General features: G+C 42.6%; 1 long non-coding RNA gene across 1 annotated transcript; it reads right to left on the reverse strand.

The window, feature by feature from the left end:
• Window positions 1-1,022: 1,022 nt before the first annotated feature.
• On the reverse strand, window positions 1,023-71,911 carry LOC149473395 (uncharacterized). Its single transcript, XR_016313279.1, has 4 exons — window positions 71,787-71,911; window positions 30,516-30,604; window positions 8,712-8,773; window positions 1,023-1,898 (listed from the first exon to the last, which is right to left on the reverse strand). It is a non-coding gene; the product is annotated as an uncharacterized LOC149473395 (long non-coding RNA).
• Window positions 71,912-101,424: the final 29,513 nt, after the last annotated feature.

The following is a 101,424-nucleotide window of genomic DNA, read 5'->3' on the forward strand; positions in this document are numbered from 1 at the left end:
ACTTCTCTACCTCCTCTTGACATGCAATCCACCATTCTGCTTGTCAATATTTCCCTCCAAACTGCTGTCAATATGAAATAACCATAACCACTCACCGGCCACTTTATCAGGTACACCTTGATAGTGCCAAGAAAATATCCCCCACACCATTACACCACCAGCCTGAACTGTTGATACAAGGCAGGATGGATCCATGCTTTCATGCTGTTTATACCAAATTCTGACCCTACCATCTGAATGTCGCAGCAACCAGTCTGTTCATTCTCCTCTGACCTCTGACATCAGCAAGGCATTTTCATCCACACAACTGCCACTCACTGGATATTTTCTCTTTTTCAGGCCATTCTCTGTAAACCCTAGAGATGGTTGTGCATGAAAATCCCAGTAGATCAGCAGTTTTTTAAATAGTCAGACCAGCCTGTCTGGCACCAACAACCATGCCACCATAGTCACTTAAATCTCTTTTTTTCCCCATTCTGATGCTCGGTTTGAACTTCAGCAACTCATCTGCACCACATCTAGATGCCTAAATGCATTGAGTTCTTTCCATGTGATTGGCTGATTAGCAATTTGTGTCACCAAGTAAACTGAACATGTGTACCTAATAAAGTGGCCAATGAGTGTAAATACATTTTATGTTGGCTTTTTTTAGAATCCTTTTATAAGTAATTATTAAATAGATCCTTTCATTAACTTAAAAAATGCATGTAAAAGCAAAGAATATCAAGTGTTTTAAATGCTTACTTGCCTTAGTTTCCTTTCCAGAACTAATTTTCACTTGCAACTTGTCTTTGAACTTACTAGAAAATTTGACTTGTCAAGTCCTAGCTCAGCCCTCTCCTTCCTTGCATTTCTTGCCTCTCCTCTTCCTAAAGCTCGGTACACATCACAATATTTTTTCATTCATCCCAGTGGGTTGAATGAAAAATAAAAACTGAATGATCGCCATACCAACACAAGCGATGTTGGTGTGGCGATCTCTCCTGCTGTGCTATTGTATTCTAACACGGGTCCCCCCCCCCCCCCCCGCACGCCAAAATACACTGATCAGTGCTTGCAGCCATTGGCTGAGAGTGCTGATAGGATTCTGGTTTTCCAGCATGTCCCTTCAACAGAGATCGGTCTTTAGACTGGCTTATGTCAGACTGCTGTACACACTGACTGAAAGTTGGCTGGTTCCTACTGAGCTGACCAGTTGTATCTAGCTTAATTAGTGTGCTGGCCAAAGTTCTCCACCCCTCCATTCATCTCCCTACACCTCTGGGGGAAAAAGTAAAGGGGAATACTATAGAGTGTCACTTTGACTTCTCTTGGAGAGGCTGGAGATGCTTCCATCATGTCCCCAAAATGGCGGCACCCAGCAATAGTCCCTGGGCTTTTGGATGTCCACACAAGGAATGCCTTTACAGGTAAATAATACATCTATAATATGTTACATGCATATATAAACTTATGGGAAGACTTTTTGATGAAACAAATGGTCTAGTGATAGGGTCCTTTTAACTGAAGTTAAGGGGCTTTGTTTACAGTGACCCTGTTGCTATACTTAGTTTACTCAGCCAAGCCCTGACCTAGAGACTGTACATTCAAATTTTATTGCATAGTTATCTTGTATCCTAAAACTCAAATAATAACATGTATACCATCTAAATCAGTTCAAAAGACTTATGAGCATATATGTATATACTGTACAATTTATATATACTGTATAGTTATATTATGAGAATAAATACACATTTTACTCCTGGTTTGTCCACATTAATATGCATTTTCCAAATAAAGAAGAGATTATGATCATTTTATATAATACAAGTGACTGGTCAGTGACACGGAAATAATATCCTATGCAGGAGCAGCATGAGTCCACCTTGCAAAACTCATTTTGAGATCCAGGAAATCTGTGGAGAAAAATAATAATATTACAGTTTCTATTATGCCAATCACTTTACATTCCAAATAGTTCCTTATAACCCATTTGTACCCTATAAAACCAACAGAAAACAACACAAGTGTTGATGGATATGGATCCTAAGAAAGGACATGGCCCTGGATGGTTACACTTATGTTCTTGCATGTATTATTATTTTGGAATAAAAAAAAAAAAGATTGTTATTCTTTAAGCTGATTTAAAATAAGATTTTACAGATAATGAACTGATCTCAAAGTCCATTGCTTATGATCATTTACAAAACAGTGCTAATAGTAATTCATTTTGTGACTAGTTACTACAGGGATTTTATGAACCGTTTAGAGACAGGTGGGCCCCAATTAATGCATGTTTGTTAAAGACTTACACACTAAATTAGAATCTGCTCTAGTGACTGGTCTATAAAAAAGAAATGTTGAGAAGCCAGGTTAACTATATAACTGCTTGCTGTCATTGACATTTCCGCCTTTAGATTGCCTGGTAATTGCTTCCTTTGTGAAGGTGTGGTGTTACTTAGATGCACTTGGCTGCGTTACATGAATATTGTTTTTAGAATAGGCAGTGATCTTGTATTATTCAGTACTTAACTAAATTTAGTGACAGCTGTGAGGCATGGAAATTAGGACAACAGCAAAGACAAGATCGATCAAACAAAGAAAATAATGGGCAGGTGTCTCATCCAGGGAAGTAAAACAAATGCATATCCTCTCTGAAATTGAAGGAGCATCAGATAATCTCTCTCAAATTAGTGGATGGGTGTATATGGCACACACAATCAACCCTCTTTTCTCACCACCTTAAAGCATATTTCCACTTTAGCTGTCAATTTGAGAAAACCCCACTACATGTCTGTGATGTGTTCCCATTCACACAACATACCTAAAACAATTACAAATATGTATTACCTTTTAGATGTTTTTAAAGAGGAGGTGTCATGTCTGACTGCAAGGTTTTTTTTGTTTTTTTTTTAACAATGTTATAGGGAGCCAGTCCCAAGTCTTCATTAACATTCAGTGCAAGATATCCAGCCTCTACACCTTTAACACTTTGTTAGAACAGACAGTGTTCAAATCCAGTTACCCCTGATAATAAAGATCTGCCTACACAGTACAGACAGGGTTAATAATTGCAAGCACAGCTGCCCAGCCGACTCATACACAAAGAATTTCCTAGAATGTTTTCCTTGCTGGAGGGTCCAGAATTATTAATATTATTATTATTAATAAAAAGGAGTTCCGGTCGCACTGTGAAAAAATAGAAGTCAGCAGCTATAAAAACTGTAGCTGCTAACTTTTAAAAAACAGCCACTTACCTGTCCCTCAATCCCGCAGTGTCCTCCTCGCATCACGTTTCACTAGCCGTCTGGTGTTCCAGGTGCCCAGGGGTGGACTGACCATTTGGCAATTCGGGCACTGCCCGAGGGCCCGGGGTCAGTAGGGGGCCCCATGAGATGCCCCTGGTACCTTTTTCATAGACTTTTTTTGAGTTTGGGCAAGGACACAGGGGCCCCATGATCCCCTATTGCCCGAGGGCCCCATGAGTTGTCAATCCGCCCCTGCAGGTGCCGGCATCTTCAGTGTGGGCACCTGGCTGTGTCAGCTTGCGGCTTCACAGCCAGGTGCCCACTACGCATGCACGAGTAGCGCTGTGCTTTGTGAATTGTCCCGTAGTATTCTGGGACCTGTCACGTGTCCCAGAACACTACTGGGAGGGGGGACAACTTCCACTTCAGATTGCCTAGGCGATCGCAGTGGAAGTGGGAGCGGGTACCTGCCAATTTTGGGCGCCAAAGGTGCCAATCCTTAATGGGGAGCGGGGGACAATGCATTCAAGTGGAACTTCCCCTTTTGGGTGGAGCTCTGCTTTAAGTGCCATCAACTCCAGTCCGAGTCCTAGTGACTAAATGAATAAGAGCTCTAAAAAGCAGTCCGCTTTGTGTTAGGCTTCTTTCACATGGGGCGGATCTGCTTGCTCAGCGGGAGATTTGTCCTGCTGGGCAAGCGGATGAAAGGTTTGTGTCTGCTCTGCTTATGCAAAGCAGACACGGACACAACCTACTGTCCTCTATGGGCTGTTGGATGGAAATGGACCGCCTGTCCATTTCCATCTGACTGTCATCTGATCCAATCAGCCAGACAGATGGGGAACGAATCCCCATCCATCTGTTTTTAGTGGACAGGATGGGATCGGATGCAGTCGGGTGTAAATGGACACATGTCCATTTACACCCACCGCTCCATAGAGAGAAATGGAGCGTCTGATCGGGTCCGCTTGAAAAACAGACAGGCGGACCCTATCAGTCCACGCATGTGAAAGGGGCCTTAGTCTTGTGAGATCCTCCAGTGTCATCTCCACAATTATAGTCTATGTTTCCAACCACCCAGTAGTCTGTCTCCCTTTTCACTTGGTATAAAATAACTAATAGAAGTAACTAAATAAAAAAGTAACTAATAAAAAAGGTAAGCAGGAATTTTAAAATCTTTTTTATGTTATGCTATGTGAATGGGGACTTAAAGCCGTTGTAAACGTAAATAGTGTTAAACACTTTTTTATATATAAATAGCTAAAGCAATCAATATAATATATATAGGTTTCTTTTTTTTCATCAAACTTGCCTGTAATGTGTTTTCTCTAGTTAAAAAGCAGGTCATGTGACCGCTGTATGTTCCCAAGCAATTGACAGACCTGCTGGTGGGCATGTGTGTTTTGGGGCGAAAATGATGTTGGCTGTTGGGCATCCATGTTTCCAAGGCAATGAAATACAAGCAGACCGGGCAGCTATATAGGAGGGGAGGAGCTGCTGAAGGAGAATACACTGTAACTCAAGCCAGGATGGATGGGTAGACGGGGGGCAGAGCAGCTCTGTACTGACTATGGAAGGTACAGGCACGCTACGCTTTTAGAACTCAAATAATAAAACACCTCCTGCACATAAGTGTGGTAGACCAGGGTCAATTTGCATGTGCCTTTTTATAACAACATTCAAGGGAGTGCCAGGCCTTGCTGCCCAGTGTGCCTGTACAAACTGATATATGGTACAAGACAAACTGACCACGCTAGCATAGATCAGCTGCCATGCTTAGCGTGGTCAGTTTACTCTCAAGAGGAGGGACACAGGAAGGATCAACCAGGTATTACAGAACACCAGCAGGAACAAATAAAATAGTAACATTAAAATGCACATTAGTATACATTAAAGAGCGAGTAACATGATTTTTTTTTTGTTAGGTTTACAAACACTTTAACATATATAAAGTAGGTAATATCCCAATTTGGCTGCAAAAGTGGAAATACCATTAAAAAAAAACACTTTAGAAAAATCTTGGTAATAAGAACCTTCAACGGCTTGAAGTGCCTGTCGTCTTGCCTTAATAAACTTTTACATGGCTCATTGTCTTTTAATAGTTGCAAGATGCGTACTTGATAGTATTGGTCTGCACCAGATACCTGTACTAGAACATGCCCCGCTGCCACTGTCATCCATATGCAGAGTGGGAATGATGTGACAGGTACTGGAGGAAGCCTGATGTCACTCTGTCTATGGTCCAATCAGATGCCTCACAGTTCAACCACCTGAGCTGCTAAATTCTTCCTCTGACACCTGGAATAGACTTCTGTGTCAAAGGGAGAAAGGTTAGGGCTCCACACAGTGTTTTGTAACTGTATGGAGAAGCACTGTTATGAGAAGAGAGAGTAATGTGGGACTGCTGGACAGGTAAGGCTACTTTCATACTGATCTGTAGAAAATACATATATGTGTTTTTACCACAGTGCATTTTTCACAGGACTTATGACTCAAAAACCTAACCAAAAACACAACACGTGTACATTTTTTTTATATGTTTTTGCTGCTTTTTCCATTCATTTCATTGGCAAGGAACGTTTTTGGTGTGCTTTTTTTACTGCTCCAAAAATGCAGCGTAGGATTTAAAAAAAATGCACATACCTGCAAAGGATCAGTATGAAAAGTTTATAAGATTACATGTTTACACATTTTTCTTCTGCTTTTTATAACACAAAAGCGTAAAAAAACTGGATCAGTGTGACAGCAAAGTGATGCATTTTATGCTGGGGAAACTGTTGGAAGCTGTCTTAGGCCTCATGCATGCAAGGTGTTTTTTCAGCCACTTTTAGGCGTCAGGCATTTTTTTTTACTACTTCCAAATGGCCCTCCATGTTATCCTATGTGTTCATGCACATATAGACTTTTAGAAGCTTTTAGTAGCAGTAGCATTTACCAGCAGGAGAAAAAACGATTGTAGCGCAATTTTATTGTGTGATGATCGCGGCAGAACCACACCACGTTTTCAGGTGCCATTAAAATGAATGGCACCTGAACACATGGTTCCACAATTTGTAATTTTAGCAGAGCATTTTTAAATCCTGGGCAGAGTCACTGTGATTCTGCTCACAATTCAAAATGCTCTAGTGTGAATGGGGCCTGAGAAGAATACAGTCCACAGTCCACAGTTGCTAATAGCCCCAAACTCGACCATGCAGCTCATTTTTGTTCAAGTGTCATCATATTGTGCTCCTTCAAAACAACCACACTGTCTTTTTCCAGAGCAGCCTATATTTTTCTTGTGTTTACCTATGGGTTTCCCTTTGTATCCCGAAAAATTCTTCTGGCAGTTGTGGCTGCAATCTTTCTTGGTCTACCTGTACTTGGCTTGGTATCAAGAGGTCCCTGAATTTTCTGCTTCTTAGTGGAAGTGATAACTGGCATATTCAAGGCTTTAGACATCTTTTTATGTCTCTTTCCATCTTTATAAAGTTCCATTACCTTGTTACGCAGGACTTTTGACAGTTCTTTTCTGATCCCCATGGCTCAGTATCTAGCCCAGTCAGTGCTTCCATGTAAGAGCTAACAAACTCATTGACTATTTATACCACGGGTCCTCAAACTACGGCCTGCGGGCCACATGCGGCCCGCCGAGCGGCCCGGCGAACATCGAGTGAGGGAGAGGCCGGAGTGAAGAAGGACAGCTGACAGGTAAGTGTGCCGTGCTGATGGGGCTGCTGCAACCAGGTATGCTGGCTGCAGCAGCACCATCCTGGAGCAGGGGTCAGCAAGTTAAGTGTCATTGGTGTCAGTAGGAGGAATGGTGCCCCATGATTGGTGTCACTGATACTAATGATGGGGCATTATTCCTCCCACTGACACCAACGATGGGGCACTATTCCCCCCCCACTGACACCAATGATGGGGCACTATTCCTCCCCCCACTGACACCAACGATGGGGCACTATTCCTCCCCCCCTCACTGACACCAATGATGGGGCAGTATTCCACCCCCCACTGACACCAGCGATGGAACACTATTCCTTCCCCCACTGACACCAATGATGGGGTACTATTCCTCCCACTGACACCCATGATGGGGCACTATTCCCCCCCACTGACACCAATGACGTACTATTCCTCCCACTGACACCAATGATGGAGCACGATTCTTCCCACTGACACCAATGATGGGGCACGTTTCTTCCCACTGACACCAATGGTGGGACACTATTCCTCCCACTGACACCAATGTTGGGACACTATCCCCTTCCCCCACTGACACCAATGACGGGGCACAATTCCCCCCCCACAATGACACCAACGATAGGGCACTATTCCTCCCCCCACTGACACCAACAATGGGGCACTATTCCTCCCCCCACTGACACTAATGATGGGGCACTATTCCTCCCACTGACAGCAATGACGGGGTACTATTCCTCCCACTGACACCAATGATGGGGCACGTTTCTTCCCACTGACACCAAGGATGGGGCACGTTTCTTCCCACTGACACCAATTATGGGGCACTATTCCTCCCACTGACACTAATGATGGGGCACGATTCTTCCCACTGACACCAATGATGGGGCACTATTTTGCTCCACAAGACACACTTGGGGGGAAATGTCTGTGCGTCTTATGGAGCGGCTGGCCCAGTATTCCCTCTGCCGTTGTATGTCCGCAGTCTCTGGTAATCTCCTGTACTGTGTCTGCATTTGTTCATAGTTTTTTTTTTTTTTTTGAAACTATAGTCTGGCCCTCCAACGGTCTGAGGGACAGTGAACTGGCCCCCTGTTTAAAAAGTTTGAGGGCCCCTGATTTATACACTGACACTAATTGCAATTTAAAAAGCCACAGATGTGGAACATTAACCTCTCATAGGCATTTTAACCCGTGTGTGTCACCTTGTGTGTCTGTACCAAGGCCAAACATTCCAGGGTATGTAAACTTTTGATCCGGGCCATTTGGGTGATTTCTGTTATCATTATGATTTAAAAAGGAGCCAAACAACTATTTGATAATAAATGGCTTCATATGATCATCATCCTTCAATAAAAGAGCATTTTGTTGGAATGATAAGTCATATTTTCAATATCAATGCCAAAATTTCACAATTTCTGCCAGGGTATGCAAACTTTTGAGCACAACTGTATATATAGACTGTATGTGTATCATTTATATATGCGGTATATTCTGTATTATCATGAGCATGCTATGTTTCAGTCCTGCCTGCATGATCACCTTTTATATTGCTATATATATATATATGGAGATATGGACAGGATATATTAAATCTTTGGTCATTTCCTCATTTCAGCATTGTGTCTTGAGTGGGACAAGTAACCGAAAGTGACATGCTTTTCAGAGGTGGGTGTGTAGATTGCACCTATTGCAGATCTGCTGACTAATCTCACACTGTAGCAGGTACAAGTACAGTCATTTAGAATTCAATACATTCTACCTGTTTTCATTATAAAAACACGTTAAGGTCCTCACCTCTCCTTCAGAGGTCCAGACCTCATTTATACCATGGTTCTTGCTCTTCCTTCTTTGCCCAACTGAGAAAAAAAATGCGAGACAAAAATATATGAGTCAAATCAAATTATTATTTTCTGTCCAGTAATGGAACAGATAGGGGACATTCATAGACTTATCCTGTGAGATTTTAAAACTGTGATTGTGTTAAGATTACCTGGGAAGTTCCTTTTGATGGCAGTTCTTTGTTGCTGATAGAATCAAAACCAAGCAGTATTACACAGCACCTTGTGCAGCAGGTACAGCCAATGTGATCATGATACAAACAAGCACACATACTGACAAGGAGCTGAAAGTACTTAGAGACCACATTTCGACCACCATCTGCATGCTATTATATGAACATTTGTGTAAAGATAATAGATAGGGAACTCCTGCAGTAGCATATGCTTGCCATTAAGGCAAGCGAACTACAAATGATTAACAAGAATCTTATAGATAGTTGTTGTTTTTTTACATAAGACTCGAGGGCCTATTCATACCTAAGTGTTCTGTTGGGTTTGTGTGTGTTCTGGTACGTGTTGTGTGTTCATTATGAATGACCTTCCAACACACCACAACGAATGGAAAAACATACATGGCCCCTTTTTTGCCAGCATTCATGGTATGTATGTGCTATAGTGCCTTTGGGGTACATTCTGTAGGGTTTCAATAACAATGAATGGCACTACAATGCACCACGCTTCAGGTAAGGAGCGTTTCCATGTGTTGGGGTAATGTGTGTTTTAGCTATTGTTGCCAAAACTCCCAAGTGTGAATGATACCTTATAATGTATTTGGTGAGGTCACATTTTTTTCAAAATGAATTTTTTGGGGCAAAAGAAATACAAACAAATCAAACTTCAAAAATGTTTTCCACAAGATTCACAAAGTCTTTGCCCAAGGAACCACTTTTTTTTTACTGAATCGGGAAAATATCTCAATCTTAGGTGGAAGTTTTATGGATCTTGTGCGAAAACATTTACAAATTGATCCCTACAGAACTTCCACTTAGAAAATTGTCACCAGCACATTTCTTCTTATTAAAAGATTTACACTCACCTCTTCTGTGACAATTCTAAAATCCCAGATTTCTCAGCACTATCTGTTTTGGTAAGAATGGTCTCCGGGACAAATGGAATGGGTTAATCTCCCCAGCAGGGACACACACACCTTATACATATATATTATTATTATTATAATACAGTATTTATAAAGCACCAATAGTTCACTCAGTGCTGTACATTACAAAGGGAGACAGGACATGCGACAGTACAATAACAATACAATGTGATACACGAGGGGTTCGAGGAACCTACTCTTTCAAGCTTACAATCTAGGAATGATTGCTTCCCGTGGTCACTGATTCCTAAGGAAGCCGTGGAGGACATATTTGGGCAGTGATGAACCCATAGCCATACTAGGAACCACTAAAGCCACTGGGAAACCCTGCTCCTTTTAAGTATAAAAGTGGGGAAAGTAGTGACATCACCACTCAAATATGGCCAGTGCCCATTACTATCCCTACCCTTCCCTTATATAGTTGATGAATGCTTAAGGAGCGGCCATTAGCTAGTGTCACTGTTGGGATTATATGCATGCACCAGGTCATCAGCTTTTTTGTTTTTGCAGCTATCCATCAGGTGGTGGACATCATGACTGACTATGGATTTACATCAAGGAACTTTTTTGAGGATTTGTTTTTGTGAAAACACCATACTCATTTATGTGGACAGGTGATATTTGAGGGCCCCCCTATTAAAGTGTGCTTCCAAATTACCATTAGCCCCCCCACCCACAGATCTCCACAACCATTGGGCCAGGGCTGTGGGGAAGAGGCCCTTCTCCTCATCAACAAGATGCTTTGCCTGGGAAAGGCATCCCCCCATGTTGGGGGCCTGGTATGTTTCAGGAAAGGGGAGTGCACAATCGTCCCCTTCTTTCCTGGCTAACCAGGCTGTATGCTTGGATTAAGGGTCTGGTATAGATTATTTGGGATTTCATGCATTTTTTTTCTTCATGGAGTCCCCCTTAAAATTTGTACCATGGTATGGTATGGATATCTTGGGGGAAATTAAAAATTTTTTTTTTCTTGTGTGGAGCACCTCCTTAAAATCCATACCAAATTCAAGTGTCTGGTATGAATTTTGGGAGGGTGAATCTCTGTCATTTTTTCATTCTTGCTATAGGATGTGCCAGAACAAAAATTACATTTACAAAGAATGACATTCATTGCCAGTTTCTTAAACAAAAAAACCCACACAAACCCATCCAAAGGTTCCCATAAGACATAGAGAACTGTTGGAGAGGTCTGTGTACTGTTTTTTCAAAAACAAAGAAGCTGGCAATGGCAAAAAACCATATTTTTGACTTTGCTATTAAACATGTCTAATAAAAAAAATAAAATTTCATCATAAATTTAGGCCAAAATGTATTCTGCTACATATCTAAAAATATAAAATATAAAAAATCCCAATATATGTAAATTAATTGGTTTACATAAAAGTTATAGCGTCTGTAAGTGGTGGTATATATACTGGAATTTTTATTTTTATTTTGTATTACTAGTAATGGTGGTGATCAGCGACTTTTTAATTATATCTTTATTACATTTTTATCAATCAAACCCATTTCCATCCAACATCATATGGTACATAAATATATACTTGTTTACATCCCATAATCCTATATTTATATAAAAAACCAAACCTCCCCCTTCCCCACTCTCCCTCTTCCTCTTGTCAACCTAATCCTTCTGTTTACTTCTTAATCTTCTTTTGTTATTCTACCTTACTATTTCCCCTCCTTGTCTTTTACCTCTCTCTTTCCTGTTTTTCCTAGCAGCTTATTTATATTTCTTTATTCCCTTACACTCCAACTACTTCTAAAAATCTTTTTAATTTCTTGAAAATATACAATCCTTTCCAGGTATTCTTGAATTTTTCCATTCTGTCCTCATCTGCATGATGCGATTCTTCCATCCTACATACTGTATATATTCAACTCTTTCCATCCAATCTTTTCTTTTTGGAGCTGCTGTTTGCCAATATTTAGGAATAAGGATTTTGGCTGCATTTAAAAGATGGAACAATATTATATTTTTATATTGCTTCACTGAAAGCTCTGATTTATAAAATAGGCAAACCTACGGATCCATCGGTACACTGATCCCCTGGATCTCTTGTATATTTTGCACTCCTGTATTTTGGGACAGTCCCACCAGATATGTGCCATTACTTCCACATCCTTTCCAGCACTGGGTTGAGACCTCTGGGCGTAATTTATGCATCATGTTAGGAGTAATATACCTTCTAACCAGACATTTATAATTCATTTCCGCTGTATTCATATTCACCACCCCATGTGTTTACTTTCTTGTTGCTCATTCAAATTTTGTTCCAAGCGTTTCCCACTTTTCCAAAAAATTTGGGATATTGATCCCTCTATTTCAGTTAGGATTCTATAAATCCTAGAGGTGGTGTGTTTTTGTGTTCTATTTGTACTCAACAGTTGTTCTAAGGGATACATTTCTTTCTCGGTCCTTAGTGGTTGTGGGAGCTTTGCAACAAAATGTCTTATTTGACCATACCGCCTCTCATCTAGTGTAGAAAATATTTCCTTTTTATTCCTCAAATCATATAAAGAACATACAACCCCTTTAACCACAATATCTTTTAAAGGTACATTTCTATCAATAATCCATTTCCATGAAATATTATCATTCCTGGGTGGAAAGAATCTAGTCCCCGCCAACGGGATTGATAGTGAATTAAACTTACACTCCTGCTTGTGTAATTCATACCAAATCTTAAATACATTCCGTGTCAGTGCTTGTGTCCTCTAATGGTGCCTTACTAAGTGAACTCTCCATTTTTATCCAGCTTCTCCCCTGAGCATTATATATCCATTCTACAATTTGTGATAATAACATTGAATTATAATATCTCTTGAAATCTGGCATATTAAGTCCCCCCTTTTTTTTTGTTTATGCATAAAATTTCATATTTAACTCTTGTTTTTTAATAACCCACACATATCTGAGTATTATTTTTTTAAGACACCTAAAAAAAGACCCAGGGAGAGGTATTGGGAGCATATTAAATTTATACAAAACTTTTGGTACTATTATCATCTTAATTATATTTATCCGGCCTATCCAGGACTGCTTTCCCACAGAAGCTTTCCTCAAATTATCCTTTATCTCATTTATTAACGGGATATAGTTTGCCTGATATAGATTTTTTATGGGCGATGTTAATTTTATTCCCAAATACTTTAGTTCTTTTTCTCTCCATTTAAAGGGGAATTCTTTTTGTTAAATTTTTTTTCTCAGCCTTTGGGATATTTATATTTAAGATCTCAATTTTCAAGGGGTTGATTTTAAGGTTATATAGCTCTCCATATTCTTTCAGTTTTCCCAATAAATTTGGTAATGTTAATCGGGGTTTGCTATATAAAACAGCATATTATCTACATATCCTGCCACTTTATGTTCGGTATCCCCCATCCGCATTCCTTTGACATCTGTACTATTTCTAATAGTTGCTAATAATGATTCCAAGGAGATCACAAATAGCAACAGGGATAAGGGACATCCCTGCCTGGTTCCATTGCACATCCTAAAAAATTTGGATAGTGAGCTATTTACTTTTACTGCAATTGTGGGAATTTCTATATAGCTCTTTTATCCACTGCATCAATCTAGGCCCGATTCCTAGTGTTCTCAGTGTATCGATCATAAACCCCCAGTCTATTCTATCAAAGGCCTTTTCAGTGTCAACCGACAAAATAATTCCCAAAACCTCTCCTCTTTAATGTTTTAGCAAAATAAGTAAAGTTCTTAAATCATTATCTTTTCCCTCTCTACCCGGGATAAAACCCACTTGATCTACTTGTATCCAGTCAGACATCAGCTCTTTCAACCTTGTCGTTAATACCTTTGCATACAATTTTGTATCAGTCTTCAACAGAGATATAGGTCTGTAGCTGGTACGCTGAGACCAATCTTTCCCTTCCTTAGGTATAACCATAATATATGCCTGTAGCGACTCCTCCCTCATCTTTGTTTCCTCTCTCAGTGCATTCATATAAATACACTACTTAGGGGATAGTTATTCTTTAAACTTCTTATATTATCCCACTGTGAATCCTTTGGGCCCTGGGCTCTTCCCTTTAGCTGTGCCTGTCAGGGATCTCCACGATCCCCGCAGCGATGGTCCCGGCGCAGGCGCAGTGCGCCTCCCTGTGCAGGGACACGGGCACTAGGTCCGGGTCGGCCGCGGCGTTCGAGTTCGCGCATGCGCAGTAGAAGCCGCGGCCGCCCGCTGGGCACCAATGGCAGCGCAGGGCGGGATATTTAAATGGCCCTGAGCTGTCATTCAGTGCCTTCTGGTCTTGCCTGCATCCTGTATACTGTGAACCTGTGCCCTGTAAATTTTTGACCCGGATTGTACCTGACCTTGCTATGTTATCCTGTCCTGACCCTTGCTTTGCCTGACCTCTCTCCTGGATGCCCCCTATTGAATTTGACCTGCTGTTGCTGACCTGGCGTGTGACCCGACTATTCTCTGCCCGCTGCCTTGTACCTTACCGTCCTCTCTGTTACCGACCCGGCCTGTCTGACCTTGCTCATCCATCCATCCCTCGCAGTGGGGTCTTCTGACCTCCTCATATCAGACTCTTTCCCGTGGGAGCCCTTGGCGCATACCACTACCACTGACGGACGTACCCAGTAGCCACGACCTGGTCTCGGGGTGCTCCAAGTCCATCCCCACCATCATGGGCCCTGGTGAACAAGCACACTGGGACTTAGATTCCGTGCGCTGGGGGCGTCTATTCAGTGGAGTGCTAGTGGTACAGTGCCCTTTAATGCTAGGTTGACTTCTTCAATTGATATTGGGCTAACTAAAGCTGTTAATCTGGCTTTATCCAATCTAGGCATACTGGCCTCATTCAGAAAAATCAACCTCTTCTTCCTTCTCTCTTGTTCTGATTCCTTCTGAGGTTTACCTTTTGACCCATATAGCCTATAAAATCTCTGAAATGTATTGGTGATGTCGGTGGTTGAATATACCATCTGTCCTTTTTCATCTTTAATTCTATCTATAAAGTTCTTTGATTTCTTTTCCTTCAATTTGCTCAATAAGTATTTTCCTGGTTTATCCCCCACCAATATCTTTCCTTCGAAACCCCATTAAAAATTTTCCTTTTTTCTTGTTCCAAAAAGTCCTTTAATTCCTCTCTTTTTAATATTATCTCTTGTTGTAACTCCGTATTTATCTTCTTTTTATGTAGTTGTTCTAACTGGTATAGTTCTTCTGTTAATATCCTAATTCTTTTTCCCTATTCTTTCTTTATCTCCACCCCTATGGCAGTATACCCCTGAGATAAGTTTAAGCCTTATGGAAATAGAAACTTCCTCAGACTCATTTATCTTAAAACATTGATCTATTTCCTGTTTTACTCTTCTTTCTGCTTCCGGGTTTTGTAAAATAGTCTTGTTTAATCTCCACATATTAATTAATTAAGTTTCCGCTTTGGGGATTTATAGCCTCCCCCAGCCACTAAACCGCTCCTGTACTGACTGGCTGTTAATAGTTTTCCTTTTCTTCCTGCGTCACACTGGCTCTCCTTTGGTGTCTGGGGGGTCCCCAGCCTGGTGGGCTTTGTCTCAGGGCTCTACTTAGCAGCCCCTGTCCAGCTCTGCAGTACATTCCTTCCTTGTTCTTTCTTGCAACTGTCACCGACCTCGCTCCCTTCCCCAGCGAGGCCTCTCCCACAATGAGGAGAAGGAACTGCCTGGGACCCGTTTAGAGAAGGTGCAGTAAGATTCCATCCACCCAGTTCCAGTCACTCCGATCTCCCCGATCAGGCTGGTTCCCAGGTATCCCTGACGATCACCTGACCTCTCACATGGGTCCTCCCAGTCCTCTGCTCCTCCCCTGGGTCCCTCTTCTGCTGACAGGCAGCCGCCTCCCGATGCTCCACAGCCACACAGCTTCCCCCCCGCTTCCCGGGATCACCGGCCGCACAGAGCCACACTATACCTCCGCACCGGACCACTCACTATGAAGGGACGCAGCTGTAGCACCAGCGGGCAGCGCAGGCAAACACACAGCGGGATCCGGTATGCACCATTTCTCGGCGGGCATACGAAGCTCTATACTACTGCAGAGCGCCATGGTCACCGTGATCAGTGACTTATAGTGGGACTGCGGCAGGCATTCTGACACTGGGGGGGGGAACTGACTAACTGCCACTGACATCCCCAGTAACACTAATACAGTGATCAGTCTAATAAAAAGCACTGATACTGTACTAATGACACTGGGCAGGAAGGGGTTAATATCTGGGATGATCAAAGGGTTAACTGTGTGCTGTGTGTGTGTGTTTACTGTGTAGACAAGCTGTTTTGTATTGCTCTACTATGCAGAGCAATACAAAGTAGCCTGTTCGTGCTGACAGGGTAGAGATCTGTATTATTTACATACAGACCTCACGCCTGTCAGCTCTGGCAACGATCACCGAGTCCCGGCCAAGAATTAGCAGCCATGACCCGGTGATTGACATGCCGAGCGCCAATAGCAGCATGGGTAGGGAACGTGCACGCATGCCCCCTACCCATAAAAGCAAAATCCTGTATATATTATTATTATTATTATTATTATTATACAGTATTTATATAGCGCCAAAGGGTATGCTCAGCGCTGTAAAATAGCAAGGGGGACAGAACATGAGTCAAGACAGTAACAATACAATACAATACACGAGGGGTTCGGGGGCCCTGCTGCCCTGTATCAGTACTTCTGCTATAAGGCGGTCAGGAAGCGGTTAATAAGAAAGTACATTTTTTTTGGTGCTTTTTTCCATTTTATAGTAAAAATAGTGATTGTTAAATCCACCGAAATTAATGTGGAGCTCCAGTTAAGTCTGAAAAAATAGCAGCTACAAAAATTGTACTTCCGCTTGCGATCGTCTAAGCAGTTGGAGTGGGAGTGGGTACCTGTAAAAATTAGGTTACTCCCCAAAGATGCCAATTTCTCAAGGGGAGTGGGGGACCAGTCCTTAAAACGGAACTTCCCTTTTTGGGTGGAGCTCCACTTTAAGTTTTATGTGTCCCAAAAAAAGGTATACAATTCATTTGGGTACAGTTTTGCATTAGAAAGTGAAAAATGGTCTGGTAATTAAGGTGTAATACATGCTGGTACTCAAGTGGTTAAAAAAAGACTCATAAAATAACTTGCCTATAAGAGGTCAGTTATGAGATGTGTCCTAATTTTAACATATTCCAGTTATTAAGCTATGATAAAAGGTAGCACACATCTTGCTAGGATCCCAATGGGCAAAACCTATATATTTTATATACACTCACCAGCCACTTTATTAGGTACATCTTGCTGGTGCCAAGAAAATATACCCCACACCATTACACCACCAGCCTGAACCATTGATACAAGGCTGGATGGATCCATGATTTTGTGTTGTTTACACCAGATTCTGACCCTACCATCTGAATGTCGGAGTTGAAATCGAATGCCCATTCTCCTCTGGTCTCTGACATCAACAAGGCATTTTCTTGCACACAACTGTTGCTCACTGCAAATTTTCTCTTTTTTGAACCATTCTCTTAACCCTAGAGATTGTTGTGCATGAAAATCCCAGTAGATCAGCAGTTTTTGAAAGACCAGCCTGTCTGGCACCAACAACCATACCACGTTCATAGTCACTTAAATCCCCTTTCTTCCTCATTCTGATGTTCAGTTTGAACTTCATCACCACATCTTGATGCCTAAATGCATTAAGTTGCTGCCATGTGATTGGCTGATTAGCAACTTGTGTTACCAAGCAATCGAACACGTGTACCTAATAAAGTGGCCTGTGAGTGTATGTCATTCATGCAGCTGCTTTTTTGATTCACAGATTCTAGTATGTTACACTGCAAGTGAAAGCAGGTGTTATGAGTAGCATCCCAAGCAAAGAACAAGCCTTTTCAAAAGGAGATTTGCAATGGCAGTCCACCTCTTTCTCTTGGAATTGGTTTTCTTGTAAATTATTTTAATAAAATGATACATTTCTATTTGTCATAAAATAGTGCCGTGCATATATCTCTATAACCTCATATATGAATTAAAGCATCCAAACCATGTGATTATGCAATAATTGTGAATACACTGAATACAACTTAAAAGTCTATAATGTGTGCTTGATCCGTGTGTATATAATTTGTTCCCACACAGGTGCTCTTTATTGCTTTCATCCACATATATTCCTATAGGTGCTCCTCCACCAGAGATATACATATACTGTATACTTTCACCTCCTTTTATGACCCAAATTGCATAGGTCAAATACCGCCTTTCCCTTTTACCCGGGAAGGTATACTGCGTAGATAGATAACCTGATGAAGTCACATGTCATCGTGACGCAACGCGCGGGCACGTGGTGAGACAACTTCCGGTCGTGTTGACGCAAATTCCAGCATGGACGCCATCTTGGAACTCCTATTCAGATCCATGTAAAGTACACCCACAGAATGTGGATATGTACAAAGGCATATATTTCTAGTGGTAAATGTGAGTGGGATTTGTACCTTTTTACCATTTGAGTTATTAAACTTTAATACACTATGGGAGCATCTTTTATTCTCTTTGGCCATATGAGGAGCAATTACTTCCAGGACCACTTTGAGGAGGCTACGTGCGGGACCTTGCACACCAGTGAGGGAAACTGACACAGCAGGTGGACCTTACATCCATTGGAGAGGGTACGTGTTCTACAACGGTGGTGTTTGTTACTAGAGATGAGCGAAGAAATGAAAAATTCGATTCGACTGATTCGGCGAATTCGTGGACAATATTCGATTCGAGTCGAATAAATTCGCTGTGAATTTAACTTAAAAAAGGGTGTTTCTAGGCTTCAGAGAGACTTAATATTAGTGCAGAACACTGTACCTTTAATTTAAATGCCCTTGGAGTCTGCTGGGGAAGAGAAATAATACTGTCAGTCAGTATGACATGCAGATGAGTGCCGTCGATCTTAGAATCACCGCACACTTCACTCATTTGGGCAGTCACGGGGCCAAAACCAGAGTGTGGAGCCACAGTGTGGCGGTGGAGGCAGCAGCAATGGGAGGCCATACAGCACCCTATGACAAAAATGGAAACCACCAGCAGTGTGAGGAGACCTGAAAGTGGCACATGGCAGAGTGTGGCGATAGAGACAGCAGCAATGGGAGGCCGTACAGGGACCCATGACACACTCTGGACCTGGCAGCAGCATGAGGAGGCGGTACAGGGGCCCATGACAGATTACGGGCCTGGCAGCAGCATGAGGAGTCGGTACAGGGGCCCATGGCAGATTACGGGCCTGGCAGCAGCAATGGGAGGCCGTACAGGGACCCATGACACACTCTGGACCTGGCAGCAGCATGGGGAGGCGGTACAGGGGCCCATGACAGATTACGGGCCTGGCAGCAGCATGAGGAGTCGGTACGGGGGCCCATGACACACTCTGGACCTGGCAGCAGCATGAGGAGGCGGTACAGGGGCGCATGACAGATTACGAGCCTGGCAGCAGCAACTTGGACAGGAGGACGTTCAGCTTCTGCACCGTCGGGTGCGTGCTCGCAAACTGTTGTCTCTTGGAAACGGATTCCAAGAAAGACTGCTGACGGAATCCGTGAAGAGGAGTAGCAGGAGAAGGAGCATCTGAACGAGCGGAATATGCCAACAAGCGACAACAGTGGCCCATGACAGATTACGGGCCTGGCAGCAGCATGAGGAGTCGGTACGGGGGCCCATGGCAGATTACGGGCCTGGCAGCAGCTATGGGAGGCCCGTAATCTGCCAGCACCCTATGACAAAAAATGGAACCCACCAGCAGTGTGAGGAGACCTGAAAGTGGCACATGGCAGAGTGTGGCGATGGAGACAGCAGCAATGGGAGGCCGTACAGGGACCCATGAGAGACTCTGGACCTGGCAGCAGCATGAGGAGGCGGTATAGGGGCCCATGGCAGATTAGGGGCCTGGCAGCAGCTATGGGAGGCCCGTAATCTGCCAGCACCCTATGACAAAAAATGGAACACACCAGCAGTGTGAGGAGACCTGAAAGTGGCACATGGCAGAGTGTGGCGATGGAGGCAGCAGCAATGGGAGGCCGTACAGGGACCCATGAGAGACTCTGGACTTGGCAGCAGCATGAGGAGGCGGTATAGGGGCCCATGGCAGATTAGGGGCCTGGCAGCAGCTATGGGAGGCCCGTAATCTGCCAGCACCCTATGACAAAAAATGGAACACACCAGCAGTGTGAGGAGACCTGAAAGTGGCACATGTTTGGGGCATGATTCATGGCGGATTTAGTCAGTTGTGTCAGGAACTGGTGGTTTGAAATCCAGACTAATCCACGCCTGATTCATTTTCACAAACGTCAGTCTCTCCACACTTTGGGTGGACAGTCGTGTCCTCCGCGGAGTTGCAATACCTCCTGCCGCACTAAACACGCGCTCCGATGCCACGCTACTGGCCGGGCATGACAGCCTTTCAAGGGCAAATTCAGCTAGTTGGGGCCAAAGGTCAAGTTTCGTTGCCCAGTAGTCAAGGGGATTGTCTACCTCGGTTGGCAGGGTGCTGTCCAAGTAGGCCTAAGCCTGTTGTTTGAGGTCCTGCTCCAGGTCCACCTGATGCTGCTGCTGCTGCTGCGGCTGGTTAGTAGTTTCCTCACTGCGCTGGTGAAGAAAGCTACTCATCATCGACTGCAGACTGAGGCAGCCGCTGCTGGTGGAGCTGCCACTGCTCCTACCACCCCACCCCTCCCCTGCTGCCATGGCAGCGGAACACGAGCGCACAGGGCCCACAGTGTCTGAGGATGGACGTTGGCGCAGACAGGCAGAGACCAGCTGACTACATAGGTGTTTTTTATAGTACGTTATTTTGGCCTCCCTCTCAGCAGGTGTGAAAAAGGCCACCATTTTTGAACGGTAGCGAGGGTCCAACAAGGTGGACAGCCAAAAGTCATCCCTCTGTCTGATGGTTATTATTCGGCTGTCGCTACGCAAGCAACCGAGCATGCTATGGGCCATTTGTGCCAAGGAATGCGAGGGACTCCCTGCCTCCATCTCCACAGCATACTGCCACGGTGCGTCTAGGTCCTCTGTCTCCTCTTCCTCCTCCTCTACCAGATGCTCCTGCTCCTCCACTCCTGTCCGCTGAGTGGAAAAACCACCCATTTCACTCAATAATTCCTGAGCACCAATGTCCTCCTCTACCTCCTCCTCTTCTTCCAGTCCTGCCCCCACAGGGGCCATGTGGCGTTGAGATCTGTGCGCCACGTCTACCGCACCCTGACCAGCCATTGTTAACAGCATTTGTTCCAGGACGTGCAACAGAGGAATGACGTCGTTCATCCCATAGTCCTGCCGACTCACGAATAGCGTGGCCTCCTCAAAGGGCCTGAGCAAGCGCAGGTGTCACGCATGAGCTGCCAATGGCTGACATCTAAGTTACACAGGGAGTACCTTTATCTGCTTTTAACATCAGGAAATCTGTGATGGCCTTTTGCTGTTCGTAAAGGCGGTCTAACATATGTAGGGTTGAATTCCACCTTGTTGCAACGTCACAGCATGAGGAGTCGGTATAGGGGCCCATGGCAGATTAGGGGCCTGGCAGCAGTTATGGGAGGCCCATAATCTGCCAGCACCCTATGACAAAAAATGGAACACACCAGCAGTGTGAGGAGACCTGAAAGTGGCACATGGCAGAGTGTGGCGATGGAGACAGCAGCAATGGGAGGCCGTACAGGGACCCATGAGAGACTCTGGACCTGGCAGCAGCATGAGGAGGCGGTATATAGGGGCCTACGGCAGATTAGGGGCCTGGCAGCAGCTATAGGAGGCCCGTAATCTGCCAGCACCCTATGTCAAAAAATTCAACACACCAGCAGTGTGTGAGGAGACCTGAAAGTGGCACATGGCAGAGTGTGGCGATGGAGACAGCAGCAATGGGAGGCCGTACAGGGACCCATGACAGACTCTGGACTTGGCAGCAGCATGAGGAGGCGGTATATAGGGGCTTATGGCAGATTAGGGGCCTGGCAGCAGCTATAGGAGGCCCGTAATCTGCCAGCACCCTATGTCAAAAAATTCAACACACCAGCAGTGTGAGGAGACCTGAAAGTGGCACATGGCAGAGTGTGGCGATGGAGACAGCAGCAATGGGAGGCCGTACAGGGACCCATGACAGACTCTGAACTTGGCAGCAGCATGAGGAGGCGGTATATAGGGGCCCATGGCAGATTAGGGGCCTGGCAGCAGCTATAGGAGGCCCGTAATCTGCCAGCACCCTATGTCAAAAAATTTAACACACCAGCAGTGTGAAGAGACCTGAAAGTGGCACATGGCAGCAGAGTGTGGCGATGGAGACAGCAGCAATGGGAGGCCGTACAGGGACCCATGAGAGACTCTAGACTTGGCAGCAGCATGAGGAGGCGGTATATAGGGGCCCATGGCAGATTAGGGGCCTGGCAGCAGCTATGTGAGGCCCGTAATCTGCCTGCACCCTATGTCAAAAAATTAAACACACCAGCAGTGTGAAGAGACCTGAAAGTGGCACATGGCATGAGAGACTCTGGACCTGGCAGCAGCAGGAGGAGGCGGTATAGGGGCCCATGGCTGATTAGGGGCCTGGCAGCAGCTATGTGAGGCCCGTTATCTTGCAGCACCCTATGTCAAAAAATTTAACACACCAGCAGTGTGAAGAGACCTGAAAGTGGCACATGGCAGCAGAGTGTGGCGATGGAGACAGCAGCAATGGGAGGCCGTACAGGGACCATGACAGACTCTGGACTTGGCAGCAGCATGAGGAGGCGGTATATAGGGGCCCATGGCAGATTAGGGGCCTGGCAGCAGCTATGTGAGGCCCGTTATCTTGCAGCACCCTATGTCAAAAAATTTAACACACCAGCAGTGTGAAGAGACCTGAAAGTGGCACATGGCAGCAGAGTGTGGCGATGGAGACAGCAGCAATGGGAGGCCGTACAGGGACCCATGAGAGACTCTAGACTTGGCAGCAGCATGAGGAGGCGGTATATAGGGGCCCATGGCAGATTAGGGGCCTGGCAGCAGCTATGTGAGGCCCGTAATCTGCCTGCACCCTATGTCAAAAAATTAAACACACCAGCAGTGTGAAGAGACCTGAAAGTGGCACATGGCATGAGAGACTCTGGACCTGGCAGCAGCAGGAGGAGGCGGTATAGGGGCCCATGGCTGATTAGGGGCCTGGCAGCAGCTATGTGAGGCCCGTTATCTTGCAGCACCCTATGTCAAAAAATTTAACACACCAGCAGTGTGAAGAGACCTGAAAGTGGCACATGGCAGCAGAGTGTGGCGATGGAGACAGCAGCAATGGGAGGCCGTACAGGGACCATGACAGACTCTGGACTTGGCAGCAGCATGAGGAGGCGGTATATAGGGGCCCATGGCAGATTAGGGGCCTGGCAGCAGCTATGTGAGGCCCGTTATCTTGCAGCACCCTATGTCAAAAAATTTTACACACCAGCAGTGTGAAGAGACCTGAAAGTGGCACATGGCAGCAGAGTGTGGCGATGGAGACAGCAGCAATGGGAGGCCGTACAGGGACCCATGAGAGACTCTAGACTTGGCAGCAGCATGAGGAGGCGGTATATAGGGGCCCATGGCAGATTAGGGGCCTGGCAGCAGCTATGTGAGGCCCGTAATCTGCCTGCACCCTATGTCAAAAAATTTAACACACCAGCAGTGTGAAGAGACCTGAAAGTGGCACATGGCAGCAGAGTGTGGCGATGGAGACAGCAGCAATGGGAGGCCGTACAGGGACCATGACAGACTCTGGACTTGGCAGCAGCATGAGGAGGCGGTATATAGGGGCCCATGGCAGATTAGGGGCCTGGCAGCAGCTATGTGAGGCCCGTAATCTGCCTGCACCCTATGTCAAAAAATTTAACACACCAGCAGTGTGAAGAGACCTGAAAGTGGCACATGGCAGCAGAGTGTGGCGATGGAGACAGCAGCAATGGGAGGCCGTACAGGGACCCATGAGAGACTCTAGACTTGGCAGCAGCATGAGGAGGCGGTATATAGGGGCCCATGGCAGATTAGGGGCCTGGCAGCAGCTATGTGAGGCCCGTAATCTGCCTGCACCCTATGTCAAAAAATTTAACACACCAGCAGTGTGAAGAGACCTGAAAGTGGCACATGGCAGCAGAGTGTGGCGATGGAGACAGCAGCAATGGGAGGCCGTACAGGGACCATGACAGACTCTGGACTTGGCAGCAGCATGAGGAGGCGGTATATAGGGGCCCATGGCAGATTAGGGGCCTGGCAGCAGCTATGTGAGGCCCGTAATCTGCCTGCACCCTATGTCAAAAAATTTAACACACCAGCAGTGTGAAGAGACCTGAAAGTGGCACATGGCAGCAGAGTGTGGCGATGGAGACAGCAGCAATGGGAGGCCGTACAGGGACCCATGAGAGACTCTAGACTTGGCAGCAGCATGAGGAGGCGGTATATAGGGGCCCATGGCAGATTAGGGGCCTGGCAGCAGCTATGTGAGGCCCGTAATCTGCCTGCACCCTATGTCAAAAAATTTAACACACCAGCAGTGTGAAGAGACCTGAAAGTGGCACATGGCAGCAGAGTGTGGCGATGGAGACAGCAGCAATGGGAGGCCGTACAGGGACCCATGAGAGACTCTGGAACTGGCAGCAGCATGAGGAGGCGGTATATAGGGGCCCATGGCAGATTAGGGGCCTGGCAGCAGCTATAGGGGGCCCGTAATCTGCCAGCACCCTATGTCAAAAAATTCAACACACCAGCAGTGTGTGAGGAGACCTGAAAGTGGCACATGGCAGAGTGTGGCGATGGAGACAGCAGCAATGGGAGGCCGTACAGGGACCCATGAGAGACTCTGGACTTGGCAGCAGCATGAGGAGGCGGTATATAGGGGCCCATGGCAGATTAGGGGCCTGGCAGCAGCTATGGGAGGTCCGTAATCTGCCAGCACCCTATGTCACTCTCCTCGCCAGTACTTCTTCGCCTGGCTGCTGAAAAGGCTGATGTCTCCCCCCGTTTCTGACCGCCCTCTGTTAGCTCTTCCTCACTGTACAGTGGGGCTGAGCCCACAGCATGCGATACTTCGCTTGGTGAGGGAACAGCAAAGGACAGGGGCAGGTAGAGGACACGTGATTTCAGTGGGCTTGGTCCCGGGCCATGCCAACTAACGGTTGTGTCTGACGTACCCACCGACCGTTGGCTGTAGGTGTCAGAGGTGACCTGGGAAGAGGAAGACGACCGAGCCAACCAATCAATGACGGCAGGGTTGTCGGTGGAGACACGACCGCTGGATGACACCGGGAGCACTGGCCTCTGGCTGCGAATACTGCTGCCTCGACCCCTTCCTCTGCTGCCACGTCTGCTCGCTCCTAAAACATTGCCTCCTCTGCCACTCCTCTGCATGTTGTCTGACATACTATTTAATTCAACGATTAGGTGTCCCTGAGTAACAATTCTCTGGCACTCAGTAACAATTCTGTCTGTCCCTGAGTATGAATTCTGTGGCCCTGAGTAACAATTGTGTGTCTGTGCAAGTAACAATTCTGTGTCTGTGCAAGTAACAATTTTGTGTCTGTGAGAGTAACAATTCTCTGGCACTCAGTAACAATTCTGTCTGTCCCTGAGTAACAATTCTCTGGCACTCAGTAACAATTCTGTCTGTCCCTGAGTAACAATTCTGTCTGTCCCTGAGTATGAATTCTGTGGCCCTGAGTAAGAATTCTCTGGCACTCAGTAACAATTCTGTCTGTCCCTGAGTATGAATTCTGTGGCCCTGAGTAACAATTGTGTGTCTGTGCAAGTAACAATTCTGTGTCTGTGCAAGTAACAATTTTGTGTCTGTGAGAGTAACAATTCTCTGGCACTCAGTAACAATTCTGTCTGTCCCTGAGTAACAATTCTCTGGCACTCAGTAACAATTCTGTCTGTCCCTGAGTATGAATTCTGTGGCCCTGAGTAACAATTCTGTCTCTGTGCGAGTAACAATTCTGTGTCTGTGCAAGTAACAATTTTGTGTCTGTGAGAGTAACAATTCTCTGGCACTCAGTAACAATTCTGTCTGTCCCTGAGTAACAATTCTCTGGCACTCAGTAACAATTCTGTCTGTCCCTGAGTAACAATTCTCTGGCACTCAGTAACAATTCTGTCTGTCCCTGAGTAACAATTCTCTGGCACTCAGTAACAATTGTGTGTCTGTGCAAGTAACAATTCTGTGTCTGTGCAAGTAACAATTTTGTGTCTGTGAGAGTAACAATTCTCTGGCACTCAGTAACAATTCTGTCTGTCCCTGAGTAACAATTCTCTGGCACTCAGTAACAATTCTGTCTGTCCCTGAGTATGAATTCTGTGGCCCTGAGTAACAATTCTGTCTCTGTGCGAGTAACAATTCTGTGTCTGTGCAAGTAACAATTTTGTGTCTGTGAGAGTAACAATTCTCTGGCACTCAGTAACAATTCTGTCTGTCCCTGAGTAACAATTCTATGGCACTCAGTAACAATTCTGTCTTCCCTGAGTAACAATTCTCTGGCACTCAGTAACAATTCTGTCTGTCCCTGAGTATGAATTCTGTGGCCCTGAGTAACAATTCTGTCTCTGTGCGAGTAACAATTCTGTGTCTGTGCAAGTAACAATTTTGTGTCTGTGAGAGTAACAATTCTCTGGCACTCAGTAACAATTCTGTCTGTCCCTGAGTAACAATTCTCTGGCACTCAGTAACAATTCTGTCTGTCCCTGAGTATGAATTCTGTGGCCCTGAGTAACAATTGTGTGTCTGTGCAAGTAACAATTCTGTGTCTGTGCAAGTAACAATTTTGTGTCTGTGAGAGTAACAATTCTCTGGCACTCAGTAACAATTCTGTCTGTCCCTGAGTAACAATTCTCTGGCACTCAGTAACAATTCTGTCTGTCCCTGAGTATGAATTCTGTGGCCCTGAGTAACAATTCTGTCTCTGTGCGAGTAACAATTCTGTGTCTGTGCAAGTAACAATTTTGTGTCTGTGAGAGTAACAATTCTCTGGCACTCAGTAACAATTCTGTCTGTCCCTGAGTAACAATTCTCTGGCACTCAGTAACAATTCTGTCTGTCCCTGAGTAACAATTCTCTGGCACTCAGTAACAATTCTGTCTGTCCCTGAGTATGAATTCTGTGGCCCTGAGTAACAATTGTGTGTCTGTGCAAGTAACAATTCTGTGTCTGTGCAAGTAACAATTTTGTGTCTGTGAGAGTAACAATTCTCTGGCACTCAGTAACAATTCTGTCTGTCCCTGAGTAACAATTCTCTGGCACTCAGTAACAATTCTGTCTGTCCCTGAGTATGAATTCTGTGGCCCTGAGTAACAATTCTGTCTCTGTGCGAGTAACAATTCTGTGTCTGTGCAAGTAACAATTTTGTGTCTGTGAGAGTAACAATTCTCTGGCACTCAGTAACAATTCTGTCTGTCCCTGAGTAACAATTCTCTGGCACTCAGTAACAATTCTGTCTGTCCCTGAGTAACAATTCTCTGGCACTCAGTAACAATTCTGTCTGTCCCTGAGTAACAATTCTCTGGCACTCAGTAACAATTGTGTGTCTGTGCAAGTAACAATTCTGTGTCTGTGCAAGTAACAATTTTGTGTCTGTGAGAGTAACAATTCTCTGGCACTCAGTAACAATTCTGTCTGTCCCTGAGTAACAATTCTCTGGCACTCAGTAACAATTCTGTCTGTCCCTGAGTATGAATTCTGTGGCCCTGAGTAACAATTCTGTCTCTGTGCGAGTAACAATTCTGTGTCTGTGCAAGTAACAATTTTGTGTCTGTGAGAGTAACAATTCTCTGGCACTCAGTAACAATTCTGTCTGTCCCTGAGTAACAATTCTATGGCACTCAGTAACAATTCTGTCTTCCCTGAGTAACAATTCTCTGGCACTCAGTAACAATTCTGTCTGTCCCTGAGTATGAATTCTGTGGCCCTGAGTAACAATTCTGTCTCTGTGCGAGTAACAATTCTGTGTCTGTGCAAGTAACAATTTTGTGTCTGTGAGAGTAACAATTCTCTGGCACTCAGTAACAATTCTGTCTGTCCCTGAGTAACAATTCTCTGGCACTCAGTAACAATTCTGTCTGTCCCTGAGTATGAATTCTGTGGCCCTGAGTAACAATTGTGTGTCTGTGCAAGTAACAATTCTGTGTCTGTGCAAGTAACAATTTTGTGTCTGTGAGAGTAACAATTCTCTGGCACTCAGTAACAATTCTGTCTGTCCCTGAGTAACAATTCTCTGGCACTCAGTAACAATTCTGTCTGTCCCTGAGTAACAATTCTGTCTGTCCCTGAGTATGAATTCTGTGGCCCTGAGTAAGAATTCTCTGGCACTCAGTAACAATTCTGTCTGTCCCTGAGTATGAATTCTGTGGCCCTGAGTAACAATTGTGTGTCTGTGCAAGTAACAATTCTGTGTCTGTGCAAGTAACAATTTTGTGTCTGTGAGAGTAACAATTCTCTGGCACTCAGTAACAATTCTGTCTGTCCCTGAGTAACAATTCTCTGGCACTCAGTAACAATTCTGTCTGTCCCTGAGTAACAATTCTCTGGCACTCAGTAACAATTCTGTCTGTCCCTGAGTAACAATTCTGTCTGTCCCTGAGAATGAATTCTGTGGCCCTGAGTAAGAATTCTCTGGCACTCAGTAACAATTCTGTCTGTCCCTGAGTAACAATTCTCTGGCACTCAGTAACAATTCTGTCTGTCCCTGAGTAAAAATTCTGTGGCCCTAATAACGTTTCTGTGGCCCTAAGTAACAATTCTCTGGCACTGAGTAACAATTCTGTCTGTCCCTGAGTATGAATTCTGTGGCCCTAACTAGCGTTTCTTTGTCCCTAAATAACGATTCTGTGGCCCTCATTAACAAGTCTGTGTCCCTGAGTAATGGTTCTCTGTCCCTAAGTAACTTCTCTCTGTCCCCAATTCTCGTTTCTGTGGCCCTAACTCTGTCCCTGTCCCTAGTACAGAGCGGTCTGCCTCTGTTCAATGACTGCAGGCAAATGAAGATTTCCAAAATGGCCGCTATATATACCTCGACCATTACACAGTGCTGGCTGGCTGGCTGCTGATTGGCTGATGCGATCACATGTCGTTGAGGAATGCATTATGGGGCAGCGCGCCTTGTCTGCGCGCCTTCCCCGACATCCCCGCTCCGTCGCCGCACATGTCAGCCGCCATTTTCGGAAAAATTTCGATTCGCGCGTCCGAATTAGGCTGTTTTTCGGATTCGGCACGAATCGAAATTTTTCCGAAATTCGACTCGAATTCCACTTCGGATACTTCGATTCGCTCATCTCTATTTGTTACCAAAAGTCGTTTTGACCCTGTAGGGTCACCTCATGGAGGTGAGGGACCATTGCACCTAGTGTGGAATTCACAGTATCCTGTTTCATGTTCTCATTGATTACAGGACTATAGAACACCTCCATCATTTGGACTGTTCTGGACTATTCAGTTAATTGGACATTTATTTCACGTTTGCGATTATTATTTAGGACACTTTACCATTTCATGGTTTTGGACTTTTTAGTTCATGTTGGTTGGTAGTTTATCCACTGATGATTTATGTATGGGGTTTTATGGACAGCGTGAGGCACTTTTGGTGTCACATATTCTCATGTTATTTTAGAACTCCCATTTGGGGTCACTCCTCATGTCATTATTTACATTTACAGCCTATTTTTTTTGTTCACTTTAGTGTATTGACACACATTTGCGCCTATCCCAGGTAGGGGGGCCACATATTCATTCAGTGATTGTTTGTTGTTCACAGGTGATTAGCCTGTATTCCTCTTCTTTTTTTCACGTTTACCACAATTTGTGGTTTCACTGATTCACTTCGCTTTACATCCTCCATTGGGATCACTTTATACACTAGTGGATCTTGGGCATGTAGGATATACATGTGCTTGTGTCACTCTATTTCATTTATATACTGGTACTGTTATATATGGTTCTATATTCATTATCACGGCATATATTGCATATATGCATATATACTTTTTTTTTTTCATTTATTTTCTCTGTGTGGCTAATTCTAGCCCAATAAGGGGAGGTGTTGTGGTTGTTTTTTTCTTTTCTGTCTTTTTTCGGGGTCTCATTGGTTGTAGTTTCACATATGCTGTTTATTTAGTCACATAGATACTCAGGAATTGTTTTCATAGGGGGGTTTATTGTCCACTATTTATATTCACATTGTGACTTATTATTATACAGTGCATTTACTAGCGCAGCATCACATTATTATACTGCGTAGATGACTCCACTTTCCTCCTCACTCTGCTGCAAACGGTCACGTCTCCTCTTTATCCCACAAATCCTCCGCATATGTAAACAGAAACGCTTGCCATAGTGCAGTATATAAACATAGCGTGATTTATTAAAAAAACAAAGTGCACTCACTTTTAAAAGTGTCCTGCTGGGACACCACAGTAAAAAACCTTGTTATAATGTATTTTCAATGTGTTCAGTAATTTCCAAGATGGAGGCTCGTAAACTTCCTGTTTAGCAGCTTGACTTCATTGGTCCACTCTACCTACTCTACTCTACCCTGCCAATGACGTCAAGCTGCTAAACAGGAAGTTTACGAGCCGACCATTCTTTGCTCTTATGCAGCATCACTTCTTTCTGACAGTTCAATTATCCAATATTTCTTCTGTATATATTTTATTTTAGTGTAGTTTATACCTTAATTCTTGGTTGAACAGAGTATTCTTCACCAAGTAGATAGAAACATTAATAATTCCCAGTCCTGTGAAACCAAGCAATGGCACCAGCTGTATTGAAAATAGAAAGTATAACGTTAAGCAATAGCAAAATGTTATTATTGGCAACAACAAATATCATTTATTTCGTTAAAAAAATGATCAGTCACCTATCCAAAGTGAGAAAAGCCTATTTGATAGGGATGACCATCTCAATTCACCAGGAATCTTTGACTTTATTAAGAGATCAGTAAAACTGATAACAAAGAATCTGACATTAACCACTTCCAGTCCAAGCCAGTACTGACATTTCTTTCCTTTTTGTAAAAAACATAATTTGTTTCTGCTAGAAAACCACTTAGAACCCCCAAACCTTTTTATATATATACAGTATATATATATATATATATATATATATATATACACATACATACACACTGCTCAAAAAAATTAAAGGAACACTATGAAAACACATCAAATCTCAATGGGGAAAAATATCATGCTGGATATCTATACTGATATGGTCTGGGTAATGTGTTAGGAAAGGATGCCCCATCGTTTCATGAAAATGAAAATTATCAACCTACAGAGGATTGAATTCAAACATACCCTGAAAATCAAAGTGAAAAAATGATGCAGCAGGCTAGTCCATTTTGCTGAAATTTCATTGCAGCAATGAAAATGGTACTCAGTAGTTTGTATGGCCCCCACGTGCTTGTATGCATGCCTGACAATGTCGGGGCATGCTCCTAATAAGACGACGGATGGTGTCCTGGGGTATTTCCTCCAAGATCTGGACCAGGGCATCACTGAACTCCTGGACAGTCTGAGGTGCAACCTGATGGCATTAGATGGACTGAAACATGATATCCCAGAGGTGTTCTTTTGGATTTAGATCAGGCGGCCATTCATGGTATCAATTCCTTCAGGGAACTGCCTGCATACTCTCGCCACATGAGGCCAGGCATTGTCATGCGCCAGGAGGAACCCAGTACCCACTGCACCAGTGTAGGGTCTGACAATGGGCCCAAGGATTTCATCCCGATACCTAGTGGCAGTCAGAGTGCCATTGTCTAGCCTGTAGAGGTCTGTGCGTCCTTCCATGGATATGCCTCCCCAGACCATCACTGTCCCACCATCATGCTGAATGATGTTACAGGCAGCATAACATTCTCCACGGCTTCTCCAGACCCTTTCACTTCAGTCACTGCTCAGGGTGAACCTGCTCTCATCTGTGAAAAGCACAGGGCACCAGTGGTGTTCTGCCAATTTTGGTGTTCAATGGCAAATTCCAATCGAACTCTATGGTGCCGGGCAGTGAGCACAGGGCCCACTAGAGGACATCGGACCCTCAGGCCACCCTGTCTGCTTCTGATTGTTTGGTCAGAGACATTCACACCAGTGGCCTGCTGGAGGTAATTTTTATAGGGCTCTGGCAATGCTCATCCTGTTCCTCCTTGCACAAAGGAGCAGATCCCGTTCCTGTTGATGGGTTAAGGACCTTATATGGCCCTGTCCAGCTCTCCTAGAGTAACTGCCTGTCTCCTGTAATCTCCTCCATGCTCTTGAGACTGTGCTGGAAGACACAGCAAACCTTCTGGCAATGGCATGTATTGATGTGCCATCCTGGAGAATTTGAACTGCATTGTGCAACCTGTATAGGGTCCAAGTATCACCTCATGCTACCAGTAGTGACACTGACCATAGCCAAATGCAAAACTAGTGAAAAACAGTCAGAAAAGATGAGTAGGGAAAAAAATGTCAGTGGACTTCACCTGTAAAACCATTCCTGTTCTGGGAGTCATCTCATTGTTGCTCATCTAGTGCATCTGTTGTTAATTTCATTAACACCAAAGCAGCAACTGAAACTGATTAACAACCCCCTCTACTACTTAACTGACCAGATCAATATTCCAGGAGTTTAATTGACTTGATGCTATACTCTGATTAAAAAGTGTTCCTTTAATTTTTTTGAGCAGTGTATATCTATCTTTATATACTGTATATATATATATATGTGTGTGTGTGTATTTTTAACTAGAGGCCCTAGATAATAAAATGGTGGGTGTTTCATATTTTATGTCACACAGTATTTGCACATCGGTTTTTCAGGTGCAAATTTAAAAAAAAGTATTAAAAACATCCAGATCCTACCCTAGCCATTTTGAATATAAATATAGATACATATCCAATCCATTATCGACTCTTAGTGATACATTCTTCTTGCATCAATACTTACCATTACTAGACACTGGAAATAGACTGATTCCCTTTTCTTTAGCTTACCTAAACGATAGAATTACTAAATTTGACAAAGCTTGGAAACCCTGGTCCGACTGGTTCAGAACTGTAACCTAAGATATTATTATGTTTAACCTTTTTTGGATACTCTAAAATGATTATTTCGTGGAACTAGTAGGACTGTTAGGAATTATTCAATATTTTCTTTTTTACCGCAACGTCTATACTGTGATATTGTGTAGCTTTTCACCGTCTTATTTTTTTTGCTTTTTTTGTTGTTGTAACTATATTTGTAAAACCAAAAAAACATTTATTATGGAAAAAAAATACCCTTTAATGAACTTTAATGCACAAAAGCACAGCATAATACCCAAGTGTCTGGTAAAATATAAAAGATGATGTTATATTAAGTAGATACCAAACCTGTCACGTTTTAAAATTGCGTATGCTCATCGAATGGTGCCGAATTTCAGTACCTAAAAAAGTAGGCAACGCTTTAAAAGCCTTTACAAGGTTACCAGTTTAGAGTTACACAGAAGATCTGACACTAGAATTATTGCTCTCACTCTGACATTTGTGGTGATACCTCACATGTGGTGCAGTATACATATGCATGTGGGACCAATGCGTGTGTTCTCATTTGTGTGTGAGCATGCAGGAATGGGGGGCAATTTATTTATTTTTTTATAGTGTAAGTTTACATATTTTTTAGTCACTTTTATTGCTGTCACAAGGAATAAACAACATCCCTTATGATAGCACGGGCCATGACAGGTTCTATTTTGGACAGATCTGGTGTCTATTAGACCCCATATTTCTTCTCTGGCCTCCAGAGCATCAGATCAAACTGAGATCAGTTTGATTTGATGCTTAACAAGCCGGTAAAGGCTTGTTTACATGAGAGCGAAACAAGAAGTGATGCCAGAGTACGCATCCTTGCCGGACTCCCTGATAGCTTCAGAGAGCCCGGTAAGGGCAAAGATGGGGGGCTCCCTTCAGTTGCCTGTAAAAGTCCAGAGGCTTTTTAGCTGCTCAAATTACTTTTACAGTGTGTAGAATTGCTGGCTCTAAAAAATTATACCTGCAGCTGCAGCAATGACCAAGATATCACCCTTCCAATCCAGCAACGTAATGGTACGTCACTGGGCGGGAGGTAGTTAATGATATTTAATGTCATTTTGTTGTGAATTTGTGCAGCTTTCCAATTTTGTGCAGATTTGTGCAGCTTTCTATACGATTTGTCATCAATTATTACCCTTAAATTAAACACTTGTCTTCCCAGACTATAACTCAGGGCTCTCAACTCTGCCTCCTGACACGTGTTTAAACTTTGTGTAACCTCTGTTGTTCTGGACATGATATGCCATCTGTACATCAGAAATTGCTCAGTGAGAGCTTATTATGTAGACACAATGAAAGATATGCAACATTTTAGGGCCACACAGGCTCACTTTCATCAGGCAACTATTGCCTGATAAAGCGGACCCCGTGTGGCCCTCAGAACTCTTCATGTCTGTCATTATGACTAAATTAAAAGCTTGCTGAGCAGTTTCTTATGTACAGATGACATATCTTCTCTTGCATTTATGGAATGGCACCATCTGTTTCAGTCATTCAAGCCAACTATAACAAAATTCTATTATATGGAGAGTGGCTGGTAATTTCTCCTGTTTATCTTTACTGTGCTGTCTAAATAGCCTACCTAATGTCATTGCATTTAATAAGACAGTAGGATGCAGGAAAAAGCATACGGCAGAGAATATTTTGTATCAATCATCCATGCTCTGCCCCTTCTTTCCAGCCTCCAGTGCATTCACAGCCACTGTCAGTCTACATTGAAATTTAAAGGACAACTTCAATTTTAACTAAAAGTTCTGAGTTCTCCACCAAGTGTCTTTGCCTGGTGCCACACAGCCTTTGCAGAAAAAAGTCCTGGTCATGCCCAGCTCCTACTGCTCATGCAGTCTGCACCCATTCAAAGGCGTGCTGAGCAGCTATAGGAATGAATGGTCTGAAGGGTGCATATAGGCAGTAGGAGCTGAAAGCAACTGGGACACATAGTGCCACATACGGTGGTTTAGAACTCAGAAGTGGGGCTAAAGGTAAGTATTAAAGTAGATGGCTGCCATTTAGGCAGGGGGGACGGGGGGCATTTAAAGGACAACGTCATTAAAGTAACACTGTTCTCTAAGCAGAAATGCATAAATTTGATGGAAATTGAACATCACTACGAATTAATCGGTTAACACTTCTGCCTGGTAGCACTAGGGACGTTGGTTCGAATCCCAATCTCAGCAGCACCTGCCTGGAGTTTGAATGTTCTCCCTTTGCCTGTGTGGGTTTCCTCCCACACTCCAAAGACATGCTGGTAGGTTAATTGTCTAAATTGGCCCTAGTATGTGTATGTATGAATGTGAGTTAGGGATTCATGTTAGAATGTATGCTCCTTGAGGGTTGGGGACTAATGTGAATGTAATATATATATATATATACACACACACATAGACCAACACAAACTGGTACATAATTGTGAAGTGGAAGGAAGATGATAGATGGTTTTCAAACTTTTTTACAAATAAATATATCTGAAAAGTGTAGCGTGCATTTGTTTTCAGCCCCCTTTACTCTGATACCCCTAACTAAAATCTAGTGGAATCAATTGCCTTCAGAAGTCACCTAATTAGTAAATAGAGTTCACCTGTGTGTAAGTTAATCTAAGTATAAATACAGCTGATCTGTGAAGCCCTCAGAGGTTTGTTAGAGAACATTAGTGAACAAACAGCATCATGAAGGCCATGGGACACACCATAAAAGGTCAGGGATAAAGTTGTGGGATACGTTTTAAGCAGGGTTAGGTTATAAAAAATATCCCAAGCACTGAACATCTCATGGAGCACTGTTTAATCCATTATCTTAAAATGGAAAGAGTATGGCACAGCTGCAAACCTACCAAGACATGGCCGTCCACCTAAATTGACAGGCCAGGAAAGAAGAGCATTGATCAGAGAAGCAGCCAAGAGGTCCATGGTAACTCTGGAGGAGCTGCAGAGATCCACAGCTCAGGTGTGAGAATCCGTCCACAGGACAACTATTAGTGCACTCTGCAAATCTGGCCTTTATGGAAGAGTGGCAAGAAGAAAGCCATTGTTAAAAAAAAAAGCCATAAGAAGTCCTGTTTGCACTTTGAGAGAAGCCATGTGGGGTACACAGAAAACATGTGGAAGAAGGTGCTTTGATCAGATGAGACCAAAATGTAACTTTTTGGCCTAAAAGCAAAATGCTATGTGTGGTGGCAAACTAACATTGCACATCACCCTGAACACACCATCCCTACTGTGAAACATGGTGGTGGCGGCATCATGTTGTGGGGAAGCTTTTCTTCAGCAGGGACAGGGAAGCTCGTCAGAATTGATGGGAAGATGGATGGAGCCAAATACGGGGCAATCATAGAAGAAAACCTGCAAGAAACTTGAGACTAGGGCAGAGGTTCACCTTCCAGCAGGACAACGACCCTAAACATACAGCCAGAGCTACAATGGAATGGTTTAGATTAAAGCATATTCATGTGTTAGAATGGCCCAGTCAAAGTCCAGACCTAAATCCAATTGAGAATTTGTGGCAAGACTTTAAAATTGCTGTTCACAGATGCTCTCTAACCAATCTGACATAGCTTGAGCTATTTTGCAAAGAAGAATGGGTAAACATTTCACTCTCTAGATGTGCAAAGCTGGTAGAGACATCCCCAAAAAGACTTGCAGCTGTAATTGCAGCGAAAGGTGGTTCTACAAAGTATTGACTCAGGGGGACTGAATACAAACGCATGCCACACTTTACACATATTTATTTGTAAAAAAAACATTTTTACATTCTCCTCCCACTTCACAATTATGTGCCACTTTGTGTTGGTCTATCACATATAATCCCAATAAAATACATTTACATTTTTGGTTGTAACATGACAAAATGTTGAAAATTTCAAGGGGTATGAATATTTTTTCCAGGCACTGTATATGTAAAGCACTGTGTAAATTGACGATGTTATATAATTACCTCTAATAAACAATACATGTAATTACACAATGCAGTCTTAGGTGCTTCTGTTGTTCAAGCAATTGAAAAATTTTAGCTAAACTGGAGATTTTTATGCCTAGAGCATATGAGATGTCAGACAGTAATGTTGTCCCCATTTGCAAGATGATTTTTCCTAAAAAAAATGCAGTGTTTAGTTACGTCTGATTGTGCAACAATGCATGCTGGATACCATACAGATACAATCATCATGTGATATATCCTAATAATGGGCTTAATATGGCCGTTAACGCTAATATTAACTGCTCTTAAATACCCCTCCCCCCCCCACACACACACCTATTCTGCAAACCCAAACCCATGTGTATTTACCTAGATTTAATTTTCTCCAGTCCTATCGTGATCTTGCAGCTCCAGTTCCTCTTTTTAATAAGCATCTACTGCACGGGAGAGGAGGGAGCTCTGACAACGGCTGGGTCATGATAGTCTATAGGTGATGCGATGGCTCTGGGAACTCCCAGCAGTTGTTGAGCGCTTCCTTAAACAGGGGAGCTAGAGCAGCTGAATCATATGACTGGACCAGATTAAAAAAATTTAAGTATACAGATCTTTTTAGGGTATGCCCCATAGTTGTGTGTGTGTGTGTGGGGGGCATTTTTAAAGAATAGTTAGAAATGGCCATTACAATTAAAATAGTACCTCTCAAATGCCCCCAAACCTGTGTTGGTTGGATCAGCATGCGGAAAGATTGGTGCAAGACAGACAGTCTAGTGGACTTCAACAAATTGGCAGCCAACTACAATAGGAAACATGGTCAGCTTTAAAGTGTGTTGCATAAATGTGAATGGAATGGGTAAAGGATTGCTTCAGCTCCTGTTCTCCACCCGATGATAATGCCTTAGATGTGTTTCACCCTTTTCGAGACCACTATGATTAGGCCCCAAAAAGTCATGCAATGCTGTACGCAATTGTTTCGCACAAACAGAGCTTTCTCTTGGTGGTATTTGATCACCATTGGGGTTTTTATTGTTTGCGATATAAAGGAAAAAACCCCAAAATGTTGTTAAGAAAAACAATATTTTCTACTTTTTGATATAAACCATATATAATAAACAATGTAAAAAAATCTAATTTTTTCATAAGTTTTGGCCAAACTTGTCTTGGGTAAAAGAAGAAAATCCCAATAAGTGTGTATTGATTGGTATATTGATTGGTTTGCATGAACGTTATAGTGTCTACAAGCTATGGTATAGATACTGGAATTTGTATTTTTTAATTTTTTTAATACTAGTAATGGTGGCGATCAATGACTTATAGTAGGACTGCAATACTGCAGTGGGCAATACAACACTAACTGACTCTGAGGGGAACTGACTAACTGCCACTGACATCTCCAGTGACATTAATACAGTAATCAATGCTAAAAATATACACTGTCACTGTACTAATGACACTGGCTGGAAAGGGGTTAACATCTGTTTAGTGTGTTTACTGTGTGTTGTTTTACTAAGCAATGTGCCAGTTTTTACACCATGCTTTTCAGGGAGAAACAAAACAGCACATTTTTGCTGTATGAAGAGAGCTCTGTGCTATTTACAAAACACAGAGCTTTTTACTGTCATTCAATGAGCCAATCAGCAGATCCTGGCCTTAAATCATTGGCAGGACCTGCTGATTTGCTTGTGCTACAGCCAATGACGTATGTGGACCCAGAAGAAAGCAGCAACATACAGGTACTTGATTTTGCCTGTATGAGCTGACCCATTGCAGTAAATGCACTGTGGCAGGTCGGCAAGCGGTTATTCAACGTATTATAGAAAAGTAACAGCAGAAAAAAGACCAAGTGGTCAATCAAGTATGCCCCCCCTTTTTTTTTCTTTTTTGTCTGAGCATAGATGTATGTTAGTTCCAAGTATGTTTGAATCCAGTAAGGGAAGATTTAGACATATGTCTAAAGCTCCCTTCCTTCTGAAGCTCATTCAATGTTCAAATTGTTCTTCAAAGGTTACTGACAGGCAGTGAGAAAGCAATGTGATAACTCCTCACAACCTGTTTTAGCTCCATATTTGCCGACAAATGTGCCACAACTGTGCGCATTATACGTGGTTGATGCTCTTTTTTGGCGCTTAACCACTTGCTTGACTGTGTAGCATTCAGTGGGCTTGCCTCCCCGCTGATTGCTAAATGTTGGGTGAACTTAGCTGTGGTCGCAACTGCATGTAAACGCCCCTGTCCGCTGCCTATTGCAGCTTACAGGGGGGTGGGGGGGGGGGGGGTTGGTGGAAGGCAGAAACATGGCTCAGGTGCACATTTTTCCCACCACCCAACTGCAGGTCTAAGCAAAGCCTGTTGACTGACACACTGCCTCTGCTGGAAGTCTATTCCAAAGAATGGACCACTTTTTCTGTAAAATAATACTTTTTGACATGCAGAATAGACGATCAACAATCTGCAAAAAAGTTAATTAGAATCCACATTTTCTGTATTTATCTTTTAAACATTTTTCAAAAGGAAAGGCACTTAAGAAAGATAGATGTGATCTGGACACAGCACTAAGTGGATGTAGCCTTCTAAAAGTAAGACCTTGTTCTAAGCGATTCCACTTGTCAGTGGGAGAACTAATATTAATTTCCTTCCAGCTGTGTAACCCATAGTAATTGTATTAGTCAGGGCTATGATGTCACAGCTATGAATAACAATCTTGCAGAACCATAGGTGATAATACAAGTACTCATAAGCTCTCCTGTCATGCTGACCATTGTACTGCTTTTATCTATTTTTAGCGGAAAAAAACCCTTTTATAATTACATTTTATTTTAACTATATAGCACTATTCAAGTAACTGCCAAAAAAATGAAAAGAAAATAACAGAATGCTTTGTAATTGCAATTTCTTTTTCTAACAGATAATTGTAGATCATTTTTAGGTCATACAGTATAATTAAGTGCCCCTGTCTTCTTGTCCCTCTTGTTAGCCAATTTGAAAAAGATTAACCAATTTTTTTTTTTTTATTACAGCTATTTACATGTACAGTATATGGCACCAACAGTTTTGGCAGTGCTTCACAAACCATGCATTCACATCATTCCCTATCAAGGAGCTTACAATCTAAGATCCCTATTTCACATGCATACAGTTAAGGCCAAAGATATTGGCTCCCCTGCATTTCTTGCAGATAATCCACCTCTTCGTCCAGAAAATTGTTGCAATTACAAATGTTTAGACGTTCTCATGTTTATTTTTTTGGTTTGTATTGGTATGATACAAAGTGGAGAAACAAAAAGCCAAATCTGACACATTCAACGCCAAACCCCAACAATGGACTGGACAAAATTATTGGCACCCTCAATTTAATATTTGCTGGCACACCCCTTGGAAAAAATAACTGAAATTAATTGCTTGCTGTAACCATAAATGAGTTTCTTACACCTCTCTACTGGAATTCTGGACCAGCCTTCTTGTGCCAACTGCTCCAGGTCTCTCAGATTGGAAGGGTTCCTTTTCAGGCAAATGGCTTGTTATTTACATGGACATCTTTATTAAGATGTGTTAGTTCTATTTTAATTATTTTTTCTGTATATTCTATTCTTCCACATAAAGATGTTTAAAAGGGCCTGCCCACTTGAAATAGCTATTTAAGTTTTTGATAGATGCCAAATAGTTGGACATTCTGGCAGTTTCTTGTGTTTCTAGGACTCTAGTAGTAAAATCTTCGTGCTTGGGTTTCTGAATCTGCGCACCAGCTCTGGCCCTTATGAGGGGTTCCCACTGTCCTAGTTTTCATTTATTTTATGGTAAGGATAAAGTATCAGAAGGTACTGGAACCCATAAAAGTGGATGAAAAAAAATCAGCATTGTGACAGGAAGATCATGCTGTTAGAAAACTCAAGACTAAGAAACCAATGTCTGAATCGGCATTCCAGGCTCCAGCTATAACTACATTCTCACTTCCATCTTAGTTCATATTTCCAACCTAGTTGTAAAGTTTATAACTGCTGTCTTTGAGGACTCTCATTCACACGGGTGTACAGAACAGGCATTCACAATAAAATATGTTTGTTTTGTAAAATCCACAACCTATTTTACAAATAAAGAATAAATGAATATCATGTGAAAAAAAAATGTACAAAAAGTTATTTGTGAAAGCAGTTCTCCACATGTTCCATGAAAGTAGCCCATACCTAGAGCAATTTGTGTCTTACTGATTGCATCACCACATGTGTTTGTAAAAAGTCCAGGTGTCACTTCAAGCTTCAATCCTGGTGCAAGAAGCATACAATAATGCACCAACAATTACACTCCAGCCTCTTACCAGATTATTTTGACCATTATATTTTGAAATGGCCAACAGCTCTTTAAGAGTTAATACAGCATAGTTCAATCTTACTATCTGGTGTGAGTCACCAGCAAACTTTTAAAACTCTATTCAGTGGGGACAAAGAAAGGAGACACAGTGCAACCCTTCCATGAAATGGAGGTCCATTAACAGCTATTGGTGTAAACCTCCTGCACTCCTAACTAAAAAAGTGATAATACAAACAGCAAAGAGAAGCTGCTAACATCTAATCATATACCTAATGATCAAATGAACAAGACTGAAAAAATGATGTAGCGCTACTCAAATAGTATATAAATAAATAAATCAATCACATACCATAAACACATATAAATGTGATAAAGTGACGAAGAGTGAAAAATATAATAAACGTGACCTGATCCACATGGGATCCAAAAAATAACAATGAAATTACTATAAGTGTCTAAATGTGACCTGATCCTCTAGGGATCCTTTGTGAAAAAAGTGAATTATAATCCACCAAAGTGATGGTAATAACTGAAGTGTCTATACCAATACTCTCATCGAGTATGGTATATAAGTGAATTGATCCTAAATTGGATCTATGGTGATGGTGGACACTCAAACGAAAAAGATAGAATAGTTCAAATGGGACTAATATGTGAATACTGTCCAAAAACAGGACTCCAAACCAAGGAAAACGCACATACATACAGGAAAACACTTCTTATATCAAATGTGCACACTTAATATCAAAAAGAATATACCCCCAAGAAACAAATATCAACCCAAACACATACCTTGTGTTGAAAAAGTAAATAAATAAAATAAATGCCACGTGACAATAAAAAATAAACAAATTGGAATGACCGTGTCACACTAAATACGAATGAACATGCAAAAAAAACTCATGACACTAAAAAAACTATATATACATATATGTGAAGAAAGTCCAAATTGGTGCTTAAACACCACGTAGTCCAATCAATAAACACTCATGCACATGGATAGTGGATGTGCGTACCACAGAAGGATATCCACAAATAGCTTAAATACCCGCTCACCTCCTTGCTTCGACCCACAAGAGTCAAAACACTTTTAGGATCACCAAATTGGATCCTCCATGTACATGATTCCTCTGTCACTGCGCACCTCCCCCTGCAGCGAGCTCCACCTCAGGAATATACGTAATGGTGGAGAAATCCTCTCCAGGTATACAGGTGTGGTATACGCCAATATCTCAGTAGAAAAAATAAGCAGAACCTCCCATAGTGTATTATCTTTTATTATATGCAGAATAGAGAAAAGCCTTCCAAATTTTGCACTCACATTATAATCATGGATAAACAAGCATTTAGAACCTCATGTTCTGGGTGTACTTGCATGGGTGTAGTAAAATGGCGTCTGCGCTGGAAGTGCGTCACTGCATGCCTACGCGTTGCATCACGTTAGTCACGTGACTTCCTCAGGGCTCACGTGGCATTTATTTTATTTATTTATTTTTTCAACACAAGGTATTAGAGATGAGCGAATTTCTCAAAAATTCGATTCGGCTGATTCGGCAAATTCCAGTGTGAAATTCGATTCGATGCGAATTTCTTCGCTACGAAGATGACTTATAAAAAGGGTTTCTAGGCTTCAGAGAGCCTTTAAATTAGTGCAGAACACTGTACCTTTAATTTAAATGCCCTTGGAGATGAGGAAGGAGAAGGAGAAGGAGAAGGATGAGAAGAAGGAGAAGGATGAGAAGAAGGAGAAGGATGAGAAGAAGGAGAAGGAGAAGGATGAGAAGAAGGAGAAGGAGAAGGATGAGAAGGAGAAGGATGAGAAGAAGGAGAAGGAGAAGGATGAGAAGAAGGAGAAGGATGAGGAGAAGAAGGATGAGAAGAAGGAGAAGGAGAAGGATGAGAAGAAGGAGAAGGATGAGAAGAAAGAGAAGGATGAGAAGGAGAAGGATGAGAAGAAGGAGAAGGAGAAGGATGAGAAGAAGGAGAAGGAGAAGGATGAGAAGAAGGAGAAGGATTAGAAGAAGGAGAAGGAGAAGGATGAGGAGAAGAAGGATGAGAAGAAGGAGAAGGATGAGAAGAAGGAGAAGGAGAAGGATGAGAAGAAGGAGAAGGAGAAGGATGAGAAGAAGGAGAAGGATGAGAAGAAGGAGAAGGATGAGAAGAAGGATGAGAAGAAGGAGAAGGATGAGAAGAAGGAGAAGGAGAAGGATGAGAAGAAGGAGAAGGATGAGAAGAAGGAGAAGGATGAGAAGAAGGATGAGAAGGATGAGAAGAAGGAGAAGGATGAGAAGAAGGAGAAGGATGAGAAGGAGAAGGATGAGAAGAAGGAGAAGGAGAAGCAGAAGGAGAAGGATGAGAAGAAGGAAAAGGAGAAGGATGAGAAGATGGAGAAGGAGAAGGATGAGAAGAAGGAGAAGGAGAAGGATGAGAAGAAGGAGAAGGAGAAGGATGAGAAGAAGGAGAAGGATGAGAAGAAGGAGAAGGATGAGAAGAAGGATGAGAAGAAGGAGAAGGATGAGAAGAAGGAGAAGGATGAGAAGAAGAAGGAGAAGGATGAGAAGAAGGAGAAGGATGAGAAGAAGGAGAAGGATGAGAAGAAGGAGAAGGAGAAGGATGAGAAGAAGGAGAAGGATGAGAAGAAGGAGAAGGATGAGAAGAAGGAGAAGGATGAGAAGAAGGAGAAGGAGAAGGATGAGAAGAAGGAGAAGGAGAAGGATGAGGAGAAGGAGAAGGATGAGAAGAAGGAGAAGGATGAGGAGAAGGAGAAGGATGAGAAGAAGGAGAAGGATGAGAAGAAAGAGAAGGAGAAGGATGAGAAGAAGGAGAAGGAGAAGGATGAGGAGAAGGAGAAGGATGAGAAGAAGGAGAAGGATGAGAAGAAGGAGAAGGATGAGAAGAAGGAGAAGGATGAGAAGAAGGAGAAGGATGAGAAGATGGAGAAGGAGAAGGATGAGAAGAAGGAGAAGGAGAAGGATGAGAAGAAGGAGAAGGAGAAGGAGAAGGATGAGAAGAAGGAGAAGGAGAAGGATGAGAAGAAGGAGAAGGATGAGAAGAAGGATGAGAAGAAGGAGAAGGATGAGAAGAAGGAGAAGGATGAGAAGAAGGAGAAGGAGAAGGATGAGAAGAAGGAGAAGGATGAGAAGAAGGAGAAGGATGAGAAGAAGGAGAAGGAGAAGGATGAGAAGAAGGAGAAGGATGAGAAGAAGGAGAAGGATGAGAAGAAGGAGAAGGATGAGGAGAAGGAGAAGGATGAGAAGAAGGAGAAGGATGAGAAGAAGGAGAAGGATGAGAAGAAGGAGAAGGATGAGAAGAAGGAGAAGGAGAAGGATGAGAAGAAGGAGAAGGATGAGAAGAAGGAGAAGGATGAGAAGAAGGAGAAGGAGAAGGAGAAGGAGAAGCAGAAGGAGAAGGATGAGAAGAAGGAAAAGGAGAAGGATGAGAAGATGGAGAAGGAGAAGGATGAGAAGAAGGAGAAGGAGAAGGATGAGAAGAAGGAGAAGGAGAAGGATGAGAAGAAGGAGAAGGAGAAGGATGAGAAGAAGGAGAAGGATGAGAAGAAGGATGAGAAGAAGGAGAAGGATGAGAAGAAGGAGAAGGAGAAGGATGAGAAGAAGGAGAAGGATGAGAAGAAGGAGAAGGATGAGAAGAAGGATGAGAAGAAGGATGAGAAGAAGGAGAAGGATGAGAAGAAGGACAGTTCTGTGACAGTTTCTGTCTATTTCTGACAGTTCTGGGACATTCACTCCATACAACAGTTGAAACATTGTATCTATTTTTTTTCCATAAATGACATTCTGCAAATACACTTAGAGGAGCGCTGCAGATACACTTTTTGCCGGCTTGGAATTAATCTTATTTTCATCCTACTTCTTCTTCTTCATCCTCATCCTCATAAGAAGAAAAAAAAGAAGTAGGATGAAAATAAGAATAATTCCAAGCCGGCAAAAAGTGTATCTGCAGAATGTCCTCTAAGTGTATCTGCAGAATGTCATTTATGGAAAAAAATAGATACAATGTTTCAACCGCTGTATGGAGTGAATGTCCCAGAACTGTCATAAATAGTCTATTTCTGACAGTTCTGGGACATTCACTCCATACAGCTGTTTCAACCGCTGTATGGAGGGAATGTCATGGAACTGTCAGAAATAGACTATTAATGACAGTTCTGGGACTGTCCTTCCATACAGCGGTTGAAACATTGTATCTATTAGTTTCCATTTAGGATACAGATGTTTCAACCGCTGTACATGTGAAGAAGCTGTGAGAGAACTGTCAGAAATAGAGGAACTCTGCACATACACTTTTTGCCGGCTTGGAATTATTCTTCTTTTCATCCTACTTCTTCTTCTTCTTCTTCATCCTCATCCTCATCCTCTTCTTCTGAGGATGAAGATGAAGAAGAAGAAGAAGTAGGATGAAAAGAAGAATAATTCCAAGCCGGCAAAAAGTGTATGTGCAGAGTTCCTCTATTTCTGACAGTTCTCTCACAGCTTCTTCACATGTACAGTGGTTGAAACATCTGTATCCTAAATGTAAACTAATAGATACAATGTTTCAACCGCTAAACATGTGTTCCTTCTGTCAGAGAACTGTCAGAAATAGCGGAGCTCACTGCAGGGACACTTTTGCCGGCTGATCGGGAAATGTTCGATTCGCGCACCCGAAGTAGGCAAAATTTCGGTTTCGCCGCGAATCGAATATTTCCTGAAATTCGACTCGAATTCCGGTTCGCCTGGTTCGATTCGCTCATCTCTACAAGGTATGTGTTTGGGTTGGTATTTGTTTCATGGGGGTATTTTCTTTATATTAAGTAAGTGTGCACATTTGATATAAGAAGTGTTTTCCTGTATGTATGTGTGTTTTCCTTGGTTTGGAGTCCTTTTTTTGGACAGTATTCACATATTAGTCCCATTTGGACTATTCTATCTTTTTGGTTTGAGTGTCCACCATCACCATAGATCCACTTATATACCATTCTCGGCGAGAGTATTGGTATACACACTTCAGTTATTACTATCACTTTGGTGGATTATAATTCACTTTTTTCACAAAGGATCCCTAGAGGATCAGGTCACGTTTAGACACTTGTAGTAATTTCATTGTCATTTTTTGGATCCCATGTGGATCAGGTGACCATTAACAGCTACACATGTAGCACTTACTCCTGAAGGAGCCGCTAAAAATTTGGCCAGATTCTTCCCCAATGTATTGCCCCACAGCCAAGCACATGAACACTGCCACTCATTTCATCAATAACAAGTCAAGGGGTGTTGTTTTTTTTTTTAAGAACTTGGATAGGTATGAAGGATTTGAGCGTGATAGTCCAAAAACAGAAACTATGTACACATTGAGGACAATGATCTCCTTTCTGTAAGGCCGAAGCACAAGTTCTTGCATACAGTTGAATGTAGAGTTGGCTTTGTGATAGAAGTGGTAAAAGCATTTCTTTCTTCTTTCTTTAGAGCAACAAGAGCAGAGTCCCTTCACAGAGAACCAAACAGACTAAGCTCTTCATGACACCATCCGATGTCCCTTTTAGCAAACACACACAGTTGACTCTCTAGCACAAGGGGAATGGCAGCAGCTGAAAAATCTCCAAGATCTGTCAGCAGTCTGTACTCACAAAAGGTCCAGAGACAGCTGGTTGCCTCCTTCCAACATCCAAGTGACACTTTCCTTCAGTGATACCAGACTAGATCTTCCGTAGACAGCACCTCAGTCAGCTCTCAGTAGTTTCAGCAACCAGGCTTTCAGGTTGCCCACCTGAGGCTTCTCAAACAGCAAGCACATGGCAATGTTACCTTTGCAGGCAACCTTCCTCCAGGCCGGACTGATCCTCAGCAGGAAAAGTCCAAGAGCTAAGTGTGCTCAGAGAATATATACAGTCTTCCAGAAGCCTTCAGGACCCTGCTCCCTTGGGATTGTCAAAGGCTGTATAAATATTCATGCTGGCATATGCATAGTTCCACATCTATAATCCAGAAAGTTCTACTGATTTCTGGAAAGCGGAGGGTGCTATCAGACTGGCAGCTGCTGAGAACAGTGAACAGACCTAACTAATCAGTTGCAGCCACACTGAATACAGTGAGGAAAGCTAAATTTACCTGCTAAAAATACACACAGCTCCGCTGAACACAGTGAGCCAGCACTAAAATTAATGAATCCTAGCACCTATTTAGGTGGGTGTTACACAGATTTACAATTAGCAGCAGAATTTTGTCGCATTGCGTTGTTTTTGATATGGTCTGCAAGGTTTGATGGGCTTTGGCAACTCGCAACGCTTGCCAAACTTCTCAATTCAGGTTTCTAGAGGTTTTCCGAAAATGTGCCCTAGCATTTTGCAGGCATTTGGCATGTTTTAGGAAAATATTAGGAACAGTCTCTGAAGGTACAAAGTATCCTGAAAATTACTAGTAAATGACACACCATATGATAGAAGAGTCTCATAAGCCATTTCCTGTATAAATGTTTTTAGGACAACATGACTGCAATGAATGTGACTGCACTTATCCATGAAGTGGAGCAGCATCTCAATCCCTCTATGATGCCTTTGTATCCAGCTACAGTGATGCATTCAACAAAAAAAAGCCCCACTATAAGTTATAGTTACACTTATTTAACAGTTATAATTACACTATATAAGTATATAACTTAAACCTATATAACTAAAAATGTATTGGTGAAGAAATACTAGAGTAATTGACAGAGAATTTTAGAAGCCCCCACACTGCAAAAGTTAAATGATTTTTATGTCTATGGGGTGGGTAGAGGTATTATTACTTACCTCATCCTCTTCTCTGCCCTTCTTTGGTTCTGCCCACTTACCCCAAAGGATCCAGTCTGTGGGTGGGTCCTTTGCATCATTATGCATTTTACGTGGAGGAGGAAAGTGTGAGTCTGTGGCCAAAATCAACTGAGGAAGAAAGCTGTCGGGGACTGGTCGCACCCATGGAAGGACCCTGCTGAAGCGCATGTATTTCTCCTTATTCCTTAAGGGTAGAGATTTTCTTTAATTTCTGGTGGTGGGCTTTACCATACACATGCCTTTTACTTGTACCAAAAGATTCATTGAGTACAAATAACCTGCATTTAAAGCTGATCATTCGTTTCACAGTAAAAATATCTTGTACGTACATCTCTGCATGCCGATCCCAAAATATCTGCAAGTAATTGTTTAAATCCATTATTTATTTTTTTACTTTTTGTGACAGTGTGGTGCCCTATCATGCTGTTAAAAGGTTTTTATGTCACCCAGGATTCTCAACTTTTCTCAACTAGGCAGGTTGAGGGGCTCCAGGGTGCTTATTTCATTTGGAGGAAACAGTTTTTTCAGTTTCTTCAGTGGTTCGTAAGACTGGATTTGTGACCTTGAGCCCAGAGATTTTGTAGAGATTTGGGAGGAAGGAAATCTCCAAATCCTAGGACCAGGTTTTGCAGACAACCGGCACATCGATGGTGCAGGTGTGTGCTGGGTCTTTATAAGAATCGGGATTAGGGTCCTGGGCTTCACCCTCCCTAGGAGTCCATGCAGTTGCAATGGAACAGCCAGAAATGTGCATGCCTGCATGGTGCAGTCTGTGATAGAACCTAAGGCCCAGTTCTGAGGGCCGGAGCAGCAGGGTCCTGCCAGAAAAAGAGAGCTGCCAGAGGTACAGTATATAATTTTTATATAAACACATGGATGTTGTGTTACCTGGTCAGCAGGACCAAGGCACGAGGCCTGAACAAGGGTGCTGTTAAAGAGAGCCAGGAGGCTGAACATTATTTTGTGTTGATGGCAGAAATCCTTTCAAGGGAAGCTATTTATTTTATTGTACTATTCTGTTTTAATAAAAGTGGTCCAAAAAGCCCTTAACAGCATACCTGGTGAGTGCTACACTCGAGCTAAACATCCCCCAAAAATCGCATTATATATCATATATCAGGGCCTCACAGATTTCTACCTGTGAGGGATACATCACCCGTGTCTTCCAGGGAGAGCTCAGGTGGAAAAGGCTTTTTTCCCCTCAGAGCTAAAGCAGAATACTGAGTAAGCAGTTCTCATTGTGGGTATCGAAAATACTATTCCAGGACGAGTAATAGAGAATCCTTTGTCCTTAATGAAAACGGCCACTGTGATAAAAGCACTGAGGATAAAAATGAAGAGCTAAACAAGGAAACAAAAGCCTGCATGTAACTCTAAAGATATTTTTATATCATTGCCATTTCACAAGGTTTATAATGCTGCCATTATTTTATTTTGGACATCCTAGGTGAAGGTCCTCTTTAAAGGATAAGTTCACCTTTGAGAACATGTTACCTTAGCCACCCATTTTTAGGGTGGAACGTGTAGCATGTTTCCGCTCCTGCAGCTTTCCCCCTGATCCCCTGCCCCTTTGACAGCAGGGTGGGGATCTTCTCCCCAACCCTGCTTTCACAGTTTGAAAACAGTACCATTGTGTGGGGCTTCACTCATCCAGCCATGTCATTCATTCAGAGTTCTGTGAATGAATGCCTACAAGAACCGTCTGTGCTTGCTTCAATGAGAACTTGTAGTTCTCATTGTACTGTGAGGGCACTGGTGAGCACTCTTGTAGTCCATTGATTCTTCCTGGACTGAAGTAACTGTCTGCCTGTATCAGAGGTGCGGGCAGTCAGCTACAGTGACAGGCTGGCAGAGTCCAACATTGCAACTGCGATCTACTGATTGCTGGTGTATTGCTTTACAGGCTCCTAGGAAACAATTAGTAAACCTACAAAAAAATATGAATTTATTTTTTTTTTTTAAAAGGTGAACTTATCTTTTAATACATACAGTACATTTTATATAACATAACGGCAATAAACAAATCTGACATTAGAATACGAGTAAAAAGGAGTATAACCATGCATACATACAGTAAAATCATTTATTGGGCCTTATGTGCATGAGGTGTGGGCTTTATATTTTGAAATATATCTTTCCTGATCTAGTTCCAAGATTAATGGATTGTTAAATGAAAGGTGACACAAAATCGTATTGTAATCTTAGCTGTGCTTTACCATCTCCAGTCTCTCCAGCACTCGATGGGTCAATCTCCTGCATCCTTGGCTCTCTAATAGGAGTTTTGTTTCTCTATTTCTCAGAATAATGGCTTTTGTAGCTGTCTCTAGGTCTACTTTGCCTGTGTTTATCCCAGGGGACAGAGAGCTTTGCCCTCAATCGGATACTATACACAAGCACTTGACCTTAAGTAAGCTAGAGTCCCCTGCCAGGCTGTGTCGTGCTGCTGATTGCCTCATTTAAAATGGACCAATTGCACATGGAATACCACTCGCAAACGCACCCTGGAAATAATAACAACAAATGGGGAGGGTAGAATGTGATTTAGGGCAGGTGGAGTACCAAGCTAAGTAATCATCTGGAAGTCTGAGCCTGGCTGCCATTATTTTGCAGCTCTGGTTTGTTCTGTTTTTAAAGATGTCTTACTTTATACCATTAGTTTTCCTTTCTTTGCTTCTTTTCACTTAAACTATTTTATAACACACTGTAACTATAATTTCACATACACTTGACTATGTTATAAATATAATTTTAAAAATAATTTGCATCTTCAGCTTTGATGAGATTAATAATTAGTGATTGTGCCATGAAGTCCTTGTTTTATTTATTTCAGGTACTTATATAGCGCCATCAATTTACACAGCGCTTTACATACATATTTTACATTCACATCAGTACCTAACCCTCAAGGGGTGTACAATCTAAGGTACCTAACTTACATTCATACATACACATACTAGGACCAATTTAGACAGGAGCCAATTAACCTACCAGCATGTCTTTGGAGTGTGGGAGGAAACCGGAGTACCTGGAGGAAACCCACGCAGGCACGGGAGAACATGCAAACTCCAGGCAGGCGGTGCCGTGGCTGGGATTTGAACCAATGATGCTAGTACTGCCAGGCAGAAGTGCTAACAATTTAGCCACTGTGTTGCCCTAGTTTAGGTACTTCCTCTTACAGCATAAATATGCTCTTTTCCCTGTCTTCCAGTTGTGCTCCTGCACTGTAACACTGTCAATAGGGATTAGGTTTAGGTTAGCTGCTACCATGGGTTCGAGGTGAATAATGTGGGTTCAAGGTTTGCAGTCCTGGCAAATTTATTTGCAGATTCACCTGACAGAACTTTTTAAAACCGTAATGCACTCCATGGTCTTTGGCTATAGCCAGCAGGTTTACATGGGCCAGTGAGACCGCATGTACACAGGCGAATGAGGCCCTACAGTGTTAACTGTGGGCATATTTCTGCTCCTGGGAGACACAGCTGCAGTGTACAGCTAGCCATTTTAATGAATGGCTGTGTGTGGGTATACGTACACTGTACTGTCCTTAACACATGCATGGGCACAAATTGTTAAACACAGCTGGACATGTATGTTGCAAAGGGTAAGATAACTAAAACTATTTTATAGTCTTAGATATTCCAAAGTGTATAACTACAGGATTTATGTGTTCAGACCCTAAGACCACTGCTTTTGTGCTCTTCACATTTAGCAGGTACTTTTCAAGTAAGCTCTAAATGTGTGGGTGCTCAGTTATCACAAGAATTTATGTGTCAGGCCACAAGCTGCAGGCTAACAAGATGTACAGTCAAGCTAAAATCAAGCTAAAGATACCCATACAATGCCAAAAAGTTAAACATGGGTTGAGCTTGGTGAAGCAGACAGACAATTGAACCAACCAGACATAGACATTGCCGTAAAATGTAGTCAGGAGCAGGGGCGGACTGACCATTTGGAAACTCGGGCACTGCCCGAGGGCCTGGGGTCAGTAGGGGGCCCCATGAGATGCCCCTGGTACCTTTTTCATAGGCTTTTTTGAGTTTGGGCAAGGACACGGGCCCCATGATCCCCTATTGCCCGGGAGCCTCATGAGTTGTCAGTCCGCCCCTGGTCAGGAGCTTATAACAGAATCTGCACAATGCTATAGAATAGAGTTGGAATTCATAGAAATTGCTGAGGCAAGTGAAGTTTAGACAAGGTCAGACAGGCAAGTTTAGCAACAAACACACTGTTCTGTCCTCCTTATATGTGAAGGTACATAGCTTGACAGACAGCTAAACCTTTCTCGGCAATGAGTTGACAAAGAAGCAACGTCCAACTTTGTCTTTATTGCAAAGATATAAGAGGTGAAACTGAGGAACAGAAAATAAGGCGCTTAGTAACACTGTCTGCCATGTGACAAAGCATATTATACATTACAGTAAGGCAATGCACATATAAACACATGTAAGACATGTAGGTTACATAAAACACAGATGCATAAGATATAGACATGTGTGTAGACGTACCGACGATGCTATTGTGAACCTGAATGTGAGGGTTGGATCCTACCAGCAGCGTGGTTACCACAGGAATGGAGTCTGTGATGAGGAAATGGCTGCTATGAGCAGGGCTGATGATGTAATCAGAGTTCATAGGCTACAAGCTATGGAAGCTGAAATGGGTCAAACTTCTACTGTGAAAAGATGCAGTGTATACAAACAGCCACTAGATGGAGCAGTTACACAATGAACAGAGAATTACAAACTGATAAGGCATACTAATAATGCCTAATTAACAAAGAACAAATTGCTGAAGGCATGACACACACAGTAAAGAGAAGCATGAGTCAAACAAATGCTGTAATGGGAACTGGACCTTTGGGCCTGGTGCCATCAGTGTGAGCACCAGGGGGGTGCTTGGAGGTGCTAAAGCAACCCCAACATTTCTTCTAGCACCCCCATTCAGCAGTCACCATAGTCAGAGCCAGCAATAAAATTTTCATAAAGTTCATCCTAGCTAAAATGCATTGCCACTTGGCAGCAATGTTAGAGGAAAATCAGGGACATACCTATGTGGTTGGTCCTTGGAGTAATCCCACAGCTGCCTATATACCCCATTCTATAGATCCAGATGCTGGTAGCTCAGTTAGTTCCACATGGAGCCATCAGATGCTGCCTTCTGGAATCTGGCATAAGGAAAAAGCGCCATAGGATGGAGACTGATCTGACTCCTGACTGCCTGGCTGACTGGCCTAATGCCCTGCCTGACTGTGTTCTTGTTCTCTGGCTTCTCTGATGTAGTAATTACAATAAACTTTATTTATTAGTGTTAACACGCCATTTCCAAAAACTGCATGGCATTCTACTGTCACATGCCTGCCTCAACTGTCCCTTTTACATCTAAGTCTGGGACCATAGCCTATCTCAGTAAGACTGGGACAAAGCTCTCCTTCTTACCTTTAAAATTGCATTTGCCTCTCAAGCACAGGAACGGAACTGCAAACTCTTGACCAGATGATACTGATGCCTGGCCATGCTTCACAAGATTATCTTGATGTTATGCTGGAGCATTTGGAGAGCCAGGTGGTACACATCTCCATATATGTTGATCTTGCCCCAAAATTAGGCTGTACTGGACAGTTTTTTTTTTTTTTTAAATTCAGTCACCTTATTATGGGTAACTCTTCTCTCTATGATTCCAGGCTCCATGAAGTATATAAAAAAGGGTCTTTTTTTTGTTTGTTTTTTGGTCCTAGCAGGGCGTACTTTAATCCCTAGGAATTGGAAATCCCCTAGGACACCTACAGTACCACCTGAGAATGGGTCACTGAACTGAATCACATTAAACTTATGGAGGAATTCTTGACAATGGCCAATGAAAATTATTCCAAGTTTTGGAGTTTGTGGTTCATAAATGTTGAGGATTATTTTATTCTCACAATCTCTTCAAAATAACCCCAGGCCCTATTTTGTCTATTCCAACCAAAGGAGAAAATGCAGGACACTGCTCGCCATGCACTGTGAAACAGCACCCATTTTTTTTTACTGTGCCCATTTTTGGCCACGTTTAAATATGCACAGTCTTTTTCATCTCAATCGCTTCATGACCCATGCAGCACACCACATTTTTTCTTCTCAGTCCCTTCATGGTGTTGCTTCTTTTCAAATGTTGGCAGCTATGGCTTATCTTTATGTCCATTAATACCAACTAATGAACTGATTTTTGCACTTGCAGAACAATGTAAGGGACAGTTACATATTTCTGAGTTCTGGGTGCAAAATCTGGTGCAGCTGTGCATGGTAGCCAATCATCTTCCAACTTCAGGTTGTTCAATTAGGCTTTGACAAAAAAAACCTGGACACTGATTGGTTTCTGTGTAGAGCTGCACCAGATTTTGCACTCTCCAGCTTAAGTAAATCAGTCCCATAGTGTCTGTTCTTAATACACTGTGAATGCTTTCAATATAACGTTGGATGCTTCTCATTATGTTATATATGCTTTTATTATAACACAAGATTCAGAGTCAGGGGCTTATCTCTCCCACTTATACTCCCAACACCAATACAGCACCCCCAAAAAATTGTCAGTAGCTGCCCCTTGGCATCTTTAAAGAACTGCTGGCCAGTCAAAATACAATAATATTTCTCAATGCACATATGCCATGTGTGCCTTGGAACATACATTAGGACACAGAAAACGAAAAAGTAGGCAAAACGATCTTACAGAGGGGGTTGCAATGAGGCTAGCTGCAGCACAAGAGATGAAGAAGCGAGGTGTGCAGCAGCATCCACTGAAATAATAACTGAGCCGCTGATTACTGCTGGACAACCAACTAGTGAATAACTAGCAATTTGATTTCTTTTCATAAACTCACGTAAATCTGCCAAAATGCAGTGTCCCTGGGGTTAATAAATAATCCCAGGGACACTGGGATTTTACTTTTTTTTTCTTCCCCTAAAATTTCCATTACTTTTTCCTGTACACAGAGGCCCAGCTGTTGAGAATCTCATTGGATCGCATATTACAATAATGCACTGGGACTCGTATATAAAAGGGTATGAAGGAAGAACTGTCTTTTACAATGGATGAAAAGAAAAATCTACTTGGTTGCTTGGTTTATTTTTTTTAAACCTCAACACTACCACCCAGGAGTAATTAGTGGCACATGCAATAACCTGTGTATACCTATGTCCAATCAGTCAGTAGTGCTGATTTACTAAAAAACTAGAATATTCAGTTAACTTATCAAACTATGTTCACTTAATATACCCAATTGTTCAAGAAATTTTTAAAATAGAAATGTGATTGGATGAAGAATTAATGCTTCCAGTAACTCAAGTGCAACTATAGACGTTACATCCTATGTCTGCCAACAGCCAGTGGTGTAGCATGGATTGTCAGTGTTCAGGGGAAGGCAAGTAATTTGCGCTCCCTAACCTGTGGACTTTTAGCACTCCATGAGTCCCTTCCACTAGTACAGTATTAAACGCCTTATGGTACATTTTAGGATTATTCATACCTATAAATGTGTTTTTTGTAGATTATTTAATAAATATACTATATATTTATTATTATTTAATGAATATACTAAGGAAATAATATATATTATACTGGTTGTTCTTACTTATGAACGGGGGCCAAGGGACTGTTATGCCTGCTCTGCTGCTGCACACGCTCTGTGGCTGTGGAAACGCAAGGGGTTCTTCCACTCACAGCCCAAGCCTCTGATTTGCTGCCCACAGCCTTTTATTATTGGTTTGAATTTGATATATCTCTTTGACTACAGTAGTCAAAGATATATTTTCTCAGATTCAATCAATAATAAAAGGCTGTGGGCAGCCAATCAGAGGCTCAGGATGTAAATACCAAGGAACCTTTATATACAGGCTGTACATCCTCCACAACCCCCTATAAATCATCTATATACCCTGTACATTCTCCTATATATCTATACACTCTCCACATCCTCCCTATCTACTGTATACACCTGACACACACACCAAGAGATAGGGCAGTCTGACCCTTATATCTTAAATTATTAATACTCACCCAGTGATCGGAGATTAATATTTCATCATGTACCATCCGATTTAATTACAATCATAAGTGCCCCCCTTTCCCATTGTCATACTCTGTACCCCAGGATTTGTCAGTCTGCACCCAGAAATCCATGGTCTTTACCTCAGAGTGTGCACCCCATATGCAGAAGTTGGCGGGCAGCACATTGCTCAGCCGGTGATGTGAGTGGATTTGTCAGAGAGTACACAGAACGATCTGTCAAAGGAAGTCTATTGGAGGGCATCCAGAAATCAGAGGGGGTCTGCCGGAATGCTCACACCGGGTGTTTGGTTCTGCTCATCATAATAAATGCTGATAACAGAGCAATCCTTATATAGAGGAGAGGCAAAGCTATTTATTAGAACGAGGAAGCTTATACAATTTGGCATGCACACAGGACAGTCTTTGGGAAAGAGGACACCGATGTTGGTGGGAGGACACTGATGTCATAGATGACACTGCCGGAGGGCCCTCAGAACAATCTGTCTGAGGGTGTCAGAGGGAGTCTGTTGAAGTGTGCCACTCTAAATGTTGCATCTGGGGTGACCGCAATGGCTGCCCCTCCCCACACTTTTCCACTGCCAACAGCCAATGATGAGATGGTGATACACATAACAATGCACAGGTTCTTGGGAACTTCCAGAAACTCTCAGGTGAATTAAAATGTTTTTCATCACTCTAACCTATAAAAATGTATATACATTGCATGTATCCTTTCGCTACAATAAACGTCATCAGTGGTGAATTAAGAATGACAGTAAAATGGTATTAACTCTGTGGGAGCTGTTTTAGTTTCTTTTTTTTGTATGTTTCTTTTTTTGTTTATATTTCACCTCATGATACAGCCAGTGACACACCTCCTGTCTTAGGCCTCGTTCACACTTGGCTGTTTTACCAGTGCTTGCCAAACGCCCCTATAAAGTTTGGCAATCGTTGGTCCGGCGTTTGCGGAGCGTTTTTTAACGCTCCGCAAACGCCACATGCGCGGTTTAGCGGCGGTTGCTAGGCGTTTGCCAAGCGTTAATAACACCCCACAAATGCCTAGAATGCAGTTTGAGTGGTGTCACCGCTCCGCAAATGCCCCGCAACCGCGTCACAACCACACCGCAAACGCCGGCCGGGCATTTGCGGAGCGGCACCATAGACGAGAATAGGAGGCTTCAACACCTCCTGACTCGACCAGAGGCGTCCGTTTTGCCGCAACGTAACGCCACGCGATGCAAACACTCCCGTTAGAACAGCACCATGTGCTGTAATGTGCAGAATTGGCAGGGGCATTTGGGAAGCGGTAAAAACGCCTCTCTGCCGCCTGCACACAACGCTAGTGTGAACGTAGCCTTAGGGTGTCTGCATTCTGGATGAAGTAGTAGAGCAGACGCTTTGGAAGGCATAATTGTCAGTCTGGGAGGAGGATAGTGTTAGACAAGCAGATTTTGGTGGACTTGACTAACGCATTGAAGCTGAACACCATCTAATACTTTATAAGTAGTTACAGCAAACAGTTGGTTTTACTTTTGGGATAAATGTTTTACATAAATGAATAAAATCTGATCATTGTAAGCACCCTTGTCAGTAGTGAATGCTGTGTCCCAACCTTCTGATTGCTACTTTGTGTGGACAGCTTGGTCTGTTGAAGGAAACTGAAAAATATTAGATTTACTGGCTGGAACACCAGGTGAAGAAAGAAAACGTATAGAGCCATCAAATCTAAGGATTAATAATCTGCAATATAATACATTTTTGTTTTTGAGTTTCATACCATTTTAATTCTTTTGCTGCCCGGTCTGTATGCCATACGGATCTGACAGCAGGGAGTTTTACACACAATGTAGTGGCTGCAGCCACCTGGATTGTGTCTAAAACTGATATGCAGACTCCTGACTGTCAGGTGGAAGCAGTTGGGCTGCGCTGCCATCCGATTGCTTCCACAGCCCCCTGTAATGGAGCCACCTTCCCCGTGTGCATGTTCCCACCTTGTATTCTGGACTCCGATTGCCCATCTACGGGCCTGGGGTTGACATGGCGGGTATCAGTGGGTGGAGCAAGACACATATCTGCTCTCCTCCCCTTCTTACTGTGACCCGGAATGCGACTGGTATGACATCACTTTTGGGTCATCGCTGTCACTTGCATTGCAATATCCAATGGAGCCCAGAGGAGACATGCAGGGTCTCATTAAAGAGAACCTGTCACCTAAAAATGATCACATAGAGGACCTAGTGTCCCTTATGTGATGGAAAAAAAAGGTAAGTGGAAAAACATTTCTTTTTATTGCAAAAAGATAGTTACGCCCAAGCACATAACATCCCCCCCAAAAAATGTTGATGCCCCTGCCCCTACTTCCACATATACGCAAGTAGGAAAGTAAAATACATCGGGGTAGAAACTTTAAATACGATACATATGTTACATATCGCCACGCACGCCAGAGTGAGAGCAATAATTCTAGCACAAGATCTCCTCTATCACACTAAACCGATGACCTGTAGGGGCTTTTGAAGCATTGCCTATAGAAAATATAGAGTACTGAAGTTTGTTGCCATTTCAAAGGTGCACACAAATTTAAGGTTTGACATGTTGGGTATTTATTTACTCGGCGCAACCTTGTCTTTTATATTTTACCAAAAAGTGTGGGTAATTTATTGCACTTGTTTGCCTTAAAATTTACTTTAGTGTATTTTTTACTGAAATTTTGTTTCCTAGACCATTGTGGTAATATGTGACATAAAAAATTGGAAATACCACTTTTATTCTCTAGGGTGTCTGCTTTCAGGAAATATATAATGTCTGGGGGTTTTGTGTAATCTTCGGGTCTAAAATAATTTTTTAAATGTGCAAAAAAATGCAAAACTGGTTCTGGCAGCAATAGGGTTAAGCAATTGGGAGAACAGAGGCTACTTTGGGGTCAGCAGTGATGTAGATTGGAGACCTTTTGTAGTGAATTACACAGGTAAGTAAGCCAAAAACATCAGTCCCTGGGTCTAATTTTTTGGCCTCAGTAGTGGGTGATCATAACTGCTGCAGAGAACAGGACTCGCATAGTGACTTAACTGTCGTTCTATGCAGCATTCTCCTGTGAGCAGGGGCGGACTGACAACTCATGGGGCCCCCGGGCAATAGGGGATCATGGGGCCCCTGTGTCCTTGCCCAAACTCAAAAAAGTCTATGAAAAAGGTACCAGGGGCATCTTATGGGGCCCCCTACTGACCCCGGGCCCTCGGACAGTGCCCGAGTTTCCAAATGGTCAGTCCGCCCCTGCCAGTGAGCCCCAGTTCACAAGATGACTCATCTCCCAGGGGGTGTGTCCATGACAGCCAGGGCTCACAGGAAGAGGGTGGAGTGCTTCTGGCCATCATTCAACTCAGAACAGGAGCTGCAAGCAGCTGCTGACAGGTAGATTTCTGTGGTGGACACCACCAGAGAAAAGACGATTACTGCAGCGGAAGCTATGTTCCTTTTTTAATCATGTATAATTAACAAATAAACATAAAATGGAGTTCTGCTTTAAGCCTGTACATGCTTTTGATGGTGTCTATGTTACCTCACTGAAAATGATAATATATTGCTTGCAGTTGTGAGGCTCATTTTACAACTGTTTATAACTGAACTATGCAATGTTTACAGACACAGCATAAAATAGTTTTTGTATTTCCCACGAGTTAACACGCAAAATCTGAAGATTCTTGATTGAGCACAATGGAAACTTGCAACTGTACAGGCGTAATGGAACTAAGCAGAGCATTCTGGTGTTTGGGCTCAGCATATCAGTACAGCCAGAAAAGTAATAAATGTATTGAACTTTGTGTTTTGAAAATGTTTCAGAGGTACTGTAGTATTGCACTATTCTATTTTTGTTGACTGTTACTATGTCAGTACTAGGAGGTTAGGTTGTCCTATAAAACTATGGTAAAATAAAAAAAAAAAAAAAAGTTCTTTCCTTCAGCATGACAGAATGTCTCTAAGACAGGCCATACATGATTCATTTTCTTTCATTCAACCAGCAGGTTGAATGAAAGAAAATGACTTGATTCCCCCAGCCACACGATGTGGATAAGGGAATACCTCCAGCGGAACTATTGTATTTTTACAGGGGGTGGGACTTCCCCGCCATGAGAATACACTCACCAGCACTGCCGGCTATAGCTGGTGACACTGATCGAGCAAACATTTTCAACAGGCTCGTTGTGTACAAGTCGATGGATAGATTGACTTATGTACAACCAGCCTGCTCACACATGGTTCAAAGTTCAGCCAGTTCCAGATGAACCGTCCAAATTACGATCTACCTATGGCCAGCTTAAAGTGGTTGTAAAGGCTTAAGGTTTTTTTACCTTCATGCATTCTATGCATGAGGGCAAAAAGACTTTGTGTGTTGCTCCCCCCTCAGCCCCCCTAATACTTACCCTGAGCCCCATTGTGATCCAGCGATGTCCAGAGACTTTCCCTCTTCAATGGCCATTGGCTCCTGCTTCTGTCAACCTCAGCCAGTGAGCCAATGAGAAGAGAGGGGGGCGAGCCGTGGTTGTGTGTGTGTGAATGGACACACAAAGCAGCAGCTCAGGAGCGAGCCTGCTTAGGTGCCCCAATAGCAAACTTCTTGCTCTGGGGGCGCTCAGCAGGAGCGAGGGGCCAGGAGCACCGGCCGGGGACCTGAGAAGAAGAGGATCAGGATTGCTCTGTGCAAAACCACTGCACAGAACAGGTATGTATAACATGTTTGTTTGTTTTTAATTGCCTTTAATATCATTTTAAAAGGTACCAGGAGGCCCCTGAAGCTGTCAAAGCATTATATTTATGAATGAACTATTATTTAAAATTCAAGTCCAGCCAAAACCTTTTTTTTTTTAGTTTTGGATGAGAGAAGAGGGATAGAACCTCTGTCAGATTTTTATTGTTGTCTGTGTCCCCACTGGCAGGATTCACCCTGGTAATTATTATAACGAGACAGAAAGTGAAGGACATCTACACATTTTGAGTTGTCACAGTAACAGGTGGTGATGGCGAATGTTCCAATGGGTAAACCTGTTCTGGTGACCACTGTCTAAAGGGAATATCCCCTTGTTTTGGAGAAACAAAAGACTTGACATTAAATTTAAGCACTCGTTACTCTACCCAAAGCTAACAAAATTAAAACATTGATTTTACATACATGTTAACATAATTGTTTACAAACACACTAAGGGGTCTATTTATACAAAAGTGGTTGGATGACTGTGACAATCATTTGCCAACATGTTACGACAAGACCAGCCCACTCGCTCCCAGCTTTGACAGCTAGTGGGGCATCTTTTCACCCTTAATAGCCATTAAATTTAAAAAAGTCCTCTGTGAATGAGAGACTACAAGTCCCTGCAGTCTTAGCAGCTGTCAGCTTGTGGTCCTCAATGAACTACCACTGTGCTGTGGAGCGTCATGGTAGTTCATGGATTCTTCCTGTTAGTATATCTGCTTGCTCGTGCATCCCATACAGGCAAGCAGATACACTGACAGATCTGCAGGAGACCTGCATGGCACCAGCAATCTTCTGATTGCTGGTGCAATACTTTACAGGCTAATATAACAAATGCACAATTTTTTTACCTGCAAAAAATGTGCATTTATTAGTTTGGGAAAAAGGTGAACTTATCCTTTAATACAGTTATTTCCCATGATCGGCAGTTCCATATAGTGGCCATTAAATGGTATTTTTTCTGAAAGGTCTCAATCAGAAAAAAAAAGAGACATTATGGCCATTAGAGCTGACCATTATAGGAAATCACCGTATTAAAGTGGTTGTAAAGCTTAGATTTTTTTTCTATTAAATATCAAACATGTTATACTTACCTAAATAAAATGGGACTAAGCGAGCACTTAATAATGGAAGCAGCTGATACACTAAAAAGGAAACCGTATACCTTCTAAAATAACTAGTACAATTGTAAAAAGTGCAGAGCTAATAATAGGACTGGATAAACAACTGGATATTATCCAAATAAAGTGCTTAGTAATAACAAAACAAAGTGCTTAATATCCAGATAAAGTGCTTAGTAAATAACCACCATAGGAAATAATTGATATTCCAGTCAATGAATAAATAATTGTCATAAATGTCCAGATATATGATATTATTATTATACAGTATTTATATAGCACCAACAGCTTGCTCAGAGCTGCACATTATAATGAGAGACAGTACAGGAACAATACAATACAATACACGAGGGGTTCAAGGGCCCTGCTCCTTGGAGCTTACAATCTAGGAGGGAGGGGAGAGTGGTACAGGAGGAAATAGCTGTGGGGGATGGAGTGGTGGGAAGAGCTTAGGAGATCAGCAATTAGGTGAGTGCGGGGTAGGGTTCTCTGAAAAGTTGGGTTTTCAGGGTGCGCCTAAAGGTGAGGAGGGTAGGTGACAGTCTGATGGATTGGGGTAGTGAGTTCCAGAGGATGGGAGAAGCCCTGGAGAAGTCCTGAAGACAGGCATGGGAGGATGAGACCAGGGAACTAGAGAGTAGGATGTCTTGTGAGGAGTGGAGAGTGCGTTTTGGGTGGTAGATGGATATCAGGTCAGTGATGTAGTTTGGGGCAGTGTTATGAACAGCTTTGTGTGTCAATGTTAATATTTTGAATTTTATGCGTTGGGCAATCGGAAGCCAGTGGAGGGATTGGGATTGGCAGGGGGGGTGGCGGATATGGTGCGGTTGGTAAGGTGGAGGAGTCTGGCTGCAGAATTCAGGATAGACTGAAGCAGGGATAGCCTGTGTTGGGGTAGGCTGGCGAGTTACAGTAGTCGAGTCGTGATATGATAAGGGAGTGAATGAGTTGCTTTGTAGTTTCTGGAGTAAGGAACGTGCATATTTTGGAGATGTTGAGGAGGTGGAGTCTGCATGAATTTGTCAGCGATTGGATCTGGGGCTGGAAAGACAGATTTGAGTCTAGAATAACGCCTAGTACTCTGGCTTGCGGGCTGGTGCTGATGGTGGCGTTGTTGGTCGTGATGGAGAGGTCGGGGGGGGGGCGTGGGCTGGGGGTAAAACTAGGAGTTTGGTTTTGGCAAGGTGTAATTTGAGGAAGTGGAGTGACATCCAGTCTGATATGTCGCTCAGAAGGCTAGTGATTCGGGCGGAGACTAAAGGGGTGAGGCGAGGGGTAGAGAGATAGATTTGAGTGTCATAGGCATAGAGATGGTAGTTGAAGCCGTGGGAGTGTTGACCAAGTTGACCAAGGGAGGAGGTGTAAATGGAGAAGAGAAGGGGCCCGAGGACAGAACCTTGGGGGACCCACACAGAGAGGGGGAGTGAGGGGGAGGTGGCAGCGTTATAGGTAACACTGAAGGATAGGAAGTGAGCCAGGAGAGAGCGGAGTCTCTGAGGCCAAAAGAGTATAGTTTTTTGAGGAGGAGGAGGAGGTGGTCGACCGTGTCGAAAGCCGCAGAGAGGTCGAGGAGTAGTATCACTGAGTAGTGGCCATTGGTTTTGGCGGTTAGCAGGTCGTTGGTGAGTTTGAGTAGGGTGGTTTTGGTGGAGTGTAGGGGATGGAAGCCAGATTGTAGGGGATCAAGGAGGTTGTTGTCAGTGAGGTGGGAGCTTAGGCGAATATAGGCTAAGCGCTCAAGGAGTTTGGATGAAAATGGCAGCAGGGAGATGGGTCTAAGGTTGTTTATGTCAGTGGGATCCAGTGATGTGCACGTGCTTCAGAGGAGAGGGGAATGTGCCAGTAAAGAGGGAGAGATTAAAGATTTGAGTGAGGGAGAGTAGGATGGAGGAAGAGGGTGATCGTAGGCGTTGTGTGGGGACAGGGTCAAGGGGGCAGGTGGTAAGACGAGCTTCAGAGAAGACCTTAGTGACCTCTTCAGTGGTAGCAGGGTCGAAGGAGTGGAGTGTTGTGGGGGTTTTAGTGTGAGGAATGTTGGACGGGGCGGAGGTCTGGATAGTGGCGAGGTCGAAGGAGAGGAGTGTTGAGGGGGTTTTCGTGTGAGGGATGCTAGGTGGGGCGGAAGTCTGAGCAGTGGTGATGTCTCTGCAAATTGCGTCAATCATGCTTTGGAAGTGGTTAGCAATCCTGTGGGCGGTGAGTGAGGTACTGGGTGGAGGTGGGGGCGGAGAGAGCAGAGAGTTGATATATAACACAGTCCCCAGACTCCAGAAGAGGGATATCCATACCAGGTTGTATTTCATCCCACCTTAAAGGGGACCTCTGGCTGACTACAACATATTAATACACTGCGCATTTAAAATGTGCATCTGGTGAGTGTGCATTTTTACAATACCCAGCACGTCACCGGAATATTTGTTTATATGCCACTGGGATAACAAGATTTATTAGTTCATATCCGAATCACTTGCACTTATTGAGACTGTTTTATATATCATATATCTGGACATTTATGATAATTATTTATTCATTGATTGGAATATCAATTATTTCCTAGGATGTTATACTTACCTGCTCTGAGCAATGGTTTTGTACAGAGCAGCTCCGATACTCCTCTCTTGGGGTCCCCTAGTGGTGCTCCTGGCCCCTCCTCTCTGCCAAGTGTCCCCAGAGCAAGCTGCTTGCTCTGGGGGCATTTGTGCATGCTTGCTCCCGAGCTGGCCCTGCATGTCCATAAGATATAAAGAGCGTGGCTTAGCCCGGCCCCCTCTCTCTCCTCAATGACTGTGATTGACAGCAGCAGGAGCTGGTGGATTATGATGGGGCTCAGGTGGGGGTGGGGGGCACTGAGCTGCACGCAGAAAGTTTTTTTATTTTAATGCATAGAATTCATGAAGGCAAAAAACCTTCAGCCTTTAGAACCACTTTAAGTGAAATTTTGTCAGAATTTGTCATAGCTAGGAGGAATGGTTGTCACATTTGTCCAACCTTTTTTTTAGACCCCTTAACAGCTTTAGGACTGCCCACAGTAGATTTACTGCTGCAGGGCGGCCCCTGTGTGAAAAATTACATATATAAACGTGATTCTGCATTTCCTGGCAGGGGGAGCGCGCAAGCGACCTACCCGTGCCTCCGATCACAACCCCGGGTGTCAATCTCCGGTTCCAGTCCGGTGATTACCAGTCGGCACCCGGTGATTACCAGCGATCACCAACAGTGAAGAGTGCTGCATTGTTTACTAACAGCCCTCCTCCCTGTCAGTTTGGGCACACTGCTCCAGATGGCTGAGCAGAGTTATCCCGATCAGTGTGCTTACTGTGAAGCACACACTGCCCGCCCTCCAGTAAAACACTCCCAGCACACAGTTAACCCTGGGTATCTACTTTTCAAAAAAAGGGGTTATTTGAGGGTGTTTGCACTGTCCTGGTATTTTAGCAGCTCAAGATATGTGATGGGCAGTCAGAAAGTAAAAGCTGTGCAAATTCCATTACCTATACCATAGTTTGTAGACGCTATAACTGTCACACAAAACAATCAATATACACTTATTGGGATTTTGGGAATAAAGGGCGTAAATTTAGTTTGTGTACAGTATTGCATGACCGCGCAATTATCAGTTGAAATAGTGCGCCGCCAAATAGCAAAAAGAGGCCTGGTCATTAAGGGGGGTAAATCCTCAGGATAGCAAGTGGTTAAAGTGTAGTATAGCCAAAACTTTTTTTTGGTTTGTATAGAGTAGTAATAGGTTAAAAGCCCTGTCAGGTTTTCTCTTTACTGTGAGTGTCCCATTGGGAAAATTTTCTTTACTTCCTATCCTGGAGACGCAGCAGAAAGAGAGAGGAAATCCCTGAAAAGTTAGGAGAATTCCCCTTTTATACTGTTGTCACCAAGACAAATATCCCAATTGGAAAATTGCCCCTCACTTCTTAGTGACAACTGTAAAACATAGACATAGAGAGGGCTAACCTATCCAGCAAGAACACAGATGACAATCAAAACCTGACAGGAGTTCTGATTCCTCCCTAATCTGCCCAAACGTTTTTTTTTTAGGTTTTGGCCATACATACACTTGAAATACAGTATGGAACAAAGTTGCTGTGCCAATCTTCCTTACCTCTACTACCTTCTCTTCCGTACACTGCATTACAGCCTTATTTTATTACAGGTATTTCACCATCAATTTACACATACAGTATATTGTACAATCACTAGGGGCGGACTGACAACTCATGGGGCCCCCGGGCAATAGGGGATCATGGGGCCCCTGTGTCCTTGCCCAAACTCAAAAAAGCCTATGAAAAAGATACCAGGGGCATCTCATGGGGCCCCCTACTGACCCTGGGCCCCCAGTTTCCAAATGGTCAGTCCGCCCCTGACAATCACATTAGTTCCTGCCCTCAAGGAGCTTACAATCTAAGGTCCCTATCTCACATTCATACTGTACATATACTAGGGACAATTTAGACAGCAGCCAATTAACCTACCAGCATATCTTTGGAGTGTGGGAGGAAACTGGAGTACCCAGAGGAAACCCATACAAGCACAAGGAGAATATGCAAACTCCAGGCAGGTGGTGCCGTAGTTGGGATTGCAAACCAACAACCCTAGTGCTGCCAGCTGAAAGTGCTAACCATTTAGCCACTGTGTCTTAGAATCATCTAGTGTCTAGCAGTGGTATATTCAGCGCCTACGGTGTTATATTACTACATGTTTGATTCCCTATTACAGTAATACTGAAAATACTGTATGTATAAAAACTCATGGCTGGTGATCATCCCTAATTATTGAAATGTTTTTAGAGATACATGGAGAAAGAACAGATCAGGAAATATGGACTGACTAAAGTGTTCATTCCCCAATAGTAAAGGTTTGTGCACCTGTATATGAGGTTAAATGTGAAAGCAGAACTCTACACCAAACATTGTATTTTTAATGTAGCAGATATAAGAAGCGCCACAGAAAATGCAAAATAAATCAAATAATAAGCAGCACCTCTAACCAAAAAAGGTAAAATAGTGTACAAATAAAAAATGCGCTAATTATTCACAAAACATGCAAGGATAAATAAAAAAAATAAATGAATTCATAAATATAAACATAAGTCCAGCTTATGCTGGGTAGGGTTTTTTTGGGTTTTGATCCCAGCTGAGACTGTATTGCTGTACCTTCAAAAGAAAATCTTCCCCACGTGTAGTCTTGCTGTGACAGCCACAGGAGCAGCTATGAGATGAACTTCCTGCATCCCTTCTAAATGATGTGTACCCATATATTCCTATAATGGAAGAGGTGGGGATGTCATTATGATGGTGTCACTGCCTTCTTTGTCAGTTGTTCAAAGGAAGACTGTACAGACAGGAACCAGGATGCTTACAGACAAGATCTGGCTGTCACAGATAGGACTTCATCTGAAGAGAGCTATACACATAAAAACCGACACAAGATCAAACCCTGTTTTGCTTTATCTGAAGCTAAGGAAAAATCTGGGTAAAGCTTCACTGTAAAATGCACTTATTATTATTATTATTATTAATATTTTACTTTGGAGCACTCACCCATTTAGATAACAATTTTCAAAGGTAAAGTCAATTTTCTACAGGCTGTCAGTGTCCCATGCTCAAGTCACATAGCACATAAGAGGCAGCAGCTAAGGATCATGAGAATCCTACCGATGGAATGATAATGAACCTACAGAGGTTGTTATTTTGTGATACCTCTGAAGAACATTAATAAGTTTGATGGGAAAACTGTGTATGATCAGCTACTAAGGGATGAGTCTGGGGAGGAAGCGAGGCCCTGGGAAGTTTGCTCTGCTTCTGGACAGCCTCCAAATGAAAGACCTTTCACCCCATAGTGTTAAACATGAGAATTCCAAAACACACCAGTACTAACATAAAGGTTTACTTTCATCTTCGGAAACATTTGCGGTGTAGCTCCATCAGTATTAACATACAGAACAACCAACATACCATTGCTATAACAATTCATTGCAATGATGAAAAAAAAAATCGAATGCTGAAAAAAAGTCTTACAAAAACTCAATCAACAGCTTTATAAACTTGTAGATCTTTCTGCTTCAGATGTGACTAATATTGGAGTAGCATGCCAATCGCTAGATGAATTATATTGCTGTGATCTCATATATGTGGGCAGCATAGTGGCTAAGTGGTTAGCACCTCTGCCTAGGAACACTAGGGTTGTTGGTTTGAATCTTAACCATGACATTACCTGCCTGGAGTTTGCATGTTCTTCCTGTGCCTGTGTAGGTTTCCTTTGGGTACTCTGGTTTGCTTCCATAATCCAAAGATATGCTGGTAGGTGAATTGACCCTAGTATGTCAATGAATGTGAGTTAGGGACCATAGACTGTAAGCTCCCATAGGGCAGGGACTGATGTGAATGTACAAAATATGTATGTAAATTGACAGTGCTATATAAGTACCTGTAATAAATAAATAATATAAAAAAGGGACATGGCAGCTAATGAACCATGTATGGATCAGGAAGGAATATCATCATGGCCATTGCTAGACACACAACCAGGTTCTCTTGCTAGCATAGTCAGGTCTAGCAACAAGTAAGTAGTAATTAATACCAGGTATCTGTTTAGCTACAATTTACCACCAAAGTGAGGGGGTTCTACACTGCTGACTATCAATGTAAAGAGGAACTTTTCTCACTGACCACCAATAAAAGAAGGTACTGAGGTTAGAGTGCATTACACTGACCGCCAATGTCAAATGGCATTTCTCCACTGACCACCAATGTAATGGTGAACTTCATCACTGACCAACAATGTAAAATGACATTTCTTCACTGACCGCCAATGTAATGGGAAACTTCATCACTGACCAACAATGTAAAATGGCATTTCTCCACTGACCACCAATGTAATGTGGAACTTCCCCACTGACCTACAATGTAAAATGGCATTTCTCCACTGACCACCAATGTAATGTGGAACTTCACCACTGACCAACAATGTAAAATTAAATTTCTTCACTGACTGCCAATGTAATGGGGAACTCCACCACTGGCCTACAATGTAAAATGGCATTTCTCCACTGACCACCAATGTAATGTAGAACTTCACCACTGACCAACAATGTAAAATGGCATTTCTCCACTCACCACCAATGTAACGGGGAACTTCACCACTGACCAACAATGTAAAATGACATTTCTTCACTGACCAGCAATGTAATGTGGAACTTTACCACTGACCAACAATGTAAAATGGCATTTCTTCACTGACTGCCAATGTAATGGGGAACTCCACCACTGACCTGCAATGTAAAATGGCATTTCTTCACTGACTGCCAATGTAATGGGGAACTCCACCACTGATCTACAATGTAAAATGGCATTTCTCCACTGACCACCAATGTAATGGGAAACTTCATCACTGACCAACAATGTAAAATGGCATTTCTCCACTGCCCACCAATGTAATGGGAAACTTCATCACTGACCAACAATGTAAAATGGCATTTCTCCACTGAACAACAATGTAATGGGAAACTTGATCACTGACCAACTATGTAAAATTACATTTCTCCATTAACTGCCAATGCGATAGGGAAATTCACCACTGACCTACAATGTGATAGGGTACTTCTCCACTTACTGCCAGTGTAAGGGAGGACTTCTCCTTTGGATCATCAGTGTAATGGGAAACCTTACCACTAGGCATCAATGTAAGGTGGCACTTCACCACTTACCTCCAATGTAAGGGTCACTTCTCCCACTGACCATCAATGTAAGGGTGGACTTCACTACTGGTCACCAATGTAAGGAGCACTTCATCACTGGTGGGATGTAACAATTGACCACCAATATATAGGAACACTTTACCACTGACCACCACAATAAGTGGGCACTTCTGCACAATCAATGACAGGGGTACTAAACCGACAATAAAAGTAGGCAACCTATTTACTCAAGGGGCACAACGGCAACACAGAGTGAAATTTCATTACTGACCACTAATATATGGTAGAGGGAAGCACTGATAATATGACCACTAATATACTATAAGGGGGAACTTCTCAACTTATAGTTGTTATAATGTAAAGGAGAAGATCCTGAATGACCATTAATGTAAAGGGTACTTCTCCACTAATCCCCTGTTAGACGGTACAACAGTAACTTCTCAGCACAGTGCATTCCCCAGGCACACTCATGATCACTGTAAGCTCTGCTCTATATAACCCTTAACACTTCACTTTGGAAGTTGTGCTATACATAACATACCCCATACGTTATAAAGTTCATTATCTTAACTGGTTACTAAGTTGTCCCCAACTTTCTTTTATGAAGTTCTTTAAGGCGGGCCCCAAAAAGTGTCAACTCTTTATATATATTCTGTATGCAGAGAAAAGAGTATTGTGTGTTAATATTCTGTATACAAAAAAGTAGAGTATTATTGTGTAGCAATTCTCTTTTGACCTGAGGTTAAGTGTGTCTGTGTGATTTTGACTTGTGACAGTACTAGGACTGTGGGATATGCATGCAGCATATACACTGCATAATACACTGCCTACTAGTAGGCTATTAAACAATGCCCCTTCAAAGCCTGCCATCCATGGGTCAAATTCCGAAAGAATTCTCTTTTCGAAAATCTTTTCTAAGAATTTTTGTTCGAATTTCGCACCATTAGTGTGTTACAGAAACAGCCGATTTTCGTGTGACCATCGAAATTGAGTGATTGGGCATGTTGGAATTTTTTTTTTAAATTCTTGGCCATGAAAATTCTTTTCTGTAACTGCATGAGGTGAAATTGAAGGCTTGGCTGTTTGAATTTCAAAATCAATGGTGGCACCATCGGATAACAAAACTCACAAAGTTTCTGATTTTCTAAAGAAAATTTGTTTGGAATTCAACCAATGTATGGCCTGCATAAGTCCCTCCCACTGTTTAGTGTGATGTGGCCACGTATGCTGGTTATTGCAGCTTTGTTCTTGGGTATACTCGAGGTCTATCACAATCCTTGTAATTCCCCTAAATATCATGTTGGAATCACAAGGCTACCAGTACTGTTTAGGGATTATTTTTCCCAGTTGCTCTATTCTGTCTAATGCTATTCTCACCAATGGATGGACTAGCAAAAAATGTTTTCAACTGATAAAGAATTACAAAATGACTTCTTTTTAATGAGCTGTACTATTTTAACACCTCGTGTCTGCTCATCACATATAACAAATGTTTCTTTTTGTACTACGCATTGAATAAAATATCATTGTATTACTATTTGCTGTGCTGTATCATATTTTGTGAGCAAACAGCTAATTTACATGTCATCTTTTATTATTCTATCAACACTTTAGTTCTATACAACCCTTTGCCTAGAATTTATATTATTTTGTGCTCTGCCACTTCAGCTTTTATCTGTCAATATACCTGAAGCAGAAACCCAGTGTTATGAAAGCTTGTATTCTTAATATCTTAGTTAGCTGCTCCAAGGTATCACTTTGACAATTTTTGCTTTCTCTGTCTCTGCATGAATTTTACAAATTCAAGGTTTAAAAAATGTTCTCACGCTGCAACAAATTTGCATAACTATTTGCAGTAAACAGGAATGAAGCTTTGGTAACATGAAGATTCTGAAACTTCAAATCAGTTAAAAAAATATTTTTCACTGCTGATTACTCTGCAAGGGGGGCATGAAATTATTAAGTAAAAACAATTTCTACACTAGAGCTCTGAAATAAGAAGCAGCAGTCTGGGCACAGTTACATTCTTTAAAATAAGTTATTCCCAATTGTCAGAGTGACTGGAGCATCATCATTCAGATGAGAATTTACAGCAGAATATAGGAGGCATTTAATCCAGGACACAGCAAAATAATTAACTGCAACAATTTTCTAACCTACTTTTTCTGTTTATGTAATGTAAAAAGTTTACAGCAAATGTACATTATGTAGTGCCTACTAACTTTGTAGCTACCAGAAATATAAAAAAAATCTATAACAATAGTAAATGCAGGACTTACTCCAGGGTGCTTCTTCACCTGCTTTGCAAATGCTGAGAACCTCTGCCACATTCTGTCTCAGTAAGATCTCTGCTTTGTGCCTCTGACTTCTGACAGCAACAAGTCTCACTTCAAGTCTTGTTAGACAGGGATATTTAAGGATGGGGTGATAACAGAGGGAGGTGGGTGTATATAGTATATTTGCTGCCTTCCTCTCCCTTATCCCTCCTCCTACACCTCTTAACATAATTTTGTTAATAAATTTGAAGGCAATGTAATTCAATTATTTGCCTACTATTTCATTCTTAGCGTAGTTCATGGTACACATAGCCCCTGGTCTCCCTGTATGTATTGATCTTTCTCTTCCTATTGCAGGGATCATTAATTACTTTGCTGTAATTTCTGTGGTCTACTGTACGTGCATTCTGTAGTATCACAGACGGAGAACATCACTTGACCCCCTATCGCTCAGCTTTACTTTGATCAGTTCTTGAGGAAGTTAGATTTTTTAAAATGCCTGGATAGCTTAACCTGTTGCTCACCATATGATTCTGCTCACATACTGAAGAAAGTACATATGTTAGAGCTTATTGCTGGAAAGATCAATATGAGAAAATATAATCTGAAATTGGGAGCTTATGGAACGTGCAGCACCTTAGAGCAGACTTGGGGAGTCCATACACTGTGCAAGGATAGTGTCATGGTCAGAGGTCAGACTCGGAGACCAGTAGCTATACCCGCAGACCAACCAACAGGATAGGTAAACAAGCAGGTCACCCTGGGAGATGACGCAGGCTCACCTGAGGTGCGGGGTCTGAGCACTAACCGATATTCACCAGAGCTCCTGATGGTGGAGATGGATTTTGCTGTGTGTTAGTACCAGGTCACAGTTCTCAGGATCACCCCACCAGGAAGTGAACAATCCAGGAACCAGTAACAGATATGGCAGGTAGGGATCTAGCAGAAGCGTAGTCAGTAAACAAGCCAAGGGTCGGTAACAAGTGGTAGCAGGTTGAGATGAGGCAGAATCGTAGTCAAGGAACAAGCCAAGGGTCGGTAACAAGTGGTAGCAGGTTGGGATGAGGCAGAATCGTAGTCAAGGAACAAGCCAAGGGTCGGTAACAAGTGGTAGCATGTTGAGATGAGGCAAAATCGTAGTCAAGGAACAAGCCAAGGGTCGGTAACAAGTGGTAGCAGGTTGGGATGAGGCAGAATCGTAGTCAAGGAACAAGCCAAGGGTCGGTAACAAGTGGTAGCATGTTGAGATGAGGCAAAATCATAGTCAAGGAACAAGCCAAGGGTCGGTAACAAGTGGTAGCAGGTTGGGATGAGGCAGAATCGTAGTCAAGGAACAAGCCAAAGGTCGGTAACAAGTGGTAGCAGGTTGAGATGAGTCAGAATCGTAGTCACGGAACAAGCCAAAGGTCGGTAACAAATGATAGCAGGTTGAGATGAGGCAAAATCGTAGTCAAGGAAAAAGTCAAAGGTCGGTAACAAGTGGTAGCAGGTTGAGATGAGGCAGAATCGTAGTCAAGGAACAAGCCAAAGGTCAGTAACAAGTAGTAGCATGTTGAGATGAGGCAGAATCATAGTCAAGGAACAAGCCAAGGGTCGGTAACAAGTGGTAGCATGTTGAGATGAGGCAGAATCATAGTCAAGGAACAAGCCAAGGGTCGGTAACAAGTGGTAGCAGGTTGGGATGAGGCAGAATCGTAGTCAAGGAACAAGCCAAGGGTCGGTAACAAGTGGTAGCAGGTTGAGATGAGGCAGAATCGTAGTCAATAAACAAGCCAAAGGTCGGTAACAAGTGGTAGCAGGTTGAGATGAGGCAGAATCGTAGTCAAGGAACAAGCCAAAGGTCGATAGAGAAGGTATGGATGGCAGCAGGAGAGACAAGAACGAGATACTGGCTGGAGAAGGCACAATAATCTGGCAAACAGGAAGTGCAGAGACATGGCTTAAGTCAGGAAGTTCATGGGAGGAGCAAGGAGTTCAAGGTTCAGCAGAAAACAAGGCACAAGGCAGGATTGTCCAATAGATCAGGCAGGAGTGTTGTCCAGCATCCCAGATAGCTCAGTGAGAAGAGTTAATGCCAGACACTGTAGAGGTTCCAGGTTCAAGTCCAGGCCCTGGCAAATAGAAGGAGAAAAGGGTTCAACAATCTTTGTGCAATAAAGGGTTAGATAAGCTTTTCCAAAAAATGCCTATGTGGGTAAGGGATACCTGTGATTAACACCCTTGCTAAAAGTGTAGACCATTTATGTACCTCCTGAAGTCTCACTGAATATCTCCCTGAGAGGGCATCATACCATTGTGCTTGGTTGCTAGGACATTTCCAAGACACTCCCAGCTGCTCTCTCTTCCCTGTAGAAGTAGCCCTGAGCTCATCGATGCTGAGTCAGAGGAGATAGTGGACCACACATGTGCAGGGGTTTAAGAGCTTGCATCTGTGATGATGAGGGTGAGCAGTAATGTCTTACAGAGTACTAGCAATGTCCTACCAAAAAAGGCAGGGCAGATTGATGCCATCTCTGGGAGTTTTTCACTCAGGCTCTGTGAGGTACGTAAATGACCTACACCTACAGCAAAAGCATTATCCAACTTTAGTCAAAGCTGCACAGTTTGTTTTTATCTACTGATGCCCCATTCCAGTATAGGCAGCTTTTTTTTTGGTAAAGGTAAGCCAAACCTTTAAACAAAGCAAACCATCTATTTGAAAGAGACTAAAGTTCACTTACAAACACTGTGGAAAGAGTCAGTGGTAAGAGCCTGCAGCAAAGTAATGACATTGAGAAGCCCCCTGTGACTAGAGGCAGGTATGCATGTGTCTGGGTTTGCAGCTGCAGATAGATGATAGATCCATGGAGCGATGGTGAGTGGTGGAGGTGTCCTGGCTTCTGGAAACTCTTCTGGGTTGACAATGCATTTCAGAGAGCTCCTCATCTTTTTCATGCCTGTATGATAGCTGGGGTTGTTTGCAGGAGCTTAGTGACACATAAATTATACATTAGGGGATTTCAGAATAAAATAAATGAAACCAGTTTTTAATTGCAAAATGGTAGAGTAAATATGTTAATCACTTATAGGCAAAGGTTTATGATAAAGCCTCCAACTAAAAATTGTCCCTTGCAGTGGGGCTATGCCTGCACTTCAAAGGTTAATTGCTTGCTTAGGTCTAGGAGAACAATAAAAGATTTGGAGTATTTGGTAATTAAGTGTTTCTCTTCACCCCTAGACAAAAAACAAAGTCAAGCCTTGCAGTGTGGGCACAGATCAACTGCAAGGGATTAATGAAAATTTTTCTGGAATAGAGCTTTAAAAATTATATTTAAAAAAAAAAAAAAATATATATATATATATAAACTATATTGCCAAAAGTATTGGGATACCTGCCTTTACATGCACATGAACTTTAAAGGCATCCCAGTCTTAATCTGTAGGGTTCAATTTTGAGCTGGCCCACCCTTTGCAGCTATAACAGCTTCAACTCTTCTGGGAAGGCTGTCCACAAGGTTTAGGAGTGTGTCTATGGGAATGTTTGACCATTCTCCCAGAAGCGCATTTGTGAGGTCAGGCACTGATATCAGATGAAAAAAGGCCTGGCTCGCAGTCTCTGCTCTAATTCATCCCAAAAGTGTTCTATCGAGTTGAGGTCAGGACTCTGTGTAGGCCAGTCAAGCTCCTCCACCCAAACTCACTCATCCAGGTCTTTACGGACCTTGCTTTGTGCACTGGTGCGCAGTCAAGTTGGAACAGGAAGGGCCATCTCCAAACTGTTCTCACAAAGTTTGGAGCATGAAATTGTCAAAAATGTCTTAATATGCTGACACCTTAAGAGTTCCCTTCACTAGAACTAAGGGGCCAAACCCAACCCCTGAAAAACAACCCCACAATGTAATCCCCCCTCCACCAAACCTTACATTTGGCACAATGCAGTCAGGCAAGTACCGTTGGATACAAAGAAAAACAAACAGAGGGCGCACAGGCCTAGTGCATTATCATAAAAAATATTTATTGGAAGGATAAAAAGTAAATATCATACTCACAATTGACATACAGGTCAAACGCACATCACACTAAACAGCGGTGTCCAATCAACACTGCATATAAGTTCATAAATGGAACCCTGGACTTCCAACAGGCTAACACATTTTGAGGCCTCTTCCTCAGAGTCAACAAATTGAGAGTCTGTACCTTTCTTATACAAGTGAAACTCAAAAAATTAGAATATCGTGCAAAAGTTAATTTATTTCAGTAATGCAACTTAAAAGGTGAAACAAATATATGAGATAGACTCATTACATGCAAAGTAAGAAAGTTCAAGCCGTGATTTGTCATAATTGTGATGATTATGGCTTACAGCTCATGAAAACCCCAAATTCACAATCTCAGAAAATTAGAATATTGTGAAAAGGTGCAATATTCTAGGCTCTAATCAGCTAATTAAGCCATAACACCTGCAAAGGGTTCTTGAGCCTTTAAATGGTCTCTCAGTCTGGTTCAGTAGGAATCACAATCATGGGAAAGACGGCTAACTTGACAGTTGTGCAGGAAACCATCATTGACACCCCCCATAAGGAGGGAAAGCCTCAAAAGGTAATTGCAAAAGAAGTTGGATGTTCCCAAAGTGCTGTATCAAAGCACATTAATAGAAATTTATGTGGAAGGGAAAAGTGTGGAAGAAAAGTGCACAAGCAGCAGGGATAACCGCAGCCTGGAGAGGATTGTCAGGAAAAGGCCATTCAAAAGTGTTGGGGACTTTCACAAGGAGTGGACTGAGGCTGGAGTCAGTGCATCAAGAGTCACCACACACAGACGGATCCTGGACATGGGCTTCAAATGTCGTATTCCTCTTGTCAAGCCGCTCCTGAACAACAAACAATGTCAGAAGCGTCTTACCTGGGCTAAAGAAAAACAGACCTGGTCTGTTGCTCAGTGGTCCAAAATCCTCTTTTCTGATGAGAGCAACTTTTGCATCTCATTTGGAAACCAAGGACCCAGAGTATGGAGGAAGAATGGAGAGGCACACACTACAAGATGCTTGAAGTCCAGTGTGAAGTTTCTACAGTCTGTGTTGATTTGTTGAGCCATGTCATCTGCTGGTGTTGGTCCATTGTGCTTCATTAAGTCCAGGGTCAACGCAGCCATCCAGCAGGAAATTTTGGAGCACTTCATGTTTCCTTCCACAGATTAGCTTTATGGGGATGCTGACTTCATTTTCCAGCAGGACTTGGCATCTGCCCACACTGCCAAAAGCACCAAAACGTGGTTCAATGACCGTGGGATTTGTTATGGACCTGCAGTAACCTCTAGTGTTCCACAGACCGGAATTCCCCAAGGCACGGAATCTAAGCCCCAACCTGCTTGTTCACCAGGGCCCCTGATGGTGGGAATGGACTTGGAGCAGGCCAAAACCAGGTCGCAGCCCCTGGGTGCACCCAGCTGTGGTAGAAGCACTTGCCGGAGGTGTATAGCAGGTGAGAGCCTGATGTAAGGAGGTAGAAAGAGCAGGGTCGGGCAGGCCGGGTCGGTAGCGGTGGAGACAGCACGGTACAAAACAGTAGACAGAAAAATAAACTGGTCACAAGCTGGGTTTGGTAACAGGAGATCAAAACGTGCAGGATCAGACAGGAGAATGGTCAGGCAAGCCAGGGATCAGAGCAGGAGACAGTCAGAAAATCAAGGTCAGGCAGGGTCGGCAACAAGCAATCTAATTCAGGAACACAGGATACAGATAAGACCATATGGCAATTAGAGCACAGACCTGACCTGTTTAAATAGGGTACCCTGTGCCCTGATTGGTGCCAGGCGTGTGTCCGCGATCGTGAGTGCGCATGTGCGACCCCGCTGCTGTCGCGGGTGCCCAGGTCCCAATGCTTGCACGCTAGTGAGGCCGGTCATACCACGCATGCGCAGACTCGTGCGCGATCGAGGAAAGATCTGGGGTCCCTGACAGGATTACTGTGCTTGACTGGCCAGCAAACTCGCCTGATCTGAACCCCATGGAGACTCTATGGGGCATTGCCAAGAGAAAGATGAGAGACCGAACAATGCAGAAGAGCTGAAGGCCGCTATTGAAGCATCCTGGTCTTCCATAACACCTCAGCAGTGCCACAGGCTGATAGCTTCCATGCCACGCCCCATTGAGGAAGTAATTTCTGCAAAAGTACATATGCATGCTTCTACTTTTCAGAGGTCCGATATTGTTCTATGTACAATCCTTGTTTTATTGATTGCATGTAATATTCTAATTTTCTAAGATTGTGTATTTGGGGTTTTCATGAGCTGTAAGCCATAATCATCACAATTATGACAAATCACGACTTGAACTGTCTTGCTTTGCATGTAATGAGTCGATCTCACATATTAGTTTCACCTTTTAAGTTGGATTACTGAAATAAATTAACTTTTGCACGATATTCTAATTTTTGAGTTTCACCTGTATATGCTAGCTAATGTAGATTCTAAAAACACATGTGGGCCATCCCTGGTGAGCCCAGGGGCAGAGACTGATGTCACATGAGCTGTTCTTACATGCCATCATAAATTGAATGTTAACATAGATGCAAACATCATTTGAGCAATACCACATTGAATAAGTAATAAAATGACCGCAAAATACATAAAACACCTAGATGGCATAGAAGATATACACACACAAAAAAAAATAAAAACAAATAAGTATATATATATCTCATAGGGACAAAAAAAATCTATTTACATAAGAATGTTCAAACCCATCCTGATCTAAATATGTATCAGCAATAACTCATCCATCTGTATCTGCGTTTCATGATAAATGGATGATGAAACAAGTGTTCATAATAATACTACTGATAGGGGCACCCATACTGATCAGCAGCTAGTAATATTATATAGGGAGACTGTGTGGGAGAAAAGAACTTTCTTGTACACAAGAGAAAGGATCAATAAGGATGTGCAAATGACTGAACTTACATGGCTGTGTGTGTATTGAGACACTAATGAAGGATCTCTTAGACCTCTCAAGATGGATGGAAAACACTGTAGGGGTGTTGGTGGAGTGGAATATGGGTCACTGCTGGAGAGGCTGGAACGCATGTCAGCGCGTGCGGTCCATAGACACGCTGCACACACATTGGCCGGTGCACTCCAGCCTAATGACCGCTGCCTCTCCCAACAAGGAAGAGCGGACGTGTGTGCACTTCACTGGGAGCCAATGGGCTTGCACCATGAAGTCACATGACTGAAGGATGTCCCGAGGAAGGCGGGTACCAATGCACTCCACCGAGAGCCAATGGGAGCATGTCTGAGTCACACAATAATGACCCATCTGGTTTGAAATGATTCGGGATCAAATCCATCACAGGCCACTTATGTAGTGGCAGAAAATTCCAGAGGTTGTGTAGGAGAGTGACCTATTGGATTTTCACCTTGGGTTTCTTGGCTGTTAGGGGACCTAATGAGGATCTAGAAATAAATGAGTTGTCAACTGCTCCTCTGTGTTCTCAAGAGTCCCCTACATTTACACCACCTCCCCTCATATACATCCACCCTCTCCATTCCCCTGCTCCTTTCATTCATTCACTTTTTTCCTCTGTTTGTTTCCATTCTCCATATCATTTAGCAACTACATGTTGTGATATACATGCGCGTGCATCAATGCGCTTATAGGTTCACATGTGTGTCATTGCGGGAATGCATTCATACATCCATGTGTGATGATGCACCTGGAACCAGTTTGCTGTGCAGGACAGACTGGGGAGCAACCAAACAATACTGTGGTGAGAGTAAATCTGTGTGATCTTGGACTGGGAGACACTCCGTGTGAACACCCTGGGGTTTATTTACTAAAGCTGGAGAGTGCAAAATCAGACTCACTTCTGCATAGAAACCAATCAGCTTCCAGGTTTCATTGCCAAAGCTTCATTGAACAAGCTGAGGTTAGAAGCTGATTGGTTTCTATGCAGAAGGGAGTCTGATTTTGGACTCTCCAGCTTTAGTAAATAAACCCCCCTGTGTCTGAGCAGTGATAGGCTGTATCCATACAGGTAGATAGGAATCTGTGTTTTGCAGTTAGATGCCCAGTGTGGCAAGACTTTATTTTCTGTTTCTGTTTTCTGATACTGCTGTCATGCTGAGCCTCTTTCACCATGCTCTGACTCATCCAGGGGGTCAAGCACAACCCGCTACTGGGCTAAACGCTAACATGTGGTGGAGGTTTGCGGGGCAGGTGAAGAATTCTCAGCATACCCTGGGTGGTTGTCCGAGATTGAGCACGACATTATTACCCCCCCCAGGGGAAAGGGTCAAGTTAAAATCCTATCGTATTCCAGAAGCTTGGCGAAAGGCAATTCGCCAAGAAATAAAAAATATGCTTGAACTGGGGGTTATAGAGGAATCAAATAGTGACTGGTCCAGTCCTATTGTGTTAGTGCCCAAACCAGATGGAAGTTGGCGCTTTTGAAATGACTTCCGCCAACTGAATAAAATCACTAAGTTTGACACTTATCCCATGCCCAGCATAGATGAACTGATTGATCGTCTAGGGAGAGCCCGGTATATGAAAAAACTGAACCTGACCAAAGGGTATTGGCAGATTCCTCTTTCGGAATCAGCCAAGGAAATAATGGCATTTGTAACTCCAGAGGGTTCTTTCCAATATTGGAGGATGCCGTTTGGGTTGCAGAATGCTCCAGTCACATTTCAACGGGTGATGGATAAGACCCTCCGGCCCCATTGAGCCTATGCTGTGGCATACTTAGATGATGTGGCCATCCATAGTGAAGATTGGGACTCACATTTACCGAAAGTCCAGGCAGTATTAGATGCTATCTGGAAAGCTGGGCTTACAGCCAATCCAAAATGTACCATTGGGTTAGAGGAAGCCAAGTATCTGGGATATACCATTGGGAGAGGTCTGATAAAGCCCCAGGTAAACAAAGTTGAAGCTATACAAAGCTTGCCATGCCCCACCAAGAAGCAGTTATGAACGTTTTTGGGAATTGCTGGTTATTACTGGCGGTTTATTCCTCATTTTGCCTCACAGGCTGCTCCCTTGACCAATTTGACAAAATGGAAAGAGTCTGTCATGGTCAAGTGGATCCCTGAAGCAGAAGCAGCTTTTGAGGGTCTAAAACAGGCCTTATGTAGACAGCGAGTGTTGTACTCCCCTGATTTTTCAAGGGACTTTGTGGTCCAGACCCATGCCTCCATCTTCATCTGGGCTACAACTTTTGGGCGATCAAAAGGTTAACTGTGTGCTGTTTTACCTTGGAGACCTGCTGTTTTGTATTTCAGAGAAATATACAGCAGCATGTCCTTGCTGGCAGGAGAGAGACCTGTGTTGTTTACACACAGGTCTCTCCCCTTCCTGTCAGCTCTGCACGGCAATTGTCGGGTGCCAGTGAGTAATCTCTGTCCAGGACCCGGTGATTGAAATACTTAGCCGTCAATGGCAGCGTGGGTAGGGTGGTGCGCACATGTGCGTGCTCCCTAATGGGAGATGCAAATCATGTATATATACAGTAAGTGATTTTGCGCAGCCCTGCCGCCATGTAGCAGTAGTTCCACTATAGGGCGGTGGGAAAACGGATAATTGAGAAAGTTTAGTTGAATAGAATACTGATTGCCCATTTCATGTAATCTTTTGTAGCCCTGATGAAGATGAACCCATTGAACCCAAAAAATGCATTAATTAGAAACTCTTCTGCACTTGGCAAACAGTTTAGTACCTTCCTCCTTGCATCTGTAGTGTGCTCTATTGCTTCAGTCAGTTAGTGTAATTTTTAAAGTGTGAAATGGGGGGATATACAGTAGAGTAAAGTGAATTTACTCATCCAATCATGTGCAGGGGAATTTTAAATAGCATTTCTTGCTGCTTCAAATAAACAGAGTTTTACTGAATTGAAAGTAATTTTTATTTGACACCACAGTGAAAAATGCCCTCTGATTACCAATAAGACCAACCAATCAAATTTGGCTATGCACTTGCAAAGGTCGTGTTCACATCAATACAGAAAATTCTGATTTTCTACACTGAAATAAATTTAAAGGGTTCCTTTGAAGACAAAAATTCAAGATCCTCTCCTGTACTGCTTGCGGGTTGGCTGCTGCTACCAGTCCTATCAGCTGGGATGCTCCATCCCTGCCATACAGGTGGTCCTCACTAAGGGGCCCAGTGAGTTCTGAGTTTCCCTCCTTTACAGCTCCAGACACACACGGCACGCTCCATTTCACTAGGCCTCCTGGCTGCCTTCCTCCTATAGCCTCACATCTTCCTACTCCGCCTTCCATTCCAACTGACTTCTCACACTCCTCCTACTAAGGAGGCTCTTACACTTTTAAGGGAGTCCCAGCCCCTTGCCAAGCCTTCTGTTGGGAATTGGCTGAGGTCACTCAAGAATGCAGGCAGCCACTCCTCAGAACCACCTACTGCCTCCAAGGCCCTTCTCTGAAAGCCTCAGAGCAGAGGGAAATTCCAGAGGGGTGGCCTGCAGAATCTCTCAACCCTGACCACAATTTGACCCCCTCTGGCTATCACACCTGAGCGGCTAACTAGCTCTTAACTAATCATTAGGGGCTAGCTCCCCCTAGCTGCACTAGGAGGGCGTTACAACTAAATAGGACTTCTAATTAAAAAGAAAAATGCTTCTGAACCTTACACAACTGTCTTGTTTTCATCCTTAAGACATGAGCCAAACAACCACTTAAAGGGAACAACCACCTATACCAGACCTGATATTCCACAGTGGCTTCCAGAATAAACAATTTAGAACCCCACACTGCTCCATAAAAAAGGAAAATGAAAGTGAACCCAGTCACTTGGTAAATATATACCCACATATTTCTATTCCTAAAATTAAAGCGAACCCAGTCACTTGGTAAATAAATAGTCACCTATTCCTATTTCAAGAAGTACCTTATTGACATGATGGGCTGCTTTCAGACATCAGAAGGGCTCCTAGAAGACCAATGGGGTCATGCACATTACTAATTCAATGCCCTTCATTCTGTAAAGCGAATGCATTTGTTACAGAGAGGAACTATCTGGCTAGCTGCACTTTATCAGAGCAGCATTATCATACACTGATTCATCACACAGACAGATTGTGCTGCGGATTTTGGATGCTCTGCAGCGTAAGTTTATTTACTGCTCTTCTAATATATATATTTTTTATAGATTCCATGTCATCTTGGCTAGTAAAGTATTCAGGCATTTTCCAGGTTCAACAAAATAATTCAGTTCTTATTCTTTTTACTAACAAGACAATTTTAAAACTTTAAACATATACGTAGGTCAATTATAGATAAGACATTTAAAACTCAATATATCAAAATCTGAGCCTTGTATAGTAGTTCACTGGGATCTCGCTTGCTGTTCAACTGCTTTCCATAGGACTCAGTACTACAATTTCAGATTTTACCTGCAGATAAAAATTTTTATAATGGCATGACCTGTCTGATATACTGACTGTACAGAGGTTACCGGAACTTTCTTCAATAGGAATAGCGACAGCAACAAAAAAACACATTTTAATAAAAGAGAGCAAGTTTAGAACTTCAGTTGGGTTTTATTAATGTTGTTGTCTTCATGTCTTTATTGAACCCTTTCAACTTAAGCTGGCCATAGATGGATTGTTTTTTTTTTTTTTTCAGCCAGCCATTTGATAAAAAAAAAACAGTTGGAATTCCCCATTCACACATTCCAGGTGGATGGGGGAATCCTCTCAACTGTGCTATTGTGTTCTGACAGCAGGGACTCCTCTGTTGTCAGAATACACTGATCATCCCACAGCTGATTGGCTGCAAGCACTGATCGGATGAAAATATAACAGCAATTCCAGTCGAGCAGGGTCGATCATAAGATTGACTCCTCTCAAAAGGGAACAGCCATAGATAGATCGAAATTAGGCCAGTCCCTGCTGAACTGGATGAATTTTGATACATCTATGGCATGCTTTATAGTTTGTACTGGTGTCACAAGGACAGTAAGTACGGAAAAATTCTTCAATAGAGTCAAAGACAGTAACATACTATAGATTTTGTTTCTGTGTATATTCAAATCCCACACAAAAATGTTTAGGCTGAAGTGGAACTATGGGCAAAGTAAAAAATTACATTGATGATGCGGTCTGTTAATAGAATTAACACGAGTTTTTGTCCCACTTCCAGCATAAATGCATTACATGTTCATCCTTCCAGTAGATCTTTTATGTATCCACCTATTTTAACAAGTTTGTAATTCTGTTTGTTCAACAAGGAAATTGAATAGCGAATAGGTCACCTCAAGGACAGGGTGGGCCAGGGGCAGACTGACAACTCATGGGGCCCCCGGGCAATAGGAAATCATGGGGCCCCTATGTCCTCGCCCACACTCAAACTACACCAAAAAAAGCCTATGAAAGGTACCAGGGGCATCTCATGGGACCCCTACTGACCCTGGGCCCTCCAGCAGTGCCCGAGTTTGCCTAAATGGTCAGTCCACCCCTGGGGTGGGCTTAGATGGATATATAGTTTTAGAGGGACTTTAACCTTCTCTTGACAGTGTAATAAAAATGTTCAGTGACAGGATAAGTGGGCTATAACATTGAGCTGCGGCACATATGCGTGCAAAACAGTCTGAGCTTGTGTGCTGGATGTGTGCTCCCTGTGCACTCCCAGCACACTAACCAAGCAGGTTTCCACCACAACTTCTGATTGGGAGTCAGTGGGGAGACGTATGACCTCCCAATCACTGATGTGAAACAAGTATGCAGATGAGGAAAGCCAGAGAAAGCATTAACTACTTGCCCTCCAAAGGATCTACCCCCCTTCCTGACCAGGCCATTTTTTGTGATACGGCGTTGCATTACTTTAACTGACAATTGCACGGTCATGCAATGCTGTATGCTAATGAAATGTATGTCCTTTTTCCAAAAAATAGAGATTTCTTTTGGTGGTATTTGATCACCACTGCGTTTTTTACTTTTTGCACTCTAAACAAAAAAAGACTGACAATTTTGAATAAAAAGCCCCAATATTTTTGACTTTTTGCTATAAAACATATCCAGTAATTAAAAAAAAATCAAATTTCTTCATAAATTTAGGCCAAAATGTTTTCTGCTCCATGTCTTTGCTAATAAAAAAAATCCCAATACATGTAAATTAATTGGTTTACGTGAAAGTTATAGCATCTACAAATGGCAGTATACAGTATATACTCTATAACAGTGGTTCTTAACCTTGTTGGAGGTACTGAACCCCACCAGTTTCATATGCGCATTCACCGAACCCTTCTTAATTGGAAAAATAAAATATGATTTTTAAAATTCAAAACATAGGTATATATTTATACATAGGTGCACAAAATGAACAAAACCGTTAAGAACAAAGAACAAAACCATTAAAACATGATTTTCACACAAAAACAAAAACATAATAATGAATATTTACTGCACGAATCATATGAGTCGGGTGTGGGTCTTCACCTCTGCCGAACCCGCGAGACTGACTCACTGAACCCCTGGGGTTCGATCGAACCCAGGTTAAGAACCAATGCTCTATAAGTCGCGATCAGCGACTTATAGAGGGACTGCAGGACTGCGGCGGGCATTCTGGCACTGGGGGGAACTAACTGCCACTGGCATCCCAATGACACTAATACAGTGATGTAATGACACTGGGTAGGAAAGGGGTACATCTGGAGCTATCAAAGGGTTAACTGTGTGCTATTTTACGGTATGTGCTATGTGTGTTTTATTAGGGAAACATACTGCTTTGTATTTCTCTGCTGTACAGAGAAATACAAAGCAGCATGTTCTTGCTGGCAGGAGAGAGACCTGTGTTGTTTACACATAGGTCTCTCCGCTGTCAGCTTTCTCTGACGATTTCTGGGTGCCAGCGGGGAATCTCCAGCTGGGATCCAGTGACTGACATCCCTAGCCGCCAATGGCAGTGCGAGTAGAGCGGAGCATGCGCAAGTTCCCTGCCTGGAAATGCAAATCACGTATATATATGTGATTTTACGCAGCCATGCTGCCCTGTAGAAGTAGTTCTACTAAAGGGTGGCGGGAAATCGGTTAAAGAATGCCATCATTATAGACAGGCAATAGGAATTTCAGAAAAAATCAGTAATATCAGTTTCCATAGAAGTGGAAGATCAGAGCTGATGTTTTCTGGTATTCTTATTCAGCAGGGATCATATGATCAAAGACCTAGGCATTTAGTCATGTGACTGGCAGGTGTGGGATTTTGGGGCAGTGATTGTTTCCAACCATGTTCTGTATTTCAAAAGTTCTGTTACATATTTGATTTTATGGCAGTGAAGTGGGTAAGAAGTCAGGGTTGTAATACTTTGCACTTATTTTAAGCAGGCAGCTGCAGAGAAGTTAAAAACAAGCATCTTTAAACTGGTGAATTATAAAAACAGCATCAGATAGTGTGAATGTTCTCAACCGTACCATGCCACTGAGGGTTTGTTAGAGCAGATGCTGGTATACTAAACAGTAATCTAGCTGTAGTTACTGGTCAGCCTTGCATTCTAATTAACACCTTATTAATTAAAAATAAGAAAAGTAAAACTTACAATTTTACTTACAATTTAAATCATACTGTGTTTTGGACAACTAGGGGTCAGGAGAAGTAAGGGGTCAGGAGGGGAAATCTAAGAAAGGACCCCAAAAATCATACCATACCTTACTCATTTTAGCAAGTCTTCCTGTAGACATGTATGCTGTGATGTACAGTGCATCAAGAAAGTATTCACAACACTTAACTTTTGCCACATTTTGTTATGTTGCAGCCTTATTCAAAATGGATTAAATTCATTTTTTTCCTCAACATTCTACAAAAAATACCACATAATGACAATGTTAAAGAAGTTTGTTTTGAAATCTTTTCAATTTATTAAAAATAAAAATTGAACAAAAAAAACACATGCACATAAGTATTCACAGCCTTTGAATTGAGCTCAAAATTGAGCTCTGGCGCATCCTGTTCCCACTGATCATCCTTGAGATGTTTCCACAACTTGATTGGAGTCTACCTGTGGGAAATTCAGTTGATTGGACAAGATTAGGAAAAGGCATAAACCTATCTATATAAAGTCCCACAGTTAACAGTGCATGTCAGAGCACAAACCAAGCCATGAAGTCCAAGGAATTGTCCGCAGACCTCTGATACAGGATTGTATCAAGGCACAGATCTGGGGAAGGGTACAGAAAAATGTCTGCAGCATTGAAGGTCCCAATGAGCACAGTGGCCTCCATCATCCATAAATGGAAGAAGTTTGGAACCACCAGGAATCTTCCTAGCATGGGCCGCCCAGCCATAATGAGCAATTGAGGGTGAAGGGCCTTAGCCAGGGAGGTAACCAAGCACCCGATTGAGGAGAACCTTCTAGAAGAACAACCATTTCTGCAGCACTCCACCAATCAGGCCTGTATGGTAGAGTGACCAGACGGAAGCCACTCCTCAGTAAAAGGCAAATGGCAGCCCACCTGGAGTTTGCCAAAAAGCAACTGAGGGACTCCATGAGAAACAAAACTCTGGGCTGATGAAACAAAGATTGAACTCTTTGGCCTGAATGCCAAGCGTCATGTCTGGAGGAAACCAGGCTCCGCTCACCACCAGGCCAATACCATCCCTACAGTGAAGCATGGTGGTGGCATGCTGTGGGGATGTTTTTCAGCAGCATGAACTGGGAGACTGTATATGTACCCTGTATTCATTAGCTTGACATGGGGTGGTGGTGGCTGTAAATCACATGAACTGTAGCCATTCTTGTGCCTTCAATCACTGCTGTTTTGTCACATGCTTTCTCAACAGAGAACAATGAACCAGTTTATGAACAGGAATTCAGCATGGATCATACTTTTGTCTAACGCCGGTCTACAAATGTTGATTTGCGGCTCATTGTGACCTTTAGCAGACATTGCCATCCTGTCTTGCACACCCTCCCATTCATCCTTATGGCGTCTGCTATACATTTCCTAAAGTTAATTAGTGGCATTAATTTGATGGCCACTGTCACACATCATGTAAGTATAGACACTAAACAGGATCATTTCCATTTCTACTCTGAGTGAGTTTGAAGCAGTACCTACTACTGAACAAGACTCATTCCTAAGCACCAAGACTAGACATTTTTAGGACATTGGAGATTCAGGTTTCTGCTTGGCCAACAGCCAGAGGTTTTTTAAATCAGAGACCAGACCAGCATTTTCTGCTACCCTGGCTGACAAATGCAACCATATTCTTTTCCTGATGTTCTAACATAAATATAAAAAAAATCTGTTCTACAAAAATAACGTTCGCATTTCAGGCTGCAGTGTCAGAAATAATTTTTATGATGGTGTGGGGTGTACAGTGAGTTTTAGCATCTTATCAATACTCAATCCCCCACAAAGGCATTAAATAAAATAATAAAACTTGTTTACTGTGCATAAATATGAGTAGTTTATTGGCAGGGCCACAACTTTGTCTGATTTGGCCCTATAGCAAAACTATTAAGGGGCACTTCACCTCTCTAATCTGCCTCTGTGAAGCAGTTCCTCTACTGATACAGAACACTGATTGTTTGAAAAGTACTCATGTAGAAATACCCATGTTTATGTGAAGCCAGAAAGTTTAATGCATCCTGTACTTCTGGGTCCCATAAAAGTCACACAACCTGCTCTGACTTTGGTTAGACCAGGGGCGGACTGACCATTTGGAAACTCGGGCACTGCCTAAGGGCCCGGGGTCAGTAGGGGGCCCCATGAGATGCCCCTGGTGCCTTTTTCATAGGCTTTTTTGAGTTTGGGCAAGGACACAGGGGCCCCATGAACCTCTATTGCCCGGGGGCCCCATGAGTTGTCAGTCCGCCCCTGGGTTAGACCTTTGTTTACTGTTGTAGTTGGGCCCCAAATACTAGCAGGGTCCATGCATGCTAGCATTTTTTTTAAGCTAAGAAAACCCTGAATAAAATGCTGGATAAAAAAACCTGGTAATAGCGTTTTTTTAGTAGTGTTCAGAAGCGTATAGGAGCATTAGCGTTTTATTAGTGTTTTACAGTACATGTAGAGGGGAAAAAAACTAGAAAAAAGCTGTTAGGAGTGTTTTAGTAGTGTTTAGGAGTATTTAGCATTTTCTTTTTTGCTGGAAAAATGTTCTAAAAAACTCTACAAAAACTATTTTTTTCTGCTCCCTTCTGACAATGAAGCTCAAATTATGCTAATATTATTATTACTAACTGAAGTACCCAGAGGAAACCCATACAGGCACAGGGAGAACTTGCAAGCCCCAGGCAGGTGGTGCCGTGGTTTGGATTTGAACCAACTACCCTAGTACTGCCAGGTGGAAGTGCTAACCATTTAGCCACTGTGCTGCCCCCAAAAGCCTAAACTAGTAGGCATGGACACATAGTATAACACTATTTAGCTTCTAGAAGCAGAAAAAAATGCTAATAACAGCTTTTAGGAGTGTAAAAAAATGCTAGTGTGTAAGGAGCCTAAGGCCTCATGCACACTGGGTGTTTTAAAAATTCTGGTAGTGTTAGCTGTAAAAAGTTGTGTTCTTTAGCATCTTCGTATTAGCGCTTTGCCGTGGTTAGCCGTGTTTTTCTGCGTTAGTGTTTCTTTACACACACATAAAAATAAATTGGGGGGCTCACAAAACGCTCAAAAACGATGGTTTGCTGCGTTTTACTGCGTTTACCAGCATTAGAGCATTTTTACAGCTAAAAGACTCCTCTTGAAACCCACTAGTTTTGGGGGATTTTTCTAGCCAAAAAACGCCCCTACCAAAAAATGCTGATTAAAGCCTATGTGTGCATGGACACATAGGATAACATGCTGGGGAGTTTACTGCCAGTGGAAAAAAAATCCAGAAGCCAAAAGCAGCAGCTGTAAAAATTCCCAGTGTGCATGAGAGCTAAAAGGTCAGGCTTTCTATTTCATACGTTTCATTTAATTTTTAGTTGGTAAACAGATAACCTGTTAGGCTACATGTACATGGGCAGCGTAAGGACACTGCTTACATTTCTGGAGCCAGGGATGCCCTGGAGCTCTTTATTTTCACCCACACACATAAATGGCTGAAGGCAGTGGTGAGCAGCTATGCATACTATTTGTGTAAAGTGCGGCATGCACACAGACATATTGCACTGATTTAGTGTGAGTTCAGTGCATTATGTCTGTGTTCATGCACTACTTTATGCAAATAGTGGCACATTGCTGCATCCGCTGAGGCTTTACTGTGGACATACAGTATGCTCCCGTTTCTAATGCAGGCCATAGACGGGCTGTTTATCGGCCGAATTGTCAGCCGATAATCGAAAAAGCGGTTGTTGCCGTTGCCGATGCTGCCACCAATGTCTACAAAAACGGTCGTTTTTCATGGATTTTCCAGCATGACCGATAAAATTAAATGAGAAGTTCCGCAAAAAACGGTCGACGGGCTGGCCCCACTAACGGCGTGAATATCAGCCGATTTTTCATGCGGATGAAAATTCGGCCGATAAACGACCCGTCTATGGCCTGCATAAGTCTTTAATCTTTTGAGCAGGCTATCAATTAAAATAACAAATACATGCTTATATATTAGAAAAAAAAAAGAAAATCCTCAATAGTTGATCCAAAATTTAGCTTGGAAACTTTTATTCCTGGCACGTATGTTAGATTCTCTGATGGTTAATGGGGACAAACACACGATTGTTTTCATCAAAGACAAAGGATGGAAAATGTTTTTAATTACATATTGAATTATTGACATCCTAACTGTTAATGTGGTTCTCAGTTGGGAAAAATTTTACTTTTTGTTATGAACATTTACTGAAAAAAAGTTGAAGCCACAATTAAAACTTTTGTGATCGCGAACATTCATTCTTTTAAATATGTATGTATTTTATAAGAATGTACGAAGGAACAATACAAACAAATGTTTCTATATGGTTTAAGCAAAATTGGATTTATAAATACTGTATATATAGAATATCCACTAAATCCCACTGGCTGATGAACATATAAAAGTATACAGTATATAAATACATTTCTAAATAGACAATATACTTATGAATTTAAATAAACTTTGATTTTCATTATTCTTTTTTATATGTCTGAAAATATATTGAAGTAGCAGGTCTGATTGAAATGTCTAAGTGACTTTCAAAGTTAGTGGACTCAGTGATGGAGCCATCAAATGCTCTGATGATTTTCAGAATTTTGCACAAACCTTTGAAGGAAATTCTAACTCTGTATGGTAAGCATAAATAAAAAAAACCCTTATAAAGAATGGTTCAGTTTGCTGTAAGAGGGAAAAAACATACTTTCTGACAATTTGATAACTTCCTAGATCAGCTTCTACATTTATATCTATGAGCCATTTAGATTTTGTACACATTTTGAAACACACCCAACCCTTAAAAAATTTAAATCAAGGAATAGAGGTTCCTTTTGAAGTCTATTCCACATTTTCACAGCTCTTACAATAAGGTATTCAGTATTCAGGAGACAGCTTTTCCCCCATTACAAAGAATTTCTGTCTTTTCTGATGACCTTAAAATGAATAACTTTCACTGAATATTTGTATTTTTGCACAGAATTTGAGCACAAAGGTGTTTGGGTTCTGCAGGTATATGTTTTGACTTTTAGGTCACAGTGAAAAAAATTAGATTTTTTAAAAATGTCTTTATTTTCCAAAAAATTGCGACAAAAAATTACAGCTTCAAAAAACTCACCATGCCACCTACTAAATACCTTGGACTTTCTGTTTTACAAAAATGGGTCATTTGGGGGGTATTTGTACTATCCTGGCGTATTTTTGGGCCTCAGGAAATTAGATTGGCTGTCAGTACATCAGGATTGATCAATTGTCAGATATTTATTTATTTCAGGTACTTGTATAACGCCGTCAATTTATGCAGCGCTTTACATATATACAGTCAGGTCCGTACATATTGGGACATCGACACAATTCTAACATTTTTGGCTCCATACACCATCACAATGGATTTGATATGAAATGAACAAGATGTGCTTTAACTGCAGACTGTCAGCTTTAATTTGAGGGTATTTACATTCAAATCAGGTGAACGGTGTAGGAATTACAACAGTTTGCATATGTGCCTCCCACTTGTTAAAGGATCAAAAGTAATGGGACAGAATAATAATCATAAATCAAACTTTCACTTTTTAATACTTGGTTGCAAATCCTTTGCAGTCAATTACAGCCTGAAGTCTGGAACGCATAGACATCACCAGACGCTGGGTTTCATCCCTGGTGATGCTCTGCCAGGCCTCTACTGCAACTGTCTTCAGTTCCTGCTTGTTCTTGGGGCATTTTCCCTTCAGTTTTGTCTTCAGCAAGTGAAATGCATGCTCAATCTGATTCAGGTAAGGTGATTGACTTGCCATTACATAACATTCCACTTCTTTCCCTTAAAAAACTCTTTGGTTGCTTTTGCAGTATGCTTTGGGTCATTGTCGATCTGCACTGTGAAGCGGCGTCCAATGAGTTCTGAAGCATTTGGCTGAATATGAGCAGATAATATTGCCCGAAACACTTCAGAATTCATCCTGCTGCTTTTGTGAGCAGTCACATCATCAATAAATACAAGAGAACCAGTTCCATTGGCAGCTATACATGCCCACGCCATGACACTACCACCACCATGCTTCACTGATGAGGTGGTATGCTTAGGATCATGAGCAGTTCCTTTCCTTCTCCATACTCTTCTCTTCCCATCACTCTGGTACAAGTTGATCTTGGTCCCATCTGTCCATAGGATGTTGTTCCAGAACTGTGAAGGCTTTTTTAGATGTCGTTTGGCAAACTCTAATCTGGCCTTCCTGTTTTTCAGGCTCACCAATGGTTTACATCTTGTGGTGAACCCTCTGTATTCACCCTGGTGAAGTCTTCTCTTGATTGTTGACTTTGACACACATACATCTACCTCCTGGAGAGTGTTCTTGATCTGGCCAACTGTTGTGAAGGGTGTTTTCTTCACCAGGGAAAGAATTCTTCGGTCATCCACCACAGTTATTTTCTGTGGTCTTCCGGGTCTGTTGGTGTTGCTGAGCTCACCGGTGCGTTACTTCTTTTTAAGAATGTTCCAAACAGTTGTTTTGGCCACGCCTAATGTTTTTGCTATCTCTCTGATGGGTTTGTTTTGTTTTTTCAGCCTAATGATGGCTTGCTTCACTGATAGTGACAGCTCTTTGGATCTTATCTTGAGTTGACAGCAACAGATTCCAAATGCAAATAGCACACTTGAAATGAACTCTGGACCTTTTATCTGCTCATTGTAATTGGGATAATGAGGGAATAACACACACCTGGCCATGGAACAGCTGAGAAGCCAATTGTCCCATTACTTTTGGTCCCTTAACAAGTGGGAGGCACATATGCAAACTCTTGTAATTCCTACACCGTTCACCTGATTTGGATGTAAATACCCTCAAATTAAAGCTGACAGTCTGCAGTTAAAGCCCATCTTGTTTGTTTTATTTCAAATCCATTGTGGTGGTGTATAAAGCTAAAAATGTTGGAATTGTGTCGATGTCCCAATATATATGGACCTGACTGTATATTATACATTCACATCAGTCCCTAACCCTCAAGGGGTGTACAATCTAAGGTCCCTAACTTACATTCATACATATACTAGGGCCAATTTAGACAGGATCCGATTTACCTACCAGCATGTCTTTGGAGTGTGGGAGGAAACCAGAGTACCCGAAGGAAACCCACGCAGACACAGGGAGAACATGCAAACTCCAGGCAGGTGGTGCCTTCGAACCATCGACCCTAGTATATATATATCATAGTATGTGGACTTGTATAACTTTCCTACAGACTAAATAATATACGCTGATTTGGGTTATTTTCAACAAAGAATTGTAGCAGAATACACTTTGACCTAAATTTATGAAGAAAACTTATTTATTTGCAAAATGTTATAACCGAAATGAAGAAAAAAAGTTTTTTGTGTATTTAGCAAAAAATAAAAACTCAGTGGTGATAAAATACCACCAAAGGAAAGCTCTAATGGCATGAAAAAAAATGCTAAAAATTTGTATGGGTACACTATTGCATGACCGTGCAATTGTCATTCAAAGTGCAACAACCCTACAAAGCTAAAACTTGGCCTGGGCAGGAAGGGGTTAAAAGTGCCTGGTATTAAAGTGGTTAATAGGGGTATTACTAATGATAGTGTTTCCAGTATGATCCAGAAACAAAAAGCCAGAGCATGCAGAGGAAAACAAAGAGTTCACCTCGCCCAAAGAAAGCAAAGAATGTCTAGTTCTCAGTTCAAAACCATACTAGTGTGTTCTTTTGGTCACAAGGGGATAGTTTACTATGAGTTCATAGAACAAAGTACAACGGTCAACCAACACTGTTATTTTGAAATTCTGAAAAGATTATGGGAATCTGTTTGGAGGAAAAAAAACAGAACTCTGACCTGACAAATTGATTCTCCACCACGACAATGCTCCTGCACATGATGTGCTCGCAAGTTCCTAGCCCAGAGATCTATTTAGAAAGTTATCCAACCACCTCATTCCCCTGACTTAACACCCTGCAACTTTTAGCTGTTTCCAAAACTAAAATATGCTTTAAAAGGACACAGACGTGATAATATTCCAGACTTCCAGCGCTCCTTGGCAAAGACACTGCACAACGTTCTGGAAAATGAATTCCAGGAATGTTTCTGGCAGTGGCACAGTCATCTAGAAAAGTATGTTGCTTCACATGGGGACTACTTTGAAGGTGACAACAGCTGCTAGTCTATAAGTAAGCAAACCATTTTTCTTTTTTACAGTCTATTCCAGGAATTAAATTGTCATACCCCGTAAGCACTTCTGCTAGTGTTAAATGGTTTGTCTCATCCCTGTAACTGCAAGAGAGCTTTTCTGTTAAAAAAAAAAACAGACTTACCGGCTGGATCACAATATGAAAATAGAAGAAAGAAAGCCAAAATGAGAAAACTAATACAGCCATCACATATTGATAGGCTGCAATATAAAAAAGGTTTGCTTTTGGGGTTACTACTGCTTTAAGATTGCATACTTGAATGGAATATTTTTTTAAACCAGAGCTTAGTGTCTCTTTAAATTAAATAACATTTTTAATGAACCCCTTGCCGGCCCTTTAAGGGTTTCAGAAGCTGGGAGGCGGGCAGGGTTTTAGGGACATGTGGCCGCCGTGATTCGCTTTCACGGCAGTCACATGATCGGGAAAGGTCCCGATCACAAGAGGAGATCGGGACCTTTCCATGAGTACTAGATGTGTGCATGGAGCGCGCGTACTCAGCTCATTTTCTTTTTTAATTGCGTGCAAACGTGCAGCCTCTTGGCGTCAATGCCCAGACGCCTTGAGGCCGCACATTTGCGTGCGCTCAGCGTGAAGAGGTTAAACTTAAACTATTGTTAACCCCTTCACGCCAAAGGGTAAAACAAATCTAAATGTCTAAACACAATTCTGCAACATTGACGTGTTAGTAAAATCGTACATATCATCACAACTACTTTGTACATCCAAGTGGATTATACCTTGATTTTTTCAGGACAAATTGGGCTTTCATTTGGTGGTAAATGATAATGGATAGCTCCTGATTTGATTTTATTATCAAAAAAAATCATTTTTTTTATTTAGCTGTGTGTTTCTTGTTACTACCATAACCTACCACCAAAGAACAACCCAAAATAAAATCTCCAGCTCTTGACGATCGCAGCGATACCACATATGTGTCTGTTATTTGTTGTTTGTACCCGTAGTACAGCCCAGAAACAATAGTGCACAGACATGCCCCAAGGATGCTGCAAGCAGGAGTTTTTACACCGCACCGCAAGCACAATGCCTCAGTGTGAAAGCATACAGAGATATACATTCACACAGGGAAGTAGTTTTCTTGAGCCTTTCAGGCGCTTTTTTTTACGCAAAAACACTTGAAAAACTCCTCAGTGTGAAAGTAGCCTAATTATCACTGAGATCCCCAGTGACACCAATACAGTGATCAGTGCTAATGAAAAGCACTGACACTGTACTAATGGCACTGGGCAGGAAGGGGTTAGCATCTGGGGCGATCAAAGGGTTAACTGTGTGCTGTTTTACAGTGTGCTGTTTGTGTGCTTTACTATGTCAGCACATTGGCTTGCATTACTTTGCTGTGCAGAGCCATACAAAGCAGTGTGCAGGAGTTGACAGGGGAGAGATCTGTATTGTTTACATACAGATCTCTCCCCTGTCAGTGATACTTGGCGATCACTGGGTGCCGGCGGGTAATCACCAGCCAGGACCGAGTGATCAACAGCTGAGGCCGCCAATGGCAGCACAGGTAGAGTGTGAGCGTGCCCTCTGCCTGGAAATGAAAAATCACATATATATATACGTGATTTTGCGCAGCCCTGATGCCCTGTAGCAGTATTTCTGCTATAGGGTGTTGGGAAAGTGGTTCAATTAAGTTAGACCAAATAAAAGCAATACCCAACTGTTATGTTTCAACTGCACTACTGCGGCTGCAATCACATTAAACAAAAAATGCATTAGGCACAACTAACATCTCTAAATGTTCCCTAAAACAGCAACTCTTCCTTTTTTGAATTCAGGTCTGGTTCAGGCATGCATGTTCGAAATTCACGGGCGTCAGCTTTATGTAAGGTGATCCTTTCCTCTGACATTGACTTGCCTGGTAGTATCTGCACTGCAGTAGCCTCAGACTGCCCATTGACATACACTGTCTGATTCGATGACCTGTCATGTCTGTGGGGATTTTGTATTCAGTATGCAGTAGTTAATGATACGAATTGAATAAATGTAAGTGTACAATCCAAAGGCACATGTTTGCACTACAAATGGTGGTGTATATAACTGGGTGCTGCAGCGACCGTCGGCTGGAACCAAACAGAATCAGCAAGGGAGAATGTCACTAGCACACCGAGGATCACCAATATGGGGTCAAAAGTTTTAATAAATGATCACATAGTTACAGCAAGGCAACGTTTCGGGGTCTTGCAGTCTTTTCAGGGTTTCAGAGTCTTGAATAAATGTAACACAAATAGAATCATTGTTGACTTATTGGCTGACAGACTATATGTCTTTTTTCAAAAATCCTACACAAAAGTTAAAAACCTAGTGCTATATAGTTCTTCTTTCTGCTTTAGTGAGTCGTTGACGTGCACTGACCTCCAAGTGAAAAAAAAAATGAAAAATCACAGCAATCTTACAAGAAGAGCTATATATCTGCTGTATATGTGGATTGCACATATTGTCCACTATTATTATAAAAGAAGAATAAAGGAAGTGAGATGCAGTTTTAGTTCCCCTCCTCGGTTTCAGTCTGTTCAGTGCTAGCCAGAGGCGGACTGACAACTCATGGGGCCCCTGGGCAATAGGGGATCATGGGGCCCCTGTGTCCTTGCCCAAACTCAAAAAAGCCTATGAAAAAGGTACCAGGGGCATCTCATGGGGCCCCCTACTGACCCCGGGCCCTCGGGCAGTGCCCGAGTTTCCAAATGGTCAGTCCGCCCCTGGTGCTAACCATTCACCACAGTGGCTAAATGGTTAGCACTTCCGCCTTGCAGTACTTGGGTCATCAGTTTGAATCTCAACCACAGCACCACCTGCCTGGAGTTTGCATGTTCTCCTTGTGCCTGTGTGGCTGTTCTCTGGTTTCTTCCCACACTCCAAAGACATGCTGGTAGGTTAATTGGCTCCTGTCTAAATTGGCCCTAGTATGTATGAATGTGAGTTAGGGACTTTAGATTGTACACCCCTTGAGGGTTAGGGACTGATGTGAATGTACAATATATATGTAAAGTGCTGTGTAAATTGACAGTGCTATATGAGTACCTGTAATAAATAAATATGTACTCATGTGGTTCTAATCAGGTTCTCAAAAATGCCAGACACTGCACTAAATGATGGAAGGTAAAAGAAACCTTAAAGCCTCATGTACATTGGACATTTTTAATGCTGCTCTTAGGGACATCTGGCATTTTTTTTCTGTCTCTAGACCCCTGCATGATAGCCTATGTGTCTATGAACACATAGGAGTTTAGAGGCAGGGTCGTTTAGAGGCAAAAAAAAAAAACACTGCCAATGCCCCCAGGAAAAATGCTTGATGCATGTAAATGCTTCTAAACGCATATTACCCTAGGTTCACACCTAAGCGTTTAAAAAAAAGAAAAAACGCAAAATGCATAAAAAACAAAAATGCAAAAATGCAGCACAAAATGCAATGCAGAAACGGCTCAAATGCAACCTGCATAGGTGTGAACGTAGCCTTAATGCTAGGTGTGTTTACTGCTTGAACGTCAATTCATTTGAATATATTATTATTATGTCCAATTAAATAAATTAAAACGCTTGACAATCTAAATATGCCTAAGCGTGTTACACATGTTTACAAGCATAAAGCATAGTTTTTTTTTTGGACAAAACGCCACTGCAAGAAGGAAAGGAGTCTAGGAGAGCTGGGCAAACACTCTGTGTGCATGAGGCCTAACCATAGGTTCACACCTAAGCATTTTCTGCAGCGCTTTGCGTTTTGCAGAAACGCAGTGCAGTCCATTTAACATTATTTCTTATGGGACATGTTCACACGTCTTCATCCATTGCATTTTTTTGGAAAGGGTTAGGGATTTTTTCTAAAGCAAAAAGTTACGTTTTTGGTTCTATAGACTTTAACGGAAATGCTGCATAAAGGGAAGTTTTGCGTTTTTGCTGTGTTTTTTATGTGTTTTGCATTTTAAATCTGCCTAGCAACAAGAAAAGTAAAAAAAAAAGCAAAATGCTTAAAAAACACTGCAAAACATGGAAAAAACGCAAGTGCAAAAACGCAAAACGCAATGCAGAAACAGCTCAAATGCAACCTGTATAGGTGTGAACCTAGACTTAAGGTGGAACTAAGTTTTGCAAATGTGGCATGTGTTCATAGTAAAACTCTGCACATCGGTGCAACTACTTTTTTTCAGGACATATTAGTCTTTCATTTAGTGGTAAATGTCAATAGATATCTCCTGCATTTTCTTTTATTATCAAAGGAAAACTGGATGAAAATAGTAAAAAAAAACAAAAAACAATTAAGCTATATATTTCTTTCCATTACTATGACCCATCACTAAAAAAAAAACAAAATAAAATTCTCCCTCTTCTGATTATTTGTTTGTACCTTTTGTAGGGCCCAGAGACAATAGTGTGCATTTTGCCTTTAGGTTTCATACATACATTGCAGACACTTTGCGGTGTAAAGCTGCACTACACAACATATAATACCAAGATAATAAAAATAAAACCTTATTACATTTTTTTATCCTACCTCACACTAACACTAACCTAGATCAAGCCATGATCTTTGATGTTTCTGTCCCCCTTTGTAATGTACAGCACTGAGCGAACTATTGGCGCTTTATAAATACTGTATAATAATAATAATAATGTGCTAAAATGCGAAGTATTATGGCCACGTGATTTCAACAACTCCATTCACTGCCTTTGCAACTTAAGGGGAGTGGTTGGGGGCTCGGTAAAAACAGTTGCAAACAGGGGCAGACTGACAACTTATGGGGCCCCTGGGCAATAGGGGATCATGGGGCCCTTGTGCCCTTGCCCAAACTCAAAAAAGCCTATGAAAAAGGTACCAGGGGCATCACATGGGGCCCCCTACTGACCCTGGGTCCCTGGGCAGTGCCAGAGTTTCCAAATGGTCAGTCTGCCCCTGGTTGCAAATGACATGCCCAGCCTGATAAAGTTCAGTCTCTATGAGCTGCAAAGGGCGGAGACAGGTAAACCTATATTTAGTTCAGGAGCCCAGAGGCTTGTGGGAACCTGAGAGATTGTAGGAACACAAGGGATTTCAGGAAATAGAGTTAAGGAATCCATGACTGCATTTGAGCATAGTGAGCCAAGGGACACTTGACAGTGAGCCAAGGGGCTCATTCCCCAGCTATGACAGATGCTGGAGAATGAGCCAAGAGTGTACACTGCACAGAACATGCTTCTTCTCCTCTCCATAACATAGGGGGTGTTTTCTAGTCCACATGGATAGGTAGGAACAGGGCTTTTTTTCAGGGGATAGGTCTAGGAATTCAACCATGTTACCCCCTAAAACAACCCCCCTCACCGCACACACCCACCCACCAAGCCCCATCATACAGTAGGTATGGCCGAATTTCTGTAATGGTGGGAGGGACTTAAATGGGCATTAAATACCAGGAATACATTACAACCAGAGCACAGAATTCAGGGGTCGTTTACACACAGAGGCTAAATTTCAGGAGTGCACTACACACAGAGTGCAGAGTTCAGGAGTGCACTACACACAGAATGCAGAGTTCAGGAGTGCACTACACACAGAGTGCAGAGTTCAGGAGTGCACTACACACAGAGTGCAGAGTTCAGGGGTGCACTACACACAGAGCGCAGAGTTCAGGGGTGCACTACACACAGAGTGCAGAGTTCAGGGGTGCACTACGCACAGAGTGCAGAGTTCAAGGGTACACTACATACTGAGTGCAGAGCTCAGGGATGCACTACGCACAGAGTGCATAGTTCAAGGGTACACTACATACAGAGTGCAGAGTTCAGGAGTGCAGTACACACAGAGTGCATAGTTAAAGGGTACACTACATACAGAGTGCAGAGTTCAAGGGTGCACTACGCACAGAGTGCAGAGTTCAAGGGTACACTACATACAGAGTGCAGAGTTCAGGAGTGCAGTACACACAGAGTGCATAGTTAAAGGGTACACTACATACAGAGTGCAGAGTTCAGGAGTGAAGTACACACAGAGTGCATAGTTAAAGGGTACACTACATACAGAGTGCATAGTTCAGGAGTGCACTACACACAGAATGCAGAGTTCAGGAGTGCACTACGCACAGAGTGCAGAGTTCAGGGGTGCACTACACACAGAGCGCAGAGTTCAGGGGTGCACTACACACAGAGCGCAGAGTTCAGGGGTGCACTACACACAGAGTGCAGAGTTCAGGAGTGCACTACACACAGAATGCAGAGTTCAGGGGTGCACTACGCACAGAGTGCAGAGTTCAAGGGTACACTACATACTGAGTGCAGAGCTCAGGGATGCACTACGCACAGAGTGCATAGTTCAAGGGTACACTACATACAGAGTGCAGAGTTCAGGAGTGCAGTACACACAGAGTGCATAGTTAAAGGGTACACTACATACAGAGTGCATAGTTCAGGAGTGCACTACACACAGAATGCAGAGTTCAGGAGTGCACTACGCACAGAGTGCAGAGTTCAGGGGTGCACTACACACAGAGTGCAGAGTTCAGGGGTGCACTACACACAGAGTGCAGAGTTCAGGAGTGCAGTACACACAGAGTGCAGAGTTCAGGGGTGAACTACACACAGAGTGCAGAGCTCAGGGGTACACTACGCACAGATTGCAGAGCTCTGGGGTGCACTACGCACAGAGTACAGAGTTCAGGGGTGCACTACGTATAGAGTGCAGAGTTCAAGGGTAAACTACATACTGAGTGCAGAGTTCAGGGATGCACTACGCACAGAGTGCAGAGTTCAAGGGTACACTACATACTGAGTGCAGAGTTCAGGGATGCACTACACACAGAGTGCAGAGTTCAAGGATACACTATATACAGAGTTCAGGGATGCACTACGTATAGAGTGCAGAGTTCAGGTGCACTCTACTTACAAAGTGCAGAATTTCACCCTCTTCCACAACTGCTTACCTCTG

This window comes from Staurois parvus, unplaced genomic scaffold (assembly GCF_062004578.1).
Source record: "Staurois parvus isolate SC_StPar_1 unplaced genomic scaffold, SC_StPar_1.0 ptg000017l, whole genome shotgun sequence".
In the NCBI taxonomy this organism is placed as follows: Eukaryota; Metazoa; Chordata; class Amphibia; order Anura; family Ranidae; genus Staurois; species Staurois parvus.